The sequence below is a fragment of the Kogia breviceps genome, chromosome X (genome assembly GCF_026419965.1).
Source record: "Kogia breviceps isolate mKogBre1 chromosome X, mKogBre1 haplotype 1, whole genome shotgun sequence".
NCBI classification, from domain to species: Eukaryota; Metazoa; Chordata; class Mammalia; order Artiodactyla; family Physeteridae; genus Kogia; species Kogia breviceps.
The window spans coordinates 97325752-97469930 of NC_081330.1; the positions used below are offsets into that span (position 1 = coordinate 97325752).

Genomic DNA, 144179 nt, shown 5'->3' on the forward strand with positions numbered 1-144179 from the left:
ACTGGTGCTCTGGCCCTGAACACATACAGCTTTTCTCATTACTAACATGAGGAAAGGAGCCATAACCAAGACAATAAAGCACGGGTTTTGGACAGGGTAGCATTCACATAAAATTTTCTGCTACTCAACTGGGCTCCCACTGTGTTCTGTTATCTTATCTTTAGATTGTAAGAATGTATACGTTATTTGATCTTTGTCGTATTTCTATAAGTATTAAAGTTCTCCTATTATATTTTCCTAAGTTGATAAATAGCATCAATGTTAAAATATCCTCATTTATCATCCCACTATTGTCTTTCTCCTTTAGTAAGTTCTCTCACTAAAGGAAACTTATTTTATAATCTTTATGAATGATATCTGACCAAATTATTCTTACTCTAAAATAATGATTATCTTCTGAGATCTCATCACTACATACTAATCTCAGATAGCAATATAGAAGCTTCACAAATCAAGCCCTGTGCTAAGTGCTGGGACATGGTTCCTGAATCCCAATAGCTCATAATCTTTATGAATAATGCAGTCAGTCCTGTAGCAGTGACATGTATGAAGTAGTAGAAAAGCACGGAGGAAATTGTGCCTGGAGGGATCCAGGATTACTTCATGAGGAGGTTCCATAATTCGTCATTTTAGTCATCTGGTAAATTGCTAAAATTTTAATGAAAAATAACATTAACTTTAGAATCTAAGATGTGTTTCAATCTACTTCTTTTCCCTTCTGTCTTCACTTCTAACTCTATACTATCAATGTTACTGTTCTGCTAAGTATTGTTGAGACTGTGCAAAACATGTATGATTTTTCTTTTCCTTATTGACTTTTTTTTTTTTTTTTTTTTCCTTATTGACTTTTGAGCCTCTCTTACCTGGGCAGACAACAGAATATGTAGACTGCATTAGTTAGATTACTGATTTATCTTCTTTCAAACAAGAAGCCATGAACAGTGGGCGTCAAGATCCATTTGACAGATCCGAGCCACCTCTGTGTCTAGGGATTAATCTCAGGTAGATTGATAGGCAATAGAAATGAAGTGAAATTTATATATGATATTTTCTTCCAGAAAAGGTCTTCTCCCACTCCCAACATTCATGAACCTTCCATTTAGAGGAGATAAGTTGTAGAACTACTACAAATGGTTACCAAGCATTTTAAAAATAGGGGCCTATGGAATATCCTGAACTTGGGTACATATTTCAGATATGGATATCAACAAGAAATGTAGCAGAAATAGCCTGTTGACCAGACTCTGACCTCTCCCTCTTTTCTATATGGGTATTTGTTTTGTTAACCCTGACTTTTGGATATGACAGCCCTGTGGTAGCACTGTATTCTACACAACTTCCTTCCGTCCTCACAGCTCTAACTGACTTTAAGCCAGAAATACTCCATTACATCCTGGGGTGAAATCCACACTGACCCACCCTCTGATGGCTGTGATCATTTCAGAGTCACTTAGATGCCACGAGAATCATTTATAATAGGGAAGACTCGATAAATAACTATATTTCTTACATTTCCCTTGGCATGATGCCTTTTTCTGTAATGTAAGGGGACCTCAATAATGAATGCTTATTTCTCTTTTTCCTTAAGTTTCTGCTACCCCAGCCAATCACACAAGAGAAGGACTGGTTTGGCTTGAAACAGGCCTAAGTGTTAGATTACTACAAAATAGCCCCCTATAAATCACACCACCATGAATTCGTGGACTTGTACAGCCTCCTCTAACATTGAATGAAGGTTGGCCTTCTAACTTACTTGGGCCAATAGAATGTGAAAGAAGTGATTCTGCACAGCTCTGGACTAAGGACCTATGAGGTCTTACGGCTTCTTCTTTTGTTTTCTTGGACACCTAAGACAATCATGCTGCAAAAAGTCTGGAGTGAAAAACCACCTGGGAAGAGAAGTCCAGTCCTCTCAGCTACTCTAACAGAACTCAACCCCCATCAGCCCTTTCCACTCAATGAGTGATTCCAGGCAAAACCAACTGAAGAACCACCCAACCGACCTATGGAATCATGAGAAGTAATAACTTGTTGTTTAAAGCCTTTAAGTACTGGTGTGCTACGCAGCAACAGATAAATGATACAGTTACTGTTGGTAAAGTTTTCTGGGGCTGGGAGCTGACTCCCCTTACAAGATTGAACTGCTTGGACTTACAGTCTCAGGCTCATGCATGGACTTATATTTACAAGGAGAGTCGGAGCCAAGTTTTGCATCTGAGCCTGCGAGGCAGAGTTTTACAATGATGAATGTTTCTCAGTTCCAGTTGATGTTAGTATGTACAGAGTCTGAAAGTGCAGCAGAAGACATGACCTGCTTTTTTAAGAGCAACTGACAAGAAGCCTAGTGAGAAAAGGAGAATACAAAAAGCTCTGCAACTCTAGGTAACTCTGTCCATGTTTGATTATTTCATTTTCCAATGGCAATGTCCCAGTTGTGCTCCAGTGTCTCTTCAGCTTACGTCTGTGTTCAGGCTCACTAGTTGTGGCTTGCAGGCTCTAGAGTGCAGGCTCAGTAGTTGTGGCGCACGGGCTTAGTTGCTCCGTGGCATGTGGGATCTTCCCAGACCAGGGCTCGAACCCGTGTCCCCTGCATTGGCAGGCGGATTCTTTTTTTTTTTTTTTAACATCTTTATTTGAGTATAACTGTTTCACAATGGTGTGTTAGTTTCTCCTTTACAACAAAGTGAATCAGTTATACATATACATATGTTCCCATATCTCTTCCCTCTTGCATCACCCTCCCTCCCACCCTCCCTGTCCCACCCCTCTAGGTGGTCACAAAGCACAGAGGTGAACTCCCTGTGCTATGCGGCAGCTTCCCACTAGCTATCTAATTTACATTTGGTAGTGTGTATATGTCCCTGCCACTCTCTCACTTTGTCCCAGCTTACCCTTCCCCCTCCCCATATCCTCAAGTCCATGACATTTTTTTTTCTTAGATTCCATATATATGTGTTAGCATACGGTATTTGTTTTTCTCTTCCTGACTTACTTCACTCTGTATGACAGACTCTAGGTCCATCCACCTCAATACAAATAAGTCAATTTCGTTGCTTTTTATGGCTGAGTAATATTCCATTGTATATATGTGCCACATCTTCTTTATCCATTCATCTGTCGATGGACATTTAGGTTGCTTCCATGTCCTGGCTATAGTAAATAGAGCTGCAATAAACATTTTGGTACATGACTCTTTTTGAATTATGGTTTTCTCAGGGTATATGCCTAGTAGTGGGATTGTGGGGTCATATGGTAGTTTTATTTCTGGTTTTTTAAGGAACCTCCATACTGTTCTCCATAGTGGCTGTATCATTTTACATTCCCACCAGCAGTGCAAGAGTGTTCCCTTTTCTCCACACCCTCTCCAGCATTTATTGTTTCTAGAGTTTTTGATGATGGCCATTCTGACCAGTGTGAGATGATATCTCATTGTAGTTTTGATTTGCATTTCTCTAATGATTAATGATGTTGAGCATTCTTTCATGTGTTTGTTGGCAATCTGTATATCTTCTTGGGAGAAATGTCTATTTAGTTCTTCTGCCCATTTTTGGATTGGGTTGTTTGTTTTTTTGTTACTGAGCTGCCTGAGTTGCTTATAAATTTTGGATATTAATCCTTTGTCAGTTGCTTCATTTGCAAATATTTTCTCCCATTCTGAGGGTTGTCTTTTGGTCTTGTTTATGGTATCCTTTGCTGTGCAAAAGCTTTTAAGTTTCATTAGGTCCCATTTGTTTATTTTTGTTTTTATTTCCATTTCTCTAGGAGATGGGTCAAAAAGGATCTTGCTGTGATTGATGTCATAGAGTGTTCTGCCTATGTTTTCCTCTAAGAGTTTGATAGTGTCTGGCCTTACATTTAGGTCTTTAACCCATTTTGAGTTTATTTTTGTGTGTGGTGTTAGGGAGTGTTCTAATTTCATACTTCTACAGGTAGCTGTCCAGTTTTCCCAGCACCACTTATTGAAGAGGCTGTCTTTTCTCCACTGTATATTCTTGCCTCTTTTATCAAAGATAAGGTGACCATATGTGTGTGGGTTTATCTCTGGGCTTTCTATCCTGTTCCATTGATCTATATTTCTGTTTTTGTGCCAGTACCATACTGTCTTGATTACTGTGGTCTTGTAGTATAGTTTGAAGTCAGGGAGCCTGATTCCTCCAGCTCCATTTTTTGTTCTCAAGATTGCTTTGGCTATCCGGGGTCTTTTGTGTTTCCATACAAATTGTGAAATTTTTTGTTCTAGTTCTGTAAAAAACAGCAGTGGTAAATTGATAGGGATTGCATTGAATCTGTAGATTGCTTTGGGTAGTAGAGTCATTTTCACAATGTTGATTCTTCCAATCCAAGAACATGGTATATTCCTCCACCTATTTGTATCATCTTTAATTTCTTTCATCAGTGTCTTATAGTTTTCTGCATACAAGTCTTTTGTCTCCTTAGGTAGGTTTATTCCTAGATATTTTATTCTTTTTGTTGCATTGGTAAATGGGAGTGTTTTCTTAATTTCACTCTCAGATTTTTCATCATTAGTGTATAAGAATGCCAGAGATTTCTGTGCATTGGAAGGCGGATTCTTAACCACTGTGCCACCAGGGAAGCCTAGCACTCTTTTCAAAGTACCATTAAGTAATGATTTTCAAGTAGAATTCCATTCCAACCAAATAATAATAATAATTAATTAATAATTAACATGAACATGCTTTATATTTTTTAAAAAGCACACGATATGGATAAAGTTAAAATCCTTCTTGTCCACTGCATCCAATCACAGAACTGTCTCCCTCTAATATAAAAAAGAGGTTATCCATCACTTCTGTCATTACTGTGTGCAGGCTTTTAGGTGTTTTTCTATATAAATAAAGCTGAAATAAATAATTTTCTGTTTTGTCTTGTTTAAACATAAATAGCAGTTTGCTTTTCAACTTAAGGACATATTTGTATCCTCTATATGTATCCACATAGGAATCCCACATCATTGTTTTTAACTACCATGTCATATTTCAGAGCATAAATGCACTACAATTTATTCAATCACTCACCTATCAGTGGATAGTTAGACTCTAATCTAATTTTTGTTTTCTTAACAAAAGAACATCCTTGTACAAGCCTCCTGGTGTCCGAGACTAATTTTCTGCAAAAAAATACTTTTCTATTTATTCATTCATTCATTCATTCATTCATTGCCTATGATGAATGTCCCCAGGGCCTCCTTATTTCTCTGTCTTAGCTTTCTGTAAGTATGACAAGTTTTGTTATGTCACTCAGGGTTCATGATCTTTTCTTTCCTTCTGTGTTGTGTTGAGTAAGATTAAGGGGCCTTCTGACAGAAATCTCTAAACTATCATTTTTATGATTCATTTCTGCACTACGACATTTACTCAGTATTATAGAATTATAATTTCCTATCTTGAGGGACAAAGATAGGATTAAATTCCCTAAGATGCTTTTCTTGACAAATACTTAAGGGTAAAAATCAAGCTGCTAAATCTTTACCTTTTATGTCTGTTAGCTTTGAGTTATTCTGCAACTTGGGCTCTAAGGGTAAATTAGCTGTTCTAGTCAATTCAAGTAAGAATCTGTCAGCGGTTAGGTCCTAAAAATCTATTCTTAAGAATTCTAAAGTATCCATAATCCTCTTTACATTACATTCTTCTTGGGAATCTCTTTTTATAGAAATTTTCTTTCTGTGTTTAGTGATTGCTCTTGAAAGAAAGTCACAAGTAAGAAATGCATTCAAATGCCTAAATATGCCATCAAAGATTTAAGGAAAGATCAAGAGCCAGTGACATTTATTGGTGTCTTAGATATATGCATTGTATAACTTAATCCTTACCACAAATATTAAAGGCAAATATTGCCTTCATTTTATAGACTGTCTAACTAAAGCGTGGAAAGAAAAAGTAACTTTCTCCTAGTCTCACAACTTGTAAATGATACAAGGGACATCAATATATCACACAATCTCATTTGGTGCAGTGAACACAATTTCAGTTTGAATCCCAACTAGACCTCTCTTTAATAGTCTACTCTTAAGCAAATCATTTTCTGTTTCCTAGATCTCCATTTCCTTCTCTGTGAAATAAAGTTCAGGGCAAATTGCCTTATAGCCCTAAATTTATATAAATCATTTATTGAATACCCGTTACATATTAGTGCTGATATTAAGTAATGTTAGTGCTAAGTGTGCACTTATTCTATCGAGGATTAGTTAATGAAAGTTTAAAGTGCTCTACTCTAATTCCAACTCTGGGGAGTTGGAGAAAGTCTCCCTGAGGCAGAGATACTTGAGCTGAGATATGAAGGAGAAGTAGGAGTTATCTAGCCTGGGAATGAGATGGGAAGTGAGGAGGATTGCCAGAGTCTTAAGATAGGAGAGAACATGGCTAGTGGAGGGACCCGAAAGATAGCCAGTGTGATTAAAACAGGGAAATCTAGGAGCATCATGGCACAAGATGAGACAGTAAAGTTAGGAGCCAGGCCATCTGGGTATGTAGACCCTGTGAAGATTGTGATCTTCATCTTAAGAATTACAGAAAGTTTTTCTACTATTTGAGGTAATTAGGGACGAAGAAGCTTGGCTAACATGATCAGAATTGCATTTTGAAAAGCTCACTCAGGACTCTTGGTGGAGAACTAATTAGAGGGAAAGAAATGGATGCAAGGAGATCACTTAGGAGATTGCCCAAGCAAGAGGTAATGGTAGCTTAGACTGGTGAGGCCATAGTAGAAATGGAGATGAATGGACATACTAATTTTATTTTGGAGGTGACAATATAAAGGAGATGGCAACAGTTAGGAATGATAGATAAGATACAGGGGATGAAAAAAACAAAGATGTCAAGGGTGACTCCAGCCTTTGTTGCTTGTTTGGTTCCTTGCTTTTGCTTGATTTTGCACTACCAGGAGGACTGTGGTACTAGTCACTGAAATGGGGCACAATGGAAGAAAGCCAGAGAGGAGTGATCATGAATTTGGCTTTGAAATTGTGGAGTTTGAAAATATTTAAGACATAGAAATAGAAATGACAGCTAAGAAGCTGAAACTCCAAGATCTGGGTCAGAGATGTAAATATATGCAGAGAGTCACTGCATATACATGGGGATTAGAGCCTTGAGCATGGATGAGATGACTTAGGGACAGAGTAAAGAGGAAAAGAGAGAAGAGCCTAGCATTGAGCTTTGAAGAAGGTTCCAATAATTGCCAATTGGTGAAAGAAAATGCACAAGTAGAGAAAAAGATTGTAAACATTTATGGAAGGTTTTTATTTGTTTCTGTGATGAAATGTTTTCTGGGTCAAAAATGATCTGACCCATATAAAATCTTTCAAATTTAATTTCTTTTAAAAATACTAGCCAGGCAAACAACTAATCTGTGGTCAAATGTGGCCTCTTGACAACCGTATTGTGACTTCTGTTTTAGGGAAATTAAAGTAGACCGGGGCATAGACAATGTTTGGAAGAATTGTGTGAGTGACAGTAAAGCACCACTTCTACTCATATTGGAAAAATATTTCTGGGGATTAGGGGAAGGAGAGACAGAGGGGAAGCAAGGAGACTGAGACCAGAGGCTGGAATAATTCTGGGCCCTCCTTTTTGGGTTAGTGTTCTGGGGAGTTGGAAAGACCCAATGGGAAGCTGGAGGACCAAAGGGCAAAGAGATTTATACTCTAAAAGTCTGTTTGGATTCCCAGAGTGACCACAAAGTCTAGGTTAGCAAATGGTTGTGTAGGGCCCATGCAGAGAGGAATGAAGTGTAAACAGACTGATGGCCAACAATTCAGCAATGCCTTGGCACTTGACAAGGATATGAGGAAAAGGGCTTCCTCTCCTCGTCGTTATTGGTCATATGACTTGTGGAGATCAAAATAAATAATGTATATGCTTTAACCAAGAAATTCTGTGTAAAACTTTAATCTGACAGTGATAGAGTAGTACTACCTTGCAACCCCAAGCTGTGTTTAGTCAATGCTACTTGCTGCCTTGGAGATTCTATGAGGTACCTGCCATTCTTTATTAAATTGCCTTCTGTGGTAACTGGCTAGAATGGACTCTGTTGCTTACAACAAGGGATTCTGAATTATATAAGAAGAATCACAGAATGTTGAAGTTGATAAGACACTTGGAGCTCATTTTCTCCAAAGTCTTTTCAGCTCTAATAACCCATTCTTTTATTTTCCCATTTGAAAAATTTTTACTAGAAAACGAAATTATCCTTGACTTGTTCACCCTTTTTATAAACAAAAGACACAAACTGCTAATTATTGTGAACTAATAGAATTCTAGACAAAGCCAAAACATTTGATATTATGTTTGTTCTCTACAAATATAATATGGATAAAATATCAGATTTTCATCAGCATTCTTGAAATATTAAAAATAGTGCATCCATTATTAATGTTTTGGTTCTAGTTTGAAAGATCTTGCTATATCCTTCTCGTTTTCATGATGAATCAAGAACAGCTCAAGAATGTGGATACTTTGGCTAAGATGACACAGCTAAACAAATGCAGAACTTGAAGGAGAACCTGCCTTTGGATAATAACACACTTTATCAGGCACCAAAGAGAGACATACCACCTCTCTGAGGCATCACCACATGATTCACCCAAATATTTATTGAGTGCCTACTCTGTGTCTGGTACTGGTTCAGGCACCGAGGATATACCAAGGAATACGATGCATAAGATCCTGCCTTAATACTAGTGGGAAAAGACAGACAGCAAATGAGAAAATAGAGATAAATCTAATTTTGGGTGGTGCTGAATGCTGTGTTAAATAATAACAGTAATAATAATAATAATAATAAACAGAAGGGTAGAGAGTGGAGGGTGAGGGTGGTCAAGAAAGGCCTCACTGAGGAAGGGGTCTTTGGGCTGAGACATAAAACCTTTTCAACAGAGAAGATTAGAGACAGCACTTTAAACAGAGAAAAGAGCAAATGCAAAGTCCCCAAGGCTGAAGCAAACTGTGCATTTAGAAGAACAGCAAGATGGTGATCAAGGGGAAACAGTGGAACATGAGGCCAGAGAGGGACAAGGTAGGATCAAAATAATACACCTGCTGAAGGAGGAATTTGGATTCTTTTTATAGATTCAATGGAAAGACAATAAAACCTTTTGAGCAAGGGAATAACGTGATCCATTTTCCTTTTTAAAAAAATCACTCTCGGGCTTTCCTGGCGGCGCAGTGGTTGAGAGGCTGCCTGCCGATGCAGGGGACACGGGTTCGTGCCCCAGTCCAGGAAGATCCCACATGCCGCGGAGCGGCTGGGCCCGTGAGCCACGGCCGCTGAGCCTGCGCATCCGGAGCCTGTGCTCCGCAACGGGAGAGGCCACGGCAGTGAGAGGCCCGCGTACCGGGAAAAAAAAAAAAATAAATAACTCTGGCTCCTGCCTAGTGAATGAGTGTTTGAAGGGACAGAAGTGGTCTGATTTCTGTTGTACATAGTTGTGTTTGCTTCTTTGTTTCTTTGTTTATTTCAGGTTAGTGTATAGACCTAACAAACAGGAAAGACTAGAGAAAATGAACTGAAGGCAAAGTGCATTTGTTTCCTCCTGTACCAATAGTGATAAGGGATTAATGTATGTTTGGGGGACAATAACAAGACTAACAATTTATGTTATTTTAGGAAGATGCAAGCTTATGACTGCTAAGTCATCCATCAAAAATGTCATTCCTTAAAACCCCACAGTCATACTATGATAGATTTGAAATATTTGCTTTTCTATGATAAGCCTTAGTGCAGTCATTTTTCTTCATATCAGTTTGTACTATGTGTATACATATTAATTTAATGACAGTTGAATATTTTAATTGAAGTATAGTTAAGTGACCATGTTGTGTTAGTTTCAAGTGTACAGCAAAGTGATCCAGTTATACATACATATATTATATATGTATATATATACATAGGTATATATTATATGTGCATATATATACATACATATTTATTATATATGTATATATACATATATACACATGTATATATATTCTTTTTCAGATCATTTTCCACTGTAGGTTATTAAGGTTATTACAAGATATTGAGTATAGTTCCCTGTGCTACACAGTAGGTCTTTGTTGTTTACCTATTTTATATGCAGTAGGGTGTACATGTTAATCCCAAACTCCTAATTTATCTCTCCCCTCTCCACCACCCTCTATCCCAACTGGTAACCATAAGCTTGTTTTCTATGTCTGTGAGTCTGTTTCTATTTGGAAATAAATTCATTTTTATCATGTTTGGAGGCAGGAGATAGATGGGCCCTAGGCTGAGTGGCTGGAATCTGTCCCCTGTGAACAGACCCTTCAAGGTAAGGATAATGGCAGGAGCAAGGAGGGGCCGAGTCCTGCTTGGACAAGAGATAAAGAGACCACATATTTCTCATTCTTGAGGTCAAGGAGACCCCCAAGCTACACATGTGCAGAAAGGATCCTCAGGGGAGGAGGCGCCAGACCATAATATGTTCTGTCAACTTTCCAGAGACCCTTGCGCTTGAATCCATCTTGCCTAAAAGATGCGCACGCACACAGAGGAGGGCCTGAGTCAGACCAGATCCAGACTCAAAGCCAGACAAAGCAAGATGATTGGCCAGAGGGAACCCGGAAGAACTGCCCCCATATAAGTGATTTAATCCACCCCCAAAGCTCATGGCTCTCTCCTCCCTCCCTCCCTCCCTCCCTCCCTCCCTCCCTCTCTCTCTCTCTCTCTCTCTCTCTCTCTCACTCAGAGCCTGCCCATGCTTTCTCTGCACACATCTTCTCTCCTAACAAACACTTTACTAGTCTCATTGCTTTTTGTCTCTTTGCTGAATTTTTTTCTTCAAAGCGGACAAGAGCCAGGGCCCTGCTCCTAGCCACTAGTCAGTCTCTGGTAGTCTAGTAGTTAGGATTCGGCAGTCTCACCACCTCGGCCCAGGTTCAGTCCCTGGTCAGGGAACTGAGATCCTGCTTCAAGCAGCCACATGCCACAGCTGCCCCACAGCCACACGAGATCAATATCATATGATATTTGTCTTTCTCTGACAGCTGAATATTAAGGTTGCTCAGCATATAGATGCTCTGAATATAAAGGCTCTGAAGGAGCTGAAATAACCTGTCAATTAAAGAATATGTGTTTCAGAAGTACTTAACAAAGAAACCATAATGGCTCAGAGTGGGCTTGTTAAAGTGGAATGGGGAAACCAATTCATGACAGCTCTTCTCAGGCCAGTGAGTGGGCAAAAGATGTCTTCAGCACCACTGGACTGATCTGACCAAACAGATTCAAGGGTAGATTGCAAGAAAGTGTAATTTTAAAATAATATTCGTTTTCCTGTGTTCTTCTCCTTCAAGTTTTCTGGCACTCAAGTTCCAGCCAAAATAAAAGTTTAAAAGTAAACTATAGAGCTGGCTGAATAGCAGGAAGTTGAGCCCATGTGTTGGCTAGACCTTTTCCAATAGGGAGGCATAAGGAATTTACAGTGAAACAAACTAGTACAAATACTCTCATCCTTAAAATGTATGTTTTATTCTTTTGAAATTGAAGTGTAGTTAATTTACAATGTCATGTGAGTTTCTGGTGTACAGCAAAGTGATTCAGTTATATATATATAATAAATACATATTCTTTTTCATATTCTTTCTCATTATGGTTTGTTACAAGATATTGAATATAGTTCCCCCTGCTATACAGTAGGACTTGGTTGTTTATCTATCTTGTATATAGTATCTGCTAATCCCAAATTCCTAATTTTTCCCTCCCCCCTGTTTTATTCTTATCAGTAGTAATGCTAGTTAACCTTGTTGACCACTTACTGCACGCCAGGTGTCGTGCTAACGGTCCACACAATATCTCAGTTGATCCTTTCTACAACCTTGTCAAGAAGATATTACCAGGTATTCTTTGTGCACATGGGGAAACAGAGGCTCAGGATGGTTAAATAATTTCTTTAGGTTCACAAAGATTCTAAGCTACAGAAATTAAGGCTAGAACCTGGCCTCCTGCATCCTTCCTGCATTCACTAAATTGCAACACCAACTGTCAGAAATTATTGCCCCTTCATGAACTCTAAGTAGCAGCAAAATGAGATCACCTGACATGACCCACACTACACAAGGCAATGTTTAGAAAATGGGCCATTTACTAAACTGCCAAAGTCCACAATAGTTTTTCAACAGATCTCCTCTGGTTTATCTGACAGAATGATCTGCATCTTTTTAAAAAAAAAAAAAAAAAAAGATTCCCTACCTTTTAAAAAATCTACATTTATTTATTTATTTATGGCTGCATTGGGTCTTTTTTGTTGCACACAGGCTTTCTCTAGTTGCGAAGAGCGGGCGCTGCTCTTCATTGTGGTGTGCGGGCTTATTGTGGTGGCTTCTCTTATTGTGGAGCACGGGCTCTAGGCATGCAGGCTTCAGTAGTTGTGGCTCACGGGCCCTAGAGCGCAGGCTCAGTAGTTGTGGCACATGGGCTTAGTTGCTCCGTGGCATGCGGGATCTTCCCAGACCAGGGATTGAACCCGTGTCCCCTGCACTGGCAGGCAGATTCTTAACTGCTGCGCCACCCGGGTAGCCCCAATGATTTGCATCTTAAAAGATGTAGAATTGCATACAAACAAGTTCAAAGCTTGAGTAAATCTTTATAACTAATTCCCCTGAAGCAAGGAGTCTTTGTTTTCCTCTTTGCATAGCAACTTCAAAATTCTAGAATGTCCTAGATCATCTGAAAACCACATCGCTTGATGATTTTTTTGTCCCCAGATGGAGCCAACATCCATGGAAGGGTGCATTTAAGGGTTATCAGCACAGTACAAAATATGGCCAAGCCTCCTCTTCTCCCAATTCACAAAATGAATACTCAGATTTCTCTTACTTGGAGGTTGAGCATGATAATTACTGAGTGATTGTGAAAATTTCCAGCATTCTGTGCTAAGGATGAGGGTTCTTGGTATTTCTTCCATCCTGCCCTCACTCTCTAATTCTACTGCCAAGATCTATATACATGTCCCCTAGGTCCTGGTGCTAAGGATAGAAATATTTGTCCAGTGAATGAATGAATGTTTTCTGAAAATTGGAAAGAACTGGGGGCAAACACACACACACACACACACACACACACACACACACACACACACATATAAAGGTTTAGTACATTAAAAAGGCAAGTAAAATGTCTATCTACTTTATCACATTTCTAGGATCAAGAAGAACCATTTTGTTATGTGACCAGTCCTTAAACAAAATTGAGACACAGACAAAATTTACTCAACTAATGTGTTGATTCTTACTGGATGTTGTCAAGGGCAAACATTTAACAGATACGTTATGCCTCAGCCCCTTCCCTTGACAGTCTATTCCCCCACCCACTTCCCAATTGTCCTGATACTGTCTGGCTGACGTTGATTTATTAAATACATATTTATCAGGCACTTACTATGTATCAGGCTCCTTTGTTGGATCTTGGGATACATCTGATCCAGACAAAGATCTTGGCATTCATGGAACTTACATTCTACTGTCCTAGGAAAACGCTTTGATTGGTATTCAACTTCCTCTTAATAAAACTAGTTATGGATCACAAAAGTGGAATGAAAGCTCAAGAAAATTACTTGAGAAAATTAGAAGAATGCTGGGTTGCATTATTCTAATAGACCTGCAATAGTTGTTTCCAAAATATTAAACAAGAATAGCAACTTGCAGAGAAATTGATACTTTATTAAAAATATGTTTATAGGGCTTCCCCGGTGGCGCAGTGGTTGAGAATCCGCCTGCCGATGCAGGGGACACGGGTTCGTGCCCCGGTCTGGGAAGATCCCACGTGCCGCGGAGCGGCTGGGCCCGTGAGCCATGGCCGCTGAGCCTGCGCGTCGGGAGCCTGTGCTCCGCAACGGGAGAGGCCACAACAGTGAGAGGCCCGCATATCACACACACAAAAAATATATATGTTTATATAAGTATAGAAAAACTCCATCAGGAAGTACATACAAGAGTTAAGGGAGGGTTGGAGGGAATACATAGAATTGATTACTTCTTCCTTTGCACAGATATTCACTGCTTAAATTTGTTGAATGGAAGTACATTATTTTTGTAAATTAAAGATATCCAACACAGATTTATTTATTTATTTAATGTGACCCAATTTTCAAATCATCGATTGAGAGATTAAACTAGATTGGCAATTCTCAATCGTTTCTCCACTCATGGCAGGTGACATTCACATGTATAACACATTCCCAAAGGCATAACCAGACCTATGTGTAATTCCCTGGCAGGAATCTACCTTTTTCTCTCCTACTAAGGATAGCGTGTCAGAAGCTAGATGTCAAGGAGAATAACATTATTGTGGGGATAACATTCAGTGACTTTCATTCATAGATACAGATGTAAATAGAGACAGAGACAGAAATATGCAATACATACAGCTACTCGTATAGTTACAGTGGGAAAAAAAAAAAAAAAACCTTTGTGGTTTCACTAGCATTGGTAACAAATTACCTGTGATGTAATTACAAAACACTAGAATGTCAGAGAAGTGGAAGTAAAACAAACAAACAAAAATGGTCTTAGACCTTGCTTGCTCAATACGTGCTCCACAGACCAGCAGTACCGGCCTTACCTGGGACCTTATTAGACCTACAGAATCTCAGGCCCCTCCTCCATGCCTGCTGAATCAAACTCTGCATTTTAACAAGATCTCTATATGATTCACAAGCACATTAAAGTTTGAGGAGCACCGGCCTAGATAAATGTTGTGTTCCTTCCAACTCCGAGATTTGGGAAATCTAGGTAAAACTGACAGGACCAGATATGACCTCAGCCCCTGCAATAAAATCTAACCCTCTATATGCCTGCTTCCATGCTTCCAAAATTGCAAATGACCTTTCATCCTTCAAGCATAACCATGCTCCCAAAGGAGACAAACTGCTTTCTGGAGAACAGTTGCTATTCAGCGTTAAGTTGCTGCCAGATTGTTTCCACACACAGTTGCAATTCATAACTCAAGCATCTGCTCTGACCTTCAAGATCCGAAGCATTAGGTGCAACGGTTTTGAGTTCGTGATTTCATCTTCATCCCCACCCTCACCCCCATGACTACTGGCACGTATCTAAAGATCGATCTGGAAATAAAATAAAATGGTACTATAATTTGAAGGACAAGAGTGCTTTGAAACTTTTCATTATGTTGTCAAAAAAGAAAATCGGTGTTTGTAAGTATTCAGTACTTTATGGTGGTTTTCTCATACATGACTTTGTGTCTGCAGTGTGATACCCAGTATCAGGCTTGCAGCAATGCATTACATATATACATATGTCATACGAATGATTTTTTTTCTTGTTGTTCGGAACTGATCTGGAAAAGACTTTCTCTACTACAGGTTCCTTGATGAACAGACAAAGGGAGGGATTTCTGTTTTTCTTTTTAAGAAGATTGGGTCACTAACGCAAGCAGCTTACTGAAAAATAATAAACCTCACGATATACTGAATCTCACTTTCCTCATGTCTCTTTGCCTTATTCTGTTTTTCTCTATAGGAAAAATTTTCCAAATGCCTTGGAAAATGTTACCAGACCAAGCCGAAATTCGTAAACCTGATTCACCTATTTTTCTTTGGCTATTGTCTTCTCTTTGGTCCTTCATGGCTTTCTTTTAGAGTCCATGCATCTCAGTTTCTTGTTGATACTCAGAGGGGAAAATGTCATCTTAATAATAGTTATAAGTTGCCCAAGAGCCATTTCTCATTAGATGATGGCAGGCCCTGTCATATTCAATACTTCCCCATGAAAAAGTAAAATGAAAAAGAAAAGGGACTTTATTTCTGAAATATTTGGAAGTATAATGGCACAGAGAAATTGGAAATGAAATAATTCAGGGCACAACTGACCCTAATAAGACTTCAACAAACAATAGAGACAGAGATATATTGCCTGAGCCATGAAGCAATTTTCTGCTTTGTCTTTTTTTTTTAAGTGTATACTTCTCAAAAAACCTGATGATAAAATATGTCATTTTGAGCACAATTATAGAAAGTGACCGTTTTTCATTGGGATGGGGGCTAATTTCTTTGAAGAATTGAGTCCATCCACTGTAGGAGGATTTTCTATTAAGGCTAAGGCAGCCCTCAGCTGGAACAACCCCAAACAATGACTGTCTGATGGGTCCACCTGCATTGATCCCTGCTATTTACTAATGAGGGCATTTCTCAAGCCCCTCCTGTGTGCATTAGCGCCTACGGGGGACACACAGGATATCAGAAACGTGATATCTACATGTTACATACTTTCCATCTAGTGTTATTTGGAGTCCTTGTAAAAAGTGAGCCATGAGAGCCGCTGAGAGATTGGCTGTTTGATGCTTGGACAAATATGGCCAGTCTCACTGTGGCGGACCATCTGGGAGATGAGATTTCAGGGGTGTCAAGAAAGTTGCATTGTCCAAAAGAACATATCCTGCAACTGCTATATAGATGCCTAAAATACCACCAACCCACCATCCTATTAAGTATGTATAGGTCTATGCAACCTGTTACAATGACAATTCCCTGGGGGAAAGCTATCAGCTAAGAGAAATTTACTCTTTTGCAGAATAATTATACTCATCTGCGATGGGCCACCTTCACCATCCTCTGCCTGATGTCACCTTCCCTGGCCCCTCTTCACCTCAGCGCCTAGTATAAAAAAAGACCTATATACGAAGCTTTCTTGGTCCCCCTCAGGCAGAATGAACTTCTCTCCCTTTGCACTCCATTTTGTGCTTGCTTGGCTTTCCAGAGAATAGGGAGTATTGCCTCCAGCTGTGGATCTGGACTTGTCTGAGTCACCTGCCAGATGGGGCAGGATATCTTCTACTCCAGTAGGTCTCATGGCAGCTCCTGGACCAACACCATCAGCATCACCTGGGAACCTGCTAGAAAATACAACTTCTGGAACTTGGCCTGCCCCCAGCCCTACTGAATCAGGGGGCTCTGATGCTCAGTGAAGTTTGACAACCAACACGTTGGCACGACTAAGTACCAAACTCCACTGCTAGGTTTACTTCTGTTGATTAGAGCTGAACTGTGTTAACCTTAGTTACTGGACCGGTTGTCAGAAAGGAAGAAGATTCTGTCGGGTTACATCAGCCAGAATAAATTGCCAGCTGACACTCTTTGCATGTGATAGTCACAAATACTATAAATCATTGACTGGAATTTGGTGACAGCTTTCCTGCCCCACCTCCCTGCACATAACATCTTGTTAGTGAGTCGTGGGGATGCTAATCATATACTGACTGCATCTTCTAAGAAATCTGATGATTCTGGGAGTTGTTTTTCTTTTTGTGTGTGAAACATCATAAAAAAGAATTGCAGCGTTTCATTTCTTTTTCTATTACATTCTCTTGCTGTTTTTATAATACTCTTTCTAAAATATAGATGTATAATAACAAGAAAATTTGTTTCCAGAAGAGAATGGATCACACGTCGGGTTATATCTGTGTGTGTGTGTTTTTCTCCCCAGCCATATTTGTACACATGGGAAATAATCCTGCTATAATGTCATCTTTAAAGGGCTGCCTCAAGGAACCTCAGTGTTGTCAGCAAAATTGAATTCTGCTGCCCTAGATCACATTATTGCTTTTCTAATTTGACTATGGCTCATCCAGAGCTACAAAACTTGGTCAGCTGGCCTATTGATACCTTGCTCCCAAACCTTTTTCACTTGTGCCTCCAGCTGAACTTGCTAGCCCCTCATGTTTTAACTTGAGCTTCAGAGGGCCCGAGTTTCAGGTTTTTAATACTTCTGAAAATGGCCATTTTGCTCCTTCTTTTCTTCTTTTAAAGTGCTGGTGCTACTGGAGAATGGCACAGGCCAAGGAGGCAGGGATGTCAATATCTGATTGGAATATGAGACCCACATTGGGACCCCCTGGCTCCTACCACTTCTAGAGGTGGCAGGTAGCAAATAGGAAAGTGCACTGCCAGAGCAGTCCCAGAGGATCTGGATTTTTAGTGCTGGCTGTGCCACTAACCACCTGTGTGACCCTGGGCAAGTCACCATTACTTTCTGGTCCTCAGTCTTCGCAGCCAGGCAGTAAGAGCTTCGATGATCCGACTTTCAGTATTTCCATCTAAGCCTTAATAATACTTTCTGGACTCTAATTTTATAATATTTATAAATAAAAATAGTTGATAAGTTTTTAAGGGTCATATGGTAGCTCTATTTTTAGTTTTTTAACGAATATACCTGGAGCAAACCATAATTCAAAAAGATACATGTACCCCAATGTTCACAGCAGCACTATTTACAATAGCCAAGACATGGAAGCAATCTAAATGTCCATCGACAGATGAATAAAGAAGACGCGATGGGGCTTCCCTGGTGGCGCAGTGGTTGAGAGTCCGCCTGCCGATGCAGGGGACACGGGTTCGTGCCCCGGTCTGGGAGGATCCCACGTGCCGCGGAGCGGCTGGGCCCGTGAGCCATGGCCGCTGAGCCTGCGTGTCCGGAGCCTGTGCTCCCCAGCGGGAGAGGCCATGGCAGTTAGAGGCCCACGTACCACACACACAAAAAAGAAGACGTGATATATATACACAATGGAATATTACTCAGCCATAAAAAGAATGAAATAATGCCATTTGCAACAACATGGATGGACCTAGAGATTTTCTTTTTGTGTTTTAACTGATTTTTGGGGGGCTGTGTTGGGTCTTCGGTGCTGTGTGCAGGCTTTCTCTAGTTGCGGTGCGTGGAGGCTACTCTGTGTTGCGGTGCATGGGCTTCTGATTGCGGTGGGTTCTCTTGTTGCGGAGCATGGGCTCTAGGCTCACGGGCTCCAGTAGTTGTGGCACGCGGGCTCAGTAGTTGTGGCATGCAGGCTTAGTTGTTCCGCGGCATGTGGGATCTTCCCAGACCAGGGATTGAACCTGTGTCCACTGCATTGGCAGGTGGATTTTTAACCACTGTGCCACCAGGGAAGTCCCTAGAGATTTTCATACTAAGTGAAGTAAGCCAGACAGAGAAAGACAAATATCATATGATATCACTTATATGTGAGATCTAAAAAAAAATGATACAAATGAACTTATTTACAAAACAGAAACAGACTCACAGACATAGAAAACAAACTTATGGTTACCAAAGGGGAAAGTAGGTGAGGGTGAGGGATAAGTTAGGACTTTGGGATTAACATATATACACTACTATATATAAAATACACAACAAGGACCTACTGTATAGCAGAGGGAACTAAACTCAATATTTTGTAATAACCTATAAGGGAAAAGAATCTGAAAAAGAATATGTGTGTGTGTGTGTGTGTGTGTATGTGTGTATAACTGAATCACTTTTGCTGTACACCTGAAACTAACACAACATTGTAAATCAACTATACTTCAATTAAAAAATAAAATAAAAAAATAGTTGATAAGTGTGAGTTCTATTTTATCAATAGCTCCTTCCCTGACCAAGCAGGGTCAAGAACAAGAGGTTGAGCACCTTTTCATTTCCCTAACCATGAAACATCTTAGCATCCTTTAGGGAACAGGAAGAACATTTCTCTACTACAGACTCTTCAGCCCGTTTCTTTTCTTTTTTCTTTTCAGCCCGTTTCTGCAAGGCCTGCCTTCTGATATCTTTGCCATTATTTTCTATATAACTCCTGGCAGACATTCCCACTGATGACATTTTTCTTCACTGAACATTCCCAAGCTTGGAAGGGGGCAAAGTTGATGTTTACTATGTAACGTCAGAAATTCTCATTGATGTCGTGTCTCCTTAGTGACCTGCACTCAATGAATATGCTGGTCTGAATCACTACAGTAGAAAATCTCCTCACCCTCATTCTCAAAACAAGTGATCACTCAGAAAAGCAACCCTTGGGATAAACTGCTTTGGGAAACGACTCTTGCAGTGCTTTTCCAATTGACGCCCCCTCCCCAAGTCCCTGTGATGCCTCAGGAGCCACCTCTGAGATCCCAAGCAGTGAGAATTCTGGGGTCCCTACCTCCACGCAGACAGACAAACTCCATTGCCTCCTAGCTCCAATTTTACTAATTTTTATTCTGTAATTCTATGTAATATTTAATTTTGAAAACAAGGTTTACTGGGCTTCCCTGGTGGCACAGTGGTCAAGAATCCGCCTGCCAATGCAGGGGACGTGGGTTCGAGCCCTGGTTCGGGAAGATCCCACATGCCGCGGAGCAGCTAAGCCCGTGCGCCACCACTACTGAGCCTGCATGCCACAACTACTGAAGCCTGCTAGCCTAGAGCCCATGCTCCACAACAAGAGAAGCCACTACAATGAGAAGCCTGCGCACCACAACGGAAAAGTAGCCCCCGCTCGCCACAACTAGAGAAAGCCCATGCACAGCAACGAAGACCCAACGCAGCCAAAAATAAATGAATAAATAAATAATTTTTTAAATTTACTGCTTTAAAACTTACAATGAAAAAGATGGAAAACCATCGTCTCACTGAACCTCTCTAGATCTGCCCATATTTCCAGGCTCTTCCTTTCAAAGGTTTTTGTTCACTTCCCTCAGTTCATTCACCCACTTTGCAGAAATATGGACATCTGCCACAGAATATGGGCATGTGCCAATGATTGTTTAGGAATTAACGATGAAGTACACAATCCTTCTCTTAGTTTGGGTTCCTCCTGCAAAAGCAGAGCTGGAGAAAAAGGCTTTCATTTGGGACTGTGATCCCAGGGAGCAGGATAGCAGGAGAGGGCTTGTGAAACAGGGAAGGAAAGAAACCAACACGAGTCTGCATGCATCAGTAAGTTGGCCATCCACTCCCCAGGCTCCATCAGGAATCCAGAGTGCGAGGGATTCAGGCCCCTCCCCTCTCCCAGCAGGCCTGAAGTCAAGATGGCAGCAATTGATGTATAAATATACTCTAGCTCCTTCGCCAGTGGGGTGGAGGTAGGCCATGGGGGTAACTCTTCTACATTGACGTCTAGAGTTTCTCAGGAGCATTAAGCTCTAGTTGCCTTCAGTAGGAACTGCTTTTCTAATGCATCCTTTGCCTCCTGCCCTTCTCTGTCTCACTTCCCCAATCCCCTACCAGTATTTTCGGCAAATCTCCTCCCGAGTAAACTACTTGCACTTGAGTCCTTGTCTCAGGGTCAGCTTCTAAGGGAACCCAATCTAAGGCAGGGATATTTAATAGAATATCAGAAATTTGGGTTTGGAATATGAGAGAAACATAGATTCAAAACCAAATAGCACTTTTATTTTTATATTACACAATATCCAACATAATTTTCCAAGTACTGTGGACGATTCTTGGGTGGACAGATGTACACCTTCAGATGCTATATGGCTGAACTAGTATTAATCTCCACTTCTGGCAGCATGATTGGTCCCCAAAAAAGCCGACTGCTTCTCACTGTTTTACTAATTTCTCACCAATGGCACCCAGTAGGACATCTGGGATACCTTCCTTGTTTATGGCAGCTTTTGGTTTCTTAGGTGTTCCAACCTTTGGTTGAGAATTTCTTGGTTCCTGGCTTAGTTTTCCTTTTGAACCAATTCCTGTATTTACCGCATTTGGAGAATGGCTGCATGGAAGGGAAATGATTCTTAGTGGAAGAAACGAAACCATGGAGTGATCCTACCGTCAGGCTTACCAATCAGTAAGTTTAAATATCAGTGACTCTTTAAATGTATTTTAAAACTGTGATGATAGAACAGCATGCATATTTAGATGTATTTATCAAATATTAACCCACTGAAGACCACTGAAGCACAACCTCACTTTTGTGCATTCAGAATGAAGGTTCTACTGGACATACAGTCAATGGTCACACTAAATATTTGTTGAAGGAAGGGCTTTCTAGGTCTGTATCTAAATTTCATATAACGTGTCATTGATTGGGAAAGTTTTTGTCAGTCTCGGGTGTGTGTGTGTGGGGGGGCGGGGGGGTAGAACCACAGACCTATCTGCTCAGCCCTTGTCCTAGGGCAATAACAAGTGAATCGTGTAAAGAGGAATGTTGGAAAGGGTGCCGATCTTTTCTAACTTTTCGGCTTGTGGTAATGTTGACTAGATTGAGAGTTTTTAGCTTGATGGCAAAAACTCAAAATTTGGATTTTTCTTAGGGCAACTTTCATGAAGCAGATAATTAGCCAATGGTAGGTGAAAGAGATTACTTTTAAATAATGTGCAACTGAGATCTGTAATACCTGGTGACTTCTTTAAAAGATTTTGTCTGTGGCCCAGATCAGAAGGTCACAATTACGGTACTCTTGCCCTAGCATGAACCGCCAGCGTGTTACTGCATTTCAGAAAACTCAAGAACTTCGGGAGGGCTGACTCATTCTATCTTGAACAGCTTGTATATTCAGATCACAGTATGTGGGGTGGGTGCTGCGTACACAGAAAAGCAAAATCCCAATGCACTGGATTTTGCTTTTGGATTTTCAGCGTCTCCCTCAACATCCTGTTTACAGCTAAACACGCACAGACCCTCTGTGCCTACCAGCCAGGACCAATTGTGTTTGTGCGGGTCTGTGCTGCCTTTCGGGCAGGTTTTTGAAAAAAAAGTAGCCTGGAGTATTTCTGAATAATGAAAGTTGGTTTTTTTCCCCCTCACATACCGGAGGGTTTTCCTATAGACTTGAAGATCGGCTTTTGAATCCCTGAAAGCCCTTACCGCACAATACAGCTTTTTTCAAAGAGTACTGGTATCAGGAAATTCTTTTTCTGAGATGAATAACACAGTTTTAAAGTGATTGCAGAGCTCCTGAAGTTAGTAGGACTTTGGAGAATACAGGACAACTTGAACTTAAGGTACTTAAGACCCTTGTAAAAGTTTTATGGTTCTTTCATGCTTTTGCTTTCGTGTTCTAAAATGTAGAAAGACGTGGAGGGAGAGAAGAGGAAGCAAAATGTTATCAGAAGGGGGAACAAAAAAACCTCTTGTGAATGCCACCTGGAGGGGAAAATGTGCAACTGGATCTTAATTTCCTTTTTGTTTTTGAGAAGAGTGTCACTGCCTATGAAATATGAGGCCTGTGAAAGACAGAATGTTCCGAAATCACTCTTTGGGACAGTCCCCAACTTCCACATGTGGGGGGGGTTTTCTCACTTGACTGCTTGAACAAATTGTAACTGACAGTGAAAACTCTGGAGCCCCCTTTTCTCCACTCACAAATCCCACTCTTCCAATTACCTGTCACCTATCATTTATTCTTCATTCCATAAATATTGTGGTAATACCTACTATATGCCAGCTACGGCATCATGTTGTGAAGCTGAAGACAATACTGAGAAAAACAGACACCTTCCCCTGTGTCTTGGAATTGACCATCTAGTGTCCACAGATAATAAACATAATTGCCACAGCTCTGAGTGCTGTCGAGGACAATAAGAGAGGCCATGAAAGCACAGGAAGGCCTATCTGCTTTGGAGGTCAGGAAACAGGCTCCTGTAAGGCGGTCATGACTGAGCTGCAATCTGAAGGGGCCATTGCAGGCTGTGGGAAGAACCCAGAGTAAAACTCTGGGACGGGAAGGGAGGAGAGTGCTCCTGGAACCGAAAGGCCAGCATAGAAACCTAGAGGCAGGGTGCGGAGAATTGGGGTGCGGGGGGAGCCCATCATAGAGCTGCTTTCTGCCTCTTCTGGATTTGAGTCTTTATGTGAAAGAAAATGGGCAGCCGTTAAAGGGTTTGAAAGAGAGATGCGACAAGATTTGATGGTGTTTCTAAAAGACCACACTGAATAGAGGGTGAATGAGACGTCGGAAGGCAGCAGGAGGGGTGATGGGGGTGAGGGCTAGTTCAGAGGCTGTGACGGTGACCCCGACCAGAGATGGTGGTGACTTGAATCAGGGTGGCGGCAGAATTGGAGTTTCTTGAAATATTCTCTTGAAATATTTAAGCCAGTAGCGAAGGGCTGGATAGAAGAAACAATATGTGATCATGGAGGATTGCGGGGGTGGGGGTGGGGGGAGTGGGGCCGGGTGCAGAGGGAGGAGTTCCCAGCCAGTGTTAAGTGGCTGGGCATTGGGGCCTTTAACGGAGGGGCAGGGTAGGAAGGGTCCTCTAGCCCCTAGGCCTCCAATCTTTCCAACCCAAGGAGTGGCTTTGAAACTTTGGCCTGTGACCCCCAGGGAGAAATACGTTTTACAGGGTCCGCCCGCACACAGACAGGGGATAGAGAAATTCACAAGTCAGTGCTTCTCCGTTTCATGTGCAGTGAAGGCGGATTTCCTATCTTACACTATTAAACAAACAAACAAAAACATAGGTCCTCTTGGCCTCCTCTCCCCCCTCCCCCCAGGCGTTGACAGCGGCGCGCTGATGGAGGCGGGGACCACTGTGGCATCACCCGCGTTGGACTTCGTGACATCGGGGGCCGGGAAGTCCCAGAAGTGGGATGAGTCGAACTTCCTGGCGACCTACCGCCCTGCGTACAGAGTCTACGATTTCATGAAGATGAATGAGCCCGGCACTCGCCAGCTCGGTCTGGAGGAGGACAGGAAGGAGGTGCAAAGAGTGATTTCGAAACTAAAGAAGCCATGACCCTCGACAGCTTAGCTAATAAATTAGCCACCACTGATACCTCCTCGGAGCTCAACTATCTAGTGCGGGAGCCGGAGAAGGATGGGGTGCACACCAGCAAAATCTTCTTGGACAAACGAGAGAAACAGCAGCAGTTCGAAATGAAAAGGAAGCTTCACTACAACCAAGGACTGAACATCAAATTGGCCAGACAGCTGATTTCCAAAGATCTACAACGTGAGGAGGAGGAGGCTGAAAACAAAGAAAGTTGGCATGCCACCAGCCAAGACAAGACTACCATCATGGAAGAATCAGAGGAAGGCCCCACCAGCAACGAGGAACTGCAGACCCAGTCATTCTACGACGAGAAGACAACGTTTGATCAACGCTGCAATTGTTTGTCAGATCCAAACCCCGTTACTATAACCTGCGGCTTCTTGTTGTGTAGAGCTCATGCTTCAAGTACTGAAATACTTATCAGTTAAATTGGACTGCGATAATTAAACGGTAAACTTAGAAAATAATAGGTTAACTGGAAAAATCCCTGCTTGCTATTCTGTCTGGTTCTTTGCCACAGATACCGATTCTGATATTCGTCTAAAGCCCCATTACTTTGAGAAAACTGTTGGTTAATGTACATAGCATATAGCTTTCGATGTGTTAAATGTTTAAAGGGGGACTGATTTATATTCACTTCTAGCTGTACTAACTTTTATAGAAAAGGTTTTGTTACAAAATCTAAATGCAATTGGTACAGTGGGTTATGTAGTCTTATAAATATTCAGGCTGAAAAATACTTGTCTTTAGGGTGATTGGCCTGTTTAATTGAGAGGGGATATATTATAAGAGTTATTGTTACATTTTTACCTTTAAATTTTCCCTTTATTTGCTTTCAGTGTTTATAAGGAGATGACTGAATGTTTTCTCAACAAAAAAATAGTCCTGGGCTTCCCTGGTGGCGCAGTGGTTGAGAATCCGCCTGCCGATGCAGGAGACACGGGTTCGTGCCCTGGTCCGGGAAGATCCCACGTGCCGCGGAGCGGCTGGCCCCATGAGCCATGGCCGCTGAGCCTGTGCGTCCGGAGCCTGTGCTCCGCAACGGGAGAGGCCACAACAGTGAGAGGCCCGCATACCGGAAAAAAAAAAAAAATAGTCCTTTTTCCATGGATTATCAGGTTAAAATGGTGCCAACGTCTATTTTGGTTTTGTGCACTAGATGGGCAGATTTTATATCAATTATTTGTAAAAGTCTAATATTATCTAAGTGGTTCCTTAGACCTGTCTTACCCTCTCCACCCTTTGTTTCCTCAGTCCTCCTGGGGCATACACAGCACAAGGCTTTATGGAGTATCACAGATTGTCAAAATATTAGAAACTCTTCGTTCTCTCAAATATTCTTTTATTTGTTGCAGTAATGTCACTTCTGTTTCAACCATCATTGGCCTCTTCAGGCTTTTAATATGTGGAGAAAATAGATTGAATAGCAGAAGTGCTATAGTCAGGAAAAAGAATCCAACTGCTGCATTTCTACACCGTTTTGTTTTACAGCCTGCTAAATAATTTGCTATTATGAGTTCACCATTTGTCCTAATTAGCTTTTAGAGAACAAGTGAGGTTTTTTTTTTTCACAACTGACTCCTGTGCAACCAGTGACATGATCATAGTTCCTGAGTGTACACAGACAGACGTCAGCCCAAAGGTTTTGTGTGTATTTCCATTTTGTTTTCATTGAAATTTTTACTGAGATAATTGTGGGTTCACATGCTGTTGTGAGAAATAACACACAGAGATCCTGTGTACTCTTCATCCAGTTTTCCCCGGTGGTAACATATTGTAAAATGGTAGTACAATGTCACAACAGGATATTGACGTCAATACAATCAAGATCCAGAACATTCCATCACCACAAGAATCCCCCATGTTGCCCTTTTATAGCCACATGTGTTCTCCATTTCTATAATTTTGTCATTTCAAGAATGTTCTATAAAGGAAATCATATAGCATGTAACCTTCTGGGATGTACCAGTTTTTTTCACCCTTTCACCCACTGAAGGACATATGGACTAGTTCCAGGTTTTGGTATTACAAATGAAGCTCCTATGAACATTCATGTACAGGTTTTTGTGTGAACATAAGCTTTCACTTTTCTGGGATAAATACCGAGGAGTGCAATTGCTGGCTCACATGGTAGTTACAGTTTCTTAAGAAACTGCCAAAATGGTTTTCAGAGTGACTGTGCCATTTTACATTCCCACCAGCAATGTGTGAGCATTCCAGTTTCTCTGCATCCTCACCAGCATTTGGTGTTGTCACTATTTTTTACTTAAGTCATTTTTACAAATGTGTCCTGATGCCTTACTTTGCCTTTCGCTAATAGCTAATGACGTTGAACATCTTTCCATGTGCTTATTTGCAATCTGTATATCCTCTTCTGTGAAATGCCTTTTGCCCATTTTTCGATTATTTTACTGTTCAGTTTTGAGAGTTCTTTGATTTGCAAAATTTTCACAATCTGTACCTTATCCTCTTACAGACACTTTTGCAGAGCAAAAGATTTTAGTTTTGATGTGGTTCAGTTTATCAGTTTTTCCTTTTATTCATAGTGCTTTTGGTACCCTAGTCAAATGTAATCCAGAAAGACATTTTTTTCCACATCGTGATTTCCTAATTAAGTGACACGGTATTAGGATGCATAGAAAATGGACCTTTATTATTTGTTTGACTTTCCTTTGGAAAAAGGAATCTGAAAATGTTCAGTTCCAGTTTCAACTTTTTATCAGCATCACCTCCTCTGCTTAACTCCCTTGATGTTACCATTTGTTCACTCATTTTTAAGTATGAAATTCAGCCAGGCTGGCTATTTAAAACCTGGGACAGAAAATGGTATAAATGGATTGCTAAAAAAAAGTAACTTCCACTTGAAGGTCAAAGCAAATGCATTTTCCCCCTAGACTTTGAAATTGTTTCCATTTTTTCCCTCTACATTAGTATACTAAATAACGTTGTAATAAGGCACGATATTATTTTTTAAAATGATAGTAAGAGCCACTAAATTGGTTCCTTTAAATTACAACCTCAATTTGACAAACACTGAACTCAAAGTGTCTTAATATTTTCACTTAAAGGATTTTGTTCTTTGTGTGCAAATATCACCTGGGAGTAACAGTGTATTACTTCTCAGCCCTTCACACCTTAGAGTAAATGAAGAATATGGTATGCATATTGATTGGGGGGGATTATAAAAGTGAAAGGAGAGAAAGAGGTATCCAGAAGTGAAGAGTTGGGAAGGGAGGGGAGAAAAAAAAATGAGGGGAAAAATAAAGAAGAATGGAGGTTTAAGTTCACTAGCTTTAAAAGTCAGGACTAGCTCTCAATGAGTCATTAACTCTGAACTGTCATCAAGAGGACACAAAATCTTAGTGAAGAAATGATGAGGAAAAGAATAGTTCTCTTCTCCACCCAACCAAATAATTAAAGCAATACTACTACCATGGCCTCTACTACTAATTGCCATTTATTGAGTATATGCAATGTGTCAGACTCGGTACCAGGGCTTTGAAATTCAAGCCTTATCAAATTCAATGATGCCAACGATCCTTTAAAGCAGTATTTTGCCCGTTTTAGAAATGAGAAAGTTTCAAATAATTAAAAATTATGTAATTGGCCCAAGTCTATAGCTGCTACGTGGTAGAATCAGGATTCACACCCAGGCCTGTCTGGCTGACTCAGGCACGGTCTTTTCCCCACCATACAACACTGGCTCAATGCAGGTCCTTGATGGTGATAGAAGGCCCCCCTCTCACCCTCCCCTAAGCACACACGTCTGTCCTGATAGTGTAGGAGGGGCTGCTTTTCTGTACAGCTGAGAAGTACAACCGGTCTAAGGAGAATGTTATCCAATCTAGGAACTGCCCGTGCCCTCTGACACACTGCCCCGAGCCCCAAATCCTCCTGCTACTTCCTCCCATCCCCTATTCTGAGCCTGTGCTCAGCCAGGAACCTGAAACATTCAATCATACAAAGATGCCACTGGGTGAAAGCATATTTGTCAATTGCACTTTCAAGTGAACAAACATTTACCAAGTACAGCCATGCGTCAGAGGCAACAGCCGGGGCTAGGGAGAGAAAGATGAATGAAATACAACCTCTGCCCCTAACGAGGTCTGAGTCTAGTGGGGGAGACCTGTATGGTTCTGAAATGATCATTTATGAAGCCTTATGAGGAAGAGGGTGCCTGTATTAAAAGAGGGACGAGTCCTGGTTTAGCTCATGTAACTGCGGGAAAGCAAAGAAGTGATTTCCAAATGCCTGCAGAGAGAGCACTAGCCTTCAGAGGAGCTCTGGTCTCTTGTGAGGTCCTCCTGTCTGAAGGTGAGGACAGAGGGGGCCTAGCCCTTGAGACCTGATCTGGTTCAGGAGTAGAGGAGGCCCAGCTCACACTTGGCTGGGCTTGCGGAGGAGTGCAGTACACAAGGGACTGGGGGCAAACCATAGAAGGATTCACATGCGGGGAGGTAAACAGAGAGAGATGAGGACATAGAGGGGAGTGACAAAGGATTCTGCATTGCATTCTTGAAGAATCCTTTTCCACTAGACAATGCTGAGAGTTTTGTTTTTATCTCATTGGAATGAGGAATTGTAGATACTCTGTCTCAGAAGCGAAGCAGTTATGTAAAATGTGAACTGTAAACCATATGCTTCCTTTTGTTGGCTCATGCTTTATGCAGCTGTATTGTCCTTTTCTGGAACATTGGGGCCATTGTTGAAACCGTGGGTCAGGGAGGGTGCTGGTATGCGCTGTGGGGAGAGAGGTGCATATCCTCACCCCTTCATTCCTCCAGATGGCCGGGGAGGGGGTGGGGGGGAGGCCAGGAGAGTGGCAGGAGAGGCACGTCAGGCTGGAGCGCGACAGAAGGAAAGGAGAACGGAAAGAAAAAAAAGGGGACGAGAGACTCCAGGTGTGTGGGAAATATTGAGAAAGTCATGACAGCATTCAAGACCATAAACCTCGTGGATTTTTCGACTGTGTTAAAATTTTATGTCGCTTTCTTGGGCCATTGAGCCAGTTCCTGTCTGTTTTACAAATGGTCTAAGAGTCCTGCCACTCCTCTGCTACCCTGGTGACAAATCAGGTCTTTGGGGAGGGCCCCCCTTGGCGAGAGGCCGGCAAGTGGAGACAGAAGTGAGGAGTGGGGAAGAGCCGCTTCTTTTTTTTTTTTTTTTAATTGCAGTATAGTTGATTTACAATGCTGTGTTAGTTTCTGGTGTACAGCAAATTGATTCAGTTATATAAGTGTATACTATACTCAATTAAATATATATATATATATATTCTTTTCCACTATGGTTTATTACAGGATATTGACTATAGTTCCCCATGCTATATAGTAGGTCCTTGTTATCTATTTAATATATAGTAGTGTGTATCTGCTAATCCCTAGGAACCACTTCTGTGTGCCTCCCTGTCCCCCAGTCTCAGGTAGCAGCCTACACTTTCCCCCAGGGGCTCTGACGACTGTTCACACTATTGTTTGCCCAACACAATACCATACTTTGATGATTAGGATTATTAGGGGGAAATGTGGGCAAGGAGAGAGATGAGGGATGCAACCTCCAAAACCCAAATGCAAGGAAGAATACACCCAGAACTCTTTGATAAGAAACTTGATCAAATTAGTGCTACCATTTTAAGACAGAAAAGTCAGTCCATAAGCTACAGGATGCAGCATTTATACACATTCGTTGGCGATGGGGTGTGGATAGAAGAGGCTGAGCTCTTTGCCAGTGTCCACACCGCTTGGGCTTTAGCAGCTGAAGCTGCATGTGCAGGGGCTTTTGGAAGATTTAAGGATACAGGCTGCAAAAAGCCTGGGGAAAACTGAAAATTGCTGGTGTGTGTCTGTGTTTGTGGCAGGGGTGTGGGGTGGTGGGCTCCGGGGGGGGAGGGGAAGCTGCCTTAGGCGTTTTTTTCTCACCAGTATAAACACAGTTCTCTAATATAAAGTTATATATTATTAGCTCTTAAAAATATAAAAAATTGTTTTTATCATTGTGTAGGCAGAGCATATTTGCATCACTGAACCTGCCTATGCATGCTGGACAGTAATATCTTATTCTTGCAAGGAGCCTTCTTTTTCCTTTTTTTTTTTTTCTTTCCTGATTTAAAGCAGACTCTTTGAAAGGTGCATATGAACCCAGTTTCCATAGCAATTGCAAGCATCAGTGATAACCCAGAGCTTCTAACTTATAATATACAGGCTACTCTATTAATGAATTTCAAACCGTATTTCCATGAGACAACAGCTCAGCCACTGATAGATAAGGTCAGACCCCATCTCCAAACTTTAAATTAAATCAGGTTAGATCAAAATGCAGCAGAAGAAAAAGTGTGTGTCCTTTTGGAAAGTGTGCTGTTAAAAAAAATACATTCTTTGTGGAGGCAAAACAGTTGCTTTTCTGGTTTGTAGTGCCCAGATGGAAAATCCTAAAACAGATACAGCTTCTTCTGGGTTATTAATGGCATGTTGTCATTTCCTTATGCTATTTGTGAGTGAGTTTTTCCCGTGGTAGCTCAGACTCTAAGATAAAGCACATAATCCTTTACCCCAGAAAGAACAGGTATGATGGTTAATTCTTGCTGGGTCTGAAATGACACTACTTCAACTGTAATTTATCAACTTGTTTATTCATGCACTAAGTGCCAAGACTCAGTGTCTGCCTTCAAGGAGTCCCCAGATTCGTGGAGAGCTCAGCCTTGTCACCAGACCATTTCTATATGGTGCAAGAGCACTTTACAAAGGCCCTCGAGGGGCATTGCCCAAGGTCTTAAAAGGCCTTCCCATGGAGTTGATTTCGAGGATAACACTTGGAGGCCAAGTGGAATTTAACCAAATGAAGTGAGGTGGGCCCAGGGAGATTGGCATTTCAGATGTAGGTCAAAGGCAATGTGGTTTGTTTCAGGGACCTATATGGTGTCCTATAAAGGAGAATGGGAGGGACTAAAGAGGTAAGAAGGGCTCTGGAAGGTTTCACCTACGATGCTAAGGCCTAGGGAACCAGGGACATTTTTAAGAAGGAGAGTGACGTAATCAGACTCCTGTTTTTGAAAGACCATATGCTACAGGGTGGGGCCTGGAAAAAAGGAACAGGGTGGGGAGGGCAAAGCTGGAGACAGGAACACAGATGTGACATTGGTCTCAGGAAGCTAATGATTTTAATGTTCAAATGTGGAACCTCTTCACCTCTCACTCACAGCAAAGGCACACCCCGCTCACACCCAGAAGCTGCTTAGAAACGCAAATTCTCAGGCCCCATCCCAGACTTACAAAATCAGCACCTCTGGGGCTAGTGCCCAGCAATCTGGGCTTTAACAAGCTTCCCAGGGGATGCTTATGGACGTTCAAGTTTGAGAACCTCTGCCGTACCATACAGCTTTTTTTTTTTTTTTTTTGCTGTATGCGGGCCTCTCACTGCTGTGGCCTCTCCCGTTGCGGAGCACAGGCTCCGGACGCGCAGGCCCAGCGGCCATGGCTCACGGGCTTAGGTGCTCCGCGGCATGTGGGATCTTCCCGGACCGGGGCACGAACCCGTGACCCCTGCATCGGCAGGCGGATTCTCAACCACTGCGCCACCAGGGAAGCCCACCATACAGCTTTTGAATTAGCTGAGCTCAACTCTCTGTGGGACAGACCTCACTGTTACCGTGTGTGTGTGTGTGTGTGTGTGTTTGTGTGTGTGTATAAAGTGTATACAATTTTGCAAAAATTCATCACATTGGATATCCAGACAATGCACAGGTTTGCTGAGAAACTTCCACAGGTACGCTGCCTGATTCAGATTACAACTATATTCAATCTCTCCCCACCTCTCCATATGTAACTCTTTCCCTAGTCTTTACTCACATTTCTGTACACTGAGTCCCCGATTCACATCCACACACTCACTGGTGCAGTGGGCATCCCTGCTGCCACCCGCAGAGTCCCAGGATTTGTCCATATTTCCATCTTCGCTTGGGCTATTCATTTTGCCCAGAATATATCTCTTCCTGTTTTACCGCATATTTTATCCACTCCTCCACACTCAGTGCCAACCCCACCTCAAACTCCTAAGTTAGAATAGTGGGTGCTTGCCTTAGGGGATGCAGAAGAGTATAGTAATTGACAGGGAAAGATTTAGAATCAAAAAAATCTGGGTTTGCCCTATGTTCATAGCAATACTATTCACAATAGTCAAGACATGGAAACAACCTAAATGTCCATTGACAGATGAATGGATAAAGAAGATGTGGTTCACATATACAATGGAATAATAGCCATAAAAAAGAATGATATAATGCCATTTGCAGCAACATGGATGCAACTAGAGATTATCATACTAAGTGAAGTAAGTCAGGAAGAGAAAGACAAATACCATATGATATCACTTATACGTGGAATCTAAAATATGACACAAACGAACCTATCTACAAAAGAGAAACAGACTCACAGACATAGAGAACAGACTTGTGATTGCCCAGGGGAAGGGGGGAGGGATGGACTGGGAGTTTGGGGTTAGTAGATGCAAACTGGTATATATAGAATGGATAAACAACAAGGTCCTACTGTATAGCACAGGGAACTATATTCAATATCCTGTAATAAACTATAATGGAAAAGAATCTGAAAAAGAATGTATATATGTGTATAACTGAGGACTTTGCTGTATGGCAGAAGTTAACACAACATTGTAAATCAACTATATTCAATAAAAAAAAAATCTAGGTTTGAATCCAGGCTTTCTCATAAATTAGCTGAGTGACCCAAGGGAAAGCATGTCACCTCTCTGAACCAAGTTTCTGCACCATCCAATGAGGATAATAGTAACAATGCCTTCCATGTACGGTTGTTGGAATGATTAAGTGAAAAGATGTTAATAAAACACATGGCCTGTAATAAGTATTCAATAAATGGTAGCCATTATTATTATTTTCTCATTTGCACACATTTTCTCTACATCTGTTAAACTGCTGATCATTTCTGTAATAGTGCTAGACATTTCTGAGTCTGTCTCTTTTCTCCCACTAGACTGAGGACCTCTTGGAGACAGGAGCTATGGCCACATGTCTGATATCTCCCAACACAGTGCCTTCTACCCAAGAGATGTTGAAGAATGGAGCTAGAAGTTGCACTTGGAAATTTCTTCTTCCTGTCCAACTGGATTCTCTCATTTGCCTATGATTTACCTAGTCAAATACAGTTTGTTCTCCAAGGCTCCTCAAGCTTCAGCACCATGAGCTGTGAGGGGTACAGGTGAAGACAAAGTGAAAAGGTGACAGTCCCCAAAGCAAAGCTTGACTGGCAGCTGCTTCAAGTAACCTTCTCTTTGAAGATGGCCTTGGTGTTTTCATCACCACTAAGTCTGCAAAGTAGGAGATGAAATGGGAGGGCAGCAAGCAGGATTTAGATATAAAGCCAGTCTACATTTTAATTTTACAATGTGTTGAAACTTCTAGGACACAGCCAAGTTTATGGGGCTATATGTATACATATAGCTGATTCACTTTGTTATACAGCAGAAACTAACACAACAATGTAAAGCGATTATACTCCAATAAAGACGTTTTAAATAATAAAATAAAATAAAAGCAAAAACCATTTGAAATCTCAAAAAAAAGTTTATGAAATAAAGGAATTAATTCTGTCTCATGAATTCGAACCACAGGTAAGAACCACATTCTGTTAGTTATAGGAACACCTGACACTTTATATCTCAGAGTGTTTCTAATTCTTTTTTCTTCTGAATTCTCTTTATTAATTATCATTGACTTTGATAGCAACATAAAATTTTTAGAGCTGGGAGGAGTCTTAAAGACCCTTCAGCCTAACTAAAGGGTTACCTCTACCTCACCTTAGCAGTAAGGTCCTCTGTCTCATAATCCAGAGACCAAAAAGTCACCCAGGGCATATGAAGCCAAGGCGAAGTGATATTTGTATACAGCCTCACGATCGCTCCCTTTTATACCTGGGGAACATAAATTGAAGACAGATTGAAGCGTGTTTTCAAATTGATTCGGGCACCGCTCTTGTATTTAGAACTCAGAAAATCCTTCGGGGAGAGTTTGTCCTTTCTCAGAAAGCCTGACTGCAGACCAGCCCCCGACACCCTCTCTGGCTGACATTTTGCCTCTTCCAGCTGTGTGGGGAGGCACCTTGGTTCTCTGGGAGCATCTGAGCCTAAAGACAATGCAGGAAAATAAGAAAGATCAGTGGTGCACGTGGGACCACCCACGACTACTGAATTCCTCATCTTCTCTGAGTGAGGGAAGAGGAGGGACTAATGGTTTCCTCCCTGCCTGTGTCCCTTCAGCTTTCTCAACAAATGTGAGATGCAAAACTACCTACGTCCTGGGGTTGTTGTGAGGACTTCGTGAAGTAACACCTGGAGAGGGCTTAGGATGGTGCCAAGCACTGTTGGCTTTATTTAATATTCTTCTTGCTGTGTTAGCACTGTCTTGAAGCTCTCCATGGGGCTCTGGGATAAATCACAGCCAGCCGGGGCCCTACCTTAAGAACTGGCCTTGAACAAAGGCAAACTCTGCTGCTCACAGTTGGGCAGAGTGCATCCCAGGAGCCAGCATGCTCTTCAAACCACAGGCTACGTTTGGTGCTTGAGCTGAGACTTGGCTGCACTGCAATCAGACCCCATGGTGATTGCTGTGATCTGCCATCCAGATCCTCCCTTTAGGATTACAGCTACTGAGAGTGCCCTCAGCTGTCAGCCCTCTCCTGCCCAAGAATGCCTCAGGTGAAGACAAACACTTGTCTCAAGATCACCCCTCCTTCCTGGAGTGGCCCACATCCAGTGGCTGATATGTGGAGGTCCAAGGGGTCTTTCGATTTGGACCCAACTCAGGACAACTCTGAAAGGCCATTCCAGCTTCAGAGTTCCATGTGGATCTGATTGAGATGCACCACTGAGACTTCAGCCCAGCTGGACTTCTCCCTCCACCCAGTCCCTCTTCCTTCCCCTCCTTACTATGGGTGTTGCTCCCAAGAGCCCCTCTAATAACATCCTGTATGCCAATATCCAAGTCGGGGAAACCAACTTGGGACCGACCTCTAGCACATGCTGAGATGAGTAAGATCTAATGTCAAACCCAAATCTCTCTCTCCAGTCCTCAGAAATGGGCCATATGCAGTCCACTCTAGCTGCTGAAGTTTCAGAGATATGTCTGGCTTCTGGGTTTTTCATGTCAGAACAGCATACAAAGTTAGGGATAGAGGTTAGTTAGCAGTGAGAAATAAACAAGAGACAGAACATCCATCTTAAACATTGCCATACTTAAGTATTGCTTGGACAGGACTCTCCTGACCCCAACTCTTGGCTTGGGACCTGGGAAAAGCCAACATTGCCCTTGCCCAGTTAGCTCTGTTGAAGCTTTAATCAGCCTTTTCTCAGGCCCCTCAGGAACCCCCCCACTCTCTTTTTGCCCATAATTTATTAGGGATTTCTGATCCATTAGTTCATCAAACTCTGATGAGTAGTGGTTGCCAGTATGGACACTGGTTGATGATAATCTTAAGTCCAGCTGACAACAAATAAGTACCAGCTACATTCTTAAAAATCTCTCCAACATACCTAAAAAGGTGGATGGTCATGACATCTGTTAGAAAGTACTTGCAAGTTGGGTTTCCCTGGTGGTGCAGTGGTTAAGAATCCACCTGCCCATGCAGGGGACACGGGTTCGAGTCCTGGTCCGGGAAGATCCCACATGCTGTGGAGCAACTAAGCCCGTGCACCACAACTACTGAGCCTGTGCTCTAGAGCCCACAAGCCACAACTACTGAAGCCCGCGTGCCTAGAGTTCGTGCTCCACAACAAGAGAAGCCACTGCAATGAGAAGTCTGTGCACCGCAACAAAGAGTAACACCCCAGGGACATATACACACTACCAAATGTAAATTAGATAGCTAGTGGGAAGCTGCAGCATAGCACAGGGAGTTCACCTCGGTGCTTTGTGACCACCTAGAGGGGTGGGATAAGGAGGGTAGGAGGGAGGGTGACACAAGAGGGAAGAGTTATGGGAACATATGTATATGTATAACTGATTCACTTTGTTGTAAAGGAGAAACTAACACACTATTGTAAAACAGTTATACTCAAACAAAGATGTTAAAAAAAAAAAGAGTAACACCCACTCTCCACATCTAGAGAAAGCCCACGGGCATCAACAAAGACCCAACCCCAACGCAGACAAAAATAAATAAATTAAATAAATACATTTTTTAAAAAAAGGAAGTACTTGCAAGTTATCATCATGAGATGGAAGCTCTTGCATGTCTGGTTTGAAATTCACTAACGGTTTCTCATCATCATTTGAATGCTATATATAGCTTTGGTATATCAACTCTAAGACTCTAAGCTGTGCCCTTCTGGTGCCCTGTGATAAGGAAGAAACATTATATTTTAATTTCCTGTCTACTTCTTCTATTGCTAAAAATGATCTACTGTCTGTGACACTGGATTTGGGGGAAAATAAGATGGAGAAGAATAAAAGTAATGTGCATGCTACTTAGACGTACGTATTTATTTTCATGCAAGACCATTAATATCCCTGGGGTATCCAAACTTATTTACATCCCATCTGTTTTCTTCCTGCCACAAACAAAACTTCCGTGCCCTGGAAGGCTTTGATTCCACTGCTCTGAAGCTTCAGAAACAATGTGTGCAAACATTCCGCAGTCTATAAGCATCATGTGAGCTGAGGAAAAAAAAATTTGGAAAAGAAAAAAAACAAAAGCAAAGAATTTTAGAATCTATAACCTCCAATCTCATCTTAGGATCAGAAACGAGAGTAATCACTAATGGAAAATCATATGTGCATTGGTAGGTTCTTGATGATTTGAGCCTACAGCCATTTTGTTTGTTTATTTAAACATTGACCCTGTATGTATTGGTGTGCTGGAAGTTCAGCTCATCTGAGATTGGGAGGACAGTAGTGGCATGAACTTTCCTAAAAAGTCCACACAGCGAGTCTCACTTTTTTAAGTTCATTGTCCCCAGAGGACCCAAGAATATAAAGTGAGTACATAGATTTGGTATCTTCACTAATGCCCCTTTGGCTAAGTAACTTTGATCAAATATCCTTGAGCTTGAAATTTTACATAAATTTTGTTTCTACTACGCTGGGAATGCAAAAAATGAATGATCTGATCCATGTTCTCAATGAGCTCCTTTAACTGGGGCAAATGTTTGCTTAATAATTACAGCACATTTTGGCAAAGATTTAATAGGTTAGTGTTGAGGAAGCACAGATAAAGGATGTTGAATGTCTATTTCAAATAGAGTACCTCCCCTCCCCCCTACCAAGCTTCTATCTGTAGAATTTACATAGCACTGCATCTTTGGTAAGTGATTAAGGAGAGCAGAGAGAATTTTCTGATCACTCCCAACTTCCATCTTTAATCTTCTTAGCATGTTGAAGCAATATGGTGTATTGGAAATAACTTGAATTTAGAGTCAGAACACATGAATTTGTATCTAGGATCTGTGTCTTATTAACTGAGACTAAAACTTGACTGATGCCACATAGCTTTGTCATTTGTAAAAGGGAATAAGAGATAATTATGAAGTAAAAATAATAAATAATAACAATAGCTAGTATTTCTTGAGAACTTACTATGTGCCAGGCCCTGTTCTAAGTGTTTACAAGTATTATCATTTCTTATCACGATCCTTTGAGGGAGTTAACATTATTAATCTAAGTTTAAAGATAAGAAATTGGATATAAGAAAAGGTAAGTAGTTTACAGAAGATTAAGATCGTTTTCAGCAAGTTAACTGGCAACTCCAAGACTAGAAACAAGACAGTCTAATTGTCTTCACCACTATGCAACAGCTAATATAACCTGATATACGTATGTCAAAGGCTTTTAATGATGCTCAACTGAGATATATGTAAATACTTTGTAGCTATAAACTTTGTAAACAAGTGAATACAGATTTTAATAGTGCAGTATGGGTAGTTTAATAACAGTTAGCATTTGCATACAATTGTTAAATTTGCATCATGTATAATATAGTAACAGAGTATTTCAACCAGCATTTTAATATTTAGAATGCCAAGGAATCTTCTGGGAACAGAATTTGAAAGATGGAACTACTACATAAAAATTAGCATAAATAGCCTGACTTCTTTCTGTAATTCTCTTTCCCTGGAGCAGACTTCAGTAGAATGAGGTTTATCTAAAATTCATTCAGCCCATTTCAGGATGGCAGGTTTTACTTTCTTTTTTCTAAACCTCACTGAAATGACAGTAAAGAAGTATAAAAGGGAATACATTTATAATAGAACTAAAAAGGGGATAAAGGACCAAGGATTGACCAGAGATTTTGACAAATGTCTGAAAGACTGAAACCATATGGAGTTATTTTAACAAATGAAATGTGGAGGCAACAGTTCACAACACAGCAGGCAGAAGAAGAAGAGGCAGCTGAACAGTCTCTGAAGGTGGAGGGATTCTGAGTGAGGAACTCAAAGGTACAAAGAGTTAGATTGAGAAATGAGGTGGAACTCAGAATAATTAATTGAAATACTATGTGAAAAGTAGCTATAACAAGTATTCCACCCCCATACCCATATGTGAAGAGACTGTCTCTACTTTCAAACAAGAGAATGGTTCTATGAAGGAATTGAAAGGTCTGGAGTCCTATTGTGGCTCTTGGGTACCCTACAGTAAAGGCCTCTTTGTTTTGACTACAGGGAAGATATTCAACCTGCCTCCCTTATTTCTGTCCCTTTGTGCTCCAAAATAAAACTCCCCTATGAGTGATATGCCTTCCCTTTCAGATGGAGAAAGATCTACCCAACACCAGAGAAAATCAATGCCAACTATTTTTAAAAAATCAACTTATTCCCACATTTCTAAGTTCAAATGTACAACTTAGGATTACATGATATTTGAGAAAAAAACAACTCACAGTAGAATGTAATAATTTAATTTTAAACCCAGAGGAGAGAATTCAAGGAATAGAATATAAGTTAAAACCAAATCTATGGTAGTAGTGGCCCGGCATGTGCCAGGGGAAACCTGGAAGATGGCGCTCCAAGTGACTTAGCAGTTGAGGAGGAAAAGAGGATGAGGCACTGCTGCTGTGCTGAGAGCCAGTGACCAGAGCATTACAAAGCTTTGAGTTAACTGAAAGAAAAAGTGTTTACAACTCACTGAACCAACCTTAGCCAATGGGGGCAGATGCCAAAAACAATGGGAACTATGAACCTGCATCCTGCGAGAAGGAGACCCCAAACACAGTAAGTTTAGAAAAATGAGAAGACAGAGAAATATGCAGCAGATGAAGAAACGAGGCAAAAACCCACCAGACCAAACAAATGAAGAGGAAATAGGCAGTCTACCTGAAAAAGAATGCAGAGTAATGATAGTAAAGATGATCCAAAATCTTGGAAATAGAATGGAGAAAATACAAGAAATGTTTAACAAGGCCCTACAAGAAATAAAGAGGAAGCAAGCAACGATGAACAACACAACAAATGAAATTAAAAATTCTCTAGAAGTAATCAATAGCAGAATAACTGAGGCAGAAGAATGGATAAGTGACCTGGAAGATAAAATAGTGGAAATAACTACTGCAGAGCAGAATAAAGAAAAAAGAATGAAAAGAATTGAGGACAGTCTCAGAGATCTCTGGGACAACGTTAAATGCACCAACATAATAGGGGTCCCATAAGAAGAAGAGAAAAAGAAAGGGACTGAGAAAATACTTGAAGAGATTATAGTAGAAATCTTCCCTAATATGGGAAAGGAAGTAGTCAATCAAGTCCAGGAAGTGCAGAGAGTCCCATACAGGATAAATCCAAGGAGAAACACACCAAGACACATATTAATCAAAGTATCAAAAATTAAATACAAAGAAAACATATTAAAAGCAGCAAGGGAAAAGCAACAAATAACATACAAGGGAATCCCCATAAGGTTAACAGATGATCTTTCAGCAGAAACTCTGCAACCCAGAAGGCAGTGGCAGGACATATTTAAAGTGATGAAAGGGAAAAACCTACAACCAAGATTACTCTACCCAGCAAGGATCTCATTCAGATTTGACGGAGAAATTAAAACCTTTACAGACAAGCACAAGCTGAGAGAGTTCAGCACCACCAAACCAGCTTTACAACAAATGCTAAAGGAACTTCTCTAGGCAAGAAACACAAGAGAAGGAAAAGACCTACAAGAACAAACCCAAAACAATTAAGAAAATGGTAATAGGAACATACATATTGATAACTACCTTAAATGTAAATGTTTAAATGCTCCAACCAAAAGACATAGGCTGGCTGAATGGATACAAAAATGAGACCCGTATATATGCTGTCTACAAGAGACCCACTTCACACCTAGGGACACATACAGACCGAAAGTGAGGGGATGGAAAAAGATATTCCATGCAAATGGAAATAAAGAAAGCTGGAGTAGCAATACCCATATCAGACAAAATAGACTTTAAAAAAGACATTATAAGAGACAAAGAAGGATACTACATAATGATCAAGGGATCAATGCAAGAAGAAGATATAACAATTGTAATTATTTATGCACCCAACATAGGAGCACCTCAATGCATAAGACAAATGCTAACAGCCATAAAAGAGGAAATCGACAGTAACACAATAAGAGTAGGGGACTTTAACATCCCACTTTCACCAATGGACAGACCATACAAAATGAAAATAAATAGGGAAACACAAGCATTAAATGATACATAAAACAAGATGGATATAATTGATATTTAAATGACACTCCATCCAAAAATGACAGAATACACTTTCTTCTCAAGTGCTCATGGAACATTCTCCAGGATAGATCATATCTTGGGTCACAAATCAAGCCTTGGTAAATTTAAGAAAATTGAAATTGTATCAAGTATCTTATCTGACCACAACGCTATGAGACTAGATATCAATTACAGGAAAAAATCTGTAAAAAATACAAACACATGGAGCCTAAATTATACACTACTAAATAACCAAGAGATCACTAAAGAAATCAAAGAGGAAATCAAAAAATACCTAGAAACAAGTGACAATGAAAACACGATGACCCAAAACCTATGGGATGCAGCAAAAGCAGTGCCAAGAGGGAAGTTTACAGCAATACAATCCTACCTCAAAAAACAAGAAACATCTCAAATAAACAACCTAACATTACACCTAAAGCAATTAGAGAAAGAAGAACAAAAAATACCCCCAAAGTTAGCACAAGGAAAGAAATCATAAAGATCAGATCAGAAATAAATGAAAAAGAAATGAAGGAACAATAGCAAAGATCAATAAAACTAAAAGGAAGAGATATGGGGACATATGTATACATATAACTGATTCACTTTGTTACAAAGCAGACACTGACACAGCATTGTAAAGCAATTATACTCCAATAAAGAAAAAAATTAAAAATAAAATAAAAAAATAAAAAGAAACGCTGTTTCTTTGAAAAGATAAACAAAATTGATAAAGCATTGGCCAAACTCACCAAGAAAAAAAGGGAGAAGACACAAATCAACAGAATTAGAAATAAAAATGGAGAAATAACAACTGACCCTGCAGAAATACAAAGGATCATGAGAGATTACTACAAGCAACTCTATGACAATAAAATGGACAACCTGGAAGAAATGGACAAATTCTTAGAAAAGCACAACCTTCCAAGACTGAACCAGAAAGAAATAGAAAATATAAACAGACCAGTCACAAGCACTGAAATTGAAACTGTGATTAATAAACTTCCAGCAAATAAAAGCCCAGGACCAGATGGCTTCACAGACAAATTCTATCAAACATTTAGAGAAGAGCTAACACCTATCCTTCTCAAACTCTTCCAAAATACAGCAGAGGGAGGAACACTCCCAAACTCATTCTACGAGGCCACCATCACCCTGATAACAAAACCAGACAACGATGTCACAAAGAAAGAAAACTACAGGCTAGTATCACTGATGAACATAGATGCAAAATCCTCAATAAAATACTAGCAAACAGAATCCAACAGCACATTAAAAGGATCATACACAATGATCAAGTGGGGTTTACTCCAGGAATGCAAGGATTCTTCAATATACACAACTCAATCAATGTGATACATCATATTAACAGATTGAAGAATAAAAACCATATGATCATCTCAATAGATGCAGAGAAAGCTTTTGACAAAATTCAATACCTATTTATGATTTAAAAAAAACCCTCCAGAAAGTAGGCATAGAAGGAACTTCCCTCAACAAAATAAAGGCCATATATGACAAACAGACAACATCATTCTCAATGGTGAAAAACTGAAACCATTTCCTTTAAGAGCAGGAAGGAGACAAGGTTGTCCACTCTCACCATTATTATTCAACATAGTTTTGGAAGCTTCAGCCAAAGCAATCAGAGAAGAAAATGAAATAAAAGGAGTCCAAATCGGAACAAAAATAAAGCTATCATTGATTGCAGATGACATGGTAGTATACATAGAGAATCCTAAAGATGCTACCAGAAAAGTATTAGAGCTAATCAATGAATTTGGTAAAGTAGCAGGCACAGAAATCTCTTGCATTCCTATACAGTAATGATGAAAAATCTGAAAGAGAAATTAAGGAAACACTCCCATTTACCATTGCAACAAAGAGAATAAAATACCTAGGAACAAACCTACCTCAGGAGACAAAAGAACTGTATGCAGAAAACTATAAGACACTGATGAAAGAAATTAAAGATGATGCAAACAGGTGGAGAGATATAGCATGTTCTTGGATTGGAAGAATCAACATTGTGAAAATGACTCTACTACCCAAAGCAATCTACAGATTCAATGCAATCCCTATCAAACTACCACTGACATTTTTCACAGAACTACAACAAAAAATTTCACAATTTGTATGGAAACACAAAAGCCCCTGAATAGTCAAAGCAATCTTGAGAAAGAAAAATGGAGCTAGAGGAATTAGGCTCCCTGACTTCAAACTATACTACAAAGCTACAGTAATCAAGACAGTATGGTACTGGCATAAAAACAGAAATATAGATCAATGGAACAGGATAGAAAGCCCAGAGACAAACCCACGCACATATGGTCACCTTATCTTTGATAAAGGAGGCAAGGATATACAATGCAGAAAAGACAGCCTCTTGAATAAGTGGTGCTGGGAAAACTGGACAGCTACATGTAAAAGAATGAAATTAGAACATTTCCTAACACCATACACAAAAATAAACTCAAAATGGATTAAAGACCTAAATGTAAGCCCAGACACTATCAAACTGTTTGAGGAAAACATAGGAGGGGAAACTATGACATAAATCACAGCAAGATCCTTTTTGACCCAACTCCTAGAGAAATGGAGATAAAAACAAAAATGACCAAATGGGGCCTAATGAAAGTTAAAAGCTTTTGCACAGCAAAGGAAACCATAAACAAGATGAAAGGACAACATTCAGAATGGGAGAAAATATTTGCAAATGAAGCAACTAACAAAGGATTAATCTCCAAAATTTACAAGCAGCTCATGCAGCTCAGTATCAAGAAAACAAACAACCCAATCCAAAAATGGGCAGAAGACTTAAATAGACATTTCTCCAAAGAAGATATACAGATTGCCAACAAACACATGAAAGGATGCTCAACATCACTCAACATTAGAGAAATGCAAATCAAAACTACAGTGAGGTATCACCTCACACCAATCAAAATGGCCATTATCAAAAATCTACAAACAATAAATGCTGGAGAGGATGTGGAGAAAAGGGAACCCTCTTGCACTGTTGGTGGGAATGTAAATTGATACAGCCATTTTGGAGAACAGTATGGAGGTTCCTTAAAAAAACTAAAAATAGAACTACTATATGACCCAGCAATCCCACTACTGGGCATATACTGTGAGAAAACCATAATTCAAAGAGTCATGTACCACAATGTTCACTGCAGCTCTATTTACAATAGCCAGGACACGGAAGCAACCGAAGTGTCCACTGATAGATGAATGGATAAAGAAGATGTGGCACGTATATACAATGGAATATTACTCAGCTGTAAAAAGAAACAAAACTGAGTTATCTGTAGTGAGGTAGATGGACCTAGAGTCTGTCATACAGAGTGAAATAAGTCAGAAAGAGAAAAACAAATACCGTATGCCAACACATATGTATGGAATCTAAAAGAAAAAAAAATTGTTCTGAAGAACCTAGGGGCAGGACAGGAATAATGACGCAGACGTAGAGAATGGACTTGAGGACACGGGGAGGGGGAAGGGTAAGCTGGGACGAAGTGAGAGAGTGGCATGGACATATATACACTACAAAATGTAAAATAGATAGCTAGTGGGAAGAAGCCACATAGCACAGGGAGATCAGCTCAGCGCTTTGTGACCACCTAGGGGTTGGGATAGGGAGGGTGGGAGGGAAACACAAGAGGGAGGAGATATGGGGATATATGTATATGTATAGCTGACTCACGTTGTTATAAAGCAGAAACTAACACACCATTGTAAAGCAATTATACTCCAATAAAGATGTTAAAAAAAAAACCCACAAAATCTATTTTAAATCCTTCGAGAGATTTGAGAAAATATTGCATATATAAAATAACAATAAGATGTTATAAGAAGGAACATGCAGATAAAACTAAGCATTCTTGAAAATTTTAAATATAATTTGTTAAATACACATGAGAAAAGAGATAAGAAGAAAACTAGGAGATATAGAAAATCACATATTGGAGGTTGAATATCTAATGAGAGTTCCAGAAAGATGGAACAAGAAAATACAGGGAAGGAAATAACCAGAGAAATAATAGAAGAAAACTCTCAGAGTTTAATTAAATGATATCTTCAACTTTAAGAAGCCCAATAAGTGTTCAGCTGAATAAGTATAGAAAAGTTCCCTCTGAGACAAGTAACTAAAATTTTATAATAATAGTGATAAAGGCACAATCCTAAAAGCTTCTGGGTGTGAATGGTCTGTGGAGAATGGAAAAAGAAACCATAATGATAAATGGCATTACATACACTGTATGCTAGAAGACAATGGGGCAATGTCTCAAAGTTCTGAGGGAACAATTTTTCAAACATAGTATTCTTTATTCTAAATTAAGACTTTGGGGGCTTCCCTTGTGGCGCAGTGGTTGAGAGTCCGCCTGCCGATGCAGGGGACACGGGTTCGTACCCTGGTCCGGGAAGATCCCACATGCTGCGCAGCGGCTGGGCTCATGAGCCATGGCCGCTGAGCCTGCGCGTCCGGAGCCTGTGCTCCGCAACGGGAGAGGCCACAACAGTGAGAGGCCCACGTACCGCAAAATAAATAAATAAATAAAAATTTTAAAAATAAAAAAAAAATAAAGACTTTGTCAGACAGGCAAGGACAGAGGAAGTTTAATAACTACGCACACTTCTGAAAAAAATTAGTTACTTGAGAGTGTGGTTCAGCAAAACCTGAAATAGAAGGTATCCATGAATAAGAAAAATGAGGAAGACTTGAGAACCAAGATACAGCACAATGAAAACAAATTCCAGGATGACAATTCTACAGTAAGCCTCTAAGGCAACAGGTCATTATTAAACACAGACATATAAGGGCTCTATAAACAATTTCTTTAAGCATATGGATTTATTTTAAGCAAGTGTATGATTTTGAAGTGGGTAGTCTTGGTGTTTTGGTGAAAACATGTGCTGCATATGTTAACTAGGAAAAAATGGGCAATTAAAAAGCCCAAAGGAGAAAAAACTGATCAAAAAGAACATGGTCAATGGGAATTCCCTGGAGGTCCAGTGGTTAGGACTCCACATTCTCACTGCCAAGGGCCCGGGTTTAATCCCTGGTCGGGGGGGAAAAAAAGATAAGAAAGCAAAATAAAATGCGATGTAAATTTTACCCAGTGAGGTAGAGAAAGCAACAAAGGCAGAAGGTTTGAGGGTGTGTTTTGGTGGGGAGGGAGAAACTGTGAAATAATAGTGTTCTAACAAGTGTTAATGCATTCCCTTTTATCTAAAGTATTAGGAACTAAATGTCCACCAGCTAGAAATAAAGTGTCACTAACTACACTTCATAGACATTGACAGTTTTGCAAAGAAGTGTCATTTAAAGAAATGCATTTAACACTAAAACCACTTTGAATATAATTTAGTCTTGGATAATGCAGAAGAAATTCTAAGACCAGGCATTGATCAAAGGTCATGATTGTGAATGTCTTGTCCTCATGTAGTGTGGAAGTATTGTGTAATTTATCTGGAGGATAAAAAGCAAGAATGAGGTCTTTATTTTACAGTACACACACACACACACACACACACAGATGGGTACTGAGGAACAGCATTCAAGGCTATCAGTGTTTTCTAAACAATGACTGGTGCTCTGAACACTCACACATGTTCTCCATGGCCATTGTGGAGGTAGAAATTGCACTCTAGAATGTTCTACTCATAAATTCACCAGTGGCAGGAAGAATGGGAACTGTCTGCTTCAACTCTCCACCCCACCCCCACCTCTACCAATGCTTTACCCCAATCTCTTTACTCATCTGCTCTGGGGCAGCACAGAATGTTCTTTTCAAAGAATAATCCGTGGAACACTAGAAATGGCATAGAAGGGACTCAGGGGCTCAGATTTTGGAAAGGGTGGAGAAACACCTAACCCATCCATCTCTTCTACCTCGTTCTTAAAGAAGAGCTTCTCTCTTATCTGCTTTATCTATTACGCTTCCCTGGCAGCTTACATTTGAAGAAAAGGTTTGCTTCTAGGGGGTAACAATTGCCATAAAATAACTACTAAATCATGAATTACTGGATTTTGAGTCTATCTCCCACATTGAAATCTATGACATATTTATTGACTTTAGGGCAGTATCTCTGCTGCCTTTGAATCACGTGGAACTACCCCATTCCATAAATACCCAGCCATGGAGAGCAGCCTTCTGAACCTGGTACCATAGAGGGTTACGTTTCCTTTGACCCTTAAGACCATCTCTTTCTTGAATTCCTTCTCTAGCACATCCTACCCATGGCCCCACACACTGATCTCAGGACCCACCTTTGGATTCCCTGGCTATGGCATCCCTTTGGGCAGCTTTCAACCCACATCACCGAAATTTCTATTTTGTCTGCCCCCACAGCTTGGCATAGCTCCAGGTTGGGGGATCCCTTAAGAACCAAAGACCCAACTCTTCCTCCCCTAATGTCTTCACTAAGAGGGCAGATCAAACACAATGATCTGAAAACTGCCTCTGAAAACTCAGTTTGTGGCAAGCATGGGAAGAGAGCCAGAAAGAGTCCACGTGGATGTGAGAATTCTGCATGCTGCCTTCTGCCTGACATAGTCTGGGATTCAGGAAGTCATGCGGGCTGAGCATCCTTGAGGGGCCACGGGTCCGCCTACACGATCGCATTCCCTGAAAGGCAAACTCTGGCCTACTTATTCTATGACTCACTCGGCGACCGTTCCCTCTTGGAACTCACCCAAGGAAAAGAGTCCTCTCAGCAAAACAAAGTTTGCCTGCTTCCTTGTGTGTGGCCTGCCTATTTTATTTTTTTGGGAGCTTTACTTTAGAAGTGCTGAGCAGCCTGAGGGCCCTTTCTCTCCATTTTGTTTTGTGTGTCTTCAAATTGTATCTTGGCTACAACTACTCCTTCTCCCTTGGTGGTTTTAGAACTCACAAGATGAACTGTGACCCCGAAAGATCAACAGGAATCCCCTCAGGGTCAGTAAAAAGAGTATCGTATATAATAAACATGCTTCCCAGTGCCAGAACTGGGACCTCAGGAAGAAGGATATGAATTCTTTCTTGGTTACTGGAAAATGGGACCAAGAGGGCTAGAAGTATTAATACTTCAGGGTAACCTCAGGGCAGAGTTTAAACCCAGTAGATACCTGGGGCTGGGGAGAAGTATATTTGAAAAATGCTCTGTGTTTGGGAATGAGATGACAAGATTATTTGCTCATTCCTCTGAATGCCAAATTCTAACTATTTGATTTTACAGGTCTTAGCTTGGGCTACCTAGGAAACAGAGTTTTAGGCAAAAAGCTTATATGCCAACTTCATCAGAGAGAGCAAATCCAAGAAAGCAGGACTGAGGAGAAAGGGGGTACTGAAGAAGGGAAAGCAGGTAATAAATATTAGAGATTATGTTTTCAAGCTAGCCACAGCTTCATAACAAGTGTGGGCAATTACCTGGTCTTATGAGGCATCTTCAGAAAGGCTGTAAGAACTATTGCATTTCAGAACAGTCCATCACGGTGGAAAAAAGAAAAATGTATCCTCTGGACAAAGCAGACTCCTGTCATGAGAGAAGTTCTCAAACAAAGAGATACAGATGCCGGCATTTGGAAGTCAGGCCAGGGTACACTAAAACCGGTTGAGCCTAGGGGAATATGAAGGAGATATCAACAGCCTCTGCTGGGCTGATCTGGTAAATGTGTTCGTTTTCAATTTCTGTTAGTCAAGTTTTAGAGATTATTTTTGGCTATGGAGCATTTGTGATGGAGACATTCCAGGATGGCCCCCAATTTTCCCTGCCTCCTGCTTTTCATATCTTTGTGTGATCCCCATCCACTCTTGTGTAGGAGGGGCTTGTAACTTTCTTCCAACCAATAGAGTAACTGATGGGATGGCACTTCTAGGATTAGGCCATATACAGTTGTGACTTCTATTAGCCTAGTACATTTTCTCCCTTCCTGATTTTGATAAAGTAAGCCACTACATTGGAGAGGTCCACATGGCAAGGAAACAAAGGTGGCCTCTTGGCTAACAGCCACCAAGGAACTGAATCCTGCCACAATGCATGCACCTAGTGTTATTACCAAATGGAACTTGGACTCGCTCGCCTGCTTGCAGTAAAGCCAATCTACTGACACCAAGTTGTGGTGAAGAAAAGTGCAGCACTTATTGTAAGTCACCATACATGGAGTCTGGGATAGCTAGTGCTCAAAGCACCCGAACTCCCTGATGGCTTTCAGCAAAGCATTTTTAAAGGCCAGGTGAGGGAGGGTCCCAGGGTATGTGATCAGCTCGTGCACAATTCTCTGATTGGTTGACGGTGAGGTAACAGGGTGGTGTCACAGGGGTTAACATCATCAATCCTTAGGCAACAGTAGGCCTGGGGACTATGTGCTCATGGTCATCAAGTAGTTAACATCTTCCATTTGGTGGGAGTTTTAGCATCTGTAAAACAACTCAGGAAATGTGCATCAAATACTGTCATCTGGGTACTTCAGAGAGGAGCTAAAGTAGAAGATACAGGGGAGGGGTCTGTCCCAGGAAGGCCCCATAGGACCCTGCTCAGTTACACTAGAAGCAGATCCTTTCCACTTGAGCTTCAGATGAGACTCTAGGCCTGGCCAACACCCAGGCTTCATGATGCATAGGACCCAACTATGCCATGCTGGATTCCTGACCTATAGACAGTGAAATAATAACTGTATATTGGGTTTTTTAATTAATTAATTAATTAATTTTATTTTTGGCTGTGTTGGGTCTTCATTGCTGCCCACAGGCTTTCTCTAGTTGCAGTGAGTGGGGGCTACTCTTCGTTGTAGTGCGTGGGCTTCTCATTGTGGTGGCTTCTCTTGTTGCAGAGCACGGGCTCCAGGTGCGCGGGCTTCAGTAGTTGTGGCACACAGGCTCAGTAGTTGTGGCCCACGGGCTCTAGAGCACAGGCTCAGTAGTTGTGGTGCAAGGGCTTAGTTGCTCTGCGGCATGTGGGATCTTCCTGGACAAGGGCTCGAACCCATGTCCCCTGCATTGGCAGGCAGATTCTTAACCACTGTGTCATCAGGGAAGTTCCAATAAGTGTATATTGTTTTAAGCTGATAAGTTGGTGGTAATATGGTTATTCAGCAACAGATAACCAATATAGCATCCTTGAAGGAGTCGTGGCTAAGAGGGTTGGTTAATGGACAAGATGAGCCTCTAGTGAGTGTTAGGAAGTGTTCATATAAAATAAAAAAGACCTGGAGAATGGAACAGGCTGGAGAGCAAGTGCAGACGCAACAATCCTTTGGGCAACGCAAAGGATCTTGAAATGCTACTGCCAAATGGAAAGACATTTTTAGGACACTGTAATTAGAAATGCTCAATGAACAGAAACAGACTCACAGACATATAAAACAAACTTATGGTTACCAAAGGGGAAAGGGGGTGGAGGAAGGATAAATTAAGAGTTTGGGATTAACAGATACACACTAGATAGATAAACAACAAGGTCCTACTGTTTAGCACAGGAAACTATATTCAATATCCTGTAATAACCTATAAGGGAAAAGAATATGAAAAAGTATATATATATATATATATATAAATAACTGAATCACTTTGCTGTACACTAGAAACTAACACAACATTGTAAATTAACTATACTTCAATTAAAAAAAAGAGAAATGCTCAATGACAAGAATGTTCAATGAGAATGCGTGATTCATGTGTTAGAGCCCGTTAGACACTGAAGAAGAAACATGTTTGCACCAAGCTCGGCACATAGTAAGACTTCCACAGATGGTTTCAAGTTGCCCGTGTCCCTTTGCTATAAGGAATTGTAACGTTACAATAACGATGCAGCTGGGCTGGGAGTTCAATGAAGCAGACAAAAGATTTTGCAAAGCCCATACCCTCTAGGAGAGACACTGAGAAAAGACAAGTGCAGTAGTAAAAGGCAACTCTGCTTGCTACCAGTCCCAGGGGGACTCAGAAAGGAAGAGATGACGGAATAGTCTCTCTGGATGCACGGGACACAATATGTCCTAAAAGATGATGTCATGATTAAAATTTTTTTTCTGCGTTTGATGAAGAAGTAAGATAATGCATACATGCAAGGGTGAATCTCTGGTCTCAGAAAGGTCTAGTATGATGGTCAGGGTCATGAGGAATATTGTTTTATTCAGGCTTTCTTTAGCCACAGAATCCAGTGGGAGTAGGGATTTTGTGTGCTCAGAAGGAGAGAAAGGGGAACTTTTCCCCCTGTAATCCATACTTCCTACATATAGGCTGAAGCATCCTCTTCTTTTTTCTCTGCCATTTTGTGATGGTTCGATTTCTTACAAACAGTTCTGAGGCTTAAGCTACAAAATAGTTGCTTTGTAGCTAAATGAGGGGTTTAAGGATTACTGTATGTGGTATCCATGGTTGATTCGGGGCTAGGGAGTGGCCCGAGGGGGAGCATTCGAAACCCCAGAATACAGTGTTCTATTCCTGCCTCCAAGACTATGGCTGGAAGAGCCTGTTTATAAAACACTGTCAAAATTACAGAGTTCCTTCTATATTTGAAAGCACTGTCTTGGGCCTTCTAGAATAATCAAAGAAATAGCTCAGAAAAAAAAAAAAAGAGCTTAGCAAGCATCTGAAGCACTGAGCTAACACCATCAAAACACTTTGGGATGGAACAGTTGGTGGGGAAATCATCCCCAGAACAGTTGATTTTTCAGTGCATTCAACAACTGCCTAATAGTTACACCCATCAACTTAAGGGGGAAAATATACACTGCCATATAAACCTCTGAGTGTGCTTTACAATAGCTACAATTTCAGAGAAATGAGACCTTATTTAAAAGATGGATTCTTAAAAGCTGTTGCAATTTTTGAGTAACACTAATGGGCAGGGGGGGAGCTGGCTTCAGTAATAGTGCTTTATTTAAAAAAATGCAACTCAACAGCCCACATTCTGTTTCTTGTTCTATACAATTCTTGTTACCCAAGGCAGGGTGCCAGGGAGAGGGAAAACTTGAAAGATCACACACAAAGGTCAAATCACAGAGCACCCCAGCAAACAGGACCCCTCCTGATACTCTCACTAGCCAGCCATCTTCTTATCCAGTATTGTTTTTAAAATTTGAATAATATACAAACGTCTGCTAAAGGGAAAAAAAACAAAGACTTCAAGTGTTATATTCACTTAATTCTTATTGTGTTATTTAAATATGTAGGGAGATTATACTAGGTATAAAAATCTGCTCATAGCTATTGCTACTGTACAAATGCAAATCAAAACTTGCTTTACAAATGAAATATGAGCCAAGCTACAAAATGACAAAATACAAATTAACAACATTGATATGATAAGGTAGACGTGATAAAGGTAAACTGGTATTCACAGTGTAAATATTCATTCATTCATGCATTTGTTCATTCAGCAGATGTTCATGGAGTACATGTTATTACCAGTGGCATTCTCCTAGGGGCTGCAAATATGTCAGTGAGTAAAACAAAATTCCCTGGCTTCATGAAGCTTACATTCTAGTGGGATAAGACATAATAAACCAAATAAATGAGTGAAATATATAGTGTGTCAGATGATAATGAACGTTAAGGAGAAAAATCTAGGGAAGGAGAAAGGAAGATTTTGGGGGAAAGGGATTTGCGGTAATAAGAAAGACCTCACAGAGAAGGTGACATTTGTATAAAAACTTGAAGAAGGTGAAAGAGTGAATATTTGGGTATTATTTTGGGGGGGCAGTGGTGAGTGTTCCAGACAGAGGAAACAGTGGGTGCCAAGCCTGTGAGGCAGGGGCGAGCCTGTTTCTAAATGGTGCTGCTATAGGGCAGGCGCTTTTAAGTTCAGCAAACTTTTATTGATACTACCATTTGCCATATGACAACTCAGTTTTCCCACCACTTTCCCCTTTTTCAAACTACTGTGAAACCTTTGCTCTTACTGGGTGGCTGTTAGATCATTTGTCTTTCACTGGAGGCTAAAGATGTCTTTTATTACATCCACTTTATTTTTTTTTTAATTACGTAATGTAATGGTTAATTTTATGTGTCAACTTGGCTGGCCTAAAGGATGCCCAGATAGCTGGTAAAACATTTCCGGGTGCGTCTGTGAGAGCGTTTCTGGAAGAGATTAGAATTCGACTCAGTAGACTGAATCCACCCTCACCAATGTGGGTGGGCATCATCCAATCCTCTGGGGGCCTGAATGAATCAAAAAGGCAAAGGAAGGGCAAATTCTCTCTTCTTGAGCTGAAGTGTCCATCTTCCCCTGTCCTCGGACATCAGAGCTCCTGATTCTCAAACCATCGGACTCCAGGACTTACATCAGTGGCCCTCTGGTTCTCAGGTTTTGGGGATGGGACTGAATTATACCATTGAATTCCTGGTTCTCCAGCTTGCAAACCACAGATTGTGGGACTTCTCAGCCTCCATAACCACTTGAGCCAATTTCTAACATAAATCTCCTCTTCTATCTATCATCTATCTATCTATCTATCTATCTATCTATCTATCTATCTATCTATCTATCTATTTATCTATCCATCTCCTATTGATTCTGTTTCTCTGGAGACCCCTAATACAGGTAATGATGGTACAGTGATATTGTATAACATCAATGCAGAGTAAACTTAATCACATGCAGGCACTGAAATACAATGACAGGGCTCAGAATTAATTGGTCAATGGGATTATATGGATGATGCTTAATTTAATACTTTTAACTTATTATCAAAATCTAAATATTGAATTAGTAAATTTTCATAGAACATTCACAGACTTCTGACAACATGTCCATGGACCCTCTATGGTCTGAGGAATCCCACTTTAATAAACAAGGAGGGATCCCCGCTTTGAAGCTGACCTTCTTACTGGCTGGCTTATGGCCATATGTTACACTAGTGAGTATGGAAATATGAGATTTCTTCACTTCAGCCCCTGTGATGTGGGATGGTGATTCAACACATGGTTGGGAAATGTTCAGGGTGCATGTCTGGAAAATAAATCCAAAACAACAATCTTGGTTCTTTTTTTTTTTTTTTTTTTTTTTTTTGCGGTACGCGGGCCTCTCACTGTTGTGGCCTCTCCCGTTGCGGAGCACAGGCTCCGGACGCGCAGGCTCAGCGGCCATGGCTCACGGGCCCAGCCGCTCCGCGGCATGTGGGATCTTCCCAGACCAGGGCACGAACCCGCGTCCTCTGCATCGGCAGGCGGACTCCCAACCACTGCGCCACCAGGGAAGCCCCTTGGTTCTTTTTTGTTCTACTCACCTGTGAGAAATGCTTCTGTGATTTAGCATATGTACCGTTCAGATCCTCTGTCCACAATCATCAGGGCAAGAAACAATTTTGTCAGTTTTGCAGTATAGAGAGGAGATTAGAGTCTGCGTAAGGCAGCATCTGCACCATTTCTATTTCACCTCAAATCTGTGGCTCAGACAGGATGGAGAGCCTGAAAGCAAACTTTGTGATGATGCCCTGTGAGTCAAATGGCAAGTCTGGGTCTTAAGAGTGATGGGGGAAAGGGCATGTAAGGTAATGAAAGCTCAAGGAAAATGTCTTTTTGCACATAGCTTAGGAAGCTGACTGTTCTGAAAAAGTTCTTTTTCAAAAAGCATAACGCTAGAGAGGTAAGTAAGGCCCCACCGTTAGAAATGACGTAGCTGGCAATATCAGTTACAAGAACTGGGGCATATCTTTACCATTTAAGGTGAAATTGGAAGAACTCCAAGATATTATGTAAAGGAATTGAGCATAGTAAAAAAAAAAAAAAAAAAAAAAAAAAAAAAAAACCCACAATTTTTACCATGGTTATGTGTTCTTCACTAAAGTTAACTTCACATGGGAAAGTAGATTGTTTTGATAGGCTATCCAGACTAATCTGGACTGGATGGAACTGGTTTAAGTTTCCATCCTTAAATTTTTCTCATCAGGAGTAATTTTAGACCACCAGCCTAGTCCTCCTAACTTCTAGTGTAGTGATATTCTAGTGTAGTGTCTTCTAGTGTACTGTCATGATATTCTAGGATATAATCTTGGCAGGACAATGTGATTATTGCCTCTTAGAATAAGAACATCAATTTCATCTATACAAAAATCTTTTCTCTTTTATTTATACCCTCTGCTTATGCCCTCGCCATCAGCACCACCATCCTTCCAGCGTGCGCGCGCGCGCGCGCGCGCGCACACACACACACACACACACACACACACACACACAGCCCACATACGCAATGCACATTTAAGAGACAGAACTGCCTCGCATCCCAAAGTGATCAGCTCTAAGAGGTGAGACATGGAAATCTCACATTCAGGATCTTACTTCATCTTTCATGTGGGGTATCAGAAGACACATGGCCCCGGCATTTGATAACACAAAGGAGCATAGCATAGGGATGAGAAGCAGGGACTCTAGAGGTAGACCACCTGCATTGAAATCTCAGCTCTACTACTAACCAGTTGTGTGAGTTACTGAAACTTCTTTGTGCCTCAGTTTGCTTGTCTGTAAAATGACTTTAATAATTTTACATGGACTTCCCCGGTGGCGCTGTGGCTAAGAATCCACCTGCCAATGCAGGGGAAGTGGGTTTGATCCCTGGTCTGGGAAGATCCCACATGCCATGGAGCAACTAAGCTCGTGCCCCACAACTACTGAGCCTGCACTCTAGAGCCCACAACCCACAACTACTGAGCCCGCATGCCATAACTACTGAAGCCCGCGCACCTAGAGCTCGTGTTCCGCAACAAGAGAAGCCACCACAAGGAGAAGCCTGAGCACTGCAATGAAGAGTAGCCCCCACTCACCGTAACTAGAGAAAGCCCGCGCGCAGCAACGAAGACCCAACGCAGCCAAAAATAAATTTTAAAAAATTTTACCTAACTCATAGGGTTGTTAGGAGAATGAAATGAATTAACATTTGTGAAGCACATAGAGCAGTGCCTGGCATATCATATGCACTATATAGCTAATATATTGAAATAAATAAGCAAATAAATAAATGAGGCTACCTTAGGAAAAAATAGTAAGAGGATCATTATAAATTGTGAAGACATGACAACGAGATTGTCAGAAAGTGTTAGAATCCTAAAATAATAGCAGGTTTTTATTTTTCAATTTGTGTGGGATTTTGGTTATGCAGATGATATTGTTCTTGAGTAGAAAGCAATCAGTGGCCTCAGAACTATCAGGCATTTTCCCCCCTAAGGTGAAGCATGAGTTGTAAGAAAAAATAATACATATTCATGAAAATCCACTGATAGGCTGAGAAATCAACAACTGCTTGATATTCCTGAAATGTCTTTTTTTAGTATATCATGAAGGAGCTCAGGAATGAGTGCCAGTTGTAGAATAAAAACTCAGTAGACGTTAAGAACCAGAAAGACCCAAATGTCCTTAATTGTTGCAGGAGTGCTTGCTTTACACTTTATAAGCACTGTAGTGGATGCTGTCATGTGCTGTTAAGATGCTACCTGAACACTGAACCACTTATTCTTTCAGCTTTTGAGAGTGTTTAGGCTGAAAGCCTTTAGCTGTTAGCCCTCTCTGGAAATTGTCCTCTGCTGAAGAGAGCTGCCTCACCCAAGGTCATACTCCCTTCCTGTGAGGGACCAGGATCCAATGACTGATCAGTCTGGATAAAGACCTGACCCACCTGATCCAATGTGGAACAATTCTTCAGGGCCATCTTAGGTCTTCATCTCCACAGGATTGGCTAAAGCCTTTGTTGTAATTGCTTCTCAATTCAACTGCTCTGCCTACCCAATCCTGCTTCTTCCATTCTCCTACAGTTGTTAATCCCCAAAGCACTCGCCAATAAACTTCCTACATGCAAATCTCTGTCTCAGAGCCTAATTCTTGGGAATAACCTACAACAGGTACTTATTGAGTAGGGTGTGTATACCAGCTGCAGTGAGAAGAAGCCATGGGCATTCTTTTTTTTTTAACATCTTTATTCGAGCATAATTGCTTTACAATGCTGTGTTAGTTTCTGCTATATAACAAAGTGGATCAGTTATACATATACATATGTTCCCATATCTCTTCCCTCTTGCGTCTCCCTCCCTCCCACCCTCCCTATCCCACCCCTCTAGGAGGTCACAAAGCACTGAGCTCATCTCCCTGTGCTATGCGGCTGCTTCCCACTAGCTGTCTATTTTAGGTTTGGTAGTGTATACATGTCCATGCCACTCTCTCACTTTGTCCCAGCTTACCCTTCCCCCTCCCCATATCCTCAGGTCCATTCTCTAGTAGGTCTGCGTCTTTATTCTCATCTTACCCCTAGGTTCTTCATGGCCTTTTTTTCTCCCTTAGATTCCATATATATATGTTAGCATACGGTATTTGTCTTTCTCTTTCTGACTTACTTCACTCTGTATGACAGACTCTAGGTCCATCCACCTCACTACAAATAACTCAATTTCGTTTCTTTTTATGGCTGAGTAATATTCCATTGTGTATATGTGTCACATCTTCTTTATCCATTCATCTGTTGATGGACACTTAGGTTGCTTCCATCTCCTGGCTATTGTAAATAGAGCTGCCATGGGCATTCTGATATTTCATTTCCCTTTTTCACAGGGATATCTTCATGTTTTGTGGTCTTCTTTAAGGGTTTCCTTAACTTCTTCAACAAGGTCATCATCTATTGGTCCCTAGATCAAACCTCATCAAAGCACCAGGCTACAATTAGAATCCAAGATTTCCATAGAACAATGGCCAAGTCCAGGGTGAATAGAATTTTCCTACCAAAGATTCTATACTTAAACTGATGAATGAGTGTTTAAGTGGTCCTGATTATGATTGTTAAAGAACAAGTAAAATAATACAGGGTAAGGTCAAATCATGTAATACCTTCCCCTCAGAAAGAACACAAAGGATATCAAATGACAAAAAAAAAAAAGAGTGTAAGTGCTGTTTAAATGCCTTGTTCTTCAAGGAGCCCACGTGATCACGTCAAGCTCACTCTTATCTTTGAGCATAAATGGAAGGCATAAACAGTGTAGCTAAGAAAACTTGGACAATGTGTTTTGTTCAAAGATACCTTGTCTGATTAGATGCTAAAGATCTTTATTTTTCATCTTAGGCTTACAGAAACAGGTATGCTTCTATCCTTCATGTGAAGTGAGTCAAGATCTGGGTCCATTTGAAATGGATTCATTTATCTTTATGAGTTCCTAAGTTCTCACACAGTGCCTTGAGAATGCTGTTACAAAATTCCTGAAGATACATAATTCCAACAGTAGTAATGGCCTGAACCCTGATATCCAGTATGATAAACAAGCCAGGCCCCAGGTTTTCTTGTAGTCTTTTGTAACAACACACAGCAGCAAACAGTGTAGGTATAATGGATAAGTATTTACTAAACACATAAAAGAATAGTGATGGTAGCAGAGTTAATTATGCAAATTTAGTATAGACTGTGGCAGCATGATACATTCATAGAAAAGTTATCCTTGTGATTTTGATGAATACTTGGTAATTCTAACAACATTGGCAAATGGCATTTTAAAGAAAAGATTGAAAATGTTATTACCAGTTACGGATTCCAAACAACAGAGACACCTTCATTTGTAATCCAGAGCCACTGCTTCACATTACTAAAAATACCACATAGTGCAGAAGCATGTTGGTACTGAAGCAGGGTCATTTGACCTGCTGTCGTCCCTCTTGGACTGAATTTAACAGCTTTTGATTGGCATAGTCTTTCAAAGGCAGTCTCACTTCAGGTACAATCTGCATTTAACATCCCTGAAGGCATAAGCATACCTCCACATACAGGATGGTTGATATGTTGCCAGGATGATCAGTAGAATTCCCTGTGTTATGCCAGTCCAGATGACAAAGGGTCTAAGTCTCTGGCTTATGTACAATACTTATTCCATAAAACAAACTGTGTCTCATCTCTGACCACTGCCCTCAATAGATTTTTATATCTGTGGGAAGTTATTTCAAATCTTGGTGAACAATGGGTCTCTCTTGCTGGATAATTTTCTTGAGTTTCAAAAATTATAATATTTCCTTTCATCAAGAAACACCATTGGATTTCTTTGTTGGAGACTCAATGTACAAGACATGCCTTTATATATATATATATATATATATATATATATATATATATATATATATATATATATATATATATTTAACATCTTTATTGGAGTATAATTGCTTTACAATGCTGTGTTAGTTTCTGCTTTATAACAAAGTGAATCAGCTATACAAATACATATGTCCCCATATCTCCTTCATCTTGTGTCTCCCTCCCACCCTCCCTATCCCACCCCTCTAGATGGTCACAAAGCACCGAGCTGATCTCCCTGTGCTATGCGGCTGCTTCCCACTAGCTAGCTATTTTACGTTTGGTAGTATATATATGTCCATGCCACTCTCTCATACCCTTCCCTTGCCCCTTGTCCTCAAGTCCATTCTCTACATCTGCGTCTTTATTCCTGTCCTGCCCCTCGGTTCTTCAGAACCTTTTTTTTTTTTTTTTAGATTCCACATATATGTGTTCGCATACAGTATTTGTTTTTCTCTTTCTGACTTACTTCACTCTGTATGACAGACTCTAGGTCCATCCACCTCACTACAAATAACTCAATTTCGTTTCTTTTTATGGCTGAGTAATATTCCATTGTATATATGTGCCACATCTTCTTTATCCATTTATCTGTTGATGGACACTTAGGTTGCTTCCATGTCCTGGCTATTGTAAATAGAGCTGCAGTGAACATTGTGGTACATGACTCTTTTTGAATTATGGTTTTCTCAGGGTATTCCCAGTAGTGGGATTGCTGGGTCGTATGGTAGTTCTATTTTTAGTTTTTTAAGGAACCTCCATACTGTTCTCCATAGTGGCTGTATCAATTTACATTCCTGCCAATAGTGCAAGAGGGTTCCCTTTTCTCCACACGCTCTCCAGCATTTATTGCTTGTAGATTTTTTGATGATGACCATTCTGACTGGTGTGAGGTGATACCTCATTGTAGTTTTGATTTGCATTTCTCTAATGATTAGTGATGTTAAGCATCCTTTCATGTGTTTGTTGCATGCCTTTATATATTATGGAAGGGTACTCTCTTAGATTACAATGCTGAAATAAATGACACAGCGCTGTGAGGTAAACAGCAATTCTTTTAGCAGATTGATTCTGTTTGTGACATTTAAGTCTCTAAACCATGACTGATTGTGCTGGGGAAGAGGGTGTGGCAGATTACATTTTTCAAAGATGGCCCACTGTACACGCTCTTCTGCAATGTGACCTTACTACTGCCTCAGTGAGAGGTGGAGTCTATTTCTTTACCTTTTAAATCTGAGTAGGCCCTGTGAATGCCTAGACCTTTAGAATATGGCAGAAGTGACATTGCTAATTCTAGGCAAAGTCATTAGTTGGCCTGGCCTATTCTTCTTCCTACATCTTGGAAGCCAGCTTCCAGTTTAGAAGTATAACCACACTGAGACCACCATACTGTGAGAAGTCCAAGCCACAAAGAAGGTGAGATCCTGTGTGAAGAGAGACAGAGGGGCAGAGGAAGAGAAAGAACAAAGCACCAAGCATGTGTATGAAGGAGTCACCTTAGAAGTTGCTCTAGCCCCAGTCACCCCAACTAATGCCACATGGATTCACGAAGGGCCCAGCTGAGCCCTTCCTGAATTTCTGACTCATAAGATCATTAACAAAATAAAATGGTTTTTTTCAATCCATGAAGTTTGGGGATAGCTTGTCACATAGCAATAGATAACTGAAGCAAAGGGTTTTGCTAATAACCTGATTAATTAAATGCTCAGGGATGCTGAGCTGAAGTAAGATCCAGAGACTGTCCGACTTATCTTCTCCTGAGAACTTCCGGCATATATTGGCAATATTGATCTTTCTTTATTCATCTAATTTTGTGCTTGCTACCCAGTTTTCCAAAAATAAACAATTAATTTCCTTAAGGATCAAACAAAACCCTGATTAATTAATCAAATATGCTGGAAAGTATAGGAGGTTAGGTGCATGATTGAGACGAAGGAGCCACATGCCTGCCTTTACATTCTGGCTGTGCCACTTACAAGCTCTACGATGCTGAGCAACCCACACCTCAGTTCTCTCATCTGTAAAATGGAGATAATAATAATAACTACCTCACCGCACTGTCAGGAGGATTTAAATAATTCAAACTTACAATAGTGCCTGGAACTTTAGGAAGTGTTACACAGATTTTAGCTGTTATTACTCGGATATGTAGCTGGGCATCTACAATGTTGATCAGTGCAGTGCCCTTCTGTTTGGCATTGTAGGAGTGAGTTTTTAGATTCAGACAGAGCTGAGACTAAATCCTAGATCAGCCATCCCTGTGTAATTCTGGAACCCTGTCTGGGCCTCAATATTCCCATCTGTAGTATAGGGACGGTAATATTTCCTTCTCAAGGTTGTTGGGAAGATTAGCTGCACTAAGCAGGTAAAGTGTTGGGTTCAGAGCCTGGCATGCATGTTGATTTCCTTGGCACTCCAACCTCCCTATTTGTTTCCACACAGGATGAAACTCTCTCAGCACAACAGAAGAAATGGCTGACTGGTTTTCAATTCTTCAGCCATGTTAAGCATGGAGTGTATGTACTCAGGCTCCAGGATGGAGTCCTGGTTCAGCCATTTTCAAGAAATACCTGGAAGCGTACCTATTTCCAAGAGTAACCTGCTGATATCTGGTTTTCTTTTCTTTTAACAGAATGCTGTTCTTGTCATACAAAACTGTACCGTTTGGGTAGCAGTAACTGGCTGAGGATGAACAGCATCAATTATCTATTACAACTCCAAGCTATCAATCAAAACACATGTTATTTCCCAAGCCCCAGGCAACCAAAGGCATCAAACTAACAAGAACCCAGAGGAGCAAATAAACATGAATGCTGAGCTACGAAGTTCCCAGGAACACAGCGCACAACAGGAGCCCTTAGTCCCATCAGCTCACTCTGGCTGGTACCAGATGCAAGTGGAAACATAGGAGTGGTAGTGGAAAAAGAATGGGGCAAAAAAATCCCACGACTGGGGCTGACATAAACACAAAGGAGAAAATAAACACTCACTCTGCCTCATCAAAATCAAGTCAGGAAGGCTTGGCCCATGATTTCTGGTGACTTGCCCCCTGGACAAAAGCAGTAAGACAACTTAGAGTGATGTCTGCTCATGAGAAAATAATGGCAAAGTCAGAAAAAATAGAGAAGTGGATCAGAATAAATCACCTTGTAAGTGAGCAGAGTCAGAGACCAGGAAGGACAAAATTCCCAATACCTGTTTTGTATCAGCGTGGGAAACGAGTTCATTTTAACCTGCCATTGTACATAAATCACTCTTCAAGCTTGGTGGAAGCAGAAATTCTTCCTCTAATACTTTATATTTACCTGAAAATGGGTTGCCATAAAACTATAATGGTGGTATAAAACCTATAAGGATTGACCCCCAAGAGAAGATAATTATGAGAGGAAAGGGTGAAAAATATTCTTAAAAGACATATAAGCATGATCAAATTATTGGTATAATGGGGAAAATAAAGGAAAATGTAAAATCATAGTGTAGAAAGTCCTAACTAATAATAGAATGAGCCCTAAGTTCCAGATTCCTCAGTCAGAAGTGATCTAATGAACTCTACCCTACATCGAGATCCCAATAAATCATATAATAAAGTGCTATTTATTGAGTACCAACTGTGTGCTAGGCTCAGTACTCCTCTTTTCAAATGCATGACTTTATTTAATCCTTACAATAACCCTCTGGTGCAGGAACTATTTCTAACTCTCATAATATAGGTAAATAAATTGAGACAGAGAAATTAACTTACTTGCCCAAAGTCATACCACTACTAAGTGGCTAAGTCAGGATTTGAATTTAAAGTTCCTTGATTCCAGAATCAATGCTCTCAAGGTCTCTGCTATATTACCTCTAGATAATACCTTCTTTTTCTAAAACTTTTATTTTACTTATTAAAATTTTTTTTGCGGGGGGGGCAGGTGCTGCGCTGTTTGGCATGTGGGATCTTAGTTCCCTGACTGGTGATTGAACTCGTGCCCCCTGAAAGTGGGGGCTTGGATCTTAACCACTGGACCACCAGGGAAGTCCTAGATAATACCTTCTAGATAATAGTTATGTTTTCATGAAGACTTCTCCAACCTGATTACTGAGATCATCAGATCACTTTTCCTTTTTACATTCTGTAACTATAGAGGGAATAAAACAAAGAGTAAATATAAGTTTCATGTATTATAACAGGAGAAGATAAGGCAAACGCTTTAGGAAATATTCAAGCATATTTTGTACTGTTCAAACACCTCCTCATAGAGAAAATACACAACAAATATTGTCCATTGACTGACAAACCACCAACCAGCCTTGGAAGAAATATTTTTCCCAGGCTTCTAAACAAAGTGAGTTAAGAGCCCGTGTCAGACAGCCTCTAAGAGGTACCCTAGTGGTCCCTGCCTCCTGGTATTCGTGTCCTTGTGTAATCCCTTCCCCTTGAGTATGGGCTGGACCTGGAGGCTTGATTCTAAATAGTAGGGTATGGCAGAAGTCATGAGATGTCCCTTGTGAGATTAGGTCACAATATCCCTCTCTCTCTTTCTCTCAGAGTCCTCACTTTGGGGGAAGCAAACTGCCATGTTGTAAACCGCCCTATGGATATGTCCATGTGGCAAAAAAATTCAAGGTGGTCTCTGGCTGACAGCCAGCAAGAACCTGAGGCCCTCCAGTAGCCCCCCGAACAGAATCCTGTCAAGAACTATGTGAGTGAGCTTGGAGGCTGATCCTCCCAGAGGTGAGACACCTTGATTGCAGGACCCAGTTCACCTGCTCCCAGATTCCTGATCCACAGAAACTGGAGGATAATAAATGTTTGTCATTTGAAGCCACTAAGTTTGGGGGTAATCTGTTATGCAGCCATAGGTAATGAATACAGCACCCCTCTGTTCTCATGATATAAGGGTGGTGGTGCTGGAGATGTTTCCATTTAAGTAAGTCCAGTTGGGAAAAACACCTGAGAACATCTTGTTGCCATGGCAACAGGTTGCTGTTTTCCTCTGTCCAGTGTAAACGCTGGATAATAATCCCAGTAGCTCTTAGCCCATAAATTTCCTCCATTCAAAGAGGAATTCAATGTTGAGGGAGGCATAGCTAGCAGGCCTCTCACATGGCCTTTGATCCAGGAATCATACCGCAGTGGCCCCTTCCACATACCGGTACTTACTTCAGGGCCGAGCAGAACGGACAGTAGGGCAAGCCAGTCAGATCTCCCACTTCGAGCCCAATAAATAGGACACTGCTTTCAGAAGGAGAAACGGGAGTGGGGAACAAGCTAAATCCTTGACACCTGTTAAATGCTCCATTCTTTACCAGCCACTGATGTAATGCCGTCTCGTTGGCACCTCACAGTGACCTAACTGGATAAACAGGAAAGGCACTGATTTACATTTGATGTGGTCAAAGTGTATGTCTGTGATTTTTGCCTTGCGTTCAAAAAATAAGAGTAACTATCAGAGAAGTGACTGTTCCGATACACAAAGTTGGGGGCGACAGAAGCAGGGTGAGAACCGAGTGTTCATTTCCCAGTAGCTGAGCCCCTCCTTTCCAGCACCCCCCTCTACTGGGCAGACATCCCCGCAGCAAACACTTCTGTTTGGCTCTGGGAATACAGCAGTGCCACTTCAGGGGCAGTGCCTCTGAGCCACCACTGGCACCACGAAGCTCATATGTCTTTCCTAGGAGTTACTGTCCTTACATCCCAGAGGCTACCTTCACATTTTAAAAACTGAGGTCATTCTTGAAACTTGATGTGCACAGAGTTAGCTAGGAACAGAGTTAATGTTCAGAATCACAGGCCTCACATCCCAGAGATTCTGATTCATTAGAACTGGAATGGGGCCCAAGAGTGCATTTTTTTCCAAGCATTTCCATGTGATTGATTCCGATGGAGGTGGTACACAGCCATCTTTGATAAACATTGCCTGACAAACTTCTCCTTATCACTACTGTGCTGTACCAAAGAGCTAAAAGACACACACAAGCACACATACGAATACACCCACAGAAGAGTTATCTTGCTTTATGCAGTCAATTGTTTCTAAAAAGGTTGTACGTGTATCACATTTTATACAACAGTTCACATGCGAAATACTTGACATTCACATGGTATTTCCCTTCAGGAAAAGGACTGCACCTTCACGGTTATTTAATCCTTAGCACCTAGCACAATGCCTGGCATTTAGAATTGGTTGGATTAGTATTTAGGTTGTGGTGTTGTTGTTTTTGTTGTTGTTTTTTGGCCACACCCTGCACAGCATGTAGGATCTTAATTCCCTGACCAAGGATCAAACCCTAGCCCCTGTGTCTTCTTTTCCTCTCTAACCTCAAAAGTTATAACCTAAGCCTTGCCAGGAGACTTTATGATCTATTACATCTGTAACTCCAGGAGAAAGACAAAGGATGTAATAAATGGGACCAATGTAAGGCCTCAAATTCCTCTTTCCCAAATAACAGAGAAGACAAGCTTTGTTCTTGAATCAACAAATTACAAGATATTAGAAAGCAGGGACAATTAGAATCTCCTAAATAGGTGTGGAACACTGTTACAGATACTCACTAGAACAGAAGCTGATGCGGGTTTTGCTGGCTGAACTTATGAGACCAAAATACAGCAAAGAACTGCCTTTGGTAGGCCTCTGGAGCAGGCGTTTTTTTCTGAGCTGCTTAAATGGAGGTTTTTCAGCTGATTTGTTTATGTGACAGCTTGCCTGTTAACAGAAAAATATTGATTCCTCTGGCTTAGCAATGAGGCTCCTGAAACATTTCATCCCTGAACTCATAACTTGGTAATAAAAAAAATTTAAGCTTTCCCAAGGAGTTTGCTTGGCCTCAAATGTTTGATTGGACAAGGCACAGATATTTTTCCTGATTCTGCAGTTAAAAGCCAGACTTGCCACTTTTCTCTGGTTTGACTTAGGCCTTTTGAAAAATGGAACTTGTACTCTGTGTGTTTTATTTTAACCTCGGTGATGATCTGTATCTCAGCCATAAATTTTTAAATAGCTGTGTTATATATGCTGAATAAATGATGAGCCCAATTGTGCTTTGAGCTACCCTCATAGAGCATCAGGAAGGGTCAAGATTGAGGGACAGAAAAATTTAATGTATGTCATGTCCTGACAAGTGATGGATTATTGATTGATGCCAAACTAGGCTCAAAAAAAACTAAAACCACCACATATGCTGCAATCATTAGTGACATACTCCCCACACGCCAAGAAGGATCTTGTGAAAACGTGTGTTAGTAAACTTTATCATCAACACTTAACAAAGGTGATCAGATGTAAACACAGATAATAACAGCCGCTCACATTGTGTACTGGTTGTTTCTGAAGCCCTCGCATATACAGTATCTCAATTCATCATCATAATAGTCCTTTCATGTAAGCGTTATGATCATTGTTTTTCTTTAATTTTCAACAGCTTCATCGAGGCGTAATTGACATACAATAATCTGCACATATTTAAAGTATATCATTTGACAAGTTTTGACATATGCACACACCTGTGAAGCCATTACCACAATCAAGGAGGTGAACATATATATCACCTCCAGAAGTGTTCTTGTGCCGCTTTATAATCTCTCTCTGCCACTCCTCCCACCCTTCTCCCAAGCAACCATTAATCTGCTTTCTGTCATGATAGATTAGTTTGCATTTTCTACAATTGTATGTAAATAGAATTTATACCACATACTCTTTTGTTTTTTCACTCAGCATAATTATTTTGAGCTTCATCCATGTTGCTGCATGTATCAAAGTTCATTCCATTTAATTGTCTTGTTTTAATTGTTGAGTAGCGTTCCATCATATGGATATATGACAATGTTCATACATCAACCTGTTGAGGACACTTGAGTCATTTCCACTTTGAGGCTGTTACAGATAAAGTTGCTATGAACATTCATGCACATGTCTACGTGTGCTTTCTTTTTTCTCTTGGGTGAGTGCTTACATGTGAAATACTTGCAGGAATCCAGACGTGGCTTAGCTGAACGTCTCTGGCTTCAGTGATTCTCACAAGGCCGTGATCAAGGTATTAGCTGTGTCTGCTGTTTTATCTGAAGTCTGAGTTCAGGGAAGATCTGTTTCCAGACTCACTCATGTGTTTGTCGGTAGGTTCATTTCCTCACAGGCTGTTTGACTGTGGGAGTAAGTTCCTCTCTGGCTACTGACAGGGGGACTCCATCAGTTCTGTGCCACATGGGGTGCTCCACAGGGCAGCTCAACTTCCCTCAGAGCAAGCCAGCAAGAGAACAAGAGAGGGCAAGCAAGATGGAAGTCACAATCATTTATAAGCTAATCTCAGAAGTGTCAACCTATCACTTTTGCAGAATTCTATTTGTAAAAAGTGAGTCACCACTAGGTCTGGCCCACACTCAGGGGAAGGGCTTATATAGGAGACAAGAATCATTGGAAGCCATCTTAGGGTCAGCTGTCAGCCTACCACAATGCCCTTTATCGAGAAACCCAGTGCCAACACCTTAATCTTGGACTTCACAGCCTCCAGAACTGTGAGAAATAAATTTGGTTTTTTTTAACAATTAATGAATTTATTTATTTATGGCCGCGCTGCGCAGCTTGTGGGATCTTAGTTCCCCAACCAGGGATTGAACCTGTGCCTTAGGCAGTGAAAATGCAGAGTCCTAACCACTTGACCCCAGGGAATTCCCAGTCCCCTTCTATTCTTAGTTTGGTGAGAGTTTTTATCAGAAATGTGTGTTAGATTGTGTCAAATGAATCTTACTTCTGTTGAAATGACCACGTGTTGGTTTTCTTTTTAGTTTAATATGGTGATGTTTTAAAGTTTGTTTACACTGATTGATTTTCAAATGTTAAATCAAAAAGGAAACCCTAGGAAAAACATCACTCGGTGGTAATGTATTAGTCTTTTTATATATTGCTTGATTTGATAAAATTTTGTTTATAGTTTTTGCATCTATGTTAATGCAGTATGAGGGATATTGGTCTGTACTTTTTTTTCTTGTAATGTATTTGCCTGGCTTTGGCGAGAGGGTGGTAGTGTTGGTGTCATAGAACCAGTTAAGAAGTAGTCCCTCCCCTTAAATTTTTGGAAAATGTTTGTATAAAATTGATATTATTTCTTCCTTATATATTTGGTAGAATTTATCAGTGAAGCTATTTGGACCTAGAGCTTTCTTTGTGGGAAGGTCTTTAACTAGAAATTCAGTTTTCTTAATGGAGATAGGCCCATTTCAGTTATCTATCTCTTTTTGAGTAAGCTTGGTAGTTCATATCCTTCGAGAATTTTTTTCATTTCATCTAGGTTTGTCAAATTGATTAGCATAAAGTTGTTCATAGTATTCTCTTCTTACCCTTTTAATAATATATAGAATCTGTAATGTCACCTCTCCCATTTCTAATATTGGCAAATTCTGTCTTGTCTCTCTTTTTCCTGAGCAGTTTGGCTAGAGGTTTACCAATTTTACTTTTTTCTTCAAAGAAATAATTGTTGGTTTCATTGATTTACTTTTCTGTTTTTGTTTTCTATTTCATTGATTTTAGCTTTGATCATTATTAACTCCTTCTGCTGACATTGTTCTTCTTTTTCTAGTTTCTTAAGGTGGAGGCTTAGGTCACTGTTTGATACTGTCTTTTCTAATATAAGCATCTAGCACTATAAATTTATTTCTAAGTATTGCTTTGGCAGCAGCCTATGAATTCTAATATGTTGAGTTTTCATTCTAATTTAGTACAAAATACTTCATAATTTCTCTTTTGATTTCTTTTTTTGATTCATAGGTTATTTAAAAGTTTGTTATGTTATTTAGTTTCAAAATATTTGGGAATGTTACAAATATTTCTGTTATTGATGTTTAATTCCATTGCCGTTAGAGAACCTAATTTGTATGACTTACACTTTTAAATTTATTGACACTGTGTAATGGTCCAGAATATGGTCTCTCTTGGTAAATGTTCCTTGTGTACTTGAAATAAAGATGTTTTGATGCTCCTATTGAGTGGATTGTTCTATAAATGTCAATTAAGTAAAGTTGCTTGATGGTATTGATCTATTAATTATTAAGAAAGAAGTACTTTTAAAATGTCCAATTATAATTGTGTATTTGTCTATTTCTCCTTATAACTCTATCAGTTTTTGCTTCATGGATCTTAAAGCTGTTTTATTAGGTTAGTAAATGTTTAGGGTTGTTATGTCCTCCTGATGAATTAACTCTGTTTTCATTGTGAAATGACCTTCTCTATCCCTGGTAATATTCCTTGCTCTAAAATTTACTTAGTTATTAATATAGTCACTAAAGCTTTCTTTTGACCAGTGTTAGTATGATTAGTTTTCATTGTCCTTTTACTTTTAACCTATTTGTGTTATAATACTTAAATTTTATTTCTGTCGGCAGCATATAAGTGGAAGTTGTTTTCTTTTTCAATCTGACAAGCTGCCTTTTAATTGGATCTTTAGACCATTTACATTTACTGTGATTATTGTCATTTTGGGGCTTATATCTACTATCTCGCTATTTGTTTTCTATTTATTTGTCCCACCTGATCTTTGTTTCCATTTTTCCTTTTTCTGCTTTCTTTGTATTAACTGTTTTAAAATTTTACTTTATATCCTCTGTTGACTTATTAGCTATAATTTTGTTTTGTTGTATTAGTAGTTGCTTTATAGTTTATACCATGCTTTTTTCATTTATCACAGTTTACCTTCACATGACACCATATCCCTTCACATACAGTATAAGAATCTTACAATAGCATAGTTTCAACACTTTCAATTTGATTAACTAATTGATTGAATTATTGATTATTTTCCTCATTATCGGTCTTATTTTTCTGCTTCTTTGCATGCCTTGCAATCTTTGATTTGATGCCAGTCACTGTGAATTTTACCTTGTTGGGTTCTGTATATTTTTTTATTCCTGTAAGTATTCTTCAGCTTTGTTCAGGGATGCTGTTACATTATTTGAAAAGAGTCAAACCTTTTCAGGTAGTGCTTTTATGATTTGTTAGGCAGGTCTGGAGCAGTGTTCAGTTGAGAACTAATTATTCACTACTTCTGAGGCAAGAGCTTCCTGAGTACTCTACCTAACACCCCATAAATTATGACTTTTGTCAGCCTGGATGGTGATAACACATTATCCTGGCTGAATGTGAGTATCAGTCACTGTTCTTCCTGAGTCTATCTGATGTTTTTTTCTCCCAGCTTCAGATGTTTTTTTTCATACACATGCTTTGATCAATACTAAGTACTTGAGTGTCACCTTCTGCAGATTTTGTAGTCCTCTCTCTGCACCTCTTTTCTCTCTGGTACTCTGCCCATTTATCTCTAGTTGCCTTGGTCCCCCCATACTCTAAGCTCTGTCTCTTCAACTCAGGAAGAGCACCAGGCTCTGCCTGGGTTCCAATTCCTGCACCACAGCCTGGTGATTTGGGGGTAATCACAGGTTTCACCTCATTTCTTTCCCTCTCTCAGGGATCATTATCCTTTTCTGTCTGATTTCCAATGACTTGAACAGTGTTATTTCATGTATTTTGTCTGGTTTCTCTGATTGTTTCAGGCAGGACTATAAATCTGGTCTATCTTGCTCTATCCTGGCTAGAAGTGGAAATCTGTTTGTTCCATTTTAAGATGAAGAAATGATGTCAAGACTGAGAACTCCGAGATGACTTAGTGCTATAGTAAGTGGTAGAGCTGGAATTCATGTGCAGTTCTTTTGACTCCTTCTTCAAAAACATCATCTTAGAAGTATCCATATGGCTAGAAAAACCGCAGGGTCTTTTTCTCCCAGCCTACAGTTTTTTGGTTTTTTTTAAAAAAACGATTGTTCACTTTATGTTTAACCCTTAGGTTGTTTGCTCGTTTGTTTGTTTTTAGGAATAAAGGTGAGCAGCTATTTGGGGCTGTTAATCTACTGTCCATCTTTCTTTTCAGGGAAAATAATGGCCTTAAGAGCTCCATTCCTTAATGCCTGGGGTAGGTTGTGAATCATTAGAGAACCTTTCTATGTTTGGACCATGGGTAAATGTTCAGTTTCTGGTCTTATCTCTTAGGCGCACTTATAGGTTATACCCTTGCCCAGTTCAGATCCTTTTTTATTTCTTCGTCTGGTAGAGTACTCATCTGTCATTCTTCCCCACCAAATCCCACCCATCATTTCAATCCCATCTGAAGCTCTATTTCTACTATCAAGTCTTCCCACCTACTTAGCTGCCACTTCTATAAAATCACACCACGTTCATTTGGACAAGATGATCTTGGGGGTTCCTTCCAGCTCTGAAACAAGTTTTGTGGAGGCTAAGATTACTCTCCCCCTTCCCTAAATTACACAATTAGGCATTAATTGACCCTGAATTATATTCTAAAATTGTATCATATATCTCTCCACTCTATCTGGCAAACTGTGAATCATCAATAAGTTCTAAATAAATCTTGTTGAAAGACTGGATGACAGCATATTTTTCCCTACTCATTCAATGTGTGTATTTTTTTCTTTTTAACCAGAAAATAAGTTTCCTGAGGGTAGATTTAATGTCTTTTGCTTCTTTTATATTACATAGAAGACCTACACTATGCTGGAGGTACTGTTGTGTGTCTGCAAGGACTCTGATTCCAAGAGGCCATCAGCAACCTGATTTTCCAGAACCACGGTACCAAGCTCAGCCAATAATATATAGTTCCAAAGTAAATATATGTTGAATGTACAATAAGATGGCTCTGGAACAGAGAGTTTAGCAAGACATTCATGCTTACACAGAGAAACAAAAATGCAGATAGTGCAGATGCACTCAAATTTTATTGTTTGTTTGATACATCTGCTGCTTTGAGGCTTATACTTAATGTGAATCTGTTGAATGATTTACAGGTATACTCATGCACTGAGATGAAGGGCTTTGTTATAAATCTTCCTCCTTGTGCTGTAGGATACTGTGCATTTTTCAATGCTGTAAACATAAATAGAAAAGTGTTTTGTCTGTGACAAGGACAAATGTCAGTTGGCAAAGCTCTTAAAGATGCAGAGTTTTGAATTTGAGTTCTCATTATTATAGTGTCCTGATTCAAGAGGTAAGCATAAAAAATGACTTATTCTTATAAATTTTATTTCATAAACCTTTGTAATAAGAAAAATATAAGTTATTATACAAAAATAATACATGTAGAAAATAGTGTTAAGCAAAAATAAGAAAATAAAATCCATCCCTATCTCCAACATGGATAACATTTTAGAGTGTAGTCTCCCAGTCTTTTTATATACATATTTCATTCAAAAATGTAATTATACTGAACATATTATTTTGTTACATGCTTTTTCATTTACTGACATGGAAACTATTCAGCATATATTCATAAAAATTCTCCAGATCATCATTTCTCACTGCTGCTTAGAATTTTAATGTATGGATCTACTGTAATTTACTTATCCAAACCCCTAATTTGGGTCTTTTTGGTTGTTTTCAATATTTTTGCTGTCATGAAATTGGAGGAATGTGTCCTTGCAGCTAAAGCTTTATGCACATCCCTGATTAATTCCTTAAAATAAATCTCTAAAAGTGGAATTCTTGGGTCAAGAAGGGTGCAAAATTCTAAGGCTTTTGACACCAAAACTACCCTCATTCCAATTTAATCTCCCAGCAATGCATGAAGCACCTTTTAAATGTGATTTCATTTCTACTTATAACCTTTATGCAGGAAAAGCCTAAAGCATTCATATTTAGTAGTTGGGGAAATCAGTGTCCAGAAGGATCAAGGGCATCAAACCCAGAACTATAACCCCACTTTCTACATTCCTTAGAAAACTTTTCCTTTGGAAAACTGAGTTTGGGAGATTCTCTGAGCAAAATTAGGGTTTATTAGTTAAATACGTATTGAAAACAAAGTTAAATAGTCTGCAAAGTCTTTGGCGGTAACAGGATGAGTCATGCCTGTAGGCTGGTCTCTGCAATTTAAGTTATTTGTCACCAGGAGGCAGCAGAAAGTCACTTTTATTCTTTTTCCAAGGATGAAGTGTGGTTTTCCTGAGATAGTCTCCTTTCCACCTTGCCACTTGTTGCATAATCACAAGTTACAAAACTTGCCTTGTACCCATCCTGACATTTATAAAATTAGGATTTCCAGCTTGGTTCAAATAGAGATAGAAAAATAAGTTTTATATATTTCCTCATGAAATCTTAGCTCTACTTAAAACATTTTTTTTAATTTATAGGGGATTATCTCACTATATGCTTTGAGCTAGACTTGAGAAAGTTGATTTATTTTTAAAAACAAAACAACAAGATTCTTAACATAATTTATCGCTCTTGATCTAGTTAGTTTTTTAAAAATTTATTTTATTTATTTATTTTTGGCTGTGTTGGTTCTTTGTTGCTGCATGTGGGCTTTCTCTAGTTGTGGCGAGCAGGGGCTACTCTTTGTTGCGGTGTGCGGGCTTCTCATTGCGGTGGCTTCTCTTGTTGCAGAGCATGGCTCTAGGCACATGGGCTTCAGTAGTTGTGGCACGTGGGCTCTAGAGCACAGGCTCAGTAGTTGGGTGCGTGGGCTTAGTTGCTCCACGGCATGTGGGATCTTCCTGGACCAGGGCTCGAATCCGTGTCCCTTTCATTGGCAGGCGGATTCTTTTTTTTTTTTTTTTTTTTTAACGTTGCCAACTTTATTTTGTGCATTTGTGTCAGAATATTTAGTTTACAGGTTTCGGGGCTCTCTTAAACTGTGTAATTTGCTTTGAGAAGTACACTCAATACAATTTTTTAATTGTTTAAAGCTGCATTCAACATCAAACTTACCTTGGGTTAACTTTTGACAACTATCTGTGGACAGAACTAATAGTGGTTTTTTAAACAGCAACAGCGCCTTGCCTGAAAGGGACTTTAAAGTTAATATAATGAAAAAAAGATATTTGAACCCTTATTTGATTACTTTAATTGTACCATTAAAACATTTGACTTAAATGATCGGACCATTCCAGTCAGTGTACTGTTCTGATTTCTCATTGTGTAGGCCAATTTGCCTGTCAGTGCGCATGTCTTGTTGCTGTCTTATAATTTTTGTGCAATAATTAAAGGCAAAGGACTAGATGCACTATTGTGTAGAGATTACACGACTGTACCCTATTGCACTTAATCAAATAGTTATGTGGGGATTTACAATCGCTTGCATTGTTTCACAAAATAAATATCTCATGTCAAATACTAGATAAGCATCTAAGTTATTTCTACTTGATCCTGCTTAGATAACAGGAACAGAGTAAACTGTGGTACAGAATAAACCTGGGCCCTCGGCTGCCAGTAGCAGCTTCAGTTTCTTGGGTGGTCACTGGACCCGTCCTGTTAGAGGGTCCAAAGTAGACCACACCCTGATATAAGGAAGGCGCTATTTTCCTCAATTCGTATTTTTTAAAGTCCTGCTCCTGAGCTAGAGTTTACACCAACTGCCTACTAACCCTGCTAACTTGGCGTCCCCTCCATTATTAAGTACCAAAGCGGCTAGACATGGCACTTGTGCATACCTGCCCTTCAACACATGCTGAGGCAGGCGGATTCTTAACCGTTGCACCACCAGGGAAGCCCCTATCTAGTTAGTTTTATGATAATTTTCCTGGATGCCACGGTGACTGCGAAAATAAATAAATAAATAAAAAGACACAGCATGATGCAATTCCTCAATAACAAAGAGTACCTTAATTCTTTCTAACCTGGGAGATGTATCTTTAACTTGATATATGCTTTTCAATTATTAAGCCTCCTATTCCAAGGTACATTGATTGCAAAAATGGCACAGTTGTCCATGCCCCTCTGAATCCATGCCCTTTCCAACATGACTTTGAAACTTCTTCCATCAAGAAGTTGAGTTTATATCCCCACCCCTGTGATTCGCTTTGCCAAGAGAATGCAGTAGAATTGATGGTGTTGCAGTTCCAAGCCTAGTAGGCCTCATAGGGCCTTGCACACTTCTGATTGCTCTCTTGGACTCCAGAGATCTGTGAATAAGGCTGGACCAGTGTGCTGGAGGATGAGAGACTATATGGAGGAGAGCCATCTCAAACAAGGCCATCAGAGACCTTCCACTGCCCAAGAGATAAGCCAGCTAACTACTGACACATGAGTGCTTCCAGACAAGATCATCGTAGGCTAGCCCAGACCATAAGAACCACCAGCTGATCCACAGACCCATGAGCTATGGTTTTATTTTTTTGAGGGAGGGAGGGAGGAGTTATTATGCAGCATTATTTATGGTAACTGACACTCTGGGACTAAAACAATTGAGCTAATAATGATTATGTACCATTCCTCCACCTGGGATTCAGGATAAACTAAGCCTGTGAGAAAAAAGACTGTTTCTGATTTGGCAGGTTTTGTGAACATAGATCGATGAAGTGGTTTGACTGCATTTATATCACTAGACACTTAGGAATAGCTTAAAAATAACTCACTGGCCTGGTGTCCAGCCATTCCCAATCATATGTCACGACTGCCTTAAACCATTCCTTGTTCCCTGAACACCATAAAGGCTATAACACTGGCATAGCTTAAACCTGTTCATCTTTCCCTCCTTCTCTCTTTATCAAAATATTCTGGGTAATCTAAGGGCCAGCTGAAGTTCTTAAAGTTCTTCTCCTCTGTGAAACATACGTGATCACAGGTCTCCAACCTCCAGTATAATAATTTCTTTCTTCTCGGTTTAATACCTATTTTGTAGTGCTTATTTCAGTTTGACTTCAAGTCAAAGATCTAAAATTCTACAAGTATTATATAATCTGGGAGACTAAGAAAGAGTAAAGCAAGTTTTCAGATAGTGTCTTAGATATTTTCTTACAGAATATTGTCATGAATTTCTCCCTTGGGGAAAAAAGAGGCAAAAGTCATTTTAGCCATGTTTAGAGTTCAGAGAGTGAGTATATTTTGGCTTAAAATATACAACTGAATCAGAATTAACTTAGCACTGGCCATACTGATATAGCCAAAGAATTGTTCTTGTTTCTACTATTAAACTCTGTCTCCTTAAGAAAAATGGAGCAGACTTCTACCGCTAAACTACTGGCACTGAGAGAGAGAAACAAGAAAGACCTGGCTCAGTTCAGGTGGAGAGGAGTGATTTGTGGAGAATCTCATCAATGTTTTGAATGCTACAGCTGGAATTCCATCCATCTTGTTAATGGACCTAAACTCAAGCCTCTGATTCCCCTATATGCAAGGCCAGCACAACTAAGCCTTGATCCCACATAAAGACTTGAATGTCTCCATGACTGTGACCCACTTCTATCCTGAGAGGAAAAGGTCACAGTCTATAAACATTTCTTATTGGTTATATTTTACCATATGACCATAAGGGAAGTTTTAGGGGATGGATATCTGATGCTTATTTGTTTAAAGCACACATCTAAATAGGTCTCTTTTCTTTTGTTAAAGAACTTTTTATAATAATGTTCCATTTAATTGAAACATGGACTTCCCTGTTGGCACAGTGGTTAAGAATCCACCTGCCAATGCAGGGGACACGGGTTCGATCCCTGGTCAGGGAAGATCCCACATGCTGTGGATCAACTAAGCCTGTGTGCCACAACTTCTGAGCCCACGCACCACAACTACTAAAGCCCATGCACTCTAGGGCCTGCATGCTGCAACTACTACTGAGCCTGCATGCTGCAACTACTGAAGCCCCCACACCTAGAGCCCTTGCTCTGCAACAAGAGAAGCCACCACAATGAGAAGCCTGCGCGCCGCAACAAAGAGTAGCCCCAGCCGTGCGTGGCAACGAAGACACAATGCAGCCAAAAATAAATAAATAAATAAATAAATTTAAAAAAAGAAACATGTTGGTGAGCTAAGGAGGAATGAAATACATTTATAAATCAACAAGCAAGGCTAGAAGCCCTTCTGCAGGACAGAGTCAGGCAACAAGGTATTGAATTCCATTGGCTAGCATGGTATATAGTCCACAGTACAGACTTAAAAAATGTTTCTGTGTGCAAAACAAAGATGATACAATTGAGCCAACAAGTTTTAAATGATATCAAATAGAACATGAATAACAAGAAGAGGAAGAAAACTGATTTATATCACAAAGTCATTGTGGATCAATAATATACAATAACATGCACATGAGAAGCACTCAGTTACAGAAGACTTTCAGTGATTCATGAGCATATTAAGTTCCTGAAAATAATAAGCCCACAACATCACATATTATCTTTTTCTGGACCAATAGCTATGCAATTGAATAAGTGAAAGTGGAACTGTGTGTGTGTGTGTGTGTGTGTGTGTGTGTGTGTGTGTGTGTGTGTGTGAATTCTAGGTATCCTTTTAATTTTTAAAAATTAATTTATTAATTAATTTATTTTTGCCTGCACTGGGTCTTCGATGCTGCACGTGGGCTTTCTCTAGTGGCAAGCTGGGGCTACTCTTCCTTTTGGTGCACGGGCTTCTCATTTCTGTGGCTTCTCTTGTTGCAGAGCACGGGCTCTAGGTGTGCAGGTTTCAGTAGTTGTTGCTCGTGGGCTCTACAGTGCAGGCTCAGTAGTTGTGGCACATGGGCTTAGCTGCTCTGTGGCATGTGGGATCTTCCTGGACCAGGGATCAAACCCGTGTCCCCTGCATTGGCAGGTGGATTCTTAACCACTGCGCCACCAGGGAAGTCCGAAAGTGGAACCTTTTTTAAAGGTGCAATAATAAGGGTGACAAAGCTGTGCAAAGCTATTTGTCTATATAGCAACATAAGTATAAAAAAGTTTAAAGGTTTAGCATGGAATAAATCCAGAAATGTTCCCCATGACAAAGTTATTAGTTGACACATTGGTGGACCATGGTTAATTTTTGTCAATGAATGGGCTCTCTGCTTAAGCATCTCTTTTACAAGATAGAAAATTTTATATGCTTATTTACCTACTTCCACTGGGTCATAAAGGAAGCAGTGTATTAACAGCAGTGTAAGTTACCCCCAAGCCCTATCCCACTCCAGGAATTCTAACTAGTGTGAGACGAGGACAAATAGAGGACCCAGAAAATCTCCAAGGAGAGAAACGACAGCCAATGAAACCTATTTTCTGACCTCTCCACCACCGATGTTGTCTCTTTCAGCAACGAAATTTATTTTACAAAGGGTACATTCAAAACTCAAAACATTCCCTTATTGAAATAGTCCTTAGTCTGAACGAAGGTTTTCATCATACGTCTTATGTCGATTCCTTTAGAAAGCCTTTCATTATCTTTCTGTCTCTCTCTCTCTCTCTGTCTCTACCTCTCTCTCTCTCTCTCTCTCTCACACACACACACACACAGACACACAAAGACACACACACAGACACACACACACAGAGCAAACATGTTGCAACTCCTAAACTAAGAATGGAGATCATGAAGGTCAAAAATGACACATGATTTTAAAAGAATCGATACATGTATAACAATCACTTTGCTGTACACTTGAAACTAACACAACATTGTTAATCAACTTGCTCCAACAGGGAAAAAAAAAGTCTTTGCCAGTTTATTCTAAAACAACACAAAATGGAGATTCTAAGCCATGGAAACCTATATCCAGGTCTTTATTTGGGTGTGTCTTTTTCTAGTTATGTTTGTATGTCCATGTGGGTTTACATGTGTGTTCCTTTCTCTTCTGTTACTGTATTTAAAGCTTCCCCCCAACCTGTCTATCTCTCTTCCTCTTTTAATGCTCTTTCCTATTCCTATAACTCTGGACAATAGAGAATGAAAATAGGAAAGTGCATATATATTTATTATTTGTTCTATTTATTGAATTTTTAATGTTCTCTCTTCTTTTTATATAACTGATAAGAGTCTAATGTTTTACATTTCTCTTTTTAAAAAAATAAAAACCCAATTAAAATTGCCTTTCTCATATTGATCATCAGTGGTTTATAACTCCTTTGAGTCACTGATCCTAAAAAGAATCAAGCCTCACCTTCATTCTTTTTTTGTTTTTTAACATTCTTTATTTTAAAGTCTATTTTATCTGATATGAGCATTGCTACTCCAGCTTTCTTTTGATTTCCATTTGCATGGAATATCTTTTTCCATCCCCTCACTTTCAGTCTGTATGTGTCCCTAGGTCTGAAGTGGGTCTCCTGTAGACAGCATATACACGAGTCTTGTTTTTGTATCCATTCAGCGAGCCTGTGTCTTTTGGTTGGAGCATTTAATCCATTCATGTTTAAGGTAATTATCGATATGTATGTTCCTATTACCATTTTCTTAATTGTTTTGGGCTTGTTTTTGTAGGTCCTTTTCTTCTCTTGTGTTTCCCACTTAGAGAAGTTCCTTTACCATTTGTTGTGGAGCTGGTTTGGTGGTGCTGAATTCTCTTAGCTTGTGCTTGTCTGTAAAGCTTTTGATTTCTCCATCGAATCTGAATGAGATCCTTGCCAGGTAGAGTAACGTTGGTTGTAGGTTCTTCCCTTTCATCACTTTAAATATATCATGCCACTCCCTTCTGGCTTGTATACAGTTTCTGCTGAGAAATCAGCTGTTAACCTTATGGGGGTTCCCTTGTATGTTATTTGTCATTTTTCCCTTGTTGCTTTTAATAGTTTTTCTTTGTCTTTAATTTTTGTCAATTTGATTACTACGTGTCTCGGTGTGTTTCTCCTTGGGTTTCTCCTGCCTGGGACTCTCTGTGCTTCCTGGATTTGGGTGGCTATTTCCTTTCCCATATTAGGGAAGTTTTCGACTATAATCTCTTCAAATATTTCCTTGGATCCTTTCTCTCTCTCTTCTTCTGGGACCCCTATAATGAGAATGTTGGTGTGTTTAATGTTGTCCCAGAGGTCTCTTAGGCTGTCTTCATTCTTTTTTCTTTACTCTGTTCTGCAGCAGTGAATTCCACCATTCTGTCTTCCAGATCACTTATCCATTCTTCTGCCTCAGTTATTCTGCTATTGATTCATTCTAGTGTAGTTCTCATTTCAGTTATTGTATTGTTCATCTCTGTTTGTTTGTTCTTTAATTCTTCTAGGTCTTTGTTAAACATTTCTTGCATCTTCTCGATCTTTGCCTCCATTCTTTTTCCGAGGTCCTGGATCATCTTCCCTATCATTATTCTGAATTCTTTTTCTAGAAGGCTGCCTATCTCCACTTCATTTAGTTGTTTTTCTGGGGTTTTATCTTGTTCCTTCATCTGGTACATAGTGTCCTCTGCCTTTTCATTTTGTCTTTCTTTCTGTGAACGTGGTTTTTGTTCCACAGGCTGCAGGATTGTAGTTCTTCTTGCTTCTGCTCTCTGCCCTCTGGTGGATCAGAAACAAGCCTCACCTTCATTTCTTAACTTATTTTTATGAAGTCAGAATTTTCATTTTCAGAAAAAAAGTTGGGGAGGGCTTCTACTTTTTGCTTGCACCGAGAATGGTGGTTATCACAGCTTCTGGATTTCAATTCTTGACTTTTCTTTGTTAAAAATGAGAATTAACATCTCTGTTTTTCTATAATTTTATGCATGCATCATTGTATATGCCTGGCTTAAATTCCATTCTACCCTTGCCATACTTCTCCTCATACTTTGAAATGAAGGATTCTGCTTAGGAGAAATTCTTTTCTCTCCTTTTACATTCTCATCCAGCCCAAACCATTTTCTTGCTTTCAAACCTCTTATTCACTTCCTGATTTAAGCAGCAAACAGCATGTTCTAAAATTACAGCATCTTGGGGTTAGAAGGGATTAGTCAGTATATCTAATTTGACTTAGTAGCCCCACAGTTTTAGTGTCTTTCGCTTAAAGGATGAGACAAGAAATAAGGCTTATTAATTATTTAGCTCAACAAACATTTACAAAGCAAGGTACTGACGGATACTGGGGATTCAGAAATGAATAATACGTGGTTCCTGTCTTCAGGAAGCTCATAATCTAGAGAGTGCAAAAATAAGTAAACAATTACCCAAGATGTAAAGAAAATCATTTCTATGAGAGAGAGAGAGAGGTTATGGGAGCATATACCCAAGGCTGCGGGGTTTTCTTAAGAAGGGGATGCCTGACCTAGGCCTTAAAGGACGAAGCCTCAGAAATCCTCAGACTTTAGAAAGACTGTCTGTGTGAAAGCATGAAGTTCAAAATGCAGTTGCAGTTGGAGACATTACTATAGGAATAACTGTAAAAATGTCACCTTTATACTCAAGATAGCACAGCATGGTGTCTGTATAGTTTATTGGCAATAGCAGGCTTATTACTTTTAATGTTGTAATTTTCCCAGGGTCACCATTCTACTTTCCCTGTTATATGTGTTACATAAAACTGTACTTCTTTGCCTCTATTGGAAAAAGCAAAAACGCCAGCAGAGGAAGTTGCTTTTGGATAATAGCATATTTTCCAGGAAGAAAATGAAACCCTCACACACTCCTTTCATTATGTTTTGCTCCCTCCTTCATGCTGTCGTTCCCATGTCAGCTCCTTCTTTCCTTCTCCCCTTCTCCTCAGTGGTCCCCTCCTGTTGCCCTGGTGATCCTGGCAGGACCAGGAGGCCCTATCCAGTGCTCTTGCTAAAGTTGTTACAACTCAAAGTGCAGATGGATGATTTTCCAATTATCTTTTGCGAATGAACATTTTAGCCAAAGTACATCTACTCTCATTCAAGGCTGTAAGAAGTGCCTAGATATTTTCCAAGTTTGACAGACAGATGTTCAGTGTTGTAGGATACAGATATTCTTGCTTACAAACATTATACCAGCCCTTTAAAAAGTGAATTTAGGGACTTCCCTGGCTGTCCAGTGGTTAAGACCCCACGCTTCCACTGCAGGGGGCACAGGTTCGATCCCTGGTCAGGAAACTAAGATCCTGCATGCTGTGTGGCTCAGCCAAAAATAAATAAACAAATAAATAAATAAAAATGAATTTATACAAGCATGGACATTAGTTTCAATAAACTTTTGTTTTCATATTCATTATTAAAAAAAGAAGTGTCTGGAAAGCTAGGCTACTTCTTGTGTCATTGGAGTCTGAGAGCAGGGACTGCCCAGATCAAATTTATTTTATACACAGAATGTTAAAGACCATGAACCCATTCCAGGGCTGCAAAAAAAAGAGAGAAGGATGCCATGGGGTAGGAAGATGAGTCTTGGGAACAGGAGGTGAGTGGAATAGTGACTGAAAAATAGAGCCCTACTGACAAAGCTGCCTTGTTTATTGCTGTCTGGTGATGAACAAAACATTGACCGAGGTGGGAGATCAGAAGTGGGCACTAGGGGCACTTGCCAACAGCGAGCAGGCATGCAAGCTCTCGGGCACACCTCAGATGCCCGTGCTGGCTGCAAAAGCCAACTTGCTTTCAACAGTGCCAGTTTTGCAGCCTCACACCCTCCTCATTGGCAGGGCTGTGTGTTGGCCCCCATTCAAGCATAATGAGAAGGTTTCTATAATTATCGCCCCAGCACTGGCATTTGCACACAGCTGCGTTATCACACACAGATCTGCCCAGTCCCTGCGGGTGAGTTCCAAAACAAGAGGGCTGCTGTTCTTGATGATGCCTCTGCCGCCAGGGCCCTCAGACCTTGCTTGGTCCCCACTGTGACCAAAGTGTGATGCTGACCCAGGACCTGAGATGTTGGCTTTCTTACTTTTTGTAGGGCTTAATTTGAAAAGAAAAAAAAAATAGTGAACTTGTCTAATATCCTAAACTAGAGAGCCAGGGATTAGCAGCCTGAAGGTTGGTAGCTGGCAGAGCCATTCTCTGGAACTCACTGTGGTTGGTGCCTTTCCATTGTCAGCTGGGGTGAGAAGAACACAAACACTAAAGCCCTGTGTATTCCCAGGGGCTCAGGTCTGGACCTGTATCTGGTTTTCTAGGCCCAACGGGAGGGGCTGGGAAAGAAAAGAATGCCTTTTTACCGCCCATTGTGGGTGACGGTGCATGAATTCTCAGACCTCTGTATCTTTTATCCCACTGTGGAACATGGTGGGGCAAACCAGAGGTATCTCAGAATTCGTAGAATTAGAAAGGACCACAGATGTCCCTTAGTCCAATTTCCCACTACATGCAGTTTTCCACTTGAAGATATCGTGGAGCTGTCACCCAGGCTCTCTTTGCCTGCTTCCAGGAACTGGCTGCTCATTCCTTTGCAAGGAAGCTTGATTTATATCTGAACAGCTCTGATTCTTGGATATTCTTGCTCCCTTCCAGTTGCGATGGAAAGAGAAAGTCGTACTGGATGCCTCCCTTGCTTTCAAGCTTTCAAGGGGATCCCATGGCCCTTGGGATAAAGTCTGTGTTCACAACAGCTCTGCATGTTTGGCCCTTCCCCATCTCAGCCTCATGCCTTGATGTTCTCCTCTTCCCAACTGCAGCCATCTTTCACCTCCCAGAAAAAACCACTTTCACTCTCAATGTCTAGCCTTCTCACATATAAATTCCTCTTCCTGGAGCATCCAGATCAGGTTCTCCTTTCTTTCCCCTTTAATCCCTACTCATCTTTTGGATCTTTTCTTGGGAGGCCTCCCCAATTTATATCCTAGATTAACTCACTTTGCTATAAGTTGTTAGAGCACTACTTCATCCTTAACAAAATGCTTGGTACATCGGAGAGGCTTAATAAGATTAGATGAGTGAATAAAGGAGTGGATGAATGCAATCTCCCATAGCTTCTACTCTTGTCTTAATTCCATCTTCTTTCAGGTGGCAGCCCTTGAAATATTCAAAAATAATCATCCTAATCATTCCAGCATCATATGAGTCTGGCTACAGCAGGAAACAGATCACACACTCAGGCAGGGTAATTGAGGAGAGCATGATAAAAGGGTATTTATGAAGATGTGAGGAGGGTTAAGCAAATCCTAGGAGAACCCCAGAGCTAGCAAGAGCAGGAGCTTAAGCATGAAGGGTCAAGGGGAAAGTAAAGGTTACTTGAGATCAGAGAAGGTAGCTGAAGCTGGAGGAGAGAGCCATCCAGCAAGCCAGCAGGGAGACAGCCAAGGGAATAAATACCCACCTCACTCTCCTCCTACCCTCTAATATCCCCCAGTGCCTTGCACTGGCAAATAAAGGACAGGGTTCCTCTTAGGATACAAAACACGATGGAGAAGAATGGAGAATGAATGAATAGAGAGAGAAAAATGAAAAACATCCAGTATAATCATCCACTCCCAACAGCCACCCCAAATCTACTGTTGCCAGACTAAACGGCTTGAGTTGTTTCTACTATTGCTCGAAAAGTGGTTGCTGCTGAACTCCTTATTATCTAAGCCAGTATCATCTGGATAGGTTCTGGATTGCCATTCCTTGCCTGGCCCAAAGCATGCTGCCAGGAACATCACAGTGCTGCAGACACCCTCTGACTAGCACAGTGGCCAAGGAATGTATACCAATCTCTGCCACTCTGAACATTACCCTTGTATTCATGCAGGTTTAAAACTGTACTTCCTTGCTTATTGAATATATTTCTATTGTTTTTTATTGAACTTATGATCAATTAAATCCCCCAGGCTTCCTCACACAAAGTACTGTGAAATCAAGCTTCCTCCTAAATTATACTCATATTATTGATTTGTGTTTTAACCTAACTTCCAGATTTTACATTTATCCCTGTCATATTTCAATCTTATTTACATCTGTCCATTGTTCCAGATTATTAAATCCTTATTTTGTTATCTAGCATAGCAGCTTTTCTTCTCCACTTTGAGTCACCAGCTAATTTGATTAGGTCATTCTCTTTGTTTACATCTGTACTGGTGATGAGTGAACAGAATCCCAGAGAGTTGGGCATTGAAGACATCCTCTGGTTGACAGACTGAGTAGTATAGTGTGGCAAGTGTGTGAAATAGAACACTATTTCTGCAGTCTGTTAGTGGTATAATGGGGAATAAAAGATCCATGATGAATTAATTTGGGGAAAATCCTGGGTTACATAAGATAGACAAGTTTCTTTCCTAAAGTGTCTCTTAGAGCTTATAATATGCTAACATGTATGAACTGTCTCTGGAATCAGATATTCAAGATTCTACTGGATTGATTTTATTATGGAACACACATGTGTTTGTGTATATGTGCATATTTGTACGTGTGTGTACAAATGGGATAGACTTTCACAAAGAACACCTTGGAAAACGCTGGCTGTGGAATCTAACAGACCTGAGTTTCAATCTCAACTCTACCACTTACCAATTTGGGACAATTTATTTAATCTCTCTAATCCTCAGTTTTCTTATCTATTAAATGGGCATAAAATAAGATGTCACCTCATAGATATGTGGTGAGAATTAAATAAAATAATGCATGAATGAATGAATGCCTCTTACCATGCAAGGACAGTAAATACTCAACTAATGTTAGCCAATATTAAACAATATCTTTATCATTATAATCATCATCATTAATGTTATTTTGACATTGATGCACTAATTAGATTTCTTATATCAAGTATATAAAAATATAATACTCTAACCTAAAAAAGCTAAAAGATATATAAGAAACTAGAAATGTGTTTCTAATTTATGACTATATGATTGATAAATGATGAATATTCTAAATACCTGAAAAAATTCTCACAAATCAACGATAAGGAAAAAAATAGATCCTAACAGAAAATGGGAAAAAGACATAAGCAGATAATCCACAGAGAAATATAAGTGGTCTTAAATGGTCATTTTTATTTTTGATGAAAATCCCCATGGGTGGCTATTGTGCTGGACAATAGGCACTTTTATCTACTGCTAGTGTGAGTGCAAAATGACATCAACAATAATAATAGATAACAAGAATTTAGTGTTTAGAATTTATTCAGACATTCACAGAAAGATAGACAAGATGAAAAGGCAGAGGGCTATGTACCAGATGAAGGAAAAAGATAAAACCCCAGAAAAACAACTAAATGAAGTGGAGACAGGCAACCTTCCAGAAGAAGAATTCAGAATAATGATAGTGAAGATGATCCAGGACCTCGGAAAAGAATGGAGGCAAAGATCGAGAAGATGCAAGAAATGTTGAAAAAAGACCGAGAAGAATTAAAGGACAAACAGAGATGAACAATACAATAACTGAAATGAAAAATACACTAGAAGGAATCAATGACAGAATAACTTAGACAGAAGAACGGATAAGTGACCTGAAAGACAGAATGGTGGAATTCACTGCTGCAGAACAGAGTAAAGAAAAAAGAATTAAAGGAAATGAAGACAGCCTAAGAGACTTCTGGGACAACATTAAACATACCAACATTCGCATTATAGGGGTCCCAGAAGAAGAGAGAGAGAAAGGATCCGAGAAAATATTTGAAGAGATTATAGTTGAAAGCTTCCCTAACATGGGAAAGGAAATAGCCACCCAAGTCCAGGAAGCACAGAGAGTCCCAAACAGGATAAACCCAAGGAGAAACACACCAAGAAACATAGTAAACAAATTGGCAAAAATTAAAGACAAAGAAAAATTACTGAAAGCAGCAAGGGAAAAATGACAAAAAACATACAAGGGAACTCCCATAAGGTTAACAGCTGATTTCTCAGCAGAAACTGTACAAACCAGAAGGGAGTGGCATGATATATTTAAAGTGATGAAAGGGAAGAACCTACAACCAACGTTACTCTACCCAGCAAGAATCTCATTCAGATTTGATGGAGAAATCAAAAGCTTTACAGACAAGCACAAGCTAAGAGAATTCAGCACCACCAGAACAGTTCTACGACAAATGCTAAAAGAACATCTCTAAGTGGAAAACACAAGAGAAGAAAAGGACCTACAAAAACAAGCCCAAAACAATTAAGAAAATGGTAATAGGAACATACATATCGATAATTACCTTAAACATGAATGGATTAAATGCTCCAACCAAAAGACACAGGCTCGCTGATGGATAGAAAAACAAGACTTGTGTATATGCTGTCTACAGGAGACCCACTTCAGACCTAGGGACACATACAGACTGAAAGTGAGGGGATGGAAAAAGATATTCCATGCAAATGCAAATCAAAAGAAAGCTGGAGTAACAATACTCATATCATATAAAATAGACTTTAAAATAAACAATGTTACAAGCGACAGGGAAGGACACTACATAATGATCAACGGTTCAATCCATGAAGAAGACATAACAATTGGGCTTCCCTGGTGGCGCAGTGGTTGAGAATCCGCCTGCCGATGCAGGTGACACGGGTTCGTGCCCCGGTCCAGGAAGATCCCACATGCCGCAGAGCGGCTGGGCGCGTGAGCCATGGCCGCTGAGCCTGCGCATCCGGAGCCTGTGCTCCGCAACGGGAGAGGCCACAACAGTGAGAGGCCCGCGTACCACAAAAAAACCCCAAAAAACAAAAAACAAAACAAACAAAAAAAACAAACAAAAAAAGAAGACATAACAATTATAAATATATATGCACCCAACATAGGAGCACCTCAATATATAAGGCAACTGCTAACAGCTATAAAAGAGGAAATCAACAGTAAAACAATAATAGTGGGGGATTTTAACACCACACTTACATCCATGGACAGATTATCCATACAGAAAATTAATAAGGAAACACAAGCTTTAAATGACACAATAGACCAGATAGATTTAAATGATATTTATAGGACATTCCATCCAAAAACAGAAGATTACTCTTCCTTCTCAAGTGGGCATGGAACATTCTCCAGGACAGAACACATCTTGGGTCACAAATCAAGTGTCAGTAAATGTAAGAAAACCGAAATCATATCAAGCATCTTTTCTGACCACAACGCTATGAGATTAGAAATCAATTACAGGAAAAAAATGTAAGAACCACAAACACATGGAGGGTAAGCAGTACGTTACTAAATAACCAAGAAATCACTGAAGAAATCAAAGAGGAAATAAAAAAACACATAGAGACAAATGACAATGAAAACACGACGATCCAAAACCTATGAGATGCAGCAAAAGCATTTCTAAGAGGGAAGTTTATAGCAATACAAGCCTACCTCAAGAAACAAGAAAAATCTCAAACAATCTAACCTTACACCTAAAGGAACTAGAGAAACAAGAACAAACAAAACACAAAGTTAGCAGAAGGAAAGAAATCATGAAAATCGGAGCAGAAATAAATGAAATAGAAACAAAGAAAACAACAGCAAAAAATCAATAAAACTAAAAGCTGGTTCTTTGAGAAGATAAACAAAATTGATAAACCTTTAGCCAGACTCATCAAGAAAAGGAGGGAAAAGACTCAAATCAATAAAATTAGAAATGAAAAAGGAGAAGTTACAACAGACACCACAGAAACACAAAGCATCCTAAGAGACTACTGCAAGCAACTCTATGCTAATAAAACGGACACCCTAGAAGAAATGGACAAATTCTTAGAAAGGTATAACCGTCCAAGACTGAACCAGAAAATAGAAAATATGAACAAACTAATCACAAGTAATGAAATTAAAACTGTGATTAAAAATCTTCCAACAAACGAAATTCCAGGACCAGATGGCTTCACAGATGAATTCTATCATTTAGAGAAGAGCTAACACTCATCCTTCTTAAACTCTTCCAAAAACTTGCAGAGGAAGGAAAACTCCCAAACTCATTCTATGAGGCCACCATCACTCTGATACCAAAACCAGACAAAGATACTACAAAAAAAGAAAATTACAGACCAATATCACTGATGAATATAGATGCAAAGATCCTCAAGAAAATACTAGCAAACAGAATCCAACAACACATTAAAAGGATCATACACCATGATCAAGTGGGATTTATCCCAGGGATGCAAGGATTCTTCAATATATGCAAATCAATCAATGTGATACACCATGTTAACAAACTGAAGAATACAAACCATATGATCATCTCAATAGATGCAGAAAAAGCTTTTGGCAAAATTCAACACCCATTTATGATAAAAACTCACCAGAAGGTTGGCATAGAGGGAACCTACCTCAACATAGTAAAGGCCATATATGACAAACCCACAGCAAATATCATTCTCAATGGTGAAAAATTAAAAGCATTTCCTCTAAGATCAGGAACAAGACAAGGATGTCCACTCTCACCACTATTATTCAACATAGTTTTGGAAGTCCTAGCCACGGCCATCAGAGAAGAAAAAGAAATAAAAGGAATAAAAATTGGAAGAAAAGAAGTAAAACTGTTACTGTTTGCAGATGACATGATTCCATACATAGAGAATCCTAAAGATGCCACCAGAAAACTACTAAAGCTAATCAATGAATTTGGTAAAGTTGCAGGATACAAAATAAATGCACAGAAATCTCTTGCATTTCTATACACTAATGATGAAAAATCTGAAAGAGAAATTAAAGAAACACTCCCACTTACCATTGCAACAAAAAGAATAAAATACCTAGGAATAAACCTACCTAGGGAGAGAAAAGTCCTGTATGAGGAAAACTATAAGATACTGATGAAAGAAATTAAAGATGATACCAACAGATGAAGAGATATACCATTTTTTGGATTGGAAGAATCAATATTGCGAAAATGACTATAGTACCCAAAGCAATCTACAGATTCAATGCAATACCTATCAAATTACTAATGGCATTTTTTTTACAGAACTAGAACAAAATATCTTAAAATTTGTATGGAGATACAAAAGACCCCGAATAGCCAAAGCAGTCTTGAGGGAAAAAAACAGAGCTGGCAGAATCAGGTTCCCTGACCTCAGACTATATTACAAAGCTACAGTAATCAAGACAATATGGTACTGGCACAAAAACAGAAATATAGATCAATGGAACAGGATAAAAAGCCCAGAGATAAACCCATGCACCTATGGTCAACTAATCTATGACAAAGGAGGCAAGGATATACAATGGAGAAAAGACAGTCTCTTCAATAAGTGGTGCTGGGAAAACTGGACAGCTACATGTAAAAGAATGAAATTAGAACACTCCCTAACACCATACGCAAAAATAAAATCAAAATGGATTAAAGATCTAAATGTAAGACTGGATACTATAAAACTCTTAGAGGAAAACATAGGAAGAACACTCTGACATAAATCACAGCATGATTTTTTTGATCCACCTCCTAAAGTAATGGAAATAAAAACAAAAATAAATAAATGGGACCTAATGAAACGTAAAACCTTTTGCACAGCAAAGGAAACTACAAACAAGACGGAAAGACAACCCTCAGAATGGGAGAAAATATTTGCAAATGAATCAACAGACAAAGGATTAATCTTCAAAATATATAAACAGCTCATGCAGCTCAATATCAAAAAAACAAACAACCCAATTAAAAAATGGACAGAAGACCTAAACAGACATTTCTCCAAAGAAGATATACAGATTGCTAACAAACACATGAAAGAATGTTCAACATCACTAATCATTAGAGAAATGCAAATCAAAACTACAATGAGGTATCACCTCACACCAGTTAGAATGGGCATCATCCGAAAATCTACAAACAACAAATGCTGCAGAGGGTGTGGAGAAAAGGGAACCCTCTTGCACTGTTGGTGGGAATGTAATTTGATACAGCCACTATGGAGAACAGTATGGAGGTTCCTTAAAAAACTAAAACTAGAATTACCATATGACCCAGGAATCCCACTACTGGCCATACACCCAGAGAAAACCATTATTCAAAAACCCACATGCACCCCAATGTTCACTGCAGCACTATTTACAACAGCCAGGTCATGGAAGCAACCTAAATGCCCATCAACAGATGACTGGATAAAGAAGATGTGGTACATATATACAATGGAATATTACTCAGTAAGAAAAAGGAATGAAACTGGGTCATTTGTCAAGACGTGGATGAATCTAGAGACTGTCATACAGAATGAAGTAAATCAGAAAGAGAAAAACAAATATTGTATATTAACGTATATATGTGGAACCTAGAAAAATGGTACTGATGAACCAGTTCACAGGGCAGAAATTGAGACACAGATGTAGAGAACAAACATATGGACACCAAGGGGAGAAAGCAGCAGGGGTGGTGGTGGTGGTTGTGTGATGAATTGGGATATTGGGTTTGACCTATACACAGTAATATGTATAAAATGGATAACTAAAAAATCCTGCTATATTAAAAAATAAATAAAATAAAATTCAAAAAAAAGAAGTTATTCAGTTGTCCTTGGTCTCTCCCATGTATATAGGATGGTGTCATGTTATTAAACTTTTATTTGTTTCTTTTTTCATCTGATAATCTGTCTTTTTATTGCAGAGTTGCCTCAGCCAAGAGCCTAGAAAGGTAGAAAGAAAATTATTTTCCTCTCCCACGGTTTTGGCAACTGAGATGGGACTTTCTCAGACACCATACTCACTCCAGAACCTGCAGATACTATCCTGGAAAACCAGCAGGAGCTGGTTTTGATTTCTATTGATCCTCTTCTTCCCAGAGACGGTCATTATTTTCTTCTGTTTCTGTCTATTGTGTTGTTTGTCACGAGGAGAACCATAGGTCTGATGAGGTTTTCCTCTCATCTTGTTCTCTGTCTTCAGAGCTTGGCTTTGTGACCCGTAAGAATATTCTTTCTGCTTTCTGCCATCCAGAGGATGCATGTACTGGCATGCAGCTGGCTGACAGCAAATAGGCTGTGGATCTGAGAAGTAGCATTCTCTTTGTCTGACTGTGCCAGCTCTCAGGGGTGTTTGTCATAAGGGATCCCAGTCCATTAGGGGCCTTTGTCATCTCAAACTTCATTGTCTCATTAGTACTGGAAAAGTTTAATTCCAGTAGCACCTGCCCAGTGTTACAGATTATCAGGTCTGAGACTGGAGCTGTCTCGTGTTCTTGTGGGAAACTAGAGACACTTTTTCCACTACACCATGCTTACTGCCTGTGACAATGAAGGTCTTTTCCTTCTTAGGCTAATCCTGGGAGTGAGCTTTCTGGATCTTGTGAGAACTGCATCTTTTTCCCTCTCTTTTGGGATGCCTCTTGCATCCATGACTAAGCCATAAAAAAGCTTGTTAGCTTGAGTTGCTACTGAGATTAATATAAGATCCTACTGGTCAGTGGCCAGACTATGGACTCTTTGAATTGGAAAAACTCTATACTTGAAAAAATGTTTACAGAGTTCTCATCACAAACAATTGTCTGATTGGTACCTATGGAAAGACCAAATTGAAAAAAGGACACAAAGGATTATGATGGCTAGTCTTAGGGACTCCCTTAAAAAATGAAATTACAAAGCTCTTTTTGCCTCCACTTTCAGAAAATCCTACCAAACTTAGTGAGGAGTTAGAAACATTAGTGGCCACTCAGAACCCCCACTCACAGGTACCATGATTGGCTGCTAAGGTCTGTTCCTCCTACCCATGATTATACTGTAGTTACTAGACAAGCCAAATGGCCCCCTGGAGAAAACCCTATTTCACAGAGGAAACAGGTGACCAGAATTTCTCCTAGGCCCTTGTACAGATGATCAGCTGAAGGCTGATGTTCACAGGCTGATAAAATCAATAGCAGAGGTTTTCCCCCCTAAGGTGAATTGGTCCAAAGTTGAATTGTGCACTCAAAAAGAAGGTCTTTGTTGAATGCTTTATACAGAAGTTTTTAAAGGCATACTGCATCAAACCCTGAAATTCTAGAGCACAGAAATCTTTTGATTTATATCTTAGTTAGAACTCTCCCTGATATAAAGAAGTAAATTAAAGAAAATGTAGTTGGATGGGAGATTCAGCCTTTTGATACTATTGAGGCTACAACTTAATTCTTTGAGAAACATGAAACAATTGTCTATGTCTTGCAAATCTGTATGAAGCCAGAAATGCAGTTCTAGAAGCAATTCCAAGTCCACCTATTCTTTTCACCAATTCCCAAACCTCCTTTATTCATCTCAAAATATTTGCAGATATAGTAAAAGATTAGGGTATTGAAAACAGAACTGTCCTGCACTTAACAAAAAAAAAAAATTTTAAGTAATTACATTATACCTCTGATAATAAATAAATATATCTTAAAACTCCTTGGAAAAAACTTGGATATTTTCTCTGTGCCTTTGAGATATAAATATTCTACCTCCATCTTCTCTAGGACCTAAGAGCCATTCTTTGAAATGCAAACTTTAAAGAAATGTTTCTCAACAGAAAAAACAAAGAGAGAAGCTGTTTGCAATACGGGCAAATGAAAAATCTTAAGTATCTTCTCCACAATTACTAGCTAAAAAAAAGAAAAGCTTCAGCCCTCTGAGTGGGGAAATTTATTCCAACTGCCAGAAACAAAATTTGGATCCAACGGTTACTTAAAAACTAGTGAGTTTTGTATTATCGTACCTGAATCATGACTAAAATTTTAGAGCAATAGCTATAAGGTCTCTGTTTGCATCTGTCTATATGTTTATCTGTGTCGATGTATGTGTGATATTTCTTTACCTTCAGATGAAACTGCCAAAATTAATTTGTAAAAGAGCTCTATTTGGTTGGTTTGAAGGAGAAGCTCTTATAAGGAATGGGTATTCCCAAACTCTCAGAAATAGAGAAACTAATCCAAATGTTTTTCAAGTTCACGTGATCTGGGATAATCTTCGGTAAATAAAACTTGCTTAAATTTGTTGGTTTAATTCAAATGATATGTCTTCAGAGTTATCGGCATTAAATACAATGCAGACACACAACTTTTATTCTGAGTTTCCTAGTCATAAGTTCAAAACTTGTCAGCAAAAAAAAAAATAATAGCTTGAGATGATGTTGATGGTTGACGTTGTCTAATGTCTCGTGGAGTTTTTATAGGCAGTCTAAACATAATTGTTAAGAACAGTGATTTAGCTAGACATAAGTAGGATAAGAATTTTTAGGTGAACTTTTCAGCAATAATTATGTTTTGTGGTATGTCTACTTAAAAACAGTTTCCCAAATCTTTTGGTAATTTCCATCACCCAGAACTGTTAGTTTTGCTAAGTTAAGTTAAATGATGGCACTTATGTGTGGAATCTAAAAAAGTCAAACCTATTTAAAAAACAGAGAGTAAAACGGTGGTTACCAGGGGATGGAGGGGGTGTAAGAGTGACAGTGTTTAAGGTGACCAACTTGTAATGAGTAGTGATGAAGTCATAGAGATCTAATGCATAGTATGATGAATATAGATAATAATATTGTACTACAATTATGTAATGTGATAGATATTGCTTCAATGATAATATTACAACATATAAATGTGTATCAAAGTAACATGCTGTACACCTTAAATTTACAAAAATGTAACATGCCAAATTTATGGGAAAAAAAAGAATTTAGTGTTTAGCATATTCCAGGTAGTGTTCTAAGCATATTATATTTACTCATTTAATTGTCACAATGAAAACTCTATGAAGTAGATGTTTTTATTATTTCTACTTTACAGATGAGAAAACTAAGTACAAGTGATTAAGTATACCCTTTCTGGATCATTTTTTGTGAAACTGTGAAAGTTTTGACAGTGGCCTATCAAGAGCCTTAAAATATGTATCTGCTTTGATTCAGTGCAGTGGGAACCATTATGCATTGCCCAGATCCCCTTCAGGTCTTATTTCTCCAGCTGCTACCAGTTGATGGTCCTCAGCTCTCAGCCCCCTCTAGATATTTCCCTCAGCTGGAGACATCTGCCTTTCCCATGTATGACTTTGGACCAGCCCACATGAAATGACTGGGTAATGCAGAAATATAAAGGCCCAGCTCTCTCATTTCATATAGGAGATCTCATTAGGGCCATCTCTGCTCTAGAGCTTCCCATGAGATCAACTGAAACTCTGTTGAAGTTCTATCACACCTGAACTTCTCTCTCTGCCCAATCCTGCTTTCTTCCCTTCCCTTCCAGAGGTTTTGACCCTAAGAATACTTACTTCCTAACAAACTTCCACATGTTAATCTCCATCTTAGAGTCTGTTTCCTAGAGAACACACAACGCAACACCCAGTAATTTAACACCTAAGAATATATCCTAAGTAAAATCCAACTATGAACATAAATAATTATGTGTGGGCCCTAGTGGATAGTAAAGCCACCAGAGGAAAGAGCCTAGGTCCCTGAATCAACGCATGTACATTTTCATCCATCAGTTTCAGCTTGGAGATGCAGACAGCTGGAAAAAGTGTTGCTCCCAGCCTTTCAACAACAGCAAGGAAGGTGAACAAACTACAAATTAATGGTTTTTTTATTAAACACATGAGATAACTAAGGTCACAGGGCAAACAACTACCTGAAATCTAGAGACAGATGGGTGGTTGCAGAGAAAAAATAGGATGCCAGTCCTTACTTACCTGGCACAGAGGCTACCAAAAGCCATATGAGCCAGGAAGAGGATTTAGCTAGATTTTTTTTTTTTTTTTTTTTTTTTTTTTTTTTTTTTTGCGGTACGCGGGCCTCTCACTGCTGTGGCCTCTCCCATTGAGGAGCACAGGCTCCGGACGTGCAGGCACAGTGGCCATGGCTCACGGGCCCAGCCGCTCCGCCGCACATGGGATCCTCCTGGACTGGGGCATGAACCCCTGTCCCCTGCATCGGCAGGCGGACTCTCAACCACTGTGCCACCAGGGAAGCCCAGCTAGATTTTTTTTAGATCAAATTGCTAAAGGCTGAGTGTGGACTAGTATGAGAATATGATGCCTCTGGTGGCTGCAGACATAGAGAAGTTCTCACTTTCTAGCAGGATTTTTCTATTGGAATCCCACAGGTGCTCACAGGGGAGACAGAGGTAATCCTGAGAAAGGTTCCCCCCTCCCTGTGTTACTGACTGGTGGAGAGCAGCAGCCACTGCTGAAACTCCACCCAGATTCCACCCTTATCTCCCATAAGAAACAAAACCAATCTGCAGGGACAAGGGCAACAAAAGCTAGCCTGATGGCACCAGTAGAAACCAGAGTTCAGCTGGGAACAGCTAAAAAAAGAAAAAAAAGAAAAAAAAACTTCCCCCGGGATGAAACAGAATGGGTGCTTGGCCCAGCATTATGTCTGGAAGAGGGGCAGGAATGCTTCTGAAGGCCACACCCCCAACTCAGGTTCATAGCACCTGCTTTAGACTGGGGCTTAATCAGAATGTTAGAGAATACGCCCTCCTCAATACTGCCACCTCCGTGCTAACAAGTGTCAAGTAAAAATAACAATGGAATAGAGCTGGGAGAGCCGCAGAAGAAAGATTCTCTTTGGGGAACATGACAAGAAGACCTGAAGCCAAGTGGTAAGCAAACTTCAAACCCAGCCAGTCTCCCGATTACGTTATTACAAATTTTCACACTAAAGGCATAGCAAAAGGAATGGCATGCTCATCTCCAAGCATTAAAAAATGTATACCTTAGCATCTACTGTCCTATATAGCATGCCCAGCCTTCAAAAAAAATTTCAGAGGCGTATGAAAGAAAGCTGGAGTAGCTATATTAATTATATCAAAAGTAAACTTTATAACAAGAAATATTATCAGGGTTAAAGAGGGATATTACATAATGATAAAGAAGTCAATTCTCCAAATAATCCTAAATGTTTATGTGCCTAACAAGAGAGATTCAAAATACATAAGGGGAAAAAAAGGACAGTCCTGAAAGGACAAATAGACAAACCCACAATTCTATTTGGAATATACTGATTGATATTTTGCCTAAAAAATATCAGTAAAGATATAGATGATTTGGACAGCACCATTAACCAATTTGACCTAGCTGACATTTATAGAGTGCTCTAAATAAACAAAAACAGCTGAATACACCTTCTTCCTAAGTGCACATGGAAAATTTACCAAGATAGGCCACATTCTGGGCCATAAAACAAACCTCATGAAATTTAAAATAGAAGTCCTACAAAGTATGTTCTTGGACCATACCAGAATTAAAGTAGAAATCAATAGTGGAACACTATTTATAAAATCATCTAATATTTGAAAAGTAAACAACATACTTCTAAATAAGTTATGAGTCAAAAGGAAGTCTAAATGGAAGTTGAAAATATTTTGACTTAAATGAAAATGAAAATATGACATATCAAAAATTAGCTGATTCTAGGGTTCAGGCAGAAAATGACCCTGGAGCATCTTGTAGTAACAGAAAGCAAGGGAGTTCTAAAACATAAAGTAATTAATAAATAAAAGTAAATAGGAAATAATTTTTTAAGTGGAAGTATATCAAAAGGGCACAGGAATCAACCTGAAAGAGCTCCTAGTGACCAAAGCTGGAACAATTTCAACAACAAAATATAAATTTTGCATTATAAAACCAAAGAACAAATAAATATCCACGATTCCATACTGATATAAATAAGTGAATATATAAATAAGTGGGAAGAAAGGAAAAGCTTGTTATAACACAATCCCAAATAATACACAGAGAAGGAATGAAAGAAATAGAAAATCAGCATTAGAACAGCACAGTAATAATTTCTGAAGGCAGTCTCATGATGAATGCAAAGATTAGTGGAAAAACTTTAAGGAGAAACAAAACATTTGCATAGGCTCAAAGTATCTTCCTCTAAATATTTATTAATTATTGTGGTAGTTTTGGCATATGTCCACAAATTCCTTGTTATTTCTTCCTTCAGAAAGTGGAGTGGGCTGGATTTGATGACTTGCTTGCAAAGAATAGTGTATGAAATGGAAAAAAATAGTAACTTTCCAATGGAGAAAACTGGCAGACACTGCCTTAACCAAGGCGATGGAAGGAGACATAATTGGTGATAAGTTACGTGTATATTATGTATCCCCTAATATGATGTGATGAGAAGAAGTTATTCTTCCCCAAGTTCCATAACCCTAGTCAAATCACAAGAACACCTCAGACAAACTCAAATTGCTGGACATTCTACAAACCATCTGTTTTCAAAAGTTCCAAGATCAGGGGGAGAGGGATAAATTAGGAGTTTGGGATGAACATGTACACACTACTATATATAAAATAGATGACCGACAAGGACCTACTCTATAGCATAGGGAACTATACTCAATATTTTGTAATAACCTATAGGGGAAAAGAATCTGAAAAAAACCCCAGTACATATGTATGTAAAAAAAAATAAAGTTTTTGTCTAGTAAAAAAAAAAAGATTGAAAATGAAGTAAAACTGTCATATGATCACCCATGTGCAAATATGGTGGAATCTATCAGGGCTCATGAGCAATCCCCAGCCAAACATCTCTGAGTTCAGCCCCATTAGCTGCTACAGTTCGTTCCTGTGTCCAGGCATGTGTTTACCAGGCACCAGTGGGAATTTCTTCCACTCCTTCTCTACTGGCCACAGGGACCGCCATAGGAATAGGGGTGGGGGCATTTGGAGGATCCATAAACTCTACAGGACCTACTAGCTGTTGCTCTGTGGGGATGTATCAGGTTTCTGCACCCTTCCAGAGCTGAGACCAACATCCTAGCGGTCCTCTCTCCTTTTGTTGTCTCTGTCACGGTGCCCAAGCCATAGCATCTGGAGTCACAGACACATCTAACTCAAATAGTAGCCCTGCTTGGGAGATGCCTGCCTAGCTTTGCAAAACGGCATTCTACGTTCTCCAACTTACATCCTATTCTGCCACCTTGTCCACCAGCCCCGAAGCTAGCAACGCAGTGGACCGTCGCACCTCCTTCTAAACTCTGACCACAGCTCTTCTTCCATCTTTCTAACCTGAGCTTCTGCCTCTAGCTGGGTATTGGTGCCCAGCGACCTGCCCACAGTGAGGTCAACCCACTGCATAACCATGCGTCCCCTTCTTTGCCACAGAGTGCCACGCGCAGCCCCTCCAACAAATGCATCAGACCAGCTTGCACTCAGGGAGTCCCTGTACTCACATGACGGTCCACAAGCATCTAACATATGGGCCACCCCTCCCCACGTAGAGGTCGATGGTCAACTCAGGATTTCCCCCTCGGATGCCTCTTTTTCAAAGCCCACATCTTGTCTCCTTGGCTGGTTTGCCAACCTTTGGTTCTCAACCTGGCCCCCCCAAGGCAAGGAGAGACCAAAGAAAGAGGCAGACCACTCTAGCTCAGTAGGTGGCAGCTTTAATGAGCAAGGGAACTTACCTAGGAGGCTTATCTTGGGCAGCCACAAGATGAGTAGATCTCCCCACCTGCCCACCAGAATCTTAAAGTTTATATAGAGCTCTTAATGGGATTCAGTCATGTATACCATCCAGATGATCTCAACATCACATTACTATCTCAAGGCTGGTTCCTTGAGGCAGCTTCTAGTGCCTGAAGGCAAGCAGAATGCATGCCCAGGTCAAGCTCAGGGGTCAACTGGCAATCTTCTGCATGACCTCCTCCAACACTACTGATTCATGAAACAGCATGGATGAATCATAAAATAATTAGACTGAGTTCAGGAAGCCAAATAAAGAGGAATGGGAAGGAGGAATAACAGAGGGGCATGAAGAAATTTTGGGGGGTGATGGATATGTGTATTTCTTGATAATTTCATGGGTATATATATATATATATATATATGATACATATATGTCAGATGTATCAAATTGTATACTTTAAATGTGTGCAGTTCGTTGAATATTGAATATTCCTCAATAGAGCTATTTTTTAAATATGAAAATGCTGATTTTTCACCAAATAACTACTACTGTGTACTATTTTTTTAAAAATTGCCAAGATCATGAAAAACAAGTAAAGACTAAGAAATTGTCACAGATTGGAGGAGACTAAAGAGACATGCCAACTAAATGCGATGTGGTATTCTGGGTTGGACACTGGGACAGGAAAAGCAAATTAGTGGAAAAACTGGTGAAATCTGATTAAAGTCTGTAGTTTAGTTAATAGGGCTGTACCAATGTTAATTCCATAGTTTTAATAAATGCACAATTATATAACATGTTAATATTAGGAAAAACTGGGGAAATGGTAGCTGAGGACTCTCTGCACTGTCTTTGTCATTCTTCTATAAGCCTAAAATTCTTTTAAAATAAAACTTTTAAAAAAGTTATCCATATACTAAGTATACCCACACTGGGCTTGTATGTAAGAAATTAAATTCTATTCTATTAAGCCTTTGAAGATTCGAAACTTTTTAAATTGAAATTAATGTCACCTTAATATACTGCAGATTATAATTATTAAACCAAATCTTTTCAAATTAATTCTATTCCATGAACATATATTTGACTACTCAATCAAGAAAAGATTGCATATTTGTTGTAAGTTGTCGTAGAGAGCCAGAAGAAGTTGACCAGCTGCTCTCTTTTTATAATTAGTTCTCCAAAATTAAACTCTAAGTTATTCTCTACTTTTTTTGTTTTTGTTATTTTTATCTTTACAACCATACTGTAAGTACAAGATCCTAGAGCTGAGAGGTACAAGAGGAGTCTGAAAGCTAAACCTGAGCAGGACCTTGAATGACATGTGACAGATCTGACATCACAAATTCGGACGCCTCTGGGGGCCAGGCAAGTAATATACATGCTTGACTTCGGTGAGAGCAAGTAGTAGGGAGTAGTGGGGTCTACCAGGAACTGGAGAATGCATGTTCACTTAGAGATATTTTAATATATATTTTTTAACATTGTGATCAACTGAAAGAAGTCTGCCATTAAAATGGTCTAAGGGTGAGAGACTGTGACCATTGATATAGATCCAATGGGAAGGAGAAACCAGAATACCTTTCAAGTATGAGGAACCTGAAGATGAAAGGTAGGTGTAAGCAGAGCAGGTTCAGAGGATGATGGGAATCCAGCCTGATGTTTAAGGAAAGAAGGTAACGTGCCTAGGACATCAGACCCAGAAGGGATTTTGGCGATCTTGTAGTTGAGTAGTATGCAGTACGACTGCATATTTTGCATTGCCCAGGGAGTCACCGAAGCCTCCCAAGGCCTGGGGAGAGGAGCTCCAGAAACTCACCTCCCAAATCCATTTCACCTGATGTACACATGGTATTTCCCCATCAGAGTTGATCTGAATAAATAGTTCTGTGGCGAAAAAAAGATTTGAAGAACACTGATCTAAGATCCCCTAAGTTTTTTCATCTGTTATAAGGAGGCCCAAGGAATGGAAGTGACTTGTCCAAGGTTCCAAAGTTATATAGGTTTCCTTATATTTGACGTGCAAATCTGGCCCCAAAGCCAGCGCTCTTTCCACTATATTGTAGCCTCATTGTGGAGGGCCAGACATGCCTGGAACAAACTTGCTTCTGGGAAGGACCCATATTTTATTATTCCTTGCTCTCTGAGTTCCATGTCAGGTGCTGATCAAGAATTTAGGAAAGGAGGTAAGACTGAATTATTTTCATTTACTTCTTAGGTGAACAAAACAGCTGAAAGCAGGGTTTTTTTAAAACATCTTTATTGGAGTATAATTGCTTTACAATGGTGTGTTAGTTTCTGCTTTATAACAAAGTGAATCAGCTATACATAAACATATATCCCCATATCTCCTCCCTCTTGCGTCTCCCTCCCACCCTTCCTAACCTACCCCTCTAGGTGGTCACAAAGCACCGAGCTGATCTTCCTGTGCTATGTGGCTGCTTCCCACTAGCTATCTATTTTACATTTGGTAGTATATATAAGTCCATGACACTCACATCGTCCCAGCTTACCCTTCCCCCTCCCCGTGTCCTCAAGTCCATTCTCTACGTCTGTGTCTTTATTCCTGTCCTGCCCCTAGGTTCTTCAGAACCTTATTTTTTTTTAGATTCCATAATATGTGTTAGCACACAGTACTTGCTTTTCTCGTTCTGACTTACTTCACTGTGTATGACAGACTCTAGGACCATCCACCTCACTACAAATAACTCAGTTTCGTTTCTTTTTATGGCTAATATTCCACTGTATATATGTGCCACATCTTTATCCATTCATCTGTCGATGGACAATTAGGTTGCTTCCATGTCCTGGCTATTGTAAATAGAGCTGCAATGAACATTGTGGTACATGACTCTTTGAATTATGGTTTTCTCAGGGTATGTGCCCAGTAGTGGGATTGCTGGGTCGTATAGTAGTTCTATTTTTAGTTTTTTAAGGAACCTCCATACTGTTCTCCATAGTGGCTGTATCCATTTACATTCCCTCCAACAGTGCAAGAGGGTTCCCTTTTCTCCACACCCTCTCCAGCATTTATTGTTTGTAGATTTTTTGATGATGGCCAATCTGACTGGTGTGAGATGATACCTCACTGTAGTTTTGATTTGCATTTCTCTAATGATTAGTGATGTTGAACATTCTTTCATGTGTTTGTTGGCAATCTGTATATCTTCTTTGGAGAAATGTCTGTTTAGGTCTTCTGTCCATTTTTGAATTGGGTTGTTTGTTTTTTGGATATTGAGCTGTATGAGCTGCTTGTAAATTTTTGAGGTTAATCCTTTGTCAGTTGCTTCATTTGCAAATATTTTCTCCCATTCTGAGGGTTGTCTTTTCATCTTGTTTATGGTTTCCTTTGCTGTGCAAAAGCTTTTAAGTTTCATTAGGTCCCATTTGGTCATTTTTGTTTTTATTTCCATTTCTCTAGGAGTTGGGTCAAAAAGGATCTTGCTGTGATTTATGTCATAGAGTGTTCTGCCTATGTTTTCCTCTAAGAGTTTGATAGTGTCTGGCCTTACATTTAGGTCTTTAATCCATTTTGAGTTTATTTTTGTGTATGGTGTTTGGGAGTGTTCTAATATCATTCTTTTACATGTAGCTGTTCAGTTTTCCCAGCACCACTTATTGAAGAGGCTGTCTTTTTTCCATTGTCTATTCTTGCCTCCTTTATCAATGATAAGGTGACCATATGTGCGTGGGTTTATCTCTGGTCTTTCTATCCTGTTCCATTGATCTATATTTCTGTTTTTGTGCCAGTACCATACTGTCTTGATTATTGTAGCTTTGTAGTATAGCGTGAAGTTAGGGAGTCTGATTCCTCCATCTCCGTTTTTCTTTCTCAAGATTGCTTTGCTATTCAGGGTCTTTTGTGTTTCCATACAAATTGTGAAATTTTTTTGTTCTAGTTCTGTGAAAAATGCCATTGGTAGTTTGATACGGATTGCATTGAATCTATAGATTGCTTTGGGTAGTATAGTCATTTTCAGTTTTGATTCTTCCAATTCAAGAACATGGTATATCTCTCCAGCTATTTGTATCATCTTTAATTTCTTTTATCAGTGTCTTATAGTTTTCTGCATACAGGTCTTTTGTTTCCTTAGGTAGGTTTATTCCTAGGTATTTTATTGTTTTTGTTGCAGTGGTAAATGGGAGTGTTTCCTTAATTTCTCTTTCAGAGTTTTCATCATTAGTGTATAGGAATGCAAGAGATTTCTGTGCATTAATTTTGTATCCTGCTACTTTACCAAATTCATTGAAATCAGGTTTTAATAAATAGTAAAGAAAAATGGACATTTGCGGGACAGGCAGTAACAACACAACAATAGTAATAACTTACATTTACTGAATACTTGTTATGTGTCCAGCACTGTCCCCAGCACCTTATAAGTATTTTCTCATTTAATCCTCACCATAACCCTCCTAGGTAGCTAGTGTTATCCCCATTTAATAGTAATGCAAGTAACACCTAATTAGAGAGGTTAAGTAATTTTCCTAAAGTCAAATTATATTAATTATAGAATTATTAATATATTATTGGAACTTTTTAAAAAGCAGCTCAGGTCCTGGATAAGCCTATTCCCCGTCACTGTTTTGTCCAGAGCTGTATCTACTGCTGTGAGAAGTCTAGCCTTCTGTTGATGGGGTAGTTGCTCCCAGTCACCCCCAGCCACCCTCCTCCAGACAGCCTTTGGAAAATGGGCTCTTCCTGATTCCTGTAAAAAGGGGATAGAAGATATTGGTGCAAACATTCCTATAGAGATAGCATCTCAATGTCAAGGCAAAAAAGCCACAAGAACACTAGGAATGAGGGAATCCAGCTGTAGTTTGCCTTAATCAAATGACTTGAATAGTTTTCAGATGTGGTGGGTGGGATGAAACTCAAAGCTTGTTGCACTTCAAACATTTCCCGCTCTCTTTAAAACATCCTGTGTGTTCTCCAGCAGAAATGCAATCCCTTATGCTTCTGTGATTCAACACGGTTGTTGCTTTTAAGTATATTTGAAATCCCAGAGGCCCCTTGGGCAAATCATTTTAAGTGAAAAAGTTACATTTTACAGAGTCAGATAACTCAATTTTGAGTTCCAAGAAGGCTGGGATGTGATTTGAAATTTCCAACCATTAAAGTATGAGCTGGTGTGAAAGGTGGAAAAGTGCATCTCATCTTTGTTTGTCTGACACCAAAAGCTGGGAATGGTCCCCCGCTCACCATTTCAATGTACATGAAGCAAGAAAGGCCAATTCCCACACAGTCAGGGTGGGAGACTTAGTTCCTGCTCCTTTTCTCTCATCTACTAGAGAAGGAAGTGATATGATTAGGACTCCTCGATCTAGATCACAGCTTGATAGTGTTTGGACTACAACGTCCCATGGTACACTGGCCGTGATTATTGTTTGAGTTGGAATCCAATCTCTTCCACTTTCAAACTATGTGACTTCAGAAGTCGCTGAACTCTCTGGGCTTCAGTTTTCTCACCTATAAAATGAGGATAACAATAGCTCCCACCTCATTAGGTTGCTGAGAGACTTCTGGGCACCCAAAGGAATAGTAAGACTCTAGAGCTCTGGCCATGATTTTGTCTCCCAGCAGTTCTCCAAATCATGGGGGCTAGTTCACAATTAGACTGACTTAGAGGTCATTTGGAAATGGTCTGATCCATTATGACTACTGGCATGATATCAACCTTGTTCTTCCAGAACGATTGTAGTCTCCTGGTTCTATTTCAGACCCTAAATATGAACACTAAAGAAAGAAATGCTATAATATAAAGTGTCACTGTAACTCAAACCACATGGTAAGTATGGGTAGAATGCTAGCTGATGTTGAGCAAGATGGTGACACAACCCAGGTAATGCTCATGGAAGCTGCATTTGTGGAAGGATATAGATTCTGAATGTGAGTCACTGGCTAAGGTGCTAACTAAGATTCTGGGGGCAGGAGGGGTCATGTACTGGATTTCTGGTCAATGAAGAGAAGTCACACAATATTCAATGAACACCTTCTAAACACCTACTATGCACATGGTGTGTTGTAAGATAATTATTTCCACAAATATTTATTGAGTACCTACTATGTACCAGCATACTTCAAGGTCCTAGGTATACAACAGTGGATAAAATAGGCCAAAATCCCTACCCAAATGCCAGTCACATTTCAGTGGAAGAGGCAAACTATCAATAAGATAAATAAGTAAAATATCTAGTATTGCTACTTATAGATAGCAATAAGTGCTGAGGTGAAAAATAAAGCAGGGAATGGAGATAGAGTGTGTCAAAGATGGAGTGATGATTGCATTTTAGATAGACCCGAAGGAGGTGAGGGAGTAGGCCATATGAATACTTAGAGAAGGAATATTCTATGCAGAGCAAAGAGCAGATGCAAAGGCCCTAAGGCAGAAGTGTGCCTGGAATGGTCAGAAAATGACAAGAAAGCTTTGGGGTCTTGAGTGGTAGAACATGAGGTTAGAGATTTGGTGACTGACTGGAACTCGTATGGCCTGACAGGTTATTGTAGGGACTTTGACTTTTACACAGTGTGTGCTAGGAAGTCATTGTAGGGTTGTAAGCAAAGAAACGATAGGTTCCACCTATGTTTGATAGGATTACTTTGGCTGCTATGTTTCGAATAGAAACGAAAGAGACAAGGACAGAAGTAACAGAGGCTATTGAAGCAATCTAAGTGAGAAATAACAGTTGCTTGGGACAGAGTTATAGTAGTAAAGCTGGTAACAACTGGTCAGATGGCAGATATATTTTGAAAGAAGATCCTTCAGGATTTTCTGATGAATTTGATGTGCAGTGTGAAAAAGAAAAGAGTCAAGGATGCCTTCAAGGTTTCTGGCCTGAATGACTAGAAGATTGGAATTGTCATAAACTGACTTTGATGGTGGGAGGGAGACTTCAATAGGGAGAGGTTTAGAGAAAAAGATCAGAAGCTCAGTTAATTTGCATGGGAAATGCCTGTTAACATCCAGATGGAGATGTCAGGCAGGCACCCGGATGGATATATCTGAAGTTCAAGAGAAGGTCTGAGGGCTTCCCTGGTGGCACAGTGGTTGAGAGTCCGCCTGCCAATGCAGGGCACACGGGTTCGTGCCCCGGTCCGGGAAGATCCCACATGCCGCGGAGCGGCTAGGCCTGTGAGCCATGGCCGCTGAGCCTGCGAGTCTGGAGCCTGTGCTCCTCAACGGGAGAGGCCACAACAGTGAGAGGCCCAAGTACCGCAAAAAAAAAAAAAAAGAGAGAGAGAGAGGAAGGTCTGAGATGGAGATATAAGGTAGGGACTCATGGGCATATAGAGAGTATAGAAAATTATGAGATTGAATTAGACCATCAAGGCAGTGAGTGTATCCAGAAAGGACAAGTTCAATGATTAAGCCCCATGGCTTCATTTAGAGGTCAGTGGGATGAGGAGGAAGCAGCAAAGGGATGGGGAAGAGAAGCAACTAATAAGATAGCAAGCAAGCAGGAGAGTGTGTTGTCCTGGAAACCAAGTGAAGAAAGTGTGTCAACAGGAAGAGAGTGCTCAACTGGGTAAAATGCTGCTCATCTACCAAGTAAAATGCAGACTCAGAATGGACTGCTAGATTTAGCAATATGGAGGTCATCGCAGCTGTGTAGTTTTAGGAAGGAGTAAGGAAGAATGATCTGAAAGAGATAATGAAGAGGAAGGATGACACTACCTCACATCTAGACCCAGTGATATGAAGGATCTGGGAGAGAAAACAGCCTCCACCGAGGAGACGTAAGTTTCAGCTGGAGCAAGAAAATGAAGGGAATGGTCAAGGAAGTGCGAGGGGATATAGGGGACTTGACTGACGATTGATAGTTACCTGACAGAAAGTTCCAGTCCCTTCAGGAGATGGAGCAGAGGGAGAGGAGATGGTGACAGCAAAAGGAATGTTTAGAGCCATAAGGAGATTAGACGCCAGGGGATGGGAGAGGGCCTGGAGCCCTTGATTTCTCCTGGTGACTGACATGAACAGGAATATAAAACTTGATGTTCCAAAGCAGATAGTGCTTGTGAGATCAGGCATTCAAGAGGGGTGATGGGAATAGATGGAATTTGGAAGCTATCCCTTCCCCCTTACTGGTGGAGAATGAAGCCTGTATAAAGGAAACCTTGCTCCTAACATGCAGGCTTCCTCTTTCTGATGTAACTTGGGGACTAAAGGAGGGGTGATCTTACATTGAACTCACAGGAAATCTCTTGACCCCTGGTGATGGTTGCTTGCTCAGCCAATACAAGAAATATTCTTTCAGTGATGAATGCAGCCATTGACGCTCGCTGCATATATCTCCCAACTTCATGTGGTGAGGGGTTACCACTACCATTGGCAAACTGGGCAGCCATTTGTGTCCAATCCGCATTCTCAGACTTCTGACAAAAAGTCAACACAGAACCATTCCCTCGATCATTGGATGTTCTTCATTTTACAGGAACATTCCCTCTGGTCGTTCTCTGCCAGCTTTGTTCCAGACATGTCCAAATGTCTTTTCATGTGGCTGCCAGTGTTCAAACACTCTGACATTTCAATCAGGTAATATGGAACTGAATGAACTTCCATAGTAGTTGGCATGGTAGTGTTGCCTAATTCTTTTCTGACTCTGATCACTAAGCAGGAACCTAAGAAGTGGCAGGTACTCCCTAGGGAGATAGAGAAGGCAAATATATGCTCATGACTGCAGGGCACCGTTGATGCAAAGATGCTCTCTTGGGTCCAGTGGCAAATGGTGGGCATTATTTTGCCTAAAAATTAGTAGAAGTTTGGAATTTTGAGAGGTCTAAAGTCGTTAGGACAAAGTACAACTTTTTAATTTTCCCCAAGATGTTCAAAAGTGCTTCACAGCTGACTCTCTTTCCTTGAGCTTCAACCCTATTATCAGCATACTGCCAACATAATACCAAAACATAAAGTAACATATTCAAATTATACTGGAGAGCTTGCATGTGTCTAGCACTTAGAAATTTAGATATTAAATACCTGGAAGTCTATTGTCTGATTTGACAATAAGGGCAATGTGTTCTAATCTTCAGTTTACAGATGAGCAAATTTCTCTGTAACTCCTCAGATGGGACTTACTTCCACCAAACTACACCATTTATTCACTTATTCATTCATGTATCTAATATGGCTTCATTTAGCCCAATAAGGGCTCACCAATATTTTCACAGCCAATACTTCTGTTTAAGACTTGAACATTTTAAACAAATAGCTATTGAATTCCTACTATACGTGATAGTCTTTCAAGAACTATTATTAGGAGGATACAAAGATAACTAGAATATGGACTCTGCCCTAAAGAAGTTCAAAGTCATTTACAATATTTATTCTAAACTTCTCAGCTAAAACCCAAGCGGAGATGTATATCAGTCCAACAACTTTTCTCAGGGTATCTGTATTGGTTAAGGTCACCCTAAATACTGTAACATATAAATCCAAACATATGTTATGCTTCAAACATAATAGTTGTTTCTTGCTCATGTTAAATCCAAAATGGGTGGTCCACTTGGTGGGCAGCAATCCTCCAAGTAGTGATTCAGAGACCCAGGCTTCTTCCATGATGTTAGACACATATGCAGCATGTAGCTTCCAAGCTTGCTGAGTTCATTTGCATCAAGTCAGTAGAAAGGGAAACAACATGGAGGGTAACATGTGGGAGGATATTATGGGCCAGATATGACAGTGGCACACAACTGTTCCCAATGCCATGCTAGGACTTAGTCACATGACCACACCAAATCTCAAGAGATGCTTGAACATGTGATCCAGGGGTGTGCTCAGGAAGTCAAGGAAAAGGTTTAATGAGTAGCTGCCATTCTCTGAGAGAGAGAGAGAGAGCGCGACAGAGAAAGAGAGAGAGAGAGAATGGGAAGGTTGAGCATGGGAAGGTTCATCTGAAGCAAGATGGATGTAAGTGGGGAAGCAGAAAGCTAGGCCAGTGAACTCCTCAGTAGACATCTGAGGTATCCTGAGAGGAGTGAGTTGTGGTCATCTCCAAGGTAGATCTCCTCTTCATAAGGGCAATTCATGTTTGAGCAAGGAATGTGAAAGAACCCTCCAAGACGAAGGAACTTTGCTGTAACTTTAAGTTCTTCTTGTCCCTGGTGCATTCATTCTTCTGAAGTCCAGTCTGCTGATATGATTTAATCCAATGATCTTTTGCCCTCCATCTTTGGTACTCTTTTGGCTCCTGAAGGCTTTTACTTTCTGCGCCAAGGACGAAATTTCCAGACTTTCCTTGACTCTTCTGATCCTAGATCACCGACAGTCCTATCTTTCAGATCAACCTCAGCCTATGGGCCTGTGGGATTGTAAGAAGTTACTAGGCTGAATTCTCACATGTTTGTTAACAGGCATAGTCAGTTGGCTGATCACACAATAATAAAGTTCTTTCTCAAGTTCTAACAACTCATTAATGTCTCTAGGCAAGCCACTTCATCTTTCTTTCTGTATCTCTAGTTCTTTTCCAGGGGAAAAAATAGAAATGGTATTTTACACATCATAGCTATCTTGAGGGCACATGGTGGTTTCCCAATAAATGCTGTCGACAAACTAGCCTTCAGTAAAAAGTGATTCTGAAGCTTTCTGCAAATCCAAAACTACCGAGAAGGGTTCCTTATTGCTGAGTCTGTGGGTACTTCCAAGTGTTGGCTGAGGGGAAAAAATAGCCTCCTCACACTGTTTATTTTGTAACTGGATGTTAAAATCGAAATTTCTGCAGATACCAAAATGACTTGTGAAATAGACTTTTCTATAGGATTTGCAGAAAGAAATGGCTCCAAACCAATTTTATGAGTTTTGTTACTCTCACTCACAGTATGGGGAAAAAGGGTTGAGGGTTAGAGTTTAGACGAAGATTTTCTTAGATATGATTTATTTAAGAAAGCTCTGTTGAAAAGGCCACGAAGTGCCTTGACCTCAAGTCAAGAGAGAGGGGCTTTAAGGAGACCCTTTGGTGGGGTAATATGTGTTGCCTAACGTTTGAGGGGGACACACAGTGGGTTAATGTCTACCTCATACCTGGAATGGATACACTGGCTGTTTTGGTGAGTGGCCGCATTGGGATTGACCAACGCTCCTGGAATTGATTGGAGAAAAGGATGCCTAAGTGTTTGCTGGGAAACGGGTTTGAACGTGTGTGTGTGTGTGTGTGTGTGTGAACCAGTGTGTGTGTGTGTGTGTGTGTGTGTGTGTGTGTGTGTGTGTGTGTGTGACAGAGACAGAACGAACAAGCAGCATTGGATCAATTTAAGAACTATTCAGGAGGACCCGCTTGGAAGAGTGAAAGGATCTCCAGAGAATAAAGCTAATGATGAACCTAAGAGGGCAGCCAGCAACTGAGAAAACAGCAAAGAGATGAGACAGGAGAGAGTCCATCACCTGATATAAGGGAACTACAGGTGAGAGATTCCCAGCATTTGGTAGGGGGAGGGATCTCCAAAAACCTCACAAAAGCATTCAAGAAGAAAGGAGCATTTCATGCCAATCAGCCTCATAGAAGAAAGGGCTCACAAGCGATCCAGTTGCTAAAAGGCTGGTCTTTCTCCGTGTCCTTCTCCTTCCCCACACACCAATGTAGGAGGGGTGAGGAACCAGGTGACCAGCTTGGAGAAGAAAAAAGAAGCCCTGCTTTTTCTTCTCCAGATAAAATGCTGACCTTCTCTCTCCCCACCCAATCCTTGCTCCAGGCTTCCTATCCAAATCAAGTCATGTTTGGGCATTCTCTGGTGGTCTAGTGGTTAGGGTCTGTGCTTTCACTGCCATGGCCTGGTTTGAGTTCCTGGTCGGGGAACTGAGATCCTGCGAGCCGTGTGGTGGGACCAAAAGGAAAAAGAAGAAGAAAAAAGAATCAAGTCATGTTTAAAGCTGTGATCATTACCTGGACCCGGAAATGATCGTTACTGATAATCACACAAAAGAGAATGTGTTTTGGGCTTAAAGTGGCCACAGGAATTTTTATTACCTAAGCACTCCAAAAAAGAAATGCGGCTTTTGTCTAGAGGCTGGGAAAGAATTATCCTTCTGAATAAGTGTAAAGGAGTAGTGGGAGACCAAAAGTAAGTTACCTTATGTCTATGTGATTACATGATTACAGCCCCTTCAGAATACATTGGGAACATCCATTATCCCTTCCAGGACACAGATCCTGAATGGGGCCTCTCACTGTTGTGGCCTCTCCCGTTGCGGAGCACAGGCTCCGGATGCGCAGGCTCAGCGGCCATGGCTCACGGGCCCAGCCGCTCCGCGGCATGTGGGATCCTCCCGGCCGGGGCACAAACCCGCGTCCCCTGCATCGGCAGGTGGACCCTCAACCACTGCACCACCAGGGAAGCCCTGGACTGCTCTCTTTTACGGCATATAAATACCTTCCAACCTGTATGGTAACCATTTTCCTCACCCTGATCTCAGAAGCAATAGAGATATACTCATTTTTATTACCTGTGCTTATTATTATTTTGCTCATAATGCTTGAAAGCATTACTCTGGAGTCAGTATCTAAATTTTGGGATGCTTAATTAAATAAATCCATGCAAATTTTAGGCTCATTTCTTCTGCTTAAACAAATGGCCACACATTTATTGCTGCAAAATTGTGCTTTGCTCCAGCATTTAACCATAGTTGTAAGCATCTTAGTATTGCACTCTAAAATGACACAATTATTTCAGCATCAGGCTCCATTTCAAACGATACTTCATATGCCAGTAGGTCTCCAAGGAATTTATTTCCTCTCTCTCTTTATTTACTTATTTTATATCCTTGTATTGCAGTAAAATTCAAGGCTGAGAAAGAGCGAGCTCTCTGAATCCCAGGCCGGGAGTAAATAATTCAGCACAGTGTGGCCCAGAAGATGCTCCCCTCTGCCTCATTTTTAAAAAAAAAAAACTTGTGTCTGTGTGGATTCAAGATCATGCTGAGTGCTCTCATGTAGAGCAGGGCAGATGTCCTGGCTGAATCGGTAGATACAAACTCAGTGTAAGTCATGAGACGATTGGCTGTTCTGAAACTGGATGGAAAATGACACCACTTTGAAGCTTTTTGTTTCTGAAGTGGAGTCAGGGCTATTAGGTATCTTTTGCAGCCTGGCTAGAGCAATATACAGACATTCTATGCAAAGCAGGATGAGTTCTTTCTGGCTACTTTCCTTGTGTATTGTGTTCCTCTTTTGCTTTTGGATTGACAGCTTAGGCTCCTGGGTACAAATCATTTGTTAACTACCAACTGATGCGTTAGCTACATTAATTTCCCACTCATTTGGTAATATCTTTCCCCCACTCCCGGATCCTTAACAAAGCATCCAAGTTTATCTCCTGTGTTTAACTACAAATTCCACTGCCCAATATTGTATATGCCCAACAATGCCATAACCTTCAAAACAACCATGTTGGCTTGATTTTGTGTCAAGTAGAATTCCATTCGGACGTGGCGGTTTCGGGCACTGTATTAAGTGGGTAGAGACCATAGAGCTGATGAGTACTATCCTGCAAATGACAACGTAGCAGATGCTGCTGATGCCCCGCCCATATCCAGTTCCTTGCCTTCAAACTGACTCCCGACTGCCAGCATTTGCATCTCTGGGTCAGGAGGCCATTTCCAGAACCACAGATGGTCACTCTGCCTGTGTTTGTGGCAGGCTGGAAGTGTCAGGAATTAGCACTCCCCAAGGTCAACTCTCAACCAGTGATGCTCAGGAGTTGGTATACAAATAGTCTAAATCCTTTGCCTCTCAAGTGGGATGTTTCTGAGATGTGCGTATTATACTAGTTCCCAGAATTTACCCATGGAATTAGCAGCTGTCACTCGATGTGACAGTTGGATTGATAAAACCTCCATTCTTGGTTTCCCTCCCTCACTTCACTAGTTCCCTGCTGGTATTCTCTGGACCTCCCTAATAAACTACTTACACTCAAATCCTTATCTCTCTGTGTCTGCTCTTCAGGAACCCAAACCAAAACCCAAAGGACAGTCATACCCCCACTTAAAACCTGAAAAGGACTTCAAGCTCAATATCGCATAACCACGTATAGAAGGATAATTCTCTTAAACAAACAGGTCCTAGGGATGGAGGAGTGACAGCCCTCCACAGCTCTTATGTGTCTTTCCTTGGCCACTCTGTTCAGGACCACTGCAGTGTGGACAGAAATGGACGATGTTCTAAGTTCTATAGGAACCTTTTAACTGATCTCGGTGCCTCCAACTTCTCCTCCCTCCGATTTGCCCTGTATCACGCTGCCAGGCCAATTCTACTAATACCCCATTTTCATGTATCGCTCCCCGTTCAAACATCTGCAATGACCTCCTAATCAGACAGCAGTGGCAAAATGTCTCTGCTTCATCTTAAGTCTCCGTCATGTTCTGGGGAGAGAAGTTGGGTTATTTATAGCACTGCCCCCTTCCTGCTGGTCCCTGGGTTGGCAGTGGCTGCACTCTTCCACTGAAGGTCACAGCTCCCGATGGCTGTCCTTCTCCTATAGCTACAGCCGTAACTACATCTCTCTTTCCAGGTGACATTAACCACTATCTCCTCTTTACCATCAGGGCTAGTGTCTTGCCCTGAGGCACTTTACTATCTCTTGTTAGTTCTCCTTGTTAAGCTCTCTTTAGTCATCCTTTTGAGTGTGCCATCTGTTTCCTGCCGGAGCCCTGGGCAATACCAGCACAATGTTCTGGGTTCCAGACTTGCCTCTTCCACTTTCTACCTTGTGTCACTTTGGATCTTAATTATCTCTGAATGTCTTTGAGCCTTATACTCATTACCTGTTAACAGGGTTAATAAGGCCTCCGCAGCCTGCCTCGTAAAGTTGCTATGTTAATGAAATCCAGTTTTGTGATAGAAAAGACATTGTTTTATAAATGTGAAGAACAACATAAATCGAAGGCTTTGTTTTTATCATATTATAGAGAAGAATCTTGGGTGAGATGCCAAAAAAGGAAAGGACCAGGAGTAAGGTCATGGAAGGAAATGGACAACTCAAGAGAAATGTCCATGCCACTTATAAGTCACTTATGCCAGTGATTCATCTGGTGCTGTCCTCACTCAGGGCCTCAAGTACAGGGCAACCCTGGGTGTGTTGCCATAGCAACTGCCAGCCAGACCTGGAAATTCCAGCAGCCTATAATATCAATCACCATGAGAAAAGGGGTCACAGCAAACTGCAAAAAGTGTATATCATGGAGGCCACAGAAAGAAGAACTAGAGTAAAGACAGTTGTTCTCAAATATTGGCCCTGAACCAGCAGCATCAAACATCACTGGGAATGTATTAAACGTCCTTATTTGGGTATCTGTTATTGCAGCCAAACCAAATTCTTTACTGATCCAAACTATTAATGTTTATCAATAGTATTTTATAAAAAGGGTCACTTATGCCCCCTCAAATTCTGCTCATTAATTTCTTTCAATCTTCAATCAATTCATTAATTAAAATATTCTCAGGCACTTATTATGGGTGTTACATGCTGAATGCTACACAAAAGAAGCATAAAATCTCAATTCTTGCCACTAAGAAACCTGCAATCTATTTGAATATAGGGGACTCAGTTAAGTCATAATTAAATATTAGTTGATGACCCTAAATTAGACACTATTTTTCCTGAAGGCAAAGACTGAGTTTTCATCAACCTGTGAGTTTGTCCATGCCCCTGATGTAAAGTATAATGGGAACATGAGACATGCATGCTCCACAGTTGTTTTAATTTGTACACCTTATAGCCCAGTTGCTCAACCAATTGGCTTTCCTATTGAAATGACAGCTAATTTAAAAGAATAAATGGCTATTTAATAAAATGGAAAACCATTAAACTCAACCTTCTGTTAAAGGCTGATTCCTATGTAAGTCTTATAAGGTGCTAATTCCTGGCTCCAGAGAAAAGAAAAGAACGAAAATTGTCTTTTAGGACTTCCCTGGTGGTGCAGCGGTTAAGAATTACCTGCCAATGCAGGGGACACAGGTTCGATCCCTGGTCTGGGAAGATTCCACATGCCGCGGAGCAACTAAGCCCATGTGCCGCAACTACTGAGCCTGCGCTCTAGAGCCCATGAGCCACAACTACTTAGCCCACACGCCACAACTACTGAAGCCCGCCCACCCTAGAGCCCGCCCACCACAACAACTGAGCCCACACACCATAACTACTGAAACCCACATGCCTAGAGCCTGTGCTCTGCAACAAGAGAAGCCACCACAATGAGAAGCCTGCACGCTGCAACAAAGAGCAGCCCCCGCTCGACGCAACTAGAGAAAGCCCGTGCGCAGCAACAAAGACCCAATGCAGAAGCAAGCAAGCAAGCAAGAAAGAAAGAAAGAAAAGAAAGAAAAAGAACATTGTCTTTTAGAGAGCGGTTACCTCACTATGAACCCTGACTCTACTCTGAATAATACTGACAATTCTAATAATAATAAAGATGATGATTATGTTCCTTTATATTTCAGTAGTACTTTGTGGTTTACAAATGTTTTCATATAAATTTGGAAAAGTAACTGAGTATAAAGGAAAGAGAACAGGCTATGGATTCTGTTAGACCTGAGTTCAAATCCAACTTCTACTGTCTATGTTCTCAGTTCTATCATCTGAAAAATGGGAATCATAAACATATTGTCCATGCTTTGGGACTAAATTTTAGAGCCCCTTAAAAAATTGGAAACCAGAAAAATAAAATTTTGTCTGAAAATTAAGCTAAATATTAATACTATGACTCATTGCCCAATAGCCCTTAAAAAGACAGGATGGCTGTAAGATCTGGTAGTAACTGTAGTCAGAATAGGAGTTGCAGTTAGCCACAGAAGCATAGCAGAACATCACACACAATTGTCCAAATGTTGGGAAAGGGAGACAGAGTATAAGCCGACAAATTCTGAGTATCTCCTGTCCAACGGGATAGACCATCTCTAACATGGAAATACAGGTATGGTAGATTGAAAGCTCCTTCCATCAAGAGGTAGAATCTAATCCTCCAGCCTTGAATCTGGCTTTGTCAATGTAACGTGCTTTGGCCAATGGGATATTGGCAAATACTACACAAGCAGAGGTTCAAACAGCACTTACATAGCAGGGCTTGCCTTCCCTTGCTGCTGGGAACTCTCTCCCCATCATGTGAACAAGCCTCGGCTAACCTCTTGGATGATGAGAGCCTACCTGTAGAGAGGTCTTAGCTGTCCAGCCATCTCAGCCATCCCAGCTGAGGGCCCATATATGTCAGTGAGGCCATCCTAGACCATCTAGCCCCAAAGAAGTTGCCAGCTCAGAAAAAACATTCAGCTAACCTAAAGAATTATGAAAAATTATTGTTTATTGCTTTAATTCACTAAGTTTTGGGGTGGTTTATTATGCAGAAATAGATACCAGAGCGCTTTTTAGCTTTCAGTATTCCAGTCCCAGGAATGAAATCATCCCTTCTGTAATATGAATATATCAGGCAATCTTATGTTGACATCATCAATTACTTCTGGCTTCCCTTACCCTGGGTCCATGCTTACTGACATATTTCTAATTATGATCTGACCTTTTACAAAGTCTGCCTACAGTGGGCAACGGGCTGACCACATAAATTCTAAGGATCTCTTGGTACAGTTATTATTCATGATAAGTTAATGAAGTGGCCCTGATCAAGGTTTGGCTGAGGGAGAAGATATTCTATGTCTCTAAATATTTACTCTCCACCCTTCTCTACCGTACTCTTTACTCCAGGAAGCTGACCTCCATGGATTGCCTCAAGGAACAATCTTGCCTGTGGCTTCTTATTAGGCTTCTCCAATGGGAAGCCCTACCTGGAAACTGGAGAGAAGAATGATTTCAGAACATTTATTTATTCCTACAGCTTTCTCCTTGTAAGATTGGTTTGGATAGGCTAAGTCCCTCAGTTGAAGATTGCAGCTCCTGTCAAGGTGGTCCCTTCTCCAAAACTCTCTCATTGAGACCACTCCCTCTCCTCTTCCTTTCAGGCCCAGAAGTGGAAATAGAGCAATTTCTACTAGCCTTCAGTTCTGTACTATCCTATATGGTTTCCCAACTCCTGCCCACACTTTTGTAGATAAGCCCTTTATTAAATCCTCCCCCAATTATCCTAATTTCAGCATGCCATCTCTCTCCTGTTGAGCCCCTGACTGATACATATGCTGAGCATGTGGGTTTGAGTATCTGGTTTGTCTGACGGTGATTTCCCTTTGTCCTATGATTCATCCCTGAAAGATGGCTCTACACTCACCAAACCAGTATAATCAAGTTTTAGGCCCATGAGCTGAGTCAGGCCAAAGTTCATAAGGGTAACAAATTCCTCTAGAAACCAGCCAGCTGGCCTCTCCCCTCTGGAGTGGGGAATAAGAACTGTACTTTTCTGTACTTCTACTATACCCACTTTTCAGAGTTGTTATTAAGATTCAACAAACTACATGCAAATTGTTTTGTACCTTTGCATGTGCCTGCCAACTTATAAGTTCTCAACACGTTAAGCATTACTATTGTTTTGTTTAATGTCCCTTTTATTGTATAATATGGTCTTTACCGAACAAATGATGTGTAATACTCTTCTTGGACTTCTTTTTTGGATGTTTTTGTTAATTGAGATTATAGGAGTTGGGGTAAAGAAAGAAAATACATGTGCAGCATGACTGACACACAATAAACATAGCTTCTAAAGCCTCATGAAAGAACCACCAAATGGAAAGGATCCTGATTTAAGCAATTGTCGCATAAACATGTTTAATGAGTCAGACATGGAGCAGAAATGGCACTCTAAGGAAAACAAATAGTCTTGCCAGTTCATTGAAACTAAGCATTCACGGAGCCCTTGGCTCACCTGTGGTCAGAAAGGTTGATATAAGACAACAGGGAGATGGCAGGTGGGCCCCCTCTGGGACACGGCATGGTAGCAAGATGTGTAGGCTTCTTTGTTACCTACTAACAAGTAAGTAGAGTCAAATAAAAAGACTCTCCAGCATTCTCCTCTTATCAGAGAAAGCCAGCATTCCAGATGCCAAACTGGTGTATGCTATGGGACAGAAATCATGCCCCCACCTCCCAGGCAGCTGGAGTAGATAGGTCCCTGGTAACATCATTTACATGTCTTCCCAGTGGGGTTTCAGGTTAGCCTCTCCTCTGTGAGGTCCTGCCTCTATTTCACTTGAGGCTGCAAATATTCTCCTACTCACCTAGACACATGCACATCCCCCCACCATGTGTAGTGAGCCATTCAAAATCAACCTTAATCTTTTTAATTCTCAACAAATATGATTCCTCTCTGATGGATGCTTGGGTTTAGAGTTGCCTCTTTACTTTAGATGATTTGTTTTGGGGCCTCAATTTTACATCCCTATCATTCAAAATAGGATGTGACCTCGGAGGAACTCTAAGGCAGCTTAGGAAGAGGCAGACAAGGAGCCTTCATGAATGGACACAGAATGAGCAGAGATTGTCAGGAAAATGCGACTGTAATTTGCATAGGGTCACAAGGTGAACATTGATCTGAAGTGTTCCGGTGAATTGCCAGTGGACAGGACATAGAAACAGACAGTAAATCATAAGACAGAGGATGGTGTATAAGATGGAATATAAGCCTGGAGGAAGTAAATAAAGGAATGCCATGTCAAGATCAGAAGAAGGTTGATAGGGAGATGTAGAATAGAAAATTGATTCATTAATTCTGAGATGAAACATAACAACTACCTGAACTTGAAATCGGGTGGGCACCAGTTCAAAAATAAATTAAAGGGAATTTAATTTAGATATGCAGTTAGAAATTGGCCATGTTAAGGGGGCAAGAAATTTTAGCAATAATGGAAATGAAGAAAAAATAATCTAAAAATTTTATAAAAGGTTTGAAACTGAGCAGGATCCTGTGGGGCCCTCCAGGGTACAAAGCCTTTCCATATCTCCTGTTTCTTATTTGCAGGATAAAGGCTTCAGCCTCTAGACCTTCCTAAATACTAAAGAGAAGAGTCAAAGAGTTACTAATCAGGGAAGTAAGGGAATGCAGAAACAAAGGAGCAATCAAGAAACTATAGGGAAGTCATTAAAGCAGGGTCCTAGTTCCTGCTCAAGGAATATACATAACAATATCTTTGAGTTCTCCTGCAGGAACTAAGGTCCCCACCCAGGTGGAGGATGGTAATTTCAGGCTGAGCACGAGATTCCTGGAGCACCACCCTGTTATCTCACCACTAACCAATCAGAAGGAAGTCACATACCCTGCAGCCCTCTCCCCAAATTTTGCCTATACAAACTTCTCCCTGAAAACCATCAAGGAGTTTGGGTTTTTTGAGCACAAGCCAACCATTCTCCTTGCTTGGCCCTGCCATTAACTTTTCTCTACCCCAAAGTCCAACGTTTCAGTTTGTTTGGCCTCACCATGCGTAGGGCACATGAACTTGTGGTCAGTTACTTGTTACTACAAGTTAACTAGAAACTGGGTTAACCAAAACTGGGAAAAATATGAAAAAAAAGAAGACTATCAGAATTAATGTAGACTATCCAGCTTATATCACTTAATCAGCAAATGACCAGATGAACTTTTCTTTGGGGAATAACAAGATAAGGGAATTCAGCCCTGAGTGGGTAAAATAAACTTAGCTAGATATCTTGGTATCTTTTTAGCCTGAGAGATATTATCCCACTCTCGAGTTCAGTGTCACAATTAAGTGGGATTGTAGAGAGACTGATTTTTCATTTCCTTGAATCCCCCTAGTCCCTTTTTTTTCTGAACTGTATTAACAACACAATTGCTCTAAAGAGCAGGGTTCCTTTTCAGATTTAAAATATGGACTGTTGTTCTCTCTCTCCTTGCTTATTATTTCTAAGTCTAAGCTGGGGCCCCATAGCTTTGGATGAGCCACATGCTGACTCAGGCAAGGGAAAGGAGATGCAAGGCCAGTTCTCCCAGGAGCAGAAAGCACTGCAGATTAGGGAGGCCTTTGTCATCTTTGTCATGTGTAATTTGACTAAACCTACTTGAATAAGAAAGAACTGGAGGCCTCAGAGAACTTTTGTCCTCTTAAATGAACAATAATCATAGTGCAAAGGAGAAAAAGAAAAAAAGTAAGAGGAAAGAAAATGAGTCTTCTTTTCTTTCTTTGTTTCTTTTTTTTCTCAAATGAGAATGACTAAGGTTTCATTAATGAAATTTGGATCCTTTCTCACTAAATGAGGTTCTGACTTGATGGCAAAAGACCTGTGCAGAAATATCACACAATTAATAATGCCTTGAAGGGAAATGTGCCTTAGGTGTTTTATTATTTTTTAATCATTTAACATGGTTTTTAAATGATTTATTTATGCCCACCTTGTTGTAGACTGGTTTTAGGGTGGCTTACATAAATACATTTAATAAGATAAGAAGCAAATAAGAAAATCAAGGTAAAGGAAAATATTCAAGTAGTTAAGGTAACATGGAGCCGGGGTAATACTGGTACCCGAAATGTGTATTCTAAGTCCTCAGAGTTCCACTAGAAATATGAGATGTGAGAGACAAAACCAGACACGTGATTTACAACTTCCATAAGATAAAAATCAAACCTGATGCTCAGGAGAACCAGAGGGAAATGTTTCCCTTGGGTCCTCATAAACAGGAACATAATAGACAACTTCCTCAACAGCATCCTTACAGTAAGTACAGAAACAGGCTTCACAGGCAGTTTCCTATATTTCCCTTGGTGCCACCATAGAAACATGATCGAGGAAGAGCCATTCAGCAGGGGAGCCCACACATATCTCTGAGGGCCTGGCTTGCTCCAGGGAAGGATATTAGCATGTGCGAAGAATGGATGGATGCACTGTGCATCACTTATTCAATCACCCAGAAGTATTTGTTTTTTCATTTAAGTTTGTGAGAAGCACTGAGTTCAGGCTGACACCCTGAACAAGAAGCTGGAGAGCAACTGTTCTGTGTTGCCAGCTTTGCCAAGCTGGGAACAAGGATGACTTCTTGGTAATGTTGAGGAGCTCTGACTCCTGGGACGATTTCCCTTTATGCATATTAGAAGCTGTCTCCTTCACTTGCTCCAGAAAGAGCCTGAACCATAAAATAGTCTGAAGAGGGTCTCCCAGTTACAGAATCCTCTAAGTTTAACTAGGCCTAAAGTTTACACGATTCTGAGAGTCACTTTAGAAGATGAATACAAGATTGATTACAAAAGTTAATTTTCATTTAGAAGGAGAAAACACAACAAATCACAAATTTTTTAAAACCTGGCAAATATCCCAAAAATCTTTAAAAATTAAATATTTTTTTATGAATTAGCTGCCTGGCACACCTCTATAATACAGTTTTCCTACATTTTTGGCCACATGTTCCTTGAGCTTTCATAGAATCCTTTTCTATATAGAAAATAGAAAGATAATTCAGTCTTTCTTTTAGCATGTATGATAGAAATTTGGTTTTTTCTTCTTAATAGTTTAGGAAAGGTTTCTTTCCACTTCACAACTTATTATAGACAGTGACATGTACATTTTTAGGATTGTTGTCAATTTTCGGAAAATCTCTATCAATTTTTTTCATAGATATGCTGTGACTTTGAGAATAATTTTTCACAGATCAGGTCCAGTCTCCCTACACTTATCTTTCCTCTATTACCTTCTACATACTTTTGGTTCCAGGCACCACAGGACAGGTTCGTATCACAATATAGCCCTGTCCTTCGTGTTACAGTATGAGGTTAGTCAGCCTCTTGGGAAGTAGGATTATTTTATCAGGATGCTTAGCAACAGCTTAACTGTTCAAAGAAATGGGGTTGCAAATCTGCATAGATATATCCCACTAAACATGACTAAAAGGGTCCTGTTGTAGGTTGAATAATGGCAGCCCAAAGATATCATGTCTTAATCCCTGGAACACGCAGATGTTACTTTATAAGCAAAAAGGATTTGGGGAATATGATTTAGGATCTTGAGATAAGGAAATTATCCTGGATTATCCAGGTGAACCCTAAAGACCATCACAAGTGTCCTTATAATGGACAGGGAGACTGAGATTACACACACAGAGGAGAAGGTGACGTGAAGACAGCAACAGAGATTGGAATGATGCAGTCACAAGCCAAAGAACACCAAGGAAGCCTGGCAGCCACCAGATGCTAGAAGAGGCAAGAAATGAATTCTCCCCCAGAGCCTCCTGAGAGAGTCCCGCTGCCACCTTGATTTTGGACTTCTGGCCTCCAAAACTGAAAGAGAATACACTTCTATTGTTTTAAGCCACCAGATTTGTGATGATTTATTACAGTAGCCTTAGGGAACCAGTATAGATCTTTAGTTCAACTTCCTTGTAGCCAGATCCAACACCAGGCCACAGTTTTTCCACCACTACTTTACATTAGGGGAAGTGGAGAAGAGGAGAAGTTGGCGGGGAAGGAGACGGTGATCTTAAGCAATTGCTGTTGAAATATATACTTTTGGAAACTGTATACAATTATACGACAATGTGAGCCTATCATGGAGGTCCCTCCCAGGACCTTAGAAGGGGCCCAGGTGAAAGAGGGGCTCTGAAGCTTCAGTCTCATTAGCTTCACAGTGAATCTCCCTGAGCCTCAACTCAGCCTCAGTGGTTGTGTTGAGGACAGTCTAAAAGAAGGGTCTTATGTTTTGGGAAGGACCAATTTGGAAAAAAGCAGCATCTTCATAGCACGAGTATAATGGAAACCAGTTTATGGTAGGGGGTGGAGATAACAGAGGATGTAGAAGAAATAGAGTAAGAGTGATGACAATAGCATTTAAAAAAAATGGTACATGACTTTGGTCCTCTCCTTCTCACTAGAAGAGGTGGGAAAGTTGAAGCTTTCTTCTTGTCTCTGTGTACCCTACCCCCAGAGAGACACTGGTTTCCTCTTCTTCTCCCGTAACAACTGCACTTCTTTGTACTTGAATTTTAGCCAGAGTCTATAATTATTTCTTTTTAAAAATTAATTAATTTAGTTTTGGCTGCGTTGGGTCTTCGTTGTTGTGTGCGGGCTCTCTCTAGTTGCAGTGAGCAGGGGCTACTCTTCATTGTGCACGGGCTTCTCATTGCGGTGGCTTCTTTTGTTGTGGAGCGCGGGCTCTAGGCACACGGGCTTCAGTAGTTGTGGCTCATGGGCTCTAGAGCGCAGGCTCAGTAGTTGTGGTGCACGGGCTTGGTTGCTCTGCGGCATGTGGGACCTTCCCGGACCAGGGATCGAATCCGTGTCCCCTGCATTGGCAGGGAGATTCTTAACCACTGCGCCACCATGGAAGTCCCTATAATTATCTCTTTACATATCTATTCCCTCTGCCAAGGTTTCGAGCTCTGTGAGAATAAGAACTATGCCTGATTTACCTTTGTAAACTGGTTGAATTAAAAAGAATTATAAGAGATTAAGAAAACCTGGGAAGGGGTCCTAAAGTACAGACTCAGACCACCCCAGTTTCCATCTGCATGCCCTCTCCTCTCTACTACCCTGGCAATAGAATCTTTCTCAAGTCAAGGGAAGGAGAACTGACCTTCTCAGCATGTGTTATCACCAATCTACTGTTTACAGCATTAAATATTGATTTTTGGTACTCAAAACACCATGCTGTCGAGACTCAAAACCCATTCTTTCAACCTACTGTTTCTGCTAGGAGTTACAACCATCTGTTTGAAAATCGCCCATCAATCCCTACCCCAGCTGAGAGATTATTCTTTTGCTCTGCTGTATCTTTCTCACATTGATTCAGTAACTCCTGGGTGGCCAAGCAGATGAGGTGAGACAGGAGTCATGGGACAAAGGTACTTACAAAAAAATGAAAAAAAAAAAAAGCCTATCAGTTAATATTAAAATATTAGCCCACTACCATTATGTCTCTATATCAGATCATCTGTCCCAAAGCCTCACGGGTCTGGCTGGTATGCCATCTTTGTCATATTTTGGAAACCCTGCAATAGATCATGCAAAAGTTCAGGTCATTTGTGATAGTTATTAATGCTCTTCACTAATATTCCAGTTCTCTCTCCTTCCAGTGCATATGGCAGGATTTTTTTTCTTGCCACTTGAAATTAGTTTTACCCATTTGGCTTGAGTTGGCCAGTGAAACGTGAGTGGACATTACATGTATGAGCTCAAAAAGGAGCTCTTAGAGCCACAGTGGGATTCACTCTGCTCTCTTTTCCTTTAGCCTGAGTACGGGAATGAGGAGACACAGAGCAGGGATCCCAGCTGACCCTCAATAGACTTGTAGTACACGTGAGAAATAGACCGTTATTTGTTTCTTTGTTTGTTTGTTTTGGCCCCATCATGCACCTTGTGGGATCTTAGTTTCCCGACCAGGGATCGAACCCAGGGGCCTTGGTAGTGAGAACGCAGAGTCCTAACCACTGGACCACGAGGGAATTCCCTAGACCCGTTATTTGTGAAGTCTCTGTAATGTTACATCTGTTTGTCAATGCAGCATAAACTAACCTCTCTTGATTATTACAAATGTGAGAACATAGCTTTCCCACCAAACAGTAATAGCCTCAAGTTTCCCTCATTTACATGAAAAGACAGATATTTGCAAGAGGCGTGTGTTCTCTCTCTGTGTGTGTGTGTGTGTGTGTGTGTGTGTGTGTGTGTGTGTGTGGCTACTGGCACCTGGATATCATTGGAATTACATAGATAAAAAGCTAATTGTGGAGGGGGGAAGCTATACTGCCAAGGAAACCACAGGCCTGGAAAAGAAAGTCTGTGACAGGTTGACATGACGGAGCAAAAGCAGATTGAGAAAACTGCTCAAGGAGGGTATATTCTCCCATGCCTTTGTACATGAGGCCAAGAAGGATGACTAAGGCCTATGAAGCAGAGTTGCGGCTGAATAATTACCATCCACCCCCCCAACAGAAGCCCGCTCCACAACGTCCGCCCAGTAGAATCTCTGCAGACCAAGGTCTTCCATTTTTCCAATTTTTAAATAGGATTGTTATACCTGTCAGCCTGCCTCTATTCTAGCATGTATGTTGTATATGTGGGGACACTTTTAAGTTTGGTTCCATAAGTCTCTGGTTCAAGGGCAGTCTATCCAGAACTCATGTAGTCATCGTTGCATATCACTCCTAGAAGTAGAGACTACCATGTATCACCCAGAGATGTTGGACTTTGAGCTTGATGCCAAGACTGAATGGCATTTTTAAAAAATTTTGGCCGCACCACGCGGCATGTAGGATCTTAGTTCCCCGACCCGGGACTGAACCCACGCCCCCTGCAGTGGAAGTGTGGAGTCTTAACCACAGGACCCCCAGAGAAGTCCCTGAATGGCATTTTTGGATTGCCTCCTTTGGGGTAAGTATGAGTGTCTTCTGCATAGAAGGAGAGTAAACTGAACATTTAGTGATCAGAATGGCAGATTGTTAAAGGCATTAGGATTTTTCACAACATTCTGTTCTCTCTCCTTTGAGGCACACGGTGGGGTTGTGTTTCCACCTGTGTGAAGTTAGGTGCAGCCATATGACTGACACAGGCCAGTGAAATGTGAGCTGAAGTGATGTGTATCACTCTCGGGCAGGAGCTCTGAGAGCCACTGCATACTTTGCCACGTTTTCAGAGGATGGCTGCCCTCAGTCTGAGTCCCAGAGTGTGGATGGCAACAGTGTGGAGCAAGATCCCCAGTCAGCCATGAAGACCAAGCAATAAATACACCTCTCTTATTTGAAGTCACTGAGATTTAAGTATTGCTGGTTTCCACAGTATTGTCTTGCCTACCATGACTGACACAGGCTCTCTTACACAGTCCAGGACATTCTGGCAGGATCCTGATGCTTAGTGTCCAATCCTGAGAGTGACCCCCAAATCTATATCTAAACTCTCAAGTTCATGTCTCTTAGACTTCAACTCCTCTGGCCACCTCTTGATTTGTGGGGGAGGCCCCATGGACATCCACCATACTACATGGCACACCTTATGGGAAATTCTCTATCTAAAATAAACCCTCTGATCTTGGGGAAATGTTTCCTCTCAAACATCCATCTCCTCATTTGCCCAGATCTGCTTCTCAGAGCCTGGCATGTCTAAAACAAAAAGCTGGGTGGGGAGGCTTTCTTGGTACCTCAAAAATGATATCTTTAGCTTTACAGTACACAAAGCAATAACGATTCCATCAGCAAAGAGCTCTGAACTCAGAAACCAAGACTTTTTAGTTTAGAGTAGGGATGGGAATAATCCGCATACCTTTCACAGAAAGAGGACAAGAACAAAACATAAGCTAATATCTCTATAGATCATTCTGACACATGTATCATTGATAAAACAAAAGAGTCAACTCGGGAATTCAGACTCACAATGGGCAACAAACTATTCCCTTGTAAGAATTTAATATACATCCTTTTAATCAAAGGTCATTGAGAGTGGACAAAGGGAAAAAGGAAGGAACTAGCATTTGGGGGATCCCACTGTGTTCTGGTACTTACCGCATTTAATCCTCTAAGTGGCCATATGAGGGAATTGTTATCATGTTTCTCAGTGAAGACAGTAAGGTTCAGTGAACTTAAGCCACTTGCCTAAGATCACAGAGTAAGTAAATGGCAGAGCTGGGATTCCAATCAGATGTCCCTAACTGCAAAGGGTTTACTTACAGTTGGAGTCTTCCTTCTTTACCCGCCACCACATCTAAATAAAGTTAAAAGAGAGAAAATATTTACTACAGTACAGTAAGAGAAATACGATTCAAAAATAAATGACTTTTTCTTAATATGAGTAAAATTCTCATTTCGAACACTGAAATATTTAATCCATTATAAGAGCTGCCCATTAAAGTGCCACTTAGGTAGTCACTATATTTATATACTTTATTTAGGAAATCTTGTAAGATTGACCCTTTGGCTAGAAACAAATCAATAGTGTCATCTTTCAGACATCAGATAAAGGACAGTGAGAGATTCCTTACAGCTATAGTCTGGGAAATGCATCACGTCCCTTTTTGGCCATCAAATCGGAACCTTGATTCTTTGTCCATGTAGCTCTTACCTAAAGGAAAATTGGGGAGAGCACATTCACAGAATTTTAAAATTTACAATAGAATGTTTCTTGGCTAAGACCAGTGTCTGATGTGTACAGAGGTATAGCTTTAATCCCTACAGGATGGACAAAGCCAAAGAGGCTGAGCTGGGGAAGTGTTGAATAAACTTATAGGAAAGAGAACAAAACATAAGCTAATATCTCAATAGAGATATTAAGATATCTCTATTATATCTATTATACCCATAGGTTTGTGAATTCCCAGAGAGTAGTGACTATGTTTAACTCCTTATTGTGTTCTCAGAGCTTGACACAAATCAAGACACAATAAAAGTTTAAATTAAGGGAACAGCATGGGCTTTTGAGTCATCACTAGGGTTCAAAGCTGGGTGGATTCTCCTATCTCTTGTTAGACAGAGTTTAAGACATTTACCTTTGTTGAGGTGGAGCTCCACGTTTGTAAGATGGAGAAAATAATACCTCTATTACAAGATTCTTATAAGGATGATGCAGGTGATTCTTATGCAAATCCTTCTTTAGAAGCTTAAAGCCCCTGACCCCTATCATGGATTTATTAGTTCTTCTCTCTCTCAAGAAAAAGATGAAAATAAAAAACTGTGTCTATTAACTCTTCTACAATTAGTCCAAAAAAATTCTCAGTGTTCCTTTTGCAGAAAGATATATTTCATGCTATTGCAATGAATGGAACATGTAATGCTTGCACAGTCTCTGACAAGTGTCTTTGTCTAAAGCTTATGCTAGCAGATATTCAATATTGGTTCTAAAGTATAGGAAAAGGACTTTCCTGGTGGCACAGTGGTTAAGAATCCGCCTGCCAATGCATGGGACATGGGTTCGAGCTCTGGTCTGGGAAGATCCCACATGCCACGGAGTAACTAAGCCCGTGCACCACAACTACTGAGGCTGCGTGCCACAACTACTGAAGCCCATGTGCCTAGAGCCCATGCTCCGCAACAAGAGAAGCCATTGCAATGAGAAGCCTGCATACTGCAATGAAGAGTAGCCCCTGCTCGCTGCAACAAAGACCCAACACAGCCGAAAATAAAATTTAAATAAATAAATAAATAAATTTATTGTAAAAAAAAAAAAGTATAGGAAAAGACCTTCCTTGGGAAATAATGAAACTTAAAAGCTTTTGCACAGCAAAGGAAACCATAAACAAGATGAAAAGACAAACCTCAGAATGGGAGAAAATATTTGCAAATGAAGCAACTGACAAAGGATTAACCTCCAAAATTTACAAGCAGCTCATGCAACTCAATATCAAAAAAACAAACAATCCAATCCAAAAATGGGCAGAAGACCTAAATAGACACTTCTCCAAAGAAGACATACAGATTACCAACAAACACATGAAAGAATGCTCAACATCACTAATCATTAGAGAAATGCAAAACAAAACTACAATGAGGTATCACCTCACACCAGTCAGAATGGCCATCATCAAAATATCTACAAACAATAAATGCTGGAGAGGGAGTGGAGAAAAGGGAACCCTCTTGCACTGTTGGTGGGAATGTAAATTGATACAGCCACTATGGAGAACAGTATGGAGGTTCCTTAAAAAACTACAAATAGAACTACCCTATGACCCAGCAATCCTACTACTGGGCATATACTCTGAGAAAACCATAATTCAAAAAGAGTCATGTACCACAATGTTCATTGCAGCTCTATTTACAATAGCCAGGACATGGAAGCAACCTAAGTGTCCAGCGACAGATGAATGGACAAAGAAGATGTGGCACATACATAGAATGGAATATTACTCAGCCATAAAAAGAAATGAAATTGAGTTATTTGTAGTGAGGTGGATGGACCTAGAGTCTGTCATACAGAGTGAAGTAAGTCAGAAAGAGAAAAACAAATACCATATGCTAACACATATATATGGAATCTAAAAAAAAACGGTCATGAAGAACTGAGGGGCAGGACAGGAATAAAGACACAAATGTAGAGAATGTACTTGAGGACATGAGGAGGGGGAAGGGTAAGCAGGGACGAAGTGAGAGAGTGGCATGGACTTATAAATACTGCCAAATGTAAAACAGCTAGTGGGAAGCAGCCGCATAGCACAGGGAGATCAGCTCGGTGCTTTGTGACCACCTAGAGGGGTGGGATAGGGAGGGTGGAAGGGAGACGAAAGAGGGAGGGGATATGGAGGTATATGTATATGTATAGGTGATTCACTTTTTTATAAAGCAGAAACTAACACACCATTGTAAAGCAATTATACTCCAATAAAGATGTTAGAAAAAGAAAAAAAGACCTTCCTATTGATCCACCTCAATAAGGGCATGGAGTTTTGGTTGGATCTCACCATAACCAATCAATTCTGTCCTAGAAGAAATTATAAAAGGATCATGAATCCTGTTTTTGAAACAGATGCCCAGTATAAGGGTAAAACCTCCTATGCCTGTCCATCCACTCCACCCCTACCTCAGGATGGCGATTTTGCTTAAACATGTGAAATCTAGGAGAACTGTCACATGCAAAAGGCTGAAACCAGTATGGGTCAGAACTGGCTGCTGTGTAATATTGTCCTAAGCAGATAATAAAAGAATAAAAACACCCATTACCTATTGCCTAGATTTTTGTTATCCTAAAATTTCCACCTCTTTGCTTATATTAAAAATGAGCCCAGACTTCCAGTCCAGACAAAATTCTATAGACCCCTTTTGCCTAGCTCCTCTCCACTAAGCACAACTATAAAGCCTGGAAATTATGAAAGAAACCACTGAAGGAGAAGTCTGAAAGGTGGTAAGAAGAAGATAAACTCTTTTGAGACCCCAGGATTGGAGGAACAACCCAGTAACGCAGTATCTTACGTGTTACTTCCACCACCCAATGGAAGAAGAAAACCCAAATTGAACCCTTCCTACCCATGACCTAGCAGCAGCAGACAGCCCAAGGCTCATTCTGTCCCCGGATTGAAACTGAATTCCATCTGACAACATCAGGCAAGACATCATTCACAAGAGGTACCAATAGGGAGCCTCACCAACAATAAGCAGCCTGGAGAAGGACTCTCCATCTTGGTCATGCCTTAGACTCCACTACCCCACAGAGACATACTGAGGCTGGTGGATGGAACCAGCAAGAGGCAACTTCACTACAGCAAGTGGCTCCATCCAGGAAGCTTCTTTGTCCCCCTGAGGCCAAAACTCTCTTCTCTCACTCAGAAAGACCATGTAGTTGAACTCTCAGGCATTTATTCTAGAGAAATGGACACTTATGTCCATAGAACAACATGTACACGAATGTCAATAACAGTTTTAATCATGATAGCAAAGACTGGAATTAGCCTAGATATCCTTCAAAAATTGAATAGCTAAACAAACTGTGGTATATGTATATATATATATATATATATATATACACGTGGAATACGATTCAGCAATCAAAAGGAATGAACTATTGACACATACAACAATTTGGATGAATCTCTCAAATTATACTGACTGAAAAAAGCCAATCCTAAAGGGCTATATACTGTATGATTCCACTAATATAAAATTTTTGAAATGACAAAATTTTAGAAACAGAGGTCAGATTAGTCATCGCCAGGGATTCAGGATAGGGAAGGAGCTGGACATGTTATGAAAGGAGAACACAAGGTATCCTTGTGTTGATGGAACTGTTTGTTCTGGGTCTTGACTGTGGTGGTGGACACACAAACCTACACATAGGTTAAAATTGAATAGAACCAAGCACACACACACAGACAGTTTACACTTTTTTTATTCCCACTCAAAATCATGGGACCTTATCAAATTGTCCTTCTCCCAGCATGCTATAAAACCAAACCACAGAGTCCTGTACAAACTATAGCCTTAACACCGTTGCAGTGGGTTGACTTCCACTGTCTCCCAGGGCTCTTCCATAAGCACCCTGAGGCGGTACAGGCCCTGCCGCTGAATAGGTCATTGTAGGCTCCAACAGCCCTTGCCCAAATAGCCCTAGAGGTCACCAAGGAGCTCACAGCCAGTGGACAAAAAAAAAAGACTCATATGCAATAGTTAGCATAACCTGATGTAAATCCTATAAAAGAAGTAGATAAACTTTGAGAAGATGTATATAAGAGAGATTAAGGGAATGAGCTGTGGATTAACTCAGAACTGGGATTCAGTCCTAAATCTACCTAAAATTACAAGTATAACTTTGTGCAGATTAAATCTCAGTTTCTACCTATGTAAAATGGGGAGGACAGGAGCATCTTCTTATGTAATGTAGGTGTTGAGAGGATTAAATGAGATTTTATGTAAAGTGGGCAATGCACTGTTCTGGACTAAATTGTGTCCCTGCAAAATACCTGTGTTGTAGCCCTAACCCCCAGTGTGGATAATTTTGGAGATGGAGCCTTTAAGGAAGTTATTAAGGCTAAATGAGGTCATAAGGGTGTGGGCCTAATCCAGTAAGACTGTTATCTTTATAAGAAGAGGAAGAGACACCAGGGACATGCATGCACAGAGGAAAGACCGTGTGAGGACACAGTGAGAAGGCGGCCATCTGCAAGCCAAAGAGAGAGGCCTCAAAGGAGAAACTGAGCTGCTGATACCTTGATCTTGGACTTCCAGCCTCCAGAACTGTGAGAAATAAATTTCTGTTGTTTAAGCCACCCAGTCTATGGTATGTTGTTATGGAAGTCTATGCTGACTAATACATGCACCATCAGACATAGAGTTATGTGCTCAATAAATACGAGCTATAATAATGATGCCTATTGTTATAATTAGTGTAAGTCAATTTACAGGCCCTGTGGCAAAAGACGTGTTTCCTACATTCTTAGGGGCCCAAGAGGCTTCTGTTGGTAGGTATGGGGCTGTGATCAAAAGAGTAGAGCTCAAAGGACAGAGAACAAGCAAAGTGAAGCTGGGTGTGGGCTTTTCTGACATGTGCTCATGCAAAGAGGAGATGACCATAGAGCAGCAGAAGGAGCTCAGTGGAAAGACAGACAGCTGGCGAAGCAGCCTCTAGCGGCAGAGAGGACTCACCCAGGGAGGGCAGCACTGCAGTTGGGTTCTGGTACCAGAGCCAATGTAGGGCTTCCTATGGGATAGCCGTAAGCAGAAGGATGAAAAGGCCAACACGAGTCAAAATTCCTAGAGAATGCTGAGATTTAATACTTGGAAGATGACATCTAAATGTCAAATCCAAATTGCTGGGGCTGGGGCAAAACATGAGAGACAGGGACAAGGTTCAACAACAAGGAGAAATTGGAACATGTGCCATAGAGAACTGTGGAGAACAGCACTGAACTACTTGCTGTTTGCTTTCGTTTGTTACTGTGTGCTGTAGAGTGGGTATGACTAGAGTTGAAAGTTACAAGGTTAGTGAGAGAGGTCCCAAGTCCGGGTTTTATAATAAGAAGAAACAGCTAATACTCAAGGCATCACAATAGACCTTGAAATGAGCAAAAGGAATCACAGAAAAAGCCAGAATTCAACAGATCCTTCAAACAAACCTGAACAAAATTGACCCTAAATGATTGCTCATGACCTGGTATCTTGCACGAACAATATTAGAGTAAGTAAGCAGGCCAAAAGTGCCACCAGCACTAACTGGGCATTCCACCAGGTGACCCTAGGCTATACTCGTCTGAGATAAATGAGAGGTCAGCAAACTTTTTCTATAAGGACCAGCTAATAAATATTTTAGGCTTTGTGGGCTACATAATCTCTGTCACAATCATTCAACACGTGTAGACCAAAAGCAGACATTGACTATATGTAAACAAATGCACACGGCTATGTGCCAGTAAAACTTATACGTGGACACAAATTTGAATTTCATATAATTTTTATGTGTCATGAAATATTATTCTTGTTTTGATTTTTTTCAACCATTTAAAAATGCAAAAGCCATGCTTAGCTTGTGGGCCACAAGAAAGCATGCAGCAGGCCATATTTGTCTTGTGGGCTATAGTTTGCTGAACCCAGATATAAAGAGTGCATAGCCCACCAGCGCTAACTGCATTCCACCAGGTAACCAGTGATATTTGCTCCTGTGAGACAGACAAGCAATTTGGGTTATGAATGTAAGAGGTGACTTGGTTTTATTAGTATTGTTATGCATTTTAAACAATACTTGTTCTTGTAAAATAGTTAGCCATGTTTTGAATCAACTCTTTTGTTTCTGATGCTAATTGTTGAGGCTTACGGCCCCTTTGATGGGCTAAAGAGCATTGCTTGAAGCTCTGCCTTTAGAAAATATCCTGAACCCATTCATTTCTTATTTCTCTAGTTTAAGTCACCATCATCTCTTGCCTGGACCACAATACCTTCCCAATTTTCTCTCTTGTCCCCACTACAGTCTCTTCTTCATACAGCAGCCAAGTAACCCCTTTAAAAGATAAGACTAATAGCATCACTCCTCTGCTTAGAACCCTACAGAATCTTTGCACAATATTTTTAATCACCTACATGAGTCCTTATCAAACTCTCTGTTGCAGGCTGGATTCCCCATCCGAGATGGAGTTTAGAGGGCAGGGTATTTATTAGGGAGTGCCCTTGGGATCAGTATGTGTGGAAAGGAGGGGAACAAAGCAAGCGTGGTAGAAGAAAACATCCAACTGCAATGCAGGCTCAACAACAGTCTTGGCCAACCTCATGGTGAGCTCTGGAGCTAGAATGGCCCTTTAGAGTTGTTCCAAGTTAGGCCAAGATGCTGGGCCTTTACACTCCCTCAGTGATCACTCATTGGATACAGGCAGCGCTGGGAAGAGGCATGGACTTAGTTGACATGGCTCTCAGCAGATGGGGCAGTCCATTAAAGGTCTGTCCATAGCACTCCTAAAGCTGGGGCAACAGGTCCCTTAAAGGGAATCTGGTCAGTGCATCACAGTGCCCAATACACTCTCCCATCTCATCTCCTATCATTCTTCCACTGGTCCGTCAGCTCCACGTAAAACAGCCTTCTAGCTGTTCCTCAAGTAAGTCAAGTACAATCATGCCTCAGGAACCTTGCCCTTGCTCTTCCCTCTCCCTGGAGCACACTTTTCTGCTTGGATTAATTCCTTCCTTTATCGAAGTCTCTTCTCAAATGGAGCCACCTCAGAGAGAGAACTTCTCTAACAACCCTACCCAAAATAGCAACCCCTGTCACCCTCTATCTCTCTAACCTATTTAATTTTTCTTCATAGTACTTACTACTATCTGATAACTAGAATATATTTCTGTTTCCTTGATGGCTTATTATCTCTTATTAGAATATAAACTCCTGAACAGACTTGTGGTTGCCAAGTGGGAAGGGGGCTAGGGGAGGGAAGGATTGGGAGTTTGTGGTTAGCAGATGCAAACTATTATATATAGAATGGATAAGCAACAAGGTCTTATCATATAGCACAGGGAACTATATTCAACATCCTGTGATAACCATAATGGAAAAGAAAAAAATAAGTAAAATAAATAGAATATAAGCTCCTTGAATTCAGGATTTATCCATCTCATTCATTGCTCTATCTCCAGAGCCTAGAGCAACACATGACACGAAACAAGTCTTCAATAAATGATTATTGAATCAATACAAAAAGAATGAATTGCTTCACACTGATTCATAACACTGGCATCCGTAGGATCAGCTTCTGAATATTTAAATGCAGGTAATGGCTTCACTGCTCTGACACTGGCAGTTCTCCACCCCCTCCCCGCCACAGCTGGCCAGCAGATTTCCCTAGAACACAGAGTTCAGTCCCCCGGTCTATTTTCATAACCAACACAGTTTCAGAGCTTTCTCTTACCACATCCCCTCCCCCATCCTTTCTTTAACCTCTTTGACACACAATCCCAAACCAACTCCCTCTGACTTTATTATATGAATATGCTTGGGGCAGGAGAGAAGAAGGAAAGGAAGGGGGAGAGCATGCATTATTAGTCTGACAATGACATTAGACCAATGATATTGAAAATCCATCCTTTCATTCTTATTTTATCTAATTTTTGCCTGAAGGCTGCACCTACAATCAGTCTCCATTTTAGAAGTGTCTAGTTAGAAAAATTGATTTGACTAAATTAAATTCAAAGCAGTATGAATTTAGTAAAATCTTTTGTTCCTCTTCTATGACACTGAATTTTAATTTTAAGTAACTCATGTATTTTCTACCTTGGCCCGGAAAGAATGACATCTTTTTATTGAGTTATGTATGCACTGTGCTAATGATTCTTGTTCTGATATTATTGAGATGATATCAATCAGTAAAATTTTATTCAGCATGTACTCTTTTTTAAGGAATTATGTCCCTGGTGTTAAAAAGTATAATATAATTTCTGCTTCAAGGACCTTATGATATCATAGGAGAATATAACATATACAGCATATAAACAGTTAAAAATACAAAAGAATATAGAATTAGAATTGCTTGTGAGTGGGTCACAAGGTGATGTGTGGAAAGTGAACCATAGGATATTTACTTAATATCTATTGTGGAGGGCTAGAGGCCCAATGTATCAAGAAGGCTTCTTAACCTGGAAGCAACAGGAATTGCCCTGCAGGATTTAAGCAGGAGAAAAAAATTCACTGAAGGTATATTGGGGCTGTAGAATTATTCAGAAAGCCATAAAACCAGGCTTGTAAAACAGGCAGGCAAGATCTTGTTATAGAAATAAGAACTGTGAGGGTTGGGAGAGAGGACTTCTGCCACCTTCATGAACATTGGCCACCACAGCCTTCATTGCTAATTGTGCTATCACTGCCACTCCTGGAATGGCAAACACTGCTACTGCAAATGTGTTCTCCACAGTACCTGCTTCCTACCACTATTAGCTTCTAATAGATCTAACTAGGACACCTGCCACTGCTCAAGGGAGCCTGGGGAAACAAGTATTTTTTGTTTCAGCTTTTACAGTGGGCAATTTTCCAAATCAAGACTGGTCCATCAGGTGCTAAGCATGAAAAGCAAAAACGAACAGATGTTCACATACCTAAGAAATAGTAAATCCTGTCACTGCCCCTTAAGAAACTGGCATTTTAGATGATGAAACAGGTCTTCACAATTTTACTGATCAATCAACATTTTAGCCTCTACTAGGTGCAAGGCATTGTGTTAAGAGCTGTGAATATTCTAAATAAGAGAAACACAATTCTTGCCTTAAATAACTTTTTTCCTCTTGGGAGGGGAAAAATAGTGTCAAAATAACATAATTCAGGAGCAGGGCTAACTCTTGCCCATTCTTAGATGCAATAAATATTGGTGTGTTTTTGTTTGTTTGTTGTTCTTTTTGCGGTACGTGGGCCTCTCACTGTTGTGGCCTCTCCCTTTGCGGAGCACAGGCTCTGGACGCGCAGGCTCAGCGGCCATGGCTCACGGGCCCAGCCGCTCCACAGCCTGTGGGATCTTCCTGAACTGGGGCACAAACCCGTGTCCCCTGCATCGGCAAGCAGACTCTCAACCACTGCACCACCAGGGAAGCCCCAATATTGTTTTTTAATTCTTGTTTGAGTAGTAACTGTGAGGAAGCCATATTTTGAACAGAATTTGATATATGTTTGATGTCCAATAAATATTTTTAATAATGAGTGCTTCTGGAAAAATAACATCCAAGAATATCCTGGCAGATGGTAAAACATTTTTGTAGATTTAATTTCTGCCAAAGCAACCGTCTATCTTAACTTGTGAATGGTAGAAAATCAAACAGAAAATTAGAGACAGCTAGACAAAGCATGAGAAATGTCTGGCCTGAGCTGTAGAGGAGGCTTATTCATTTGCCATGGTCAGACTAACTGTATCTCTCCTTTAGCTCCCATGAGGAGGTAGGAGGGAAAAAATGCCAGTATAAACAAGGTTATACATTGTATTATCTCTTATTTGAGTCTACAGGATCAATGGGGAAAAAATAACAACAATCCCATATTTACAATAAACTTGTTTCTTGCATGTCAAACTAATAGCAAGGAATTTCTAACATGGTTAAATTTCCATCAGGAAGCAATTGGACTCTATTCTAATCATCCCCAATTTATAATTTACTAAAAAAGGTGCTGAGGCACAAAGAGTTTGAATCTTTGTGTGGCTGAACCACAGTGACTCCATTTTGTCAGCTCCATCTTGGGCCTGCACTCCTACCCCCTCCCCTTTTGGTGTTACTGAACTTTAGCCCACTCACAAGGAATGCACCCAAGTCAGATAAGTTCCCTATCAACTTCTACCCTTGCCTTCATCTGATATGAAAACTGGAAGAGTACCTTTTGCTGATGCAGATGGTTAATGGTCATGAGATGCCCGGGGGGAGAAAAAAATCCCCTCTTCCAGTTGGTGTGGACTGCGTTTTCACTTGCTAGTCAGATTCTGTTTTTAGCTTTGGCCCCTTTAAATTCCCGTGTACTCCTTTCTGTGGTGTGGAGTACAGCTGCAAATGCCTCAGGATCTTCCATCTGCCTGATCCTTCCTGCCTGTAAGTTACCCACAATAAACTTCATAATTGCACTTTACAGAGTTGCCCGCTTCATTTTTCAGTCTCAAAGTTCCTTCTCAGTTTGGAGGATATTATTCTATATCTCCACTTCCCAACAGTCATTTACTGGAGACCAGAAATTAAAACTGAATTTTCCATTGGTCCAGTTCAAGTCTTAGATTTGTTCTAGAAAATACATCCTGTTCAAACAATTCTAAAGGATGCTGTGGGGCATGAGAAGGTGGGAAAGATCCTCTACTCTATAAGTCAAGCGTTAGGACAGTTGAGATTCCAAAAAACAGTCTACTTTGTTCTAGTTCAATTCAACATGGTGCTGAAACTGTCTCAGCCAATCAGTATGATGCAGATGAAAACAGAAAGGGCCCTGTGTTCTTTCCAGGGTATGTGTCCACTAAATACAGTAAACTAAGATGATAACATGTGTGTCTGTGTACATGTGAATATGCATATGTGTGTGCTGGCATATAATATAGTGAAAATAACCCAGACACAGTAAGCCTAATACTATCTTACATATGAGGAAGCATGCATTGTTTGAACACTGGGAAAGAAAAGGAAACTCCCACCCTGTTAATCCTGTCATTCCTTTTCTACTTTGAGTTGGCAGTTTCTGTGTACTTTTTGGCACTCACAAACAGCATGTAGAGAGAGGGACTGACTCCAACCTCATGACCTCTGAGTTTAGGATTCCTCTTTTTCCATAAGAACAGTTACTCTTAGTACACTCCAGGATACTTATCTTTCTTTTCATATAAATCCTCCACTCCTTCATAATTGCTCCATCTGATTCCCAATTGGGAGAACTGGACAAAATAAGATTTATATTTCTGAAGAATTTTTGCTCAAAGTCATCAACCCATTATCTATGAGTGTATTACCTCCTGACTTTTAAATTTATTGTATGGACCTCCCTCAGTTTATTTATCCAAAAAATGGGAATAATAGTTCGTGCTCCACTTACCTTTTAGGATTATTTTGTTAAGAAAAATATTCAGGAAATTTCCTTTTCATTGTCAACTGTAAGACGTCATTTCATCTAAGTTGCTGTAGGTTGCCCGATATATTTCAAGATCGTAGTCATTTCTGGTGACCAAAAAGAGGTGGGACTAGGGAATCTTGTTGCCTGTTGGCACAAAGAAATGAGGAAACCAATGTGTGTATTTCATTTGAGCCCATTTTTTTCCAAATGAAGGAGAGATTGGTTTCATCATTAGCTCCTCTGAGGCTCTCTGACTCAGAATGGTTAAAATCCTCCCATATCACTCTTTTTCCAAACTAACATCTAAGCTCCTTGAAGGCAAGGGCTATATGTTATGCTTTTCTTTGTCCCTTGCTAGTTTCTTTTTTTTTTTTTAAACATCTTTATTTGAGTATAACTGTTTTACAATAGTGTGTTAGTTTCTCCTTTACAACAAAGTGAATCAGTTATACATATACATATGTTCCCATAACTCTTCCCTCTTGTGTCACCCTCCCTCCCACCCTCCCCATCCCACCCCTCCAGGCAGTCACACAGCACAGAGGTGAACTCCCTGTGCTATGCTGCAGCTTCCCACTAGCTATCTAATTTACATTTGGTAGTGTGTATATGTCCCTGCCACTCTCTCACATCGTCACAGCTTATCCTTCCTTGCTAGTTTCTTAACAAACATCAGTTGCCTCTAGAAAAATTAACACAAGTCATTGGAGGGTGAGATGAAAGAGCTAGATCTTATGATATATCAGTTCAGGCCTGTCCCCCTCCCCCGTTTTATCATGTAAACCTTGATTATTTTTTTGCATTAAGGTTTAAATATACAGTAAGTTAAATCTCTTAAAGTGACTGTCTTTAAAACCATACAGTTGAGGGAAACCTCTCAATGTCTGATATGGTCTTAATCTGAAGAGAAAGGAAATTAAACCAAGAAATGACCCAAAAGAGCATATTACACATACTCAGAAGTTGCAAATGACCTAGAGGCAGAGCAGTTGATGTGGATGATGTGACCGACTTTAGTCTGTTTGGGGTCTGTTGGGATGCATAAAAGGATACTCAGTGTGTTGAGGCTCCCCTGCATTCACCCCTAAGCACCTGAAGTCCCACTCATCTCATCATTTTCATCTTCTCATATTTTGACAGTTTTTCTCAGTCCTTTAAAAGTCTCATTGATTTCACTAATGAACAGAGTGCTGAAAATCTGCTCATTTGCAAACCTGTGGTTTCATGGCCAAGCTGCTGCTATCTTTTCCCAGATGACATTTCCAGAACTGAAAGCGCCCTCATACAGAGCAGTCCTCAGAGGATGCAAATGCATTCATGGATGAGAAATGAAATTGCAAGTTTATTGAGTGTCATTTCATATCTAGGCAGCCACGTTGCGCCTGGGTCTTTGGTTCAAACAACTAGTAGCATTATTGCTCTGATAGGAAAAAAAAATAAGTCAAATTTCGCGAATTTTGGGGTCTTTCACAGCAGGCTTTTCTTTTTCCCTGATGATGAAAAATATCTAATGCAGAATTCATAGAACTGTCATCAGGACTTGAGATACAGGATTGGGGAATACTCGCTCATTCAATAACTGTGTACTTGGAAAGGGTAATGAAGCCTGAGGCACATTGCTTTCACATTTATTTCAATTATCTATTGCTGTGTAGCAAACTACCGCAAAACTTAGTAGTTTAAAACAACATTCATTTTCTTTTCTCACAATTCTGTGGCCTGAGCTGTGCTCAGCTGGCGGGTTGTTCAGTTAGTCCTCCCAGTGGTCATTAGTGTGTCTAAATTCAGCAGGCTGACCTGCTGGGGGCTCAGCCTAGCCAGGATTCTGGAAGGACTGGGCTTTTTTCTCTCTCCATGTGGCCTCTCCACATGATCTCTCCATGCAGATAGCTGCTCCAGCAGAATAGTCAGACTTTCATGATATCCCAGGCTCCCGAGAGTATAAAGCAGAAGATGGCAGGCCTTCTTAAGGCTTAGGCCCAGAAATGGCACAGCAGCAATCTCACTGTATTCTTTGGCTAATATAAACACAGGCTCAGCCTAGACATAAGGTGGAAGAACGTGCAAAGACATGACTACCAAGTGGTTCATTTGGGACCAGCAATGCCACAGACAAGCACAACATTAGCACCAGGGTCACACACATACACACACACACACCATGTATAGGTGAATATTTGAGCTCTGCAGGCAACTCGAGATGGTTTCCAATGGCCACTGTGTAATGAATATTAACATCTATGACCTGCAGAGAGAAAGAAAGAAAAACACCTACTCTGAAGACAGGAAAACTGAATTGAAGGTCTGACATTGCCATGTTACATAATCTCTCTGAGCCTCAGTACATTCATGTGAAAAACAGGAATAATGGTGCATATACACTTACTTCAAAGGATTATTACATTAAGAAAACATCTGTGAAATTGCATTTCAAAGTGTAAGGTATCATATAAATGTAAGTTGCTATTAGAGCTGTTGATGAATTTCATGACTGTCATTTTGTGTTTTGCTTTGAGTCCTCTGTGATTTTTGAATTATGTTTGTAATTTTGGATGAGAATTATTATAGCTAACTTTTAGGAAGACCAGAATATTATTAATGGTTCCACAGCTCTTATTATGTTTAGTTTCTTTTTTCAGCAACCAACTTGGATAATGGCTTTAAAATCATGATAGAATATTTGGTTATTACATTACCCTGCATTGATTTTAGGGATAAACATTGTGTATCTTGTGATGAAATAATTTTTCATGCCATCTCCCTAATAGTGGAAGATTAAGATAATGTCCTGCCCCAAGTATTAGGGAGCTACTAATAAGTTATTTACAGTGCTCTGATTTATTATTTTTCTACTATTCAAGCTTGTACCGTTTAAAAATTGACAGTAAAAGTAAAAATGACAGAATTTTAGTAGGATCCACAGTATCAAACCAGATCTTTCTCTGACAACATTTCAGCCCTCAGACTACTAAAAGTGGGAGAAGGAAGTACAGAGGCTAATTTGGGTCTTTCTCATGTGTAGTGTGGACAGCTTGAAAAATTTGACCACCATCAGAAAGCTCTGTAACTGGGTGACCAAATAAGAGAGGCAGAAAGGATATCAGCCTCTGTCTACACTCCTCCTGATGACTAGCTGGGCAGTAGTTCCTGCTGGAATCATGCTAATGCAGTCCCGTTGGGATTTACTGCTGAGAACTGCAGGCCACTCCATTTCATGCCTTCTCCTGCTGCAGGTTTCTATAGTGGCTCCCAGTGAAGCCTTAGGTGCTGACAAGCTCTAGGACTTGCTGGTGTCAGTGTTACCAAAAAGGAAAATTTTCAGTGTAATGTCTTTCCTAAATTTATATTAAATTATACATGTATTTATTTTATGTATTTTTTTGAAATATAGTTGATTTACAATATCATATTAGTTTCTGGTGTACAGCACAGCGATTCAGATATATACATACACACACACACACACACACACACACATATATATATATATATATATATAGAGAGAGAGAGAGAGACTTTTACATATTCTTTTCCATTATGGTTTATTACAGGATATTTAATCTAGTTCCCTGTGCTATACAGTAGGACCTTGTTTATATATTTTATATATAGTAGTTTATAGCAGCTATGTATTTTAAATAGCAGCAGCTGGAGGAGTCAAATTTCTAAAAACTATGAAGGTATGGAAAAAATATTTTGTTTTGTTTCCTTCCTTCCTTCCTTCCTTCCTTCCTTCCCTCTTTTCTCCCTTCCTCCTTCCCTCCCTCTCTTCCTTTCTGCCTTTCTCTCCCTCTCTCTCAAGGCAGATGGAGGGTGGATGATAAGGAGGTGGAGGAAAAAAGAAAATGGGAAAATATACATTTATTTATCATTTTTTAAGTCCTTTACTCCTCTTTTTTCTATGAATATGGTTAATATACATTTCTTCTGCAACTAAAAGAACAAGACAACAAAAAACTAGTAAGGGTAAAGATGAATTGAAAAAATCTTGACCTAGCTGACATAGAACATTGCAACCACAACTGCACAATACATATATTTTAAAGACACATGGAACATTTACAAAAAAATGACAAAATTCTGGGCCATAAACCAAGTCGCAACAAATTTCACATGATTAAAATCATAAAGAACAGGGGATCGGTAACATTTTTCTTAAAGGGCTACACAGTTAATTATTTTAGGCTCATGGACTAAATGGCCTATATCATAACTATTCATTCTGTAAAGTCCTTTACTTGTTAAAATCAATATACTGACTTAAGAATCTAAAATATATAAATTGAAGTAACTTTATTTGCTCATAAAATGAAAAGTTGCTAATTAGCAACAAGATAACATATCAAAGTATAAAACTCACTGGTAAAGAAAAAATAGTTAAATTCAGAATACTCTAATGATGTAATGGTGGGTAAATCACATAATTCTAGTATGAAGTTAAAAGACAGAAGTATCGTAAATTGCTATAACTATAATAATTTGTTAATGGATATACAATGTAAAAAGATGTAAATTGTGACATCAAAAAACATAAAATATGGGGAGGTAGTATATAAATGTAGAGCTTTTGTGTCTATTTGAAGTTAAGCGTTATCAGCTTAATATAGACTATAATAAATATGTTTTATGTAAGTGCCATGGTAACCACAAAGCAAAAACCTATAGTAGATACACAAAAGATAAGGAGGACAGAATCAAAACATACCACTGCAGAAAATCATCAAACCACAAAGGAAAAGAACAAGAGAGGAAAAAAGGATCAAAGGAATCATAAAGCAACCAGAAAACAATGAACAAAACGTAAATAGTTAAGTCCACACCTATCAATAATTTTTTCAAATGTAAATGGGTTAAATTCTCCAATTAAAAGACGTAGAGTTTTGGCTGACTAGATTTTTAAAAATCCAACTATATACCACCTACAGGAGACTCAGTTCAGCTCTAAGAATACAAACACACTGAAAATAAAAGAATAAAAAATACATATTCTATACAAATGGAAGCCAAAAAAAAAGCAGGGGTACTATGCTTATATCAGATAAAATAGACTTAAGCCCAAGACTGTAACAAGAGACAAAGAAGGGCAGCACATAATGATAAAAGGAGGAATCCAACAAGAGGATATAACATTTGCATATACTTATACACCCATCACTGGAGAGCCTAAATATATAAAGTAAATATTAACAGATCTGTAGGGAGAAATAGCAATACAATAATAGTAAGGGACTTCAGTACTCCACATTCAACAATGGAGAGATCATCCAGACAGAATATCAATAAAGAAATATTGGCCTTAAACTACTCATTAGACTAGATGGACTTAACATGTGTTTACAGAACATTCCATCCAACAGCAGCAGAATACGCATTCCTCTCAAGCACACATGGAACATTCTCCAGGATAGATCATATGTTAGAACACAAAACAAGTCTTAATAAATTTAAGAACATTTAAATCATTATCAAGTAAATTTTCTGACAACAGTGGTATAAAACCAGAAGTCAATCACAAGAAGAAAACTGGAAATTTCACAAATATATGGAAATTAAACACATTACTGAACAATCAGGGGGTCAAACAAGAAATCAAAAGAAAAAATTTAAAATATCTTGAGACAAAACAAAATGGAAGCACAACATACCAAAACTTATGGGCTGCAACAAAAGCATTTCTAGGAGGGAAGATTATAGCGATAAAGGCCCATATTGAGAAGTGAGAAAGATCTCAAATAAATAACCCAACTTGACACCTCAAGGCACTAGAAAAAGACAAACAAACTAAGACCAAAGTTAGCAGAAGGAAGAAAATACCAAAGATCAGAATGGAAATAAATGA

General features: G+C 40.2%; 1 protein-coding gene across 1 annotated transcript; it reads left to right on the top strand.

Annotated features, from left to right (window-relative positions):
* The first annotated feature begins 24260 nt into the window (after positions 1-24260).
* Positions 24261-24946, top strand: PPP1R2C (PPP1R2C family member C). The gene is given in 2 exon segments (XM_059050214.1): positions 24261-24432; positions 24435-24946. Coding segments are annotated over 2 exon segments (684 nt in total).
* Positions 24947-144179: the final 119233 nt, after the last annotated feature.